The following is a 144,179-nucleotide window of genomic DNA, read 5'->3' as shown; positions in this document are numbered from 1 at the left end:
ACTGGCACCTCAGGGGGTAAGAAAGGTAGATGTATGGATACCTCCTTCCAAGTAAGACTTCTCACACAATTGTATCCAAACCCAGGATGGCTCCTAAAACCTCTAATCACTCCTACTGGTGGTATATGCCGCAGTTGCGGAAAGGAAATAATTCCTTTTGTTGTTTAACCCTCACCACCCTAATGGTGTCATGCTTCATCATTGGGTTCACCCAGACTCCTAAAGGTCTGGGTGGGCTCGATCGCCTTTCATGGATCTCTTAGGAGATGTAGGCCAGAGGGATTTAAATATTAAAAATCCTACTATTGCCCCAGGTATCCCTTTATTAGCGGGGATGTATTGGATATTAAAAAATAGTAAAAAGCGGGTCTTATCAGAGGACACCATGATAACACCATAAGTTACAGATGTTTGAATGACAAAAAATAAAAACATTTTATCACAGTGAGGAGAATACTTATCCTCATTTCTTCTGTAATAGAAAAATTCCACCCAATTTGAGGGAAAATTGTGTGTCTCGGGGTCGATAAAGGGTAGGCTTGTAGTCAATTGTACACTACAGGTCCTGCCCGGCGGTATACCTAATCAGTATCTGCGCTCCCCGGCTCTCGCTGCGAGAAGGAGGATAAGTATTCTCCTCACTGTGATAAAAAGTTTTTATTTTTTGTCATTCAAACATCTATAACTTATGGTGTTCATGAAGGTGACAGCTATCTGTACGTTCAAAAATCAATTGATAGGTCAACATAATTTGTCTTGAATAAACCAGGGACAGAAGCCTCGGACCAATTCTGGTCCTCCTTGTGTGGGCTGAAACATGTTAGCAAAACTATAGGGTCTTAGGACCATAACCTCTGATAAGACCCGCTTTTTACTATTTTTTAATATCCACGACATCCCCGCTAATAAAGGGATACCTGGGGCGGGAGTAGGATTTTTAATCTTTAAATCCCCCTGGCCTATATCTCCTAAGAGCTCCCTGAAAGACTGTCGAGCCCACCCAGACCTTTAGGAATCTGGATGAACCGATGATGAAGCATGACACCAATAGGGTGTGTGAGGGTTAAACAACAAAAGGAATTATTTCCTTTCCGCAACTGCGGAATATACCACCAGTAGGAGTGATTAGAGGCTTTAGAAGCCATCCTGGGTTTGGATACAATTGTGTGAGAAGGTTTCAAATATTTCCCTAGTTTATAAATGTTTTTGAAATCTTAATCCATTGGATGCAAGCTCCACCACTCAATCCGGTATGACATTTTAGTTTGAGGATAAAAAAAATGGTGAGAACTTCTTGATGATCTGTTGCAATTGTAAACTTCCTGCCAAACATCAAAAGATGATACTGTTACAGGCCCACACCACAGCTAAACTTTTCTTTTCAGGTAGAGCGAATGCTTTTTCAGTATTGGTTTAATTCTAGATAGCATATGAAATGATGTACCACAAGGAGTCTATTTCGTCGATTACGTTGTGCTAGTGAGTGCTAACCCCCTGGGGTTTGCCCTCACTGTTGGTTCACTGCATGAAGCTGGATCAGAGTAAGCCATGTGCTTGGTAGATGCCTTCTCTGTTTTGACTTTTTTTCGGAAGCTTCTTTACAGTCTGTTGACCACTCAAACAGTCAACCTCTCTTGGTAAGTTCTCTTAAAGGTGTACTGATGGCGCCAATCTAAGGAAAATAACAAGCACAGTAACTTGAATGATCTAACCTCCAAACATCTTTCGGAACTGGTGTTTTGTGAATGGTGGTTATTTTCTCTGGATCAGTCTGCAAGCCTTTGCACAAAAATTGTAACCAAAAAAAGTCAGTTCCTTTTTGACCAACATTTTCTACATTCAGTGTGAGCCCAGACACTTTGTGAAGTGCTTGGTCATGCTACTCCTGATTGCTCCCACAAACTAGGATGTCATCGCTGTCGCGGAAGCAGTTCTTTAGATGCCACATAACTCTACTCAGATTTTCGTGAAAAATATATGCAACAATTGAGATTGCAAAACCGATTCTCTTCTATCTGATCATGAGGGTAAAAAATGCTGTGATGTACTGCGATTGTTCATCCAGTTCGAATTTTGATAGCGTTTATAAAGATCTAATCAAGAATGATTGTGAATTTATTGGAACAGATAATCATGTCACTCGGTGGTGGTCATGGATGACGTTCTCTTTCAGTTACCATATTTTGTAACCTCCTACACAAAAACAGATCTCTGTGTTGTTCCTTTTTCGGATGGCTAAAATGGAGGACACCGTTTAGGGAGACTTTGGAGTCCCTCCTCTACTTGCGTTTGAATCTAGTTGACAGGGAATTTCCTCATGCAGTATAATTTAGGTTTCTTCTTCAACTTGCACAGTCCCTAAATAAAGACGCACACTTCCCCAGTATGTGGGTTGTTGAAATGTCACACTTAAAGTCATCACCATAAGGGCCTTTAGCTGAGCTGCGGCATTGCTGAGGAGACTTAGGGGCTCATTAGGATGACGGGCGGACTTTGTCCGCCCCCCGTCCTGTCGGAATTCAGGACCACCCGCCATTAGGGCGGGGGTCCCGTGGGTGGTATTAGGATGTGCCTGCCACAGTGGTGGGCACATCCTGCATTTATAGCATTGTGGCGGGCGGTGCACTCTGCACCGCCCGCCACAATGCTATAAATGCATTAATGTATTTGCATAAACAAAGCGGCAGGCACCGTGCGGTGCCTGCCGCTTTGTATATGCAAATGAAGGGGGGTACCACAGGTACCCCCGGTGTGCAGCCCCCACCTCTCCTTCACTCTGGGGGCCTGCAGGGGGCCCCCAGAGTGAAGACCGCATCCCTTTCCGTGGCGGCATCACCGCAGCGGAAAGGCATCTCCCTAAGCCCATCATAATATGGCTGGCGGTGTCTATTAGACACCGCCACCACATGAATCCTTTTCCGCCCCGGCCGCAAGGTGACCGGGGCGGAAAACGGCGGACGGTCTTTCCGTCCGCCGTGCTCCCCCTGCCATCCTAATATGGCGGGGGGAATTTAGGTGCAGATGGCGGGCGGATTGCCCCCGCCAGCCTGGTGGGGGCAATCCGCCCGCCATCCTAATGGGCCCCATAGTGTGTAAAGTCTCCCATCAATATATGAATCTTACTTTCATTAAGGTTGTTCCATATATTTGTGTAAGTCTGTAACTGTACAGTTAGCTACACACTGATATAACATCCACAAGTGATGGCGATGGTGACAGTGTGGTTTTACACAGACACACACACTCAAGGAGAGAGACAGGAAAAGAGGCCTTAGCACACCCTCCGTAGAAACTATTCCCACACACACAAGTCCCTAAGTCTTATGAAAGAAGGACCAACCTGTGGTGTCCTCTTTACCAACGCACCTAAACAAAGCTATTTGGGGAGGGCACCTCACCCACAGTGTGCTGTGGCACGCTTCATAATTAGTGACCTCTCCACACCAAGCTAGGTGAATACCACCTTGATTCAGGCAGTGCTGGGAGTTCCAAATACATTTGTACTGAATACAAACAGGCATACAGATGTATTCTAAAATATCTTATGGTGTTCCTTTAATTTGGTGGTTACCCCAGATATGATTAAAAGTATTTTTGTCGGATGTTTGATGAAAATCAATGTTTCATCTATCCATAATGTCTTGCCAACAAGATTCGGCCAAATTATTTGCTGAAACCAGTAATCAGCCTTCTTCAGGGCTCCTATAATCCCCTTGAGTATGGATTGATACCATGGAATAGAATGAAATGCGAGGCTCTTATGCCTGTTGCTAAACGTTTTTCTTACACTCTATGTTACGGCTTGTTGCATTTTCGGGTTATGATGTGGGGCATCTACGTGTAGTCATGCATTCTTCAAGGGTTGAGTGTCAAAGACAAAGCTATTGTTCACCTCATTCAACGACACTCAACCCTGAAAGGAGGCAATCTTCTGTCTTCGCTGATTAAATATTTCATGCAGAAGATAAAGAGGCGCTTCGAGAAGGACCTCATTGTTTTGTTTCTGGCACATGACACTTCATCCTGTGTGAAGTGTATGCAGGAAATTGTAAGCGTTTTGTTCGATGGTGCTTCCATTGAAGTGGTTGTATTTCGAAATTTGAATTACAGAAATATTGACCTACACGTATATAGAATCCCAAATATTTACTACGACTATGTTGTCAGGATAAGCACACACAGAGAGGTATACATTTACTGCTCTGACTCCTCTTATACTTATACATTGATACATCCAAACAAGATCTTTACACTCATCCTCTGCCAAGAAGTTATAAGTCCTGGCCACTAGAAAGGTGTCCTGGGGTGGCATACGCTTTGATTATAACACCTCAAAGCTATGGAACCAAATGCACTGGAGTTTGAGGAATCAAGCCAACCTCCTCACATTCAGGAAATCACTGAAGACCAGGCTCTTTACCCTCCCCTAGTGGTACACCCGTACCTCCTCTGGAAAGGTAGCGCCAAGACGCCTTAGGACAGACATCGCGCTAATCAAAACTCAAATCAAATCATTGATGTTAAACAGCAAGTCAATATTATGGAGCCAATATTTTGGTTCCACACCCATGATGAAACAATGCTATGTAAAAGGCTGCTTCAGCGTGTAAGATGCATTCAAAATAGCTGTTCCAACCGGCCCTACCACCTTACAGGCTGTCACCAACAGTAAACTAATGCAAACTTCTCCTACACCAATGAACTCAGCTAAGACAGTAGCCGGTTAGCCTACTGAAACTGTACCTACTTAGAATCTACTGGTCAAACCAACCCATCCACCTGTCCGCTACCCTCACTTACAAGCCCTCCACAGTTTTACAGGACTCGGTGCATCCGTTCCAAAAGTGGAGCTCTGGATCCACCATTGCCCCGCTGGTCCTTGTTGTCCTCCTATACTTATAAATCTTCGGTCCCCAGGAGACCTATTAGTGGTCCGCAGAGCACCATCACTGTGGTCACCCAACCCTGCCTAGGCAGGTCTATCGGCCCTAAAACAAAGTTACTCTTCCACGACAGACCCTGACTGAAACAGCCCAAACTAACAGTAAGTATCCCAGCCTCTTCCCCAAAGACCATCCTCACAGCGTTGTTGCTGTGCTACACCAGTTCCTACTCAAAGCCCCCAAACTACCTCCTACTATGTAGTCCTTCAGAACCTTCTTCAATACTTCACAGATTTTAGTGAAATAATGTTAATTTCCAACAGAAGATAAGTATCACATTTCCCGTGTCACAGCCCGGCTGTAATCAGCGCTTAATTTGACCCAAAAAAACATAAGTGCAGCGGGATTTTTTTTCTTCTTAGGAGCCCACCACAGATGCTCTCGAATGCCAGGGTTGCCAAGTAGCAAGGATGCCTGGTCTTCTGCATTGCTCTTTCTTCCTCGGGGTCAACGCCTGATGCTGGCCATTATGTCCCAGTCCCAAAAATGAGTTGTAGTGACCAGCACCTCCACCCACTGGCATAAATCAAACACCAATACACCCTCTATGCCACAGAAAAGTCTCCTGCCCAATGCCTTCTCCAGTTACTTCCCTGCCCATTTCACTAATAAATTAAGACAAATTCGTTTCTGCTGCTTTGCTTCCTCTGGCCACTGAACGCTGCCTGTGTTAACTGCAAAAAAGATGCAGGGGTGTAAAAATGGTTCTGTTTGCTGCCACATTCCCACCAGCCCAGGATGCACATAGTCCATGAAACGGGTCGTCTGTCATCCCTCAATCCTCAGTAGCTGAATTTCAGGAATACCAATGCATGAATCATCCTTCGCTGGTTATATCAAGAACATACACCTACTGCTTGCTCATGATTCTCACCCTACTGAATCATTGTCTTAATACCTTAAGCAGCAGATAAGCAGTCAGAGATGTCAATACACATAGAAGGAGGGAGAGAGACCCCCACTCATCTCCAGTAAGCCTCAATAAATAAACAAGGATGACAATCAATGGAAATTGATTGTCAACCCTGATGGTACACTACAACCTCTATGTCAACATAATGGTCCTCTTGGTTACCCTCTACAAAGGTAATAGAACAGTCACCCATGCTTTGTGGCACGCTTCATCATAGGGTTCTCCAAATAGAAATAGGGAAACAATCTTTGCAATGTATATCTTTATCATACATCAGTCTTTAGCTCTGTATCATGTATTGAGAAAAACAAAGTTTGCCAAGTACTCATAGTTACCATGTCTACTCTACTGTGAAGCCGACTACCTAGACCCATGTTCGTGGTGAGATACCTTGCAACGGAAGGGCCTTGCAGTTGCCGTTGGCACTGTGGTGCTGTCGAGTTTTAGGTTCATGGTGTTGAGTGGTGACAGAAATGTGGGGAGCCTGAGTCAGTAGCATATTTTTCGGGGTGTATATATTTAACAGACTTGAAAAATAGTTTTTTTCACCTCGAAACACGTGCTGGCTGTCGGGTATCTACGATTAACTGAATCCGAATAAATTGAATGAAAACATTATTGGAGTACAACATCTTTGGATTTCGAATCTGAATTACATTTATTGGACTATTATTTTGGGATCACCTCCCTTTGAGAAAACCTGAATTAGTGTGCCAGCTTGGACTCCGGCCCTGCGGCGGGAAGGAGGGCTTTGGGGACGTTGCATAGAGAAGGGGGGCCATTGGAGTTAAAGAAAAGCATTTGGTTGCCATAGTAGGAGAACAATGTCCTTTGGAGGCCATATGTTAGTGGATCATATAGGGGGGCATGGCCAAGATGGCAGACGCACTTTAACAAGCTCTGTGGCATGCCCGAAAGTAATCCTCTAATTATCCTCCCCCTCCAGCCTCAATTCATCGTCAGTTGTTGTCCAGGCTGCCTGTCTTGTGAGAAGACACAAACCACGAGTTAGACGTGCGACTGCTGCCCCTGTTTCTCTGCCCTGGAGGTGAGGAGTGCTGCCTGGGAGTGAAGCCTGGAGTGCAGCCTTTTGCAGCGCGGCCTCGCCACCACATGGGGACCGCGATAAGAGTACGGTGGCATGAGGAGAAACGCGCTTGGGAGCCTACTTGGAGTGCCCTGATGGGCTGATAATCAATTCCCGCATGTGGGAGCCCCTACTCCTCTAAGGGCTTGGCCTCGAGAAGGTCGTAGAAGGTGCGCTTCGTTGAGCGGTTGCCCCCTACAACTAACCAAGGCTGCTTGGGCCTGTAAGTACGGGGACGTGGCAGTGCCATTCCAGACCTGGCCGAGTGAAGGAAGAGGAGGCCACGTCCTTCGCCACTGCAGGCACGCGAGGGCCTGACTGTGTCCGCACCACACAAGGGTGTACGCCGGCGAGGAGTTAGGCCATCTGGCTGAAGACGAGTCAGGGAGACTTGTGGGTCTGGTGCGTGTCTGCCTGGGATGCTGCGTGAGGCTGACTACATCGGCATCCTTCGCTTCTGGCCTCCCTGAGCATTGCACCCTGCACAGCGGGCCTGCCGGCATACCATGTTTGACTGACTATCTGTCTACCTGAACTTTGCTCGGACAGGGGCAGAACAAATATAAGACCTCATCGCTTTTGGTTCTCCCCAAAGGACCTGACTGCCTGGAGCTGGGCATGGGCACGCTCGTCACTGGAAACTTTTGAATTCCTGCATTAAATCAAGGAAAAGCTGAGTGCTCCGGCTCTCAGACACTGTTTGCCGCTTAAGTTAAAGGTCCTCAAGGATTCTGACTGTTGCATAGTGCTCTTGAATATGCTTTTTTAGATCAATGGGGCCCCTGTGTACTAGGGACTGTGCTGGCAGGCCGACAGGGGGCAGATTGCATTGACCTGGCCAATACTGGATAGCCACTACCCCTATTGCGTTACCCATTACATTGAGGGACCTCAATACTGGCCAGCTTCTGTGAGGACCGGTTAACCATGGCAAGTAGCTGGTACTGCGAGAGTTCTCCACAGAAGAACCAATTCATGAATCACTGGAGTGCAGATACTGAATTGTCTTTTTACTTGCGCTACCTGCACAGATGGTTATCCTATGGTGTACTAGAACCCGGCCACATACCACACGCACTATGGTACGTCCAAAGACCAACAAAACCCTGGTGACAGTGGCTAACACCCTGGGTGGTGAGGAGACTACGGCTGTTACTGATGATGCGGGTTCATCCCTGGCGGCCACGCTCTCTGAGCACTCTTGCATATCTGATGAACTCTTATCTACTGTGCTGGACATTAAATCCACCCTTGAACCAACAATAGATGCCTTAAGTATAGACATGGACCTCCTCTGAGAAGATCACAAGAAACTGAAAGACCGTGTTTAAAACACAGTGTCAACGTTGGTTGCTCTGAGGCCCAATGGTGGCGGACTCTGACGAGTACCTTCGGGTCATGCAGGAGGAAATAGACTATCTTCGAAGGAGAGTGGATGAACAGGAAAGTAAATGGAGGTGGAACAATGTGAGGATTGTGGGCCTCTTGGAAACAGGCGGAGGGCCCAAATATGGACCTGTACCTTGAGGCCTGGTAGGTAAATATGATATTGTAGGGAAAGCAATCATACTTTTCTGTTGAATGTGCCCACATGGTACCTGGGAGACCTCCCCCTCCGGGTGCCTCTCCACAACCAGTGGTTGCCTACCTCCTTAACGACAGGGACCATAACCTGCAAGTAACACGGGCCAGTGGTCCTTGGTCTGTCTAAAATGCCCAAATGCACATTTATCCTGATTACACTTTAGATGTCCAATGCTGCAGGTCCTTCTATCTAACAGTAAAGAAGTGCCTTAGCGACCATGGCATTAAATATGCATTGCAATTCCCTGCCACACTCCGGTTCGTTCACAAGGGCACCACTTCCTTTTGCTCGACACCAGAAGATGCATGGTCTTAGTTGGAACGCAGAGGCATCACATCCCCTTCTGGGGTTAAGATGGACACTCCTCCCACATGGAAAGTACAAAGGCACCGTAAATCATGCAACAGTCACCGCCTTCGAGGTCCAACTAGGTAACAGGTGGCTAGAGAGAGGGCTGAGGCCGTGGCTGACTTGGAGCGATGTGTGGCGGCCTCCTCCCCCACAGGATGAGAAACTGAGAGTCGAACTGATGAATCTCCGGAAGTGACTACCTCGCAAGATGCTGAACTGTTTGGGGGGGGCCTGCTCGTAGCACCTCAGACAGCTGAAGACTTGATATAGGCTGCAGTTCCAGTTTTGGTAAAGCTGTTGATATAAATGTCTTACATTTGTGGTTGCTGCTGACTCGGTAAGCAGTGGCAATATTGATACAGTGGCTGAGGGTTGCAGACACACTTACACTGGACTACTGCTGTGGACATCTACCCACCCTCACTTGTAAAATACCACTGTTATAGGTTCTTACATAACTTTGTACGTTTTGCATTGCAGTGCTAATGGCTGGTCACCTGTTGGTGCACTGGCCAGGGAACGGGTCTTGGGAGTTTCTTGCATATTCTCTTTTGTATTTCTCACACTGATTTTCATTATGTTTTAGTGGACAGTGTGACATAGTGTGGGCCTTGTGGGGGTGGGAGGCGTTCGGGGTGGAGTGAAGGTGCTGGGGTGGACAACACACACACATCCCATTGGCTGCAAACGTTGTAACCACTGTGAAACCAGTTCTGTGAATGACCTGGAATGTACGTGGAGTGGCAGGTTACAGAAAATGATACAGTGTCAGTGTTTATCAATACCTATGTAGTCGCCGGATTCAGATAACGCTCCTTCAGGAGGCACATCAGACCGTCCCTGACCTAACAGCTATGCACAAGTGTTGGATGAGGTCACTAGTAGGGGCCACATACTCTAGATATACTAGGGGAGTTCTGATCTGGGAGTACCCTTCAAGGTACTGCATACCATAATTAACACAGACGGAAGGTATGTGGTGTTGGAAGGGCATATTTCTACACTCCTCGACAACACTTTGGCGCCCAGTTACTGGGGAGGGGAATTTAACTGCACCCCAGACCTAGACTATGGCCGCACTTGCCCCCCAATACATGGAGCGCAATTGATATCCCTTACACATCATTGACAGAGGAGGGCCACCAATACTCAGGTGCGCGACGCCTGGTGAAGCCTGAACCCTGTGTCCAGGGAGTATTCACCTTATTTGGGCCTTCATGACCTGCACAGCAGGATTGGCCTCTTTTTCTGTAGTCAAGATGCACTTTCTAAATTAACGCGTGTCGAATACCTCGGACGCCCTCTTTCAGACCACTGTCCGCTGCAGCTTCCTTTGTGTTGGGGTAGAGGTTGACCAAAAGTACCCACGTGGCACCTTCCCTTGGAAGCACTCCGTATTGCCACATTTTGCTCCACTCTTTTAGATAATGTCACTTCCTATTTTCAGGATAATGAGGGCTCAGCCCCGGGAACCGGTATAAAATGGGATGTTTCAAAGCCATACTTCGTGGCTACAAATCAAGGGTGTATATGGAGCCAAGCTAACCTTGCACAGGGAATTTAGTACTCTGGAAACGGGCATCCGGTGTTATGAACAATTATCTCCCACAGACCAGACAGTTATGACCCTGCTAGCACGGGTTAGAGTCATGCAGATCTACTCTAGAGTACTTCGGCGCTCTAGGCTACAGGGAACACTTAGCAAGGAAGCCCACAGAGGGAGATAAGGAGGGTAGACTTTGGCATTGCTTCTCTGCTCTGACTCACCAAGGGGTCCGATCACTGCCATGAGAAATTAAACTGGTCTTACTGTTAACTCCCAAGATGGAATAATGTAGCTTTTCATACACACTACGCTAACATAGAGAGAACCCCGCAAGGGGTGGACCCAGCATCAATACAATCCTTTCTAGATGGAGTGGCTCTCCCGCGTATACAGACTTTTCAGCAAGTTGATCTGGAAGCTCCACTTACTCGAAATCTCTGACGCGGGCAAACAAATGACACGGGGTAGGACCCCTGGGGCAGATGGCTTGCCATTGGAATTTTACTCCACCTTCAACTCATAACTCATTCCACATCTACTTAAGGTGGAGTGGTGTGGCTCACTGGTTAGAGGCGGCAGACCCGGAAGCAGAGAACGGCCCGGGACCAGGGTTAAATTCCCGACGCAGCATGGTCGTGGACCAGGGTCAGCAGACTCGATAATTCTCTCCTCGTGCCTACTCTAACCAGGGATCACACTCGGCAACTCTGGGCATTAGCTTGCCTCATCTTTACAACGGCCCCCCACATTCGCCGGGGATGGATGTACCATGTTACAACGCATACCGTTACAACTACCTACTATTACAACGCAACCATTACAACGCATACCATTACAACGCATAGCGCTTTGAGGTGCTGGATAGTGGTAAGTATAATTTACTATTCTAACTCCAGTCCCCGTGGACACTAGGGAAGGTGTTGGATAGTAAATTATACTTATTCCCTATCCTAGAGCGCCCCCCAGCGCAATGCGTTGTAATGGTATGCGTTGTAAAAGATGCGTTGTAATAGTAGGTAGTTGTAAAAGATGCGTTGTAACAGGTGTATACCCCGGGGATGCCTGGTTTCACCTTGGAGATACCCAGTAGGGACCATCTCACAGGGATAGCCAGGACGGGTTCCCCAGCGGTCTACAGCGCCACGACACCTCAGGGTAGCAGTGCGCTTTACAAGACACATACACATACATTTACATTTACAAGGTCTACACCTCCGTGTACGCCAAAGGTGCACTCCCCAGCCCACTCTCAGAGAGGCAGTGCTGGTAGTACTACCCAAGCCACACCGATCCCTACTGCTCTTAGGGTCATACCGTCCACTCTCCCTCATGAACTCTGACTACAAGATTCTTGGGAAAGGGCTAACCAACTGATTTATTCCTAAAGTGCAGCTTGTAGTACATCAAGACCAAAACGGGTTCATCCCTGCAGTAATTTGTTCTTGAACCTTTGTTGGCTTTTTATGTTGATGGACTGGGCTCACAAGATGGGTGGATACCCTTGGGTCGCATCCCTTGACATTGAGAAGGCATTCAGCACCTTGGGTTGGGATTACCTAATTGATAAGCGTGGCTCAAATCCACCCGAGTGACTTACCGCACTCACCTATAGTCACTATATAGGAAGTCAGCCGGACAGTGGAGAAGAATAAACAAAAGTCTTTATTAGGCCAAACAACACTCATATGAGAGGGCCCTGTCCGACCTCACTCCTAGGAGTGCGAACGAGAGGACTGACTCTCTGCATCACAGCAATACATTATAATGCAATACAGAAAAAAAGGGGTACGCCCCCTGTGGAAAGTTACCGAGCCTCGGACCAGTGAACAATGCTCTCATACAGCAGGCATCTGCACCTGCAAGGGATACATCATTATCTCTACTCAAGGTCATGGAGCTAGGCTTCTGCGTCTCTGGGTATGAGAACATTACTGATAAAGAGACTTGTTAGTTTCGGCCACAGTAAGCCGAGAAACGAAAACTGCTGTCTTAGTGAATTTCTGTATTTCTGCGGGAGGGGCATATGAGCGAGCAGGGCCCGCAGTCACAGAGGGATACACAAAATGGTGGCACACAGGCTAAGCTAAGAAAGTAATATGATCACACGTACATTTGAATATGAGTAAGGAGCAAGTAAAATCATTCAGCATAGGTGCATATACGAACTTCATCAGTTAGCCATATGATGCTAACTCACGCATCATCAATGGGCAAACAGGATATCGAAAAGTGAACCCTTAAAAAGGGATCTTCTCCCTGTGTCCTTCAAAGCCTCACAGGCAGGCTTTTACCGTCCATACCTTACTCCAACGTTGCTTTTGCTTTTGAACAATTGAAAACAGGGGAGCACTTAATTCGGGCCCCACACCACTCTATAGTCTCATAAGTACGCAATCTTCGGCTAAACACCAGGGCTCTTACAAGTCCATCCCTACCACTAAATCTTCATATTCAGAAAGTTCACAAAGCCCTTCTTCCAGCGTTTAGTCCATCATATTCATCACTGTTACTTATTTTCTTCGGGCCGCAAATTATATCGAGTGCTCCCTGGCACTTCGGGGTCAGTGAACAAGGCAGGTGTATCTGTGGCAGATGCTGGGCTCTCTGGTGTCTCTTCACTAGTAGCAACAGGAGTACTAGAGCTCACTGAATTCTCTATTCCGTTTCGCTCTTCTCCAATCAGTGAAGCATCCGAGAAAGGAGCATACCTTGGGATATTCTCATGCTCTTCGTCAGCAATGCCATCCTGTACCCATTTGTCATAGGGCAACGGGAGCGGGACCCTCTTCACATGTGAGGCGTGGGTCCACGCCTTCCTTCCGTCCACCCGAAGTGCAGTACGCGTGGTAAGAAGCACCTGGCGCGGCTCCGACCACCTTGGCTCCAAACAGGACTTCCGCTGATATCTTCTGACGACAACCCAGTCCCCTGGGTTGATGGAGTGTCCAGGCCCCTCCGGCAACGGCTTCAGAGTGTCTGCTACCTGCTGATGAATAGAACGAAGATCTTTAGTCAAAGCATACAAATAATCTGTCAACAAAGGGTATGGCAATTCTGTAAAACATTTAGGCCTGGGCACTCCCCAGATATTGGCCGGACGGCCGAATACCACCTCGTGGGGGGAGACGCCCATTTTTGCATTTACAGTAACTCTCGTTGAAAGTAAGGCTAAGGGAAGGGCGTCTGGCCAACGAAGACCTGTACTCTCACATATTTTGGCCATCTTTAATTTGAGCGTGCCGTTAAACCGCTCCACGAGTCCTGCTGCCTGAGGATGTAAGGCTGAATGAAATTTTTGAGAGATCTGTAAGCCTTTACATATTTGCTTCACTAGTTCTGCATTAAAGGATGTACCATTATCACTCCAGATCACCCTAGGTAATCCAAAGCGAGAAAAATACTCCTTTATCAACATTTTCGCAGTAGAAATGGCCGTGCAGTCTTTCGTTGGGTACGCCTCCACCCACCTACTAAAGGCACATACGACCACAAGGACATACTTCAAGTTATTGACCCTTTCCATTTCGATGTAATCCATCTGAATCACCTCAAAAGGGAAAGAAGGGGTGCGAAGTTTCCAGTTGGGACAGGGGTACCCTTTCCAGGATTATGTCTCAAACACACCATGCACTGTCGAACCAAGTGAGTGGCCACTTTAGAGATATTCTTATTGCTCCACACTGGGTCTAACAATTTACAAATTCCCTTGGCACTTACGTGGGCAGGCCCATGTGCCATCGTCACTACCGGAAGGACATATGCATTCGGGAGTAACCATCGTCTCTTATCGGTCACATCTGTCCAACATTCATCCGCATCCAATCGTCCCTGCCCATCCTTCCATGCCCTCAATTCATCTTCTGTCGCTTTTCCTTATATGTTCTTGACACTCTGTACAGTGTCTGAGAACATATGAACATCTGGGACCCATCTAGCTGGTCCTGCCACAAACATTCGTGGTAATTTTTCTCTAGCCGTCTCTTTTGCTGTTTCATCGGCAAAGGCATTGCCTCGTCCTACATCATCCACTATTGTCTTGTGTGCACTACACTTTATCACAGCCAATCTTTTAGGTAATGTCAATGCCGCTAGCAGTCGTAATATCAGTGGACCATGTTGTATGCGTTGTCCATGAGAGGTCAGAAATCCCCGTTCTGCCCAAAGTCGCCCATAGTTATGAGCCACGCCAAAGGCGTATTGGCTGTCAGTATAAATGTTCACATCCAACCCCTCACTCAATTCACATGCTCTCAGTAAGGCTATTATTTCAGCAGCTTGGGCCGAATTGTAAGGTATCCTAGAGGTCTCCACTACCGTCTGTAATGTTGTTATTGCATATGCTGCTGTCGATGTACAATCTGGCAATTTAAAACAGGACCCATCCACATACAGATGGTCTGGTTCGTCCAAGGGCCTGTCTGTCAGATCCACCCTCCCCTTTGTCTCTTCCTCAGTCCTGAACAGACAGTCATGTATGTCATCGTCCTCTGTGTCTGTGGGGATAGGTAACAATGTGGCCGGATTCAGTGTAGCACACCTTTTGATCGTCACATGGGGTGCAAAAAGAGTCATCTCATAACCCGTAAGACGAGCACTAGTTAAGTGCTGCGTCTGAGTTCTGTTCAACAAAATGTCCACAGCATGCGGTACCATGACTGTGAGGTCTGATCCCAATACGAGCCCTGCCGATTGTCTTATAGAGACCGCAGCAGCCGCAGTGGCTCTCAGACAACTCGGCAGCGCTCTTGCCACATTGTCAAGCATTGCAGAGAAATAAGCGCAGGGTCTTTGCTTCCCCCCACAAAACACTGAGTTAAAACAGACAACGCGCAACCTTCCGCCTCATGTACGTAAAGGACAAAAGGCTTCTGGTAATCAGGTGTTCCAAGAACAGGCGCAGAACATAAAGCCGTTTTTAGTGACTCAAACGCTTCTTGACATGCGGGTGTCCAGGGTAGGGGTTCGCGCACTTCTTTGGTAGTCAGATACAATAGGGGTTTTGTTAGTAACGCATAGTTAGGTATCCACTGGCGACAATACGATGTTATGCCCAAGAACGCGCGCACCTCTCGCTGCGTGTTAGGTACACTCATATTATTAATAGCTTTTATGCGCTCTGGCGTCAACCTCCTCCCCACTTTCGAAAGGAGGTGGCCGAGGTAGGTGACCTCCGTTCGACAGTATTGAAATTTTGGAAGGGACACTTTATGCCCTCTTTTAGCCAAATGGTGGAGCAATTTTACGGTGGCATCCCGACAACCCTTCTCGTCGTCCGATGCTATCAGGATATCATCCACATACTGCAACATAACGTTGCCGGGTGGAAGTTCCAGTTCATCCAATTGTGTCTTCAATGCTTGGCTATATATGCTCGGACTCTCAGTGTACCCCTGAGGAATTCTCTTAAAGCGGAAGCTTCGGCCAGCCAATGAGAATCCGAAAAGATAACGGCTGTCTTCATGCACTGGAATACTGAAGAAAGCATTTTTTAAATCTAGGACAGAGAAATATTTCGCAGAGGGGGGAATCATGGTCAATATTGTAGTGATGTCCGAGACCACCGGGTACTGTGGCTCCACCACTCTATTTACGTGTCGCAAATCAATCACAAATCTATAAACATCAGGGGTATTACCAGGAGCGTCAGGTGACCGTCTTTTGAGGATAGGTAAAATAGGGCTGTTACATATGTTCGAATCGGTCTCTTCCACTACACCAGACCGTATGAGATCTTGTATTATTTGTAACAGGGCCTTCTCTCCCTCCCTAGGAATCCTGTACTGTGGAACCCTGGGTAATTTCGCCCCCACCTTCACTCGTATTGTCACTGGGGCAAAGTCCATTTTACCTACATCTGTATCATTGACAGCCCACAAGCTGTCGGGTATGCCTTGAAATTCAGGTGGTAGTGGGTCATCTTTCGAAAAACACTGGAATGGGCGGGCGACATTCGGGCCCAAAGTAAGGTACACACCATCCGGGGAACAATAGATGGTGGCGTGCAACCTTTTCAGTAAATCTAGGCCCAACAAATTTTCCCCACAATTGGATGTTAATAGAAACGGTGAATCAACAGTGAAAGGGCCAATCGTCAACAGGAGAGGTTTAGAAATGGGGCTAATCACCGGGGTACCTGCAAAACCCACAGAAATATTATTTTTGCCAGACAGAGCCGCCCCTGGGACTCGAGAACGAGCCACTGAACTTTTCGTTGCACCCGTATCCACTAGAAATTTTTGTGGAGACCCCAATAAATCTGCCTCAACATAGGGTCCCCTCTGATCAACTTCCACAAGTACTGGTCCCATGCTCTGTCCTACGCTGTCCTAGTTGTGGGAAAACCCTGTCAGATCGTCCACTGAGTAATCATCATTATAGTACTGACCACCGCCCCTCTGCAACTGTTGTCTGCCTGCACTATTGTCAAAGTAATTACCTCCCGGTCTTCCGCCTCCTTCAGCCCGTGCAGCCTGTCTCCCAAAATCACCACTACCGCGTCCTCGTCCTCGTCCTGAACCGGCGCTCGATTGAAGCAGTGGGCAGTCCCGCCACCAATGCCCCTCCTGCTTACACTTCGCGCACTGATTCTGCCCCAGCCGTTCCCTACTCTCCCCTCTCCCAAAGCCGCCCCCTCGACTCGGCGCTGCACCCCTTCCTCTGCCTCTAGCCACTTGCTGCAACAAAACTCTCGTCTTGAGATCCTTAGCCTTCTTTTCCTGCTTGTCCTTACTTTCATTTTCTCTGTGCTCATAATACTGTGCCATACTGAGAATACCCGAAGGAGAGGACGTTGTCCACGTGCTCTCCGACGCTTGCAGTCTAGCTGAAATTTCAGGTAATAAGTTCGTGACAAACCTATTAACAAAAAGCCGTAACCCGCCATCTTGTGACACATCTTGCCCACTAAAATCTATCAACGTTTCCTCAAACCTCGTAAAGAAGTCCGAGACTGCCTCATCCTTTTTCTGTTTACAGGCCGTCAACTTGTCCCAATCTACCTTTTTCGGGGGAATGAGAGAATGCATATATTTTATTATGCGCCCTGGCAAAGCTAAAATCTCAGCCTTCGGCTTCTCCCCTGGCTTACGCTCCTTGTCCCAATCCTTCAACTCCTGCCACGTACCTCCTAATTCTTCCGCATGGTCAGTACCTTTCACTTGCCGCCACACATCAACCGGGACCAAGAGTCCGAAAAACAATTCAACATCAGCCAAAGTCATCACAGTGGAAGACGCGGCTTCTGTCAGCTCCTTGTAGTAGGCAGTCGGATTCTTTCTAGAATCCGGCAGCTGAGCTTTCAATGATAATACCTCACTTCTCTTCCAGGGCGTATACACCCATTGCTCTTGGAAATGCGCATCTATCCTGTTCCTGGTAACAGCCTTCGTTACTGGATCTAGCAACTCGGGGACCTCGGGATGAAAAATAGGGTGCACCTCGCGCATTGGGTGGAGACCTGGGAAATGGGGTGTGCCGGCAGAGGGTAATTCGTTCCTGTATTGTAATAGTGCACGTAAACTACTCATCACTTCTTTCACCCCGGTATTCGTTCTATAGGCACCAGCCTGTATATCTCGTAAAACCGCTGGAGCTACACCTCCATACCCCTGCTCCCATAACGGTATCAATACATTTGACATGTGCCACAAAGCGTGCTGTTGCATCAAGGGCTCAAAATCTTTCATGGTGGACCAAATATCTTCAAACGAATAAATATTATTCCTGGCCCACTGACATGCCTGATTAGCCACCATACTCTTTTCATCTAAACCAACTGTAGAACGCGTAAGCAACTTCCGTACTTGCGACAGTAATCCGCTACCTGCGCCTCGACTCGGCGTTAGCATCTCCTGACTGGGGGTGGTACTAGCTGAGACAGTAGGGAGCGCTAAAGAAAATTGTGAGGGTGCAGGCGAAGTGTGCTGGAGTAAAGAAACGAGGGGCGTCGATGGCAGGGATGGTTGGGGAGCACTGGCTGAGGTTGATGGGCCTGGGACCCCACTAACGGGGACCGGGCCTGGCAGGGAGGGGTATAAAGACTGCGGAGCGTAAGGGGGAGGGGGTCGGGTATTCAAAATGTCTTCCATCTCATCTGGGTCGTCCTCTCGCGCTACATAACTTTTATTTTCTTTCAACCTACAAAGTCTATCTGAGCGTTCCATGCGCAGCGCATTCTCATTTCCAACCTGTTCTCTCGCCTTCTGCGCCATACTCTGGGTGGACTTTTTATAAGCCTCCTTTTCACTTCTCAACTTGCGCTGTCTGGCCTCCTTCTGCCACACTCGCAAAGAATCAAACATACTCTGACGGCTACGCCTAGCAAACAATTTGTCCTGCAGATAATCCAATTTATCATCATCGAAAGAACCCGTCAAAGGCCATTGTAAATCCACATTATCAGCAGTGTACCGGTGCCATAAAGTACCAAAAAAAAGCGGAACCAGTCCGTGCTTGACATACATATCAAAGCTGGGAGTGCCCTCCGGAGGGGCAGGTTGGCTCTCGGCCAGTCTAGTATCTGAGGGTTGACAACAACATCCAAAGCATCGTAACTTACTAAAACACGGCATCTCTACTTCAGTGTGAATGAAACACTTCGCCACAGGCTACGTTACCTTCAGTCGCTAGCTCGAGCTCATTCATACACACATATAGACATACATTAGGAAACCACACACGCACATATACAATACCTCCAAACACGTGTTACCAAATGGGACAAGGCCCGTCGACCAAGTCCTGGGGAACCTGAACTCTACCGCAGACCGAACAGTACACTAACTGTTCTGAGGATGGGGAACAGATCCGCTACCCGTGCGGCACTACGGATCACTGCGCACTTTACCACGGGAGACCCAGATCTCACCTCCACTGAACCGCCACTCTAGGAGTTCAGGGCAAGCACCGGAGTCCACCCGCAATGAGCCACGCCTTCACCACAGTACCACCCGGTCGGATAGCTACAAACAACACATCTAGATATTTCCCCAACCTCGTCGAGTCTGTCAGAGCACCTTCTCGTACTCTGAGTTCCCCGGAGCACACTAGCCCCAAGAGCACACCGGCTCCTCAAACCACTGGAGACCTCCTAGTCTCCCGGAACACTCCTGTTCCTGAAACAATCACAGGTGGACCACTCACCTTCCGTAGGCGGCACCGACCTCTACCGTTCTCCACCTCCGGCTGCCAGGACCAACACGGTCAGCTTCAACTTCCGCCTTCTGGACCCCGGCGTAAGATCCGAACCGGGACCTCTCCCGATCAGCAGGGTGGGGCAGCGCTGCGAGAACCAAGCTCAGCATCAGATGGGTACCCGGGCCCACCGTGCCGACCAGCGGGTCCCCGGTCTTCTGCTACCCACTTACGGGTGAGAATGATCCTTATCGCGGGGTCCCTATTCGGGCGCCATCTGATAAGCGTGGCTCAAATCCACCCGAGTGACTTACCGCACTCACCTATAGTCACTATATAGGAAGTCAGCCGGACAGTGGAGAAGAATAAACAAAAGTCTTTATTAGGCCAAACAACACTCATATGAGAGGGCCCTGTCCGACCTCACTCCTAGGAGTGCGAACGAGAGGACTGACTCTCTGCATCACAGCAATACATTATAATGCAATACAGGAAAAAAGGGGTATGCCCCCTGTGGAAAGTTACCGAGCCTCGGACCAGTGAACAATGCTCTCATACAGCAGGCATCTGCACCTGCAAGGGATACATCATTATCTCTACTCAAGGTCATGGAGCTAGGCTTCTGCGTCTCTGGGTATGAGAACATTACTGATAAAGAGACTTGTTAGTTTCGGCCACAGTAAGCCGAGAAACGAAAACTGCTGTCTTAGTGAATTTCTGTATTTCTGCGGGAGGGGCATATGAGCGAGCAGGGCCCGCAGTCACAGAGGGATACACAAAATGGTGGCACACAGGCTAAGCTAAGAAAGTAATATGATCACACGTACGTTTGAATATGAGTAAGGAGCAAGTAAAATCATTCAGCATAGGTGCATATACGAACTTCATCAGTTAGCCATATGATGCTAACTCACGCATCATCAATGGGCAAACAGGATATCGAAAAGTGAATTCTATCATAATGGAGGTCTTGGTAGGTTTGGAATGGGGCCTAAATTCCTCAAGTTGGTCTCAATGTTGTATACCTTGCCCAGGGCCTGAGTGAAAGCCAGTTCCACACTCTATGATCCATTCAGCATCGGGCAAGGCACACGCCAAGGGTGCCCCCTATCCCCAATTATTTTTGCGCGCACAATGGAACCACTGGCGTGTGCACTCCAACAGCATGCCACTAATTGGGGATATAGGCAGACAAACATTAGCATACAATATCCATGTACGCGGACAACGCCCTGGTGTATCTTCATGAGGATGCCACAATACTTTCGAGTCTCATGGAGCTACTGGGGCAGTTCGGGAATGCCTCCGGATTAAAGGTGAATTGGGATAAATCCCAACTGACATTACTTTCCCCAGTTCAATGACGGGCATTCCCTAACATCATACTCCCTTGGGCCTGTGACACATTTAAATATTTGGGGGCCTGGGTCTATCATTCTGAGAGGGATCTTCTGGACAGTAACATAGGTAGGGCCATCACTAGTGCAAGATCTTCCCTTGTGTCTGGACCACATTGCCGCTCTCCGATATGGTTCGCATAGCTATCTCAAAAATGCCGCTTCTCCCCAGAGTGTTATACTTTTTTTTGGCCCTTCCCATTCTCTTGCCCCAAAACTTTTTCAAAGACTTTCAAACAATCCTAATTACACTAATATGGGGTAATGGCAGGAAGTGAGTGGCGATCAACAAACTATATGCCCCTCTACCAGAGGGAGACTTGGGTGTCTCAAACTACAAATATTTCTATGTGGCCGCTCAGCTCCAATGGCCTTCTCATTGGTTGACTGGCCAAAATATGTTGGAACTGGGACGCTGGTCAGATAAGATACACCTGCCTGCGGTACTGGAATGGTTGCTGCGTTTAGAGGGAGGGCTGGTTTGCAGAAACTCCCTCCAACTTCAGGATAGCTGTCCTCCATTAAATTTAGCTTGGCCACACATCATGAACATCTGCTCTCACGGCCCCTGGATCCTTTGCAGTGGAGGGATCTTGCATTTCACCTCTGAGCTGCCTCCTGGAGATTGTCAAATTCCTCGGCATGGATTGGGAGAGTCTGGACCAGTTGTAGGGTGGATGCCTATGAAATTGTTCCGCTCCATGAGCTTCTATCTTACTCCAAGCGCTCTCAGCTACTTTCCATGTTGATAATATCTTTGGTACCCTGGCTCACCGCTAGAGACGGACAGGCTGTATTGATGCTGCACAAAGAGTGCAAGCTCGGACCAGAAGTCACCGGGGAAATAATTGCTTTCCTGGCTGGACTGCGGGAGTTGCACCTGAATAGGGCTGCCACCAGGCGTAGGTGGCCCAGATACTGCTGATGGGGGCCTGAATTCAGCCCTTGGCTGCAATGAGGAGCAGTGGCTGCTGTGTGAACTTAGTACCCAAAGGGGACAGCTGGTAACTACCAGGGGAGAGTGAGTGAGTGTAGTGTGAACGTGAGTCAGATAAATGAGTGTGCAAGAAGTCATTGGGGGTGACAGGAAGTCTGAATGTGGGTATGTGCCAATGTAAGTGTGTGAGTAGAAATGTGTGAGAAGAACATTAGGCGAGTGAGAGAAATGAGTCAATGAGGGCATGTTCATGCCTGAGTAACTGATATGAGCACGTATGAGATATATGATGTTTTTGTTTGTGTTTAACTACGGATGTGGGGTAATGGTACCCATCAATTACAAATAGTAGGCTTTATTGGTGCCATTCTGACTATTTTTAGCATAAGATTAGGACTACATTCAGTTTCAGACTCTGATTTGCTGACGCGGCTGGGGGGTGACTGGCTTGCCCATGCCTGCTAGGTCTTATTGCTGCAGGGGTGGATGTGCTGATTTGTGACACTGACCAATGTTTACTAACCTTGCTGGACCCTTGATGGGCTTTGAACCCAGGTCCTTCCGGTCCATTCCTGCAAGGCTTCATGCTGGCCCTTTATTAACCGGAAGTTCTGGGCACTTATATCCGCTATGAGCGAGACAAGGAGCAGTGGCACGACAATAGTTCTCGAGAGCAGGGCTCGCGTGCATCTCTGCCATGTAAGTTGGTCCTGCACCTCAGTTTTCTGCGCATCAAATACACCACAGCCAAGAGGAGGGCAACCAATATTTATATGTTCTATGTTTATGGCCGCAGTGATCAGTGTATGTACAATGCTTTGGGTTTCTTTGTGCCCTCTTTCATGTGACAGCTTCCAGCAGAGCGTGGTATACTGGACATATGATCTGTTTCATACCAACTACACTCATCAGAGAATGCAATGTCATTTCTAAATCCTGCTACGTTCCTACCAATTGCTTTACCTCTGCCAGCCAATTTGTGATGAGCCTCAATTTGAAATATACCGCTACCTCTGTGCCATGCGTACCTTGCATTCCTTCTTACAGGTGAGAATACCAACCTCTGAGAGGTAGTACTTGACATCACATACCTAGACAGCAGCTCTGGTGTACAGAAACTATAGTTCCTGGAAGCATATATCGTCAAAACACCAGATTCGCCACACACCCTCCAATCATCAGATTAGTACAGTATGCACACTACTGGCCACGTGCAACAAACACACTTTCGAAATCGCGTATTCTGAGTTCATCTAATATCCAGAAACACTCTGCATTCAATGCTCTCATCACACACCGTCATTTCAAACACACCTTTAAATTGGCATCCTCGCAGAAGGAACTATAGGCAGAATCCTTACACCTTCACGCGCACAACATATCAACTTAGCCATATAGCAAAAGGCAGCAAAAGAATCAACTCTGCCAGACACCTGAGGAACATACACATCAGAACTACTTCAATAAATCAGGCAAAAACACACCATGTGCACAACATTCCATCACAGGTCCTTTCCTCGACTGTGATGCATAGATAGAGGATAATCCACAATGGCCAAGGAATTGACAACCAACCATCCACCCAATGCAGAAACAACCTGAGACTACTTTGGAGGCCACCATCGATACACATAATAGCTCTCTCAAGATCGAACACAATTTAACTCCTACATACGTCAGATGGAATTGATTGATGGACTTCCCAGTCCTCTTCAAAAGTTTGTCTAGTTTGAGAATGTGCTACGATGTCATGAAAACAGCAATTGGTCCTGTACAGATCAACAATGTGACATAATCCCCGTAAATTCCGAAAGATATGGACTCCATGGATGCAATATTATGGTTTGGAACTAGGATCAGAGGGGGAAGGACTAGACCTGGTACTGGAAGAATCGGGAAAAGAGCCTTGAAACTTATACTATCTGACCTATTGTTGAAAATGATGGCTGACCCTGATGGGATCCTCAGCACATGCATAGAGGTAACACCGCAAATTCAGCCCGTGTCCTCTTTCGGGGGAATTGTTGTTATGTATTTTGTTTTACATCGACTAACAATGCCCATTGGTCGCCTGGTATCGTGTACTCATGTTTTCATTGTTTGTATGTTCCAATGATCAAAAGCAAATAAAAATATATATTTTTTAAAACCAATGTCACATAATATTCTAAAAACTGATGACTGTAAAGTCGGAACAAGGGCCAGAGTGTGTTTATCGCAGGGAAGGGAAGCCCATGGTACTATCCGTAGTGTTGCACTGACTGTCAGGACACCATTGCATAGGACAATACAAGTTGTTCTTCAAGGGCTTATTAGCGCAGAATGGGGGCTTGGGGGGCTGCAGTCTGCAGGGAGGTCAGCCCCCAAGGTAATTTGGGGAAGTGGAGCAGTCCGACAACTGCTCCAGAGTTGGGAGCACTTTGGGCTATTTTTGTAGCCCAAGTGGTATTTAGCTGGGAACTTTGCTGTGCCAACAACCATTTTGTAGGTAACACTGTGGCTGGTACTTCATTGCTGGCTAGGAACAAGGATGCCTGTCCATGTTCTCAATTGACAGTCAATCAATCAATCAGGAGTTTGTTAAAGCTCGACTACTCACCCGTGAGGGTCTCAAGGCGCCTGGGGTTGCAGGTTCCATTCCATCAAGGAGGGGGTCTGTCGAAGAGCCAGGTTTTGAGGTTTCTTGCGAAGATGGAGAGCGAGACAAGTTAAACTAATGTAAGAGTATGTTGGCAGTGGATCACATTGGGCTCAGCTAAGCATAAATCATCTAGCATTTCATAAATTTTGTACACTAAGCGGGTGTCTCTGTTCACAGATTTGTTTGGGTCAACCGCATCAGCTGTTCCGAGTCCGGTTTAAAAACTTCAGAGTACAGAAAAACTAAATATGGGAATATGAGATTATGTAAGAAATCAAACCCGTCTGCTGAGGGCTCGGGTGACCACTCCACGGTACTTTTGCAGCAGTTCATAAAATATTGGATGCACACCGCTAAAGAACTTTTTCTTTTTCCATTTGTCTAACCCTCGTTTCAACTGCGAATTGGTTGTGACTCGTGGAAGTGTCCATTTATCATTGATGAGCAAGCACATTCTGTCCCGGGAAAAGGTATTGGAGGCCCTCCAATAGGGGTTGACCTTCTTTTAAGAGGCTAAAGAGAACTGTTTCTTGGAATTGTGGGAGGGAAAAGGAAAGGGGGAGGACTGTAGCCAATAAATTCACGTTCAGTTGTGCAGAGGGATGCAGAGGAGCCGCCAGAGTGTTCCTGTGGAGTATATATGTTTCTTTTCCTTCACGAGAGGCAAGCCCTGAATTATGCATTCTGTGCTGTGCTCATTTTTCTGTGCCAAGGACTGAATGCTCACAGCAGACCAATTGTTTTTTCTGATGCACCCAGATGACCTTGTTATCATGCGTCACATGCAGTGAGGGTTGCAGCAATAGTTGGGGAAGTTACACGATTATACTTGCAAAATAATTTAGCAGTAAATGACCAGACATGGCAAATTATTGTTTTTGGGTAAAAGGCATCTTGCGGACGAACGAATATTGCCCCCCCCTAGATGTATAGGAGAGCATACACATGTAGGAAATTATGTTTAACTGTTGGAAAAGTTTGATTGTGGCTCTATTATTGTTTACAGAGAATTGACAACCCTGCAGTAAAGAAGCCCTTTCAGTGAAAATAAATGAATTAGTGTGAAAGAAGAAGTAATGCTAGTGTTAGTCCAGGAGTCTCCAGTTCACTTTTCTATGCAGGAGCCGCAGCCACGGTATGAGTGGTAACTCAAAGTGGCACCGGACCAACTGCTAGGTGGGATGTTCTTATGGGAAGAACACTAAGCACTATGGCTACTGGAATGTGGGAGAAGGTTCTGCTATATGACAGATGTTATTCTTGTTGAGTCGCCTTTGTGGGTACCACTGGTTAATTGCATGTACGTATCCTCTCTTTGTTGGCTTTGTTTTTTAAACCAGTGTGTTACTCTTTCCCATCCCTGTCCTCACTGAATTATTTTATTCTCCCAGATATTGCATGCAAGTCACTATTAATGAATTGGGGGCACAGAATCAATATATATAGACTGAACTAGATAAAAGGTGATGGAAACAATGCTTGCAAATAGACTAAAGCTCAGGTAATCGCTCTGAGTCACTGGCCGACCCATCATTTTTCAGGCACTGTGCTGCACAGTAAACACAGACAACCCAGACCAGTTTTGGCCTTGTTAGTCCTCGTCAGTGAGATAAAGTTTGGGCCTGTGGCACAGCGAGCTTTGGACCCACATCTGAGCACCATTTGGCCACATAGAGCATTACATCAGACACACAAAAGATGGTGGAAGGAATGCTTACAAGTAGTCTAAGTCACTGGAAGTCTTTTGGGGTAGTATTCAAACCAATCCCTCATTGTTTGCACATACTGTCTCTCTATGCAGAGGTCAGCTATATGCAAAACAGTACTGCCCTTGCTTCTCTTGGGAGCAGTCACACCTGAACTGCCAGGCAAGTCTTATTCCACAAGGGAACACAAGCAATCCCAGACTTCTTTTGGCTTTCAGTCTTGTAAGTCCTCGTCAGTGAAGTACATATTGGATCCTGTATCACACAAGCAAGGGATCCACATCTGGGCACACCCTTGGTAGCTTAGTGCATTCCATTAAGCATACAAAAGGTAATGGAAGGAATGCTTGCAGGGAGTCTAAACCACTGGCAATCTCACCGGGGTGCATACTAACTCATCATTTTTTGCCCATTGTGCCACTCTAGACAGAGGTCTGCTGTATGCAAATCAATAGGGATACTGCCCCTCATGGGGAAGTCTATTACAAACTGCCAGAAGAGACCTCTTCCAGAAGCAAATAACAAGCAACAACAGACTGATTTTGGCTTTCTCAGGCCTTGTCAGTGAGATATTGCTTGGATCCTGAGAGAAAACTATGAAGGGACCCACATATGGGCATGTTATTGACCACTTACGGCATTACATCAGAGGCAGAAAATGTGATGGGAGGAATACTTGCAAATTGTCTTCTGGGTAGCATTCCAACCCATTGTTGTTTTGCTGACGGTGCCACTCCAGATGGTGGATGATCTTATGCAAATCAGTACTGAACCTAGTGTTCTTGCTAGCTTGTCCGATTGGCGAGAGGTATCCCTTTTGGATCTCTGCAATGATGCTGCTTGGGTATACCCTCCAATACCTCAGAGCATCATTAGAGATGTGCAGGTATTGAGTAGCATAATGTTTGCAGTTGCCGGAGCTAACTGTTGATTTCCTTGAAAATAAATGTCATTGGTAGTACAGTAACTTGTTATCAATGTTTTCGTTAGAGATCTAATCTTCGGTAAGCCGCTTTCAATCAATCAAAGGGTTGTAAAGCGCGACTGTTCACCTGTAAGGGCCTCAAGGCGCTGACTTTGTATATCCCAGTAAGCACTGATGAAATGCTAATGCGCATTGGCAAATGAGGTGCGTGTGACATCAGCACACGTGGGCTAACATGACTCAGTGGAGTCAAAGAGAAGGACGGCATCAAAGTTGCCAAGATCAGGCGACTAGTGAGTCTGAGAGAGGAGACAACTTGTCCTTCTTTTTGCAGAAACCAGCAGGCAAGACATGGGTTACAGAGACACAACAATTTGAAAGCATGCACAATAAAAAAAGGTAAACATGCTTCTTACTAGTCAGTAGCATTGCACTGCAAGGCAGGGCATCTTGAAAGTTCTCTGGACTGCAACAAATTTCCATAGATAATTGTGATCATCACAACATGGTATGGTGAAAAAGTATCTGGTATAAAGAGAGGGGTAACCAACAAACGAGATCCATGAGAAACAGTTACAAATAGGAGGGAGATCTCTGCGCTTGCAACCATAACATTTAGGAGAGGTGGCTCCAATCCCCATAATCCTAGAACCGCAGGCCCTTCCTGCTATGGTGGTTTATTTTACATGCAGTGCTGCTAGGCACACCACAGACACCGAGGTCCAATGCATGATACAACAATGTTACACACCTCCTACACCTCTGCATACGGATTGCGCCACGCTTAGGGCCCTCTTCACAAACTGTATTTTGTAGTACATTTACTAGTGCTACTATAAAGTACAAATGTACTACAAAATACTATTTGCAAACCTATGTGTAGAGTTGCTGCCGCCTCCTCTTCTATATTTTTCCCTGCGGAGATCTCTTCCCACACTGCAGAGTCTCCACACATATAAGTATAGTGGGGATATCTCCTGCCATTCGCTCATCACCCCTGGCTCACCCCTCCCCAGTAAAACACTTACAAATGATTGATGTCCTCTGCGTAGCTTTATTATTATACCAAACACCATTTTCCGTTGTGGGTAAAACTTCCCACATTGACCATTTATTAATTCGCACATAAATGCTGCGCCCATACATATGCGCCACAGTTTACCATATATATATATACAAATTGGCATCTCTAGAGGCGTGTTGTACCAGCAGGACACAACACCACCCCTTTTTCCAAGCCACCAGCTACTAGAGTAGAGCCAGAGAGTCCAGGACCACCAGCAGGACGGCCCCCTCTCCTGCCTGCCTAGAGCCGCCATAATTGCCTCCCCTGCTCCAGGGTCAACCGTTTTTCCATCCAAAAGGAGTCCCCCAGGCTTTCTCTTAGAAGGGACCCCGCCACAGGGCAAGGCGCCCCACTGGCACCCTTGCCCTCCCCCCATGCTAACGCCCTGCCACTCTTCCAGGGTGTAAGGCAATGGCACCCAGATTGGGTTGCACAAAACTTCCAACCCGACCCTGGTCAGGTGCATATCCCCCGTCTGATATATATCTGCAGTCAACGTCTGCAGCAAGCTATGTCCAGTAACCAGGATCTGTGAACCTCCCCACAGCTTTTCCACCTCTCTATTCATTTTCTCACTGATGTATTCATGGCTGCTGCCGACACATCACCCCCCCGTCTCTCCGGGTGAGAACCTCTGACCAAATAATGGTTGTGTCTGGTAATGCTTTTCTGATCCAAGTAAGGAGAGAGAATAATGCCTCCTTGGCTCCCCGCCTGCCCCCCGGGACCAGGTTTTCGGCCCCCACATGAATAACCAGCACGTCTGAGATAGGCATCCCTGTATTGAGCGCACTCCGCGAATGAGCTGAAACGTCCTCAGCCCGCAGACCTTTTAACCTAACTCATTGTGTATAATCCCCAAGGCCCTTCGCGTCTTGTCCACCCCGGACCTTGATGGACTGTCACCACCCCGAACTCTCCGAGTGATCACCTCCGACCAAATTATAGTAGCGTCCGGTAATACTCTCCTGATCCATGTAAGTAATTCCTCTGCCTCCCTATTCATCTTTTTATTTTTATTCATTTATTTATTTTTATTTTTACCAACATGTTCACTCTGCTGCTGATGGAATGCCACCCCTCCAGACTCTCCGAGCTTAATACCTCCGACCAAAATGTAGTAGCGTCCTGTAATACTCACCAAATCAATGTAAGTAGACAGAATAAGTCCTCCTTCACTCCCTTTCTGTCCTCCGGGATCATGTTTTCTGCCCCAGAGTTAATCACCAGCACGTTTGTCCTAGCCAATGTGCCCAGAGCCCAACACAACACCGGAAGAACATCCACTGAGCACCACTAGCACGCCCAGAGCCCAACTAGCACTAAAGTGTCCCTTCAGCAGGGATTCATCACTCACACCCCGTCATTTCTTTGATGTACAGCTTCCTCCTGCTGATGGAGGCTGCTCCCTATGTGGAAGTTGATGCTTTTCTATACACAGTTAAGATCAAATGGCTAGATGTTCACACGATGGTATCCCAGGCTGGCTTAATTATGATAATATTACGCTTGATATGCAATTACCCGTACCAGAAATGAAGCCTATGACTACGGTACCTTAACGGCACCACCACCGAACCGCCTCTAGATAGGCTGACCAGTTGTCTAATCCAACTGATACCCCTCCTTCCGCTACTTTGTCCCCATGTAAGTGGGTCAGCGTAGGTCTCGCTAAATACTTTCCTCTGCCTGCTAATACCACTGTATTACATTGGACTGGTGACACTAATCCAGTCTCTTAAGCTTAGTACTTCTATTTAACCCGAATACTTATTACTTTTATCGAACCTAAGGGCTCAGCAAGAAGAACATTGCACTGCCTTTGTCCCTGACAAGCAGTATCTGTAGCAGCAATTATTGTTATTATTTTATCTGACGACCAACCTTATCATGTACCCCCTAAAATAGTAGTCATTGGTGCCACCAAACAATATACTACCAAATGTTTCTCATGTCACCAATTCTGCTCCGCATGGTCCCGGACTGATTATCCCAACTTCGGGTGGAAGGAAGACCTCTTGCGCAAATCGCCTTTGAAAAGGATCCTGCGCTGGCTATTTAGACTCAGTAATAGGACTATTAGAACCCAATGAGAAACCACCTATTTAAAATTCAGGAATTACTCAACCCCTTTTGCTATCACCTCAGCCATGTTGTTAGATGTAAGCATAGGTATGTAGGCTGGTTCCAAACTGACCCATACGACACTGGCGTGACCTACTACCCTGTAGCAATTTAGCCACCATTGCCACTGGCAGCAGCGTTAGGACCGAATAACTGAAAACGTCAGTGACCAACGGCTGATCTTATTACCACCAGGGGGCACGCAACCATGCAAGCCATATCTACCTCCCCAGCTTTGTCTGATGGTGTCACTGAAAGTGGCAAACCAACCACCCCAGTCCTTTTTGTCCATGGGGACCCGAACTTTGATATACTACACAGAACACCTTTGTGTTGACCCCTCATCAGTGTACCCGGAAAGAGACTGCGTGGCTCAGCACAGGCCAGGCTCTAACTAGCCCCATTTTATTCATTTATTTACTTATTTATTTATTTTTATCCCAATTTTCTATACCATACGAACCAGATACCCCACGGGGGAAGGAATCCTTCCCATCTCTGCTGTTAGCAATGTCTTGGCCATCCTGAAGTTCCCGCTAGGCTCCATCTTGAAAGCATGTTGCCGCCATGCGCCGCGTGGTGCGCCTCCCAAGTTCATATAGGGGAAGAGAATAACAAGACATTAATGTTTGGTGCAGCGCTGCCTTAGTTACACAACATAAGATGCATACATTCACCCCCAATGAGGAGGCTAGGCCTCATGACTGCACACATACAATATGTATACTAAGCCTCTTAAATGTAGCTCTGACCCAGATCTGAGCCTCAAACCCTGTACTCCCATATGCTAACTCAGCAGGTCTGGGTGTAATGCCACTTATAGTAATTGTGACTATGTAACCTCAAAAGTTACTTGTTTGCAATTATTTCCTTACTGAGTTCAAGTCTCCTAAGCCCCCCGAGCTGTTATGCCCCCTTCTGCATGCATAAATTTGCACTGCCTGAATCTACGTAATGCTCTGCCTAATCTCAGGCTATGACCTCACGGTCGCGAATACAACCTACTTAAAAATGCTAACTAGCATTACCACAGGAATCACCAACCACAATGCACCTTCATTTTAATTTGTTATTTGTAATGTCATACATTCAACTTAGTGTGCCAGAATTGTAATATTTCTTATAACGAATTATTGCACTTAAGCCCACATTCCACTTTAAAATGGGCCATAATGTGGAAGCTCCATACACATCAAACAAGGCTCCCTAATTAACTTATTATAAAACTACCTTTGCTATCTCACAGTGAATTATCTACCTCTGTGGCCTAGAATACTGCATTACTCTTTAGCACACTTCTTAAAGTGTGCCGCAGTGCCTTTGCGTAGTTCCGCTCTCCGTGGAAATAGCCCGAAAACATAAATACAAAGAAACACTAATTTTGTAGGACTACCACTTCCAATACATGTTTGGGTCAAGCATTTCTATGCTCGCTTCAAGAAAAGTCCAATGAATGTGTAACCCACTGTGCTGTTTCACGTGCCTCCGTAGAGACCTAAATAGGCTTTTTTGCACTTAACCCATACCACCGAAATTATTCAAATGGCCTGTACAGTTTTAAAATAGTAGCCTAACACAGCATTGACATTGGTAAATAATTACCAAAGGTTAGTACAAAGAAATTATATTAAGTATTTTACATAGCCATCAAGCCCTTACAGAATTCCTCTACGGAGCATGCGCGGGAGATTAGTGCCCGATCACCGCGGATTGAGGACGCCGGAAGAATTACGCGGCTTGAAACGTTCCTTTCTCGAAATGCTTTGTCTTACGTGAGCTGAGAGCTGTCAATCGTTTTTTAAAAAACCCTCGCTTCCACGCCTGTCATGGTGAAAGAAGTACAGACCCTGACACCGAGGACACTGCATAACTAATCATCTTCGTCCCGTGGACCCCCCATCGGACTACGTATTCTCAGATTGCTTTCACTACAACCTGTCGCAAAGGACAAGCGACTTGCCGCTCCGTCTGCCAATGATAGACAGCAGTCAGGCCCCCGCCTTGTAGAAATAATATTAAACAGACGATTACGCCGTGGACCCACATCTATCATCGATAGAATTCAGTCACGCAACACCTACAATCTGCCATATATTAGAAGGAAACACATTGGCCCTGAGGAGAATCCCACTTTGGACTTGCTGGGATTCGAAACGCGTAGGCTTCTGTCTAAGGAGTTGCTCCAACATAAACTCATGCGTTGAGTGACACTCCGCTTGAGTCTAGTACACATCATTGATGACTTCTGTGTTTTTTAAGAAATTATTATTGATATATCTTTGAGTGTACTTTGCTTCTGAAAATATTATTTGTTTATAACATTGGACTTGATTTACCAAGCAACCCCTAGTGTGTTTCATGTCCCTATACTGGCACACTCGTTAATTTTTGAGTGTGTCAGATTGTGTATGAATGGAGGAATGTGATTTGAATGACTGTGACATGGTTGAGTAGTGTAAATGTGTATGTACTATTTTCTATCATTTCTTAAATGTGTTGTGTTCCTTTGATCTAATATATGCAATTTTTCATGAATTTATGTAGTAAAATGTTTTAATACTTAAAATGATTAAATAGCTATTAAATAGCAAACCTCTGGTTGAAATTAGTTTTTTCTTCTGTTTGAGCTAAATTACTGTTTGAACAATTGTATCAGTTTAGGCACCTCTTCTTTGTTATATTCTTACAGGCAAGGGACATTGCCTTGAACAGTAGAAATTTCATTTCATTTATTCAACTTAACTGCGGAAAACTGCTTCGTGTAAATAGAGGGCCAGGACAGATGACCTCAATAGTTAATTGTATTGTTACAATGGTAGACGGGTTTGGATAACATTTCCCAGATGCATAACTGCCGAGAAGACCAAACGGATGTTACCCCTTGGCCCCACGTAAGATGTCATTACTTCGGGTAATTGGGAGAGCATCACCAAAGCGAGTTTCTGCTGCCGACTTTTTATTGTATCTAAAACACGCACCTTTAATATCGAATCTTGCCCAACACGACAGAAAGATGGGCTATTACATGTGTCACTTAATTGTTATGTGTAAATAACAGAGCATTTTACCAGCACATTGTACAGCTATTTTTATGTGTCCCCCTGTGTATAAGAAATGTATTCAATTGTCTTTGTATACACGTAACTGAATAAACCAGCATAAATAATCACTGTACCCTTCGCCTTCCTGGAAAATCTTTTAATGTATGTTTAGAACTGTTTACTTCTTGCTAACATGACATAAATGCTTACATTATTAACAGTAAACCCAACTCTGGGGAGTTCTGTTGTGTCTGATGCACTGCATTAAATTATCCTGGTTGAAGTGTACATATGAGTTTAATGAAGAACATGCACTGACGTGGCTATACCTGTATCTGATACAGTCTGTAATGGATCACAACCCCCCCAGCTGTACACCTCTGCACACAGCTCCTAATCCATTCTAACCCTTTACAACCAACCACAGATCCATCTGTCAGGCGCACCATCCTGGCGAGCGCCCGACGTGTCAAAATATGCCCTATTACCGGACTTGTTGTGACCGACACTGCCCCATTGCAGACAAAGTCTAAAACGAAAAACATCCCCAGACCAGTAGCTCCTGTCAGGCCGGGCTCCGTGACTCTCTGCCCCCAAGTGCTTCTGACATGCCTTCCTCGGCTTGGGCCAGTGTTACAAGAACTAGTGCTATTAACAGAGCTGTGTTCCTGATAACGTGCCACTCGCCGTAAAGAAAGCGCTTGACGCCTGGCCAGCGGCAGCAAGCGCTACATAAATCCAATTACAATATTTTTTTAAAAATTTTTTTTTACATCGGTATGACTTACTCGTGAATTTACCCCGCTATTCGGCCCCGATCACGGGGTATCTGAGGCTCTATACGTTTTGTCCTTTCAGTTTTAGCAAGTAGGAGCCCTGGGTCGCTAAAGTAAAACCTGCAAGGCCGAAGTGACCCTCGCGACCTCTAGGAGCTGGCACCGGCAGTTTAGCACGCTTAATATCCTCTGTTGCTGAAATTACACAATCAACATAGTTTATCCATTTTAGAATAAAAGTATAGTAGTGCTTTCTTTCATTTACTAAAAGTCTAATTTTAAGCAATAATCCTTTCGGACTCTGGGGAAATATATACGCTTGTTGTGCTGCCCTTTGGCGCGAACCCAGGTCTCCCAGACCACAGTCAAACGCTCTGCCAACTACGCTGATTCATATAGTACAAACTCGACCCGGTGTCCCAGAGCGCTGTACCGAGTACCAGTTACATTACACCCGAACGCAATAATTTCGGTAGGGAGATTAAGGTATTGCAAACTCGACCCGGTGTCCCAGAGCGCTATACCGAGTACCAGTTACATTACACCCGAACACAATAAATTCGGTAGGGAGATTAAGGTATTTGCCCAGAATCACGAGATGTTGCAGAGGATCGATCCTTGTTCCCCAAGTCTGGCGGTATCATACCCCGGGCTTTTCCGCGACCGCACTTCCTCTTTTTTTTTTTTTTATTCATCGCTAAATACTCGAACACCGCTCTCTTATAGCCCGTAGGCCAACTCGCACCCCATCCCGCCACACGGGTCGGAACGAAAAGCCCCTCCCTCCACCTACCGAATAACGCTGCCCTCGCTCTGCCCGCGATATCGCTGCTCATGTTCTCACCCCTGACTCAAAAACAGCAAGCGCCTATCGTCTTCTTACTCTGGATAATTAACCTTGCTTTTTTCAGCATATATTTTGATTCCTGCTGAAAATAGGAGAATTATCTCTACAATTATAAATCGCTTCACCAGGGCCCGAACCTGAGGCTCCCGGCACCATAAACATATGCTCCAAACGCTACGCTATGGCCTCTCACCCGTTTGGGAGGGAGGGCGAGGGGTGAGAGAAAAGTAGACCAAAAATTGTTTATGTGTGTGTAAAAGGCCGCTTTATTAGGAAACAGGTGCACATTACAAAATACAACCTCGGCAAACGCCTTACAAAACTAAACCTCACTAAATAAATAAATAACTAACCAAACGGGCCCCCAAACCCCCACCCCTACATGTTTGGGCCCTCCCCACAATACATCAATACACATTAACATCATTATACATTACGTCATGAGAAAAACATTACATCATCAATCAACATTACGTCATATATATAAAAACATACGTCATCAATAAACTTTATTCATCAAAACCACAACTGAATTAACATTTGTCATGTCCCCCGTAATCATCGATCCTGCCTGACCCTGCACTCCTGCAGAATACCCCTTTTAAAACTGAACGGTCAAACCATGACCAACCTGCCCCGGCCCCAGTCCAAGAAAATTCTAACGAAATTACAACCAACAATCAACCTGAAACCGAACTGATACACCACGACCCCGCACAGCACCTGCTCCTAGCGACAAATACAAATACAAGAAACAACCCCTGCACACCGGAAACCCATAAAACAGCCTTTCGAAAAAGAAAAATGTTCACCAAAAGTGAGAAAAAACGAGGGAGCGAAGGGGGAGAAAAATACTACAGAAAACAGGGAGGGAGGGTGGGACAAAAAGTTAAAGCACCTAGCCACCAGGTCACCAAACCTAAAATGGTGGCGGTTAGCGGGAACGATGGAATTTATACTTGGGCTGGCTGGTCCTACTAGACCAGCCCAAAACTAGAACATTCTGGCAACTTCTGGAAATAACCCCTCGCAGCCCTCCCAAACCGCCCGGGGGAGGAGACCTCCCTTCGGTCGGCTCCCTCCCCCAAGCCCCCCTTGCACTCCAAAGCCTCCAGGCCTGACTCCACCGCACGATAACTATTTCCCGGCTAGCCTTCTCGTTCAACAGGCGAGAGACAAAGAGGGCTACTCCCAGAGGTGCTGCACCTCTTATTGCCTTGGGAGGAGGGTCCGCAGACGCCCACCAAACATCTCACATTACGGTGAGACCCTCCCCATGACATCTGGCTGTGGAAACGAAACTCAACTACTGAGGCGGGCACGGAATGCCCACTAAAGGCCCCCCTCCCCTAGTCGCGGGGGTGGCCTCTCAAACATTTTAGTATTAAATGTCGGGTGGCAGACGGGAGAGACAGGAAAATGGGGAATACTTACTACTTAAGGGGAGTAGTGATTGGAGGTGTACGGAAGGCTTATGGGATAGTCAAAACCCAGCTACAAAAAGATAAACCCCTTGATATTCATAAACAACACTTCTAAAGTTACCAAAGCCAAAAACAACCCAAAACAGTAATAAATGTTCTCCAGTTCAGATCTGGATTAAGTCCAGGATCATATGTGGCCAGGCCCTGGTACTGCAACACCCTCCTATGGAAATCAATGGAGCCAACAAATAACTATGGAAATATATTGGCAAATAAAGCCAGATGTATTTCTTTGATTAATTCCCAAATTACAATTTTTATTAACTCTTTGTAATTTCCTTTGTTTTTTCATCACATATCTTGTATTTTTTTATTATGAACTCCCTGTATAGTTTTATAACCAGTTAAATATTTTTAAACATAAATTAAAATGCTGTTTTAACCAAGGTAAATGTATTTTTTAATTTCTAAATTTTCAGTTGGAAGCAAATGCTTGAGATTTACTTAAGAAAGGATTACAACATTTTTAACTCACCTACTAATGAAAGTAGTGATTGTTCTTAACTCCACTATCCCCAACGGTAACATATATCCACAACAACCAATGACATTATGACAACCAGGCAAATCACATCCGAAATTAACTCACACACCAAAAAACTTTTGATGCATTTACTATGTCTGTGAATGTCTTTGTAGGTTTGTCCTTTGTTTTGAGTGGCAATTATTTGAGGAGGGAGAGGGTTTACAGGCAAACAATGACAACCAGGCAAATCACATACAAAATGAACTCATACACCAAACAACTTTTGATGCATTCACTATGTTTGTGAATACCTTTCTAGGTTGGTCCTATGTTTTGAGGAGCAAGTTTGCAATGTCCAGGGAAGCGGTCATTGCCAGAAACTGTTTCTCACCTCAAGTCATCCTGGACATGGTTACTGACTGAGCAAAGTAGCTTGATTCACCTCCAGCCCACTCCTAGGTTATCCCAGCCTATGTCAAAACACTGGCTGCATTCAATAGCAGGGGCACTGGTTATTCCTCAAGGTCTTTACTGGCATTGTTGGCATCTCGAAGGGAAGTCAGTCTTGATGCTTGCAGCAGGTTCTGAGATGCATCGATAGAAGAGTACACATGTTTATCACCTAGCCAACACCACTGGTGGAAAACTAAAGGGTGTGAGGAAATTTTATACCTTTTAGCCACTTTCTTCTTATGTTATTTGTGAATAGGTGTATCCACGTTACACTTCAGCCGCCTCACAACACAGCACACCATATTCGCAACAGCCACCACTGGCAATCCGTCAATGTGTGGGTGGGTGTGTGTGGGGGTATGGGGGTATGGGGGTGGGGGGTGTGGGTGTGTTGGGTGTGTGTGTAGGGGTGGGGGTGGGTATGTGGGGTTGTGTGTGTGGGGGGTTGTGTGTGTGTGGGGGTTGTGTGTGGGATTGTGTGTGTGGGGGGTTGTGTGTGTGGGGTTGTGTGGGGTTGTGTGTGTGTGGGGGTTGTGTGTGTGAGGGGTTGTGTGTGTGGGGTTGTGTGTGCGGGATTGTGTGTGTGGGGGGTTGTGCGTGTGGGTGTGGGTGGGGGGATGGGTGTGTGTGGGGGGTTGTGTGGGATGGGGTGTGGGTTGTGTGTGGGGTGCTGTGGGTATGTGTGGGGTTGTGGGGAGACCCCCCCAGATGTGGCCATGGCTAATAGGGGATAATGGCTCTCGACAAAAGAGGTTAAAACAGTTTTGAGTGGGACTGTGCAGGGGAAGCATGCTAGCTCGAATTTTAGCTAGGCCAAAGGAACCTTTTTAGGTCGAGGGACCGTAGGCTTGGCCATAGGCCAATCCGGAAGTCCGGAGAATTAATGTTTCTTAGTGTGGCAGCTTACACCCGCCTCTCTCCTTGTCTCTCCTCCATTGGCTGGCTTCCTAAATGGAGGCCAGCCATTGGAGGAGAGATGCGTCCCTCCAAAGAAGCTCCGTCTTTTTCGGATTCGGGGGCGTGTTCGTGCTGTTCTTTCCACTTTTTAGCCACGCCCCTTTTAGAACAGCACGAACACGCCCTCGTAGCCGAAAATGTTTTGAAGCTTTCGCCTGCCATTTGTTTTGGTTTCGCGACGACCGCCGCACCAAGAAGTCGCCGAGTCCTCGCCCCTGCTGCTGCATTACTGCAACAGAGCTCGCAATGGCCGGGGAGTTAGGCGGAGGCAGCCCGGCCCAGACAGAAGACAGGCACAGGATCGCAGGTACGGAGCGGGAGCCAGAGCGCACAAGTAGCAGCCCCACTACACCCCGTCCTGCAGCTCGCACAGCCTGCCCTCCCCATGGCCACCAGCGCCGTGCTGAGCATGTCCTCCCGGCTGGGCCTGCAGCGTCTCTACCCGGGAATGCACCAGGAGGAGCCTCCCGGTATCGCCCAGCTCAAACCAGGCGGCGGCCCAGGTCTCTATGAAGAGGACTCTCTAAAGACCCCCTCCGGAGGCAACCGGCTGCTGCCGGAGGTGCAGGTATATGGCATGCAGCTTTAGAGTGAAGGCTCGGGCAGGGCTGATTGATTGCATTTTGGAATTGTGACTCAACAATTAAAGGCGCGTTTGAGCTCATAGGGCGGAAGGAGCAGGCAGCAGATGGGACATAATTGCACAGCCTTCCATAATTCTTGCCGGCGTGGGCTCATTAGTGATGCCAGAGAGTCCCCGCAGCCCCCAACACGCAGGCTCCACACTACACATTTCTCCACGGAGGCTGAAGGCACGCAAAGTGTTTGTTTACGCTTATTTCCCTGTGTCTTTCTTTCTGTTCGTCGCTCCCAGGCCGAGAATGGCATGCGTGTTAACACATTTGAAATAAAACGCGCATTCACCTTGAACACCCCAGAGAAGTGTGCGCACATGATTCAAAAGCGATTTTCCCAGAGCAGACTTTCCACCTCCAGAACCAAATCTTTTTAGAACCCGTGACCCCAGATCCACACCACGCCCTCGGATCTGAACACTGAAGACCCCTAGCCCCCCCGGCCCTGGTATCAAAGACACAGGCTTGGCTTTGTGTGGTCCAGACCATACTTACACCACCAAATTCTGGCATTCAGTGCACTGCATTGACCCCAGGTTGTGTCATATCAGATTCAACACTGACCGGACCCTCCATCCTGGCATTTCATAACCTACACTACCCCCTCATCCTGGGACATTCCAGACGCTACACTGTCCGCCCCGACCCAATCACTGGCATTCCAGACACTGGGAGGTGGGCGAGGGGGCTGTCCCTGCCGCGTGGTGGAAATCTCTTTCAAGAACCGGCTCCGAGAGTCCCTGAATCCCAACCAGAGCATCCATTTCTCCTCCCATCCACTATTCTAGCGCCACTCTCCATCGTTAATTCAATGAGACAGCGCCCCGCCTCCCCGCTACCGCCCCCCACACATAAAGAGCAGAGCAGCACAGACCTCGCATCTCCACACACCTCTTTTGCGCTCAGCAGTCTGCGCTGGAACCACACACGCACAAACACACACACCACCCTCCACTCAACAATGAACCAGCTGGGGCTGCCAGCGCTTCGATGCTGCAGCAGGTCAGTAGCCGCTAGAAGAGGGTGTGCGGCGGGTGAGGTGTGCAGGCAGGGCTTGGTGTGGATGCTGTGTGGTGCTTGGAACGGGCGTGAGAGGTCGGCGTGGTACTGCATAGGAGTTTAACGGTGTGCGGCGTACTTAGCAGTACCATTAACGCTATAAAAAATATATATACCGCTTCACACAACACGTCTAGGTTTCTAAGCGCTCTAAATAAAACGTGTTGCTATACTAATTGAATGGAACTCGTACCAGTGAGCAGGTATGCAGGAGGCATGGGGTTGTAGGGTGCGCCGGAGTTAATGAGGTGTAGTGGTGTCAAATTGGTGGGATACTGTAGGGGAGTGGAGAGGGGCTAAGTGTTAATGGGTGTTGGATGAGTGTGTCGTGTTCATGCGAATGGTATGAGTGGACGTGACGGGGTAGTTTCGTGGGTATACGTGTTGGGTTGTGCTCTAAGTGTGTGGCATGTGTATGTGTTTGTGTAATCTACTTATTGGACATTTGATGTGGGTGTGTGGTGTCGAAGATGACTCAGTGGAGCCTATAGGTGTGATGTGGGTGGATGATATACATCAAGGTCTAGATGTGGTTATAGATGGTGTGTGTGTGTATGTAGCTTGAGTGTTTGGAGTGTGTGCAATGGGTGGGGGAATCTTGTAGGGTTTGAGAATGTAAGTGGTAGGTTCTTGGGGTGAAACCTATGAGTCTCACACCAAGGGTGGTCATAATAGTGGGATGATGATGTTAGATTTTAGAGAGAGGCTGAAGGGAGACATGTATATATCAAGCTGTGGGACGAGTTTTGAATGCTAATGTAGAGTTTAGGATTTTTTTATGTGTGTGATAAGCAGGTTTATTAATTTAATGCAGGATGATTATAGCAGTGCGGTCCAACGTGTGATTGTTTGGAAGTGGTTTTCTCTCGTGGTGTAGAGGATTTGGGGTGAGTGTAGAGGGGTTTACAGTGCATGGAGGAGTTGGGACAGTAGGCAGGATATGTGTTAGCATAGTCTGTGTGTGTGTGGCGCTCGGTCTGTGTGTGTGTGTAGTCTGTGTGTGTGTAGTCTGTGTGGCGCTCTGTCTGTGTGTGTGTGGCGCTCTGTCTGTGTGTGTGAGTGTAGCGCTCTGTGTGTGTGTGTAGCACTCTGTGTGTGTAGCGCTCTGTGTGTGTGTGTAGCTCTGTGTGGATAGTTTTTTTTGTAGGTGGCTCTATGTGTGGGGGACTGTCTGTGTGTGAGTGGCTCTGTGTAGGTGGCTCTATGTGAATGACTGTGGGTGGCTCTGTGTGTGTGGCGCTGTGTGGGCATAAATGCAATAGGTCATGCATTTGCGAGCGATTAAGCTATTGGCATTGTAAATGACAATGCCATTTATTTAACGATTAAGCTATTGGCAATGTAAATGACAATGCCATTTATTTATTATTAAAAAAAAAAAGTCATGAGCAATGCCAATAGCTCTACCTTTAATAATGCCGAGACCATTGCATTGTAAATACTTGTTTGATAGCTTTTTGATTTTCTTCTGCTTACGATTTTGTTTTACATAATGCTTTCGCCGGGAGACTGGTTCGATCAAAAACAGTTGTGTAGTAGCTGTGCAATGGCGTATGAACTGCAACTACATGCACGCCGCTAGCAATATTCACTGAGTACGTGAAGAAACTGCATGTAAATTACTTGTATCACTTTTGCACCCACCAGCAAGCCTTGAGCAAATATTCACATGGACAGACAACCCGGAGCACACTTCGAGTAATAATTCAAATCGTCATGAATGAAATACGCATATTTCCCACGCACACAATTTCGCAGTTTTGCCCACCCCTAAAGTTAACCCCATGGGAGATCAGCAGTCAGTCTAGAGCTCTACTGGTCTCGGAGATCACAAAAACCTTTCACATGTTTCATACATCCCAAGTCAAGGTCTCTGTACTATCAGCAATTTGGCAATCGAGTACACTGTAGAATACTTGCTGTGTGGAATATCGGCCGGAGGTGCAATGTTTTAACGTGGGTGGCATGGCCCTCGAAGCACCTAGGAGGAAGCAGCATGCGCTTAAGGAAAAGAAACACGAAGGAGGGTAGATTAATGCAGACAAATGACCTGAGTATGCACCAGGTCCTTTTTCTGGGACGAGAATGGATGAGCTGAGGCCGCAACCCTGGAATCTGTTGTGACATCATCTTCGAAACCACGAGCTTTTATATCAAAGTAAGTAAAAACCTTGCAAACGCAGACCTGCTGTCCTCAAAATAATTACACTGCAAACGTTTTCAGTGATGGTAATAAAGGGACTGTGTTACATATCAAACTCTGGCCTGGTAGGGTGGAAGAGCAGAGGTGACGTGAAGAAATGTGCTGACACCCAAGCCTGCAGTGCATCATTGACCTATGGAACGACTTACAGAATTTCTTCAAATTGCGAGTTTCAGGATCTTCACACTTTTTTATTTTTACTTTGACATTGAGAAATAAAAACGTACAAGGATAAATGAAACAGAAATTAAGGACTAAGTTACCTGTTGGGGCCAGACCTTAGCTTCTGATAAAAATGAAAGAAACAAGTTAAATAAGGAGACACGGCCTGGCGGCCGTGAAACTGAATGCACGGCCGGCCGTGAAAGCCTTTGATGCAGCAGGGGGTGGAGCGGGAAGAGCTGCTGGCGGCACCAAGCTGGGCAACAGATGGCTGGCGATTTGATGCTGTGCACGCGCATTTTAACTCATTGCGCTTGCGCATTGAGCTGAAAGCGCACATGCACTGCATCAAATCGCCAGTCTAGTTAAACTCTGTTTAAGCCCCTATAGTCTCGCAAGCTCAATGCGCATGCGCATTGACAGGCGAGACCTAAAAAATAATCAGTTTGCTGTGTTGCAGGTGATGCCGGGCCTGCTATATCTCTCCCTGTTTCCTCACACCCTACAGCAGTGGTTTTTAACCTGTGGTCCAGGGGCCCCTGGGGGTCCACAATGCCTACTAAGGGGGTCTGCAACTGCTTAGAAAATTTATATTAACAGATTATGAAGGTATAAATAATAAAGCACCAGAATGTTTAATTGAACATTTTTAAACATTCTGTAAATGTGAAGGCTAAAAACTGGAGAAAACAAATTAGGTTGGTATCCTCAGATTGATTATTGGGAGCAGGAGTAAGGCAGCCTCAAATTAATGTAGAAAAACTCCAACCATGAACATTACAATTTTTTTTTTTCTTATATTGGTTTGTGAATTTAATCAAATATTTCAAGACTTGTTTTAATGAATGAGTGTTTCCATATTTTTGTGTATTGTTTTGCTGTTCAATCATCAAAATTTACTTAGGCCGGGGTCCCTGGATTCCAATAATGATTACATGGTGGTCCACAGAAGCCAGAAGTTTAAGAACCATTGCTCTACAGACATCCAACTACAGTATGTTAACTGGGGTCAAATAGGGCACATATCTGTAAACAAGCCATGATGTATTCTTCCGAAAATATGTGGAATACATCATATATGTATGTGTGTGTTTGTGTGCGCAGCATTTTAAACTCATACAACAATCTCTTTTTTGAGTTCACAAATGTTCCGTGTGTATGTGTTCTATAGCAGCCAAAAGAAATGTTTAGTTAGTTAGAAGATTATTGAACGCAGGTTTCAAATACATTACACTTTGTAGGTCAACAAAGATTAGACATGCAAAATACTTGCCTACATCATACATTCAACACAGGTGAAAGATGAAAGTTTGACACAGTTTGTCAATTAAATTGTGTTCAGATTTTTATTAGTGAAACAAGCTGGTTGTGACCATGTAGTGATAGTGCTAGGTATATTGTAAAGTTATTTTCGGGGACTTCTCCTGCTACTCCGCCTATGCCATACTGGTGGGGAGTGTTTATTTATTTATTTGTGAGTTTTATATTATGTGTGCTAGACTAGTAGGTATCAGAGCACTTTACAAGGGTAGATGTTGGTTCTCAGTGTTTGTGTTGCGAGTGAGTTGGTGGTATTTGAGTTGTGGTATTGGAGGTTGAGGTGGTGCAGGTGGAGGGGCAAAGGTGTGAGATGGGACAGGTGTTGTGTTCCTTCTACACGGAGGTGCCTCTGAAAAATCTCCTGCTTGCGATGGCTGTGAGATTGTCATTTTTTGCTTATAGTCTCATTCACCTTCTTGGCCAAGGCACTATCTTCCTTAAAAAGTCAAAGATAGTCTTGGTGCAGCTTTGTCATATCATGGTTACATTTTGCAATGTTATTAAATGCACTGGTCTGCCTGACAATCATCTAAGGGAGTCATTGACGGGAGGCAGCTATCTCATAGAGCGTAGCCCCATATCATGAATATCCTCCTGCTTGTTAGATTATTGGTAAAACTGATCCTCCCACTAAGCAGCATCCACCCGTGAAAACCCTCCCACATAGGTGGCCATCTGACATGGCCAGCTGGCTTTCCAGCACAGAGAGGGGTGGCATGAGGGAGGATGTTTGGTAGGGGGCAGGAATCATGAATGGGTTAAACTTCCCCCCACCAGTGGCGGTCTCTCCCTGATATCATTAAGAGAAGACCGGAGCTATAACTTCATAGAACAAGTGATTAGGAACTTGTACAGAGGAATCTGTGAGTGGAGGGCTGTGGTTATTGTTGTGTAGGCAGAACTAGCATCAGTGGCTGCTTAGCTAATAGCTATGGACTGGGAATCCCTAGTAGGAATTTAGCAGGAACACTACACCCTTGCTGTGAAGTGGCCTTCATGAAGATGTTCCGTGTGATGTCCTCCTGTTCATCTAGGTCCTCCTCGACCACCTCCCGCTCCTCCTTCTTTTCATGTTGAGCAGTGCTGGTCACTGATATTGAGGAGTGGAGGAGGACTGGATTCTCTCCGTCGATTTCTCACAGACCTCCTTCTGTAGATGGTTCCGCATCATTGTCCAGTGCAATGACCCAAGTATTGATTTTTTTTTCAAGGTAGCTCGTTGTTAGTGTTCAAATAGTCATCTCATCAAAAAGAAAAGGGAGCATTGTACATTTTACTCTCCGTACATATTATTGGGTACATGGTCACATTGTTCATGTATGTATTTCTAGTTTCTTTTACATTTAATATGCCCTGTTGCCATTGGAACGCTGGGGTGCAAGTTAAAAATGTTATTGAACACCCTCCCATTCACAACCTGTTGACAGACATTATTTATTTGAGAGTTTTATATAGCGCTAGCTAGACCGGAAGGTATCAGAGCACTTTACAACAGTTGGGGCCCGATGTAGGTAATTAAATGTTACCACTTCTTAAATACCGAATGATACCGAATTGGTATTTAAGAAGTGGTAAAATAGAGGTGGGGGATGTAGGTAATACAGATTCGGTAAATACCGAATCGTTAAGATTCGGTATTTACCGAATCTGTAAATATCGATTCGGTAATGCCCATTGATTCCAATGGGCATTGAAGCCCATAGGAATCAATGGGCATTACCGAATCGGTATTTACCGATTCGGTAAATACCGATTTCTGCAAGGGTGCAGGGGGTGTCACTTTGACCCCCTCTAGCACCCCAATTCCGGACTTGTGTGCCATGTGGCACAAATACATGCCCTAAGGGGATGTCTGTGTGTCACAATGCACAGGTGTGCATGCACAGATGTGCATGCACACCTGAATTCGGTATTTTACCACCCAATAGGATTGGGTGGTAAAATACCGATTCTTAAGGGCCTGTGGCACTCTTAGGAGTGCCACCTACATGTGGATTTACCGAATCGGTAAATATACCGATTCGGTATTTTACCGATTCTGTAAATTTACCGATTCAGTAAATTTACAGAATCGGTAAAATATAGGCCCCCTACATCTGAAAACCCATTTACTGGTCGGTAACGGCCGAATCCGGCCGTTACCGGTCGCTAAATGGCCACCTACATCGGGCCCTAAATGTTCACATCAGGAGGAGTGTGGCTCACTGATTAGAGCGGCAGACCCTGATGCAGAGGTCTGGCCCGGGACCAGGGTTCAATTCCCGACGCGGCAGGGTCCTGAGCCCAAAAATGTCCACGGACTCGATAATTCTCGCCTCGGTGCCTACTCTAATCATGGGGTCCCACGCTGCAACTCTGGGCAATAGCTTGCTTAATCTCCACTACGGCGGCCCACCCGCTGCGGGATGCCTGGCTTTCACCTTGGGGATGCCCAGTAGGGGTTATCTCACAGGGAAAAGCCAGGACGGGTTCCCAAGGCAAGCGCCTTGATGCCTTCGGGTGATACGTGCGCTATATAAGTCGCAATACATACATCAACAATAATAAGTCTATGCAGAGCATCTGAGTCAGAGCACTTTACAGCAGTAAATGTTCACAACATAGATAACCAGTATATACAGAGCAGCTAAATATAAAATTGTCCAGTTGGTTTTCAGTGTTCACATTTGGGATTTGAGATAGCAAGGCCAGGTCTGATGTTCTAGCAGTGGCTCGTCAGGAGCGTCCCAGATTAGGCCAGGAGCAGGGTGCTGAGGTAGTTGGTAGCAGGCAAGCTACAGAGAAGGAGGTCATCTCAAAACAGGCTGCACAGGGGGATTTACAGGTGAATCCTGTGACCCCAAAAAAGGGACCAGGTTGCAAGAGCCACAGGACCACAGGAGCACAGCTGGTCCATCATTACCCAGGCTGGGTGCAGAGCAGGTAGGTCAGTCGGGCTCGGTGCGGCAAGGTGATCTTCGCAGTCAGGGACAAGCAGGTTGAAGGGACGACTTCTGGACAGCTGGGCCACTCACGCAGCTGGGCAACTCAGGAAGTGGGTCTGAATTCAAACTTCAACATGTGGAAAACTCTGAGATTAATACGTCACATCAGCAACTACATGAGTTACAGTCCGAGTAAATACAGATACATAGTGACAATATCAATTTATGTGTCGGAATGGGGGATTGAGCATGGCAGGTGAATACCAGGAGTTCCATGGAGCAATAGGTAGACCGGAAAATCGCTTTAATGTCCAAGCCAATGTGAAAGTGAAATGTCACAAGCTTTCCACTAGGAAGCATGGAGCAAGAGAGATGCCACCTCATCTGCAGCACTTTGAAAAATTCTTGCAACATCATTAGTAGCTCACTGAGCAACTCATTCTAATGCATGTGGTTTTGGTGGAATGTTCCAGGTGCAGTTAGAAATTCCATTTTCAACACAGATCCGTATTTAAACTCTATTGGCCGCCTGTTAGTCATCCAAAACTCCCTCCTGGCTCCCTCTGATCAGAAAGTTATGGGTCTGGAGCAGAAAGAACAAGAAGACGGCCACTGGTTCCTGCTCTGAGCCACAGCTTTCTGGTTCCTCTCCATGTGTGGCAACCTCCTGTGCTCATTTCGTGTCCCAGCGTCTCTTTCGCCTCTGCCTCTTGCCCTCTATGTTGTTCCTATGTTGCATCTTTCTACTCTTTCGACTCCCCCTCTTCCTATTTACAGAAAGTGTCTCTTTTTTCTCTTTCCTCCATCTCTATGCTTTCTACCTGTCTACCCTATGTTAGTTATTTTCCCCAAGGTTACCCGGGATTGAAAGTTTTATCCTTTTCTCCCTTTCCAGCTCCTCCAGATTTATGTGTTACTCCACCTGCGGGGTGCCCTCTTCTGGTAAGTATATCCCTCTTTAGTCCGCCTTCTCACAAGCAACTATAAAGGGCCATTAATCTCACACTTTCACCCACTGGAACATGTGTGCTAGGGGCAGGAAGAAATGGGAGGAACAAGTGAGGGCTCCTAGGTAAGAAGTGCTGAGCAGCTTTGAACAAAATCAGCAGCCATTTTCCATTGCCACACACGTGGAGTCAAAATGGCCTCCACCACGCTCTCGGTGAGACATGTAAACACACAGCCACAGCCACAGACATAATAATGCATCCACATTTAACCTCTTTACTTGTCCTTCACTACATGAGACAAATAATTTAAGTGAAGGGACTCCGAGTGGACCGTTTACATCTCCCCTAAATGCAGTATCCACTGTAAAAGATGTGTGCATGGTTTTCAGGTTCACTGAGGAAAAACAACAGAAAAAAGTGTACTCTTCTGTTCTATACTGGCTTGATTCCCAGTTCTGATTCAACTTAATTGTGAGATGTTTTGGTGCCTTCAAGACACTGAGCCATGAAATGCATGCATCATGTTTGGCATTGGTCACAATATTGTCATAAGGAGGGGTTCCATCCATGGGGAGAGGAGAGAGTGGAGATGGGTTTTCACAAGTGGTTCTTGGTCAAACCTGCAAGCAGAACTGGCACAAAATATTTTGGAACTCTAACCAAGCGTCCCTGTCACTCTCAGATTGAAAATGAGAGTTTTTTGGTAGCTCAAAAAATAACATTTTGAGGGGCACGTAGATGATTTATTGGGAGTGGCAAGTCCAAGTAACTTCAGTCGTGGAAGGTATGGGTCAATAGGGTTGAAGATTCTCCATAATGCCTTAATTTGTGTGGTTCAATGGGGCGGATAAAGGACAAGGAATTTTTTATGAAAGATCCTGCTTCCTCAAGTTATAAATGATAAAAGTCAGACAGAAGCCTATGTTGGGACAGACTGTTTCTCTTTCTGGGCATATATTTGATGAAAAGCAGCAAATTCAGAAACACTTGGCATGCCACAATAACATGGAACAAAGATCCAAGTACGATCGCCTCAACTTAATACATTTGAGCTAGCCAATAGGGAGTCAGGAGATTTTGATTCCAGCAGAAAAAGAGTAGATTGTCTATGAGAAAAGATTTAAAAAGTGCAACGTTTGAATAAACAGAAAGCAGTGAGTATTGCCACCACCAAGTAAAACATTGCACAAGCGTTAAGATGCAATAAAATATTGATTAAAAAATGGAGACGTTACCAGTAGCTTTTATTGGTGCAGAACTAGGACAAGGGGCATCTTTTATCAGTTGAGGCCTGATTGGCGGAAACTTATTGCTGTGGTCTAGAGAATCATTAATAATACTTTCGAATGAATGAAAGAATGCTTAGAAAGTATAAGCTTATTGTTAGGTTTTTATAGGACCCTCAAATGCTTGGGCATCAAGTGTGCCCTCAGAGTATTTTTTTAACAGTCCCAGGACTGTGTTTTTGTGGGGCATTGGTATAGGATTTGGCGGGGTCCTCCAAATCATTTGGCACAAAAAAACAATTGTTTAAAAACTATTACTTTCTTCGTCCTTTGAAACACACACACACACACATATATATATCATTCACACAAAAAAACAAAGGTTAGTTGGAGGTTATAGTTAGGTTCAGATTTTACACACACAAAACCACAGAAATTCAGCAGTTGTAGTTATACCAAGTAACTATACCTCATGCCCTAAGATAACTATAAGTCGAGACCCCCCATGCAGTTTTCTCTTCAATAATTTCACTGCAAATGTTGCAATTATATTATGAATGATGTCATAGAAGATATCATGAGTAATATAATATGTGGGGTAATTACTAGCAGTGCATGGCAAGATAACAATAACTGTTGCATTGCTATGCTTTGTGTGTAAAATCTGATCCTAACAACCTATAACATCCCTGCAATCCTTAGTTTTGTAGTAAATTTAATTGCATTTCCTAACTATAACGTCCATGTAACCTTTGTTTTTTTCATTCAATTCCTACTGTTTTTGAATGCTATTTCCTAACTTTAACATCCCTGTAATTGGAGTGTATTAGTGGTTGTGTGGGTATGTGTGTGGGTGTGTGAGTGTGTGGTGGGTGTGTCAATGAATGTGTGAATGGCTGTGTGTGTCTGTGAGTGGTTTAGTGGGTCTCTGAGTGGGTGCATGAGTGGCTGTATGGGTGCGTGAGTGGCTGTAGAGGTGTGTTAGTGGGTTTGTGAGTGGTTGCATGGGTGTGTGAGTGCCTATCTGGATCTGTAAGTAGATGTGTGAGTGTTTTTCTGGGTCTCTGAATGGGTGTATGAGTGTGTGAGTGGTTGTCTGGGTCTCTGAGCGAGCTGTTCTGTGGGTGTGTAAGTGGGTATGTGGGTGTGAGAGTGGGTGTGTGGGTGGTTTTCTGGTTCTCTGAGTGGGTGTGGGAGTGGCTATACTGGTATATGAGTGGGTGTGTGAGCGGTTGTGGGGGGTGTATATGGGGGTGTGAGTGCCTGTGTGGGTCTGTGAGTGATTCTTTGAGTGGGTGCATTTTTTTTTAATCGGGATCTGGAACTGCAGATCCGTAGTGGATTCATACGGGGCCGCTGTGGATTTGTGGATCCTCGCGCACTAAACAAAAATATTTTGGGACAATTTCTTGCTCATGAGGGGTTTCTTACAGACTCCTCCATCAGTCCCATGGTATCAGGATACCTCTATCCTGACCCCTCATATCCTTTTTAGATTGTATTTTCCCCCCTGGGATTCGTGTCCTGGTTCACAAAATATCAGCAGCAACTTTTCTCTCAGGCTGCACCCAGCCAATCATAGCATTCTATTTTATTCACCAGTTTTACAAAGCGCATAGCTACCTGAGAATCAGGCTTCCCAGCGCTGGCAAAGGGATTGGAGTGAAGGCTTAAGGATTAAAAATGAAGGGAAAAGATGGGTCTTAAGTTTTTCCTAAAAGTCAAGAAATTGTCCTCCATTCTGAGGCTAGTAGGCAGAGCATTCGAGAGCTTAGGTGCAAAAAGGGTTAAAGACCAACCTCCACTCATGGCTCTCTTGATCCATGGAACAATGAGCACCTCAAAATCATTTGCACTCAAGTCCCTTTTGGCCTGGTAAATAGTGGCCAATCGCCTGAAGGACCGGAGCCCCTGTATTATGCCTTGCACAATAAATAATGCATAAAGCCTTAAATTGTATCCTGCAACTTATAGCCAGCCAGTAAAGAGTTTTGAGTGCAGCATCTGCTGAATGTATTTTCATAATATCCAACAGCAGCGTTCTGAATGATCTGACGTTTTTTATTTACTGATTTTTTACTACCTACATAAAGCGAATTGCTATAATCAAGGCGTGACAGAATCAGGCCTTGAATGACAATTCTGTGTGCCTCTATCAGGAGCCATTTCAGCACCTTTCATAGGGCTTTTAAGAGACAAAAATCTTTCCCAGACACCTTTTTTGCTTGGGAGCCATGGTTAGCTGATTGTCAAGAACCATATATAGACGTTTTACTTCTGACTTGGGGACGGAGCATTCCCCTTGGGAAGATGGCCAGATAATATGACTCCAGAACGTTGGTTTGCTCCCTAGTATCAAGACATCATGTTTTTTCACCATTCAGCTTTAGGCAACTGGCTGCCACCCGTTTAGACACCTTTTATAGACAGGTATTAAGCCAGGCGGCAATAGTGTCTATGTCTGGTGCCAATGTGATGATCAACGGGTTATCATCTGAGCAGGAGACCATCTTCAGACTGTAGGAACAAACAATGTCTCCCAATGGACATATATAAATGGACATATATAAATGTTAAAAAGTGTCGGGTTCAAAGATGAGCCCTGCGGGACTCCACAAAGCAACTGATGGCTAGAATGAGCCCTTACTAACCTGAAACCTTGCCTTGCCCAAGAATGAGGCAAGCCACCTAAGGGCTGTTCCTGTGATACCAACTTCTTCCAGTCGATGGAGAAGAATAGGGTAAGAGACTGTCTCAAAAGCAGCACTTAAATCCAGAAGGATCAGGGCTACTGATTTGCCATGGTTCATGATCATTTTTAGATCTTCTGTGGCCCCCCAAAAGAGCTGTTTCAGTACTAAACACAGCATGAACACCTGTCTGGATAGGACGAAGAATGCTATTAATTTCCAAATAATCTGTAACATTTCTATTGATTATTTTTTCCAAAATTTTGCTAACCCCAGGTAGTAAAAAGATGGGTCTGTATTTACTTATTATCTCAGCATCTGAATTCAGTTTCTTTAGTAGTGGACGGACAATGGCATATTTCCATTCCTCTGGAACCCTACAGTTTTCTTCAGGAAAAGATTGTACAGCTCAATCAAGGCAATAAGCATCACATTGCCCCCTTTCACTAGAATTTCGATCGGAGCTGGATCAAGCAGAGAGCCTTATTTAATGGAGGATGCTACAGCGATAACATCCTCTATTGCTGTTGGTGTGTGGATCCACGTCTCTAGAGATATATAAATCTTTTTTCTTTAATAACTCCAAAACTATTGCACAGATTTATATCAAATGACAAAAAACACTCTCTCGACCATGCGCTAGCTTTCTGCCAAATTTGGTGAAATTCCATTCAGTGGTTCGGGCTGTAGCCATGTCTAAAATCCCTATAGGAAATTGCATGGGGAAAACGTGTTGTTTAGGACCCCCGCCCCTTTTTCTTGGCCCCATCGCTTGACGAATCACCCCGAAACTTTCCAGAAAGCAGCTGAAATGAGTGGCAAGCTAGTTATAAAACATTTTGTGAAGATTCATCAAACAGCGCCAAAGTTATTAGCAAAACGAAAAATGCTTTTCTATGGAAACTAGGTTCGAACTAGAACTACCTACTGGCAACTGCCAGTTGGAGAAAACGCGTCATGCTGGGGCACTGGCCAGGATTGACTGGTTGCTGGAGTCATGCTAATTAAATAAAGCACATCATTCACTATCATCGTCTCCTGAGTGGTCCGTACTTGTTTGTGTGCCGTGGAGGAGTGGTGCTATTCGGGATATGGATATATATACATATATACACATATGCACACATACACACATACACACAAACACACACTTGAAGCCTACCAGACAGTGCAGTTGTCTGTTTACGAAAAGACTTCTAGTAGGCAATCTGAAATCTTTCCTGGGAATGCATTCCACCCAGTGCTTACCATTGGCTTTGTGGTGTGTAGCTCACATTTTCTGGCTTCTTATTTGCTGGCTTAATTTATTTTACGCTGCACGGTATGTCTATGTCCTTCCTGTGGAGCCTCACATGTTTACTGTATACGTCCACAAGGGCTCACTTTCTGTAAGCAGGCCTTTAAAGTTTGCTCTTATCTTGTCACATGGTCTGTGTGTTCAGAGGGAGCTTGGGGTGTAATTTTCTTTCTCTGACTTCAAAGAGAGAGGATTTATGTTACAATCTTGTTGGGTACTGGGAAAAAAAATGTTGTTTTCTAGCACACAACAACATATAAATGCCTGTAAATGAACTATGCAGAATTGAGAAAGCACAAATGAAGCACATTTTTTTTGTAGTTCTTAAGTGTAGTGGAAACAAATATTTCAAAACTGCCAAAGCAAACCAGTACACTAGGTGTTGCCATTTCCACACATTATCATTTGTGTGCTGTATAGTTTTATCAGTAAAACTGTATGTGCGAATGTAATGTTCATTTCAATTGGAAATGTCTTGTCTGTAATTGATGTGCGCTAACAATTCATGTATACTCCACTCTAAGCCGCTCCATTCTTCAATGCTCCGCTGCACCATGCTCCACTCTATGCCACTTCCCTCTAGGTCACTCTACTCCACTTCACTCAATGACACTCCACTCTACGGCCATCAATGCCACCCTACGGCACTCCATGCCATTTTACTCCACACTCTACTCCACTCTACACTACGCCACTCCACTCTACACTACGCCACTTCTCTCTACACCACCCCACTCCCCTGCACTCCATTCTTCACTCCTCTACAAAACTTTACTCCACTCCACCACACTCCACTCTGACACTCTACACCACTCTATGATACTCTATGGCACTTCAGTCTAGGCCACTCCACTCCACTCCACTCCACTCAACGCCTCTATTCCACTCTATGCCGTTCCACTCTATGACTCTACCCCACTCCACTCTATGACTCGATTCTACTCCACGCCACTCCACTCTGTGACACTTTACTCCACTCTACACCCCTCCATGCCAGGCCAGTCCACTACATTCCAGACCACGCCACTCTTCTCTATGACACTTCACTCCATGCCTCCATGCCACTAACTTTTAGCCATGGTAAACAGCAGCCACGCTGGTGTACAACATGACTAAAACACACTGGGAAAGCCACTAGCTCTTGCATAGGCAAGATCTATTGGCTTTGCCAATGCTTCTTTCTTCCTTTCTCTCTTTCTGGTCACTTACTCTCGTCCTCTGCCTCTCCCTTTTACTTCCTGTCTCTCTTGAGGCCTCCCCATGCCTTCTGCAATCTAGGGGGAAGCGACAGAGCCACCAGGAGCGACTTAATGGGTTCAAACCCGGTCCCAAAATGCTCCCGCTCACAAGGGAAATGTCTGGTGGAATCAAAGCCTGTCTGACCCTGGCCCTTAACTTTGCAGCGCCGACATACAGTGCTCTGCTGCAAAGTTGCGAACCACATTTCCAGGCCCCCCATTTCCAACAGAGCATTAGTACATCTACTGTTCAGAGCTGTCTGTATCAAAAGCTCATAGCTTCATTTACCTGCCGCTCCGAGGGTCAGGAACTGCACTGCAAAGGTGGTGCTACACAATACCAGACCCCAGAATGCTGTGTAGGTGCGAAAGTACTTACCTACAGACTCCCCATTGATTCCATCCAGAGACTGTCACATAGCTAGCTGCACTCCAGTCCTCAAAAGCAACCCTCCAGCATTTTAAGCACTGGGAGAACACAGCTGTAAAATGCACCTTTTGGTTAACAATGTAACTCACTATCAAGAAGACACTGTTGTTTCTTCACAAGCAGATGATAGGAAACAATTTTTGTGAAGCGAAGAACAACTGTAGAAGTTTTAACAAGCAGGGCCGGAGTGGGAACTAAAAGCAGCCCTGACAATTTTGTCGGACCAGTCTCCATGGGTGGAGGGGTGCATGTGTGAAGCACTGCTGCTTTTGTTACTGGGGGCTGATATTGCAGCACCACTGCAAATCCGACCCCCATTAACAAAATCGGCCCCCACTGCTGCAAAACTGACTCCACCCTTCCATCCTCCCGGGGAAACGCCTGAAGCCCGGTATGGCCAGTCCGGCCCTGTTAACAAGTACAATGAACAATGTCAACAATGTATGCCCTGACCCTGACCAACAGCCTAATCACGACCCAAGGAGACAAAAGAAGAGAAGAACGGTATTGGTGCTTGGAGAGTGTTAGGTGTGATGGATGGAACACAGAAAAAACAAGCATTTGCAATGCAATAGGTCTCGCTTTCACACGAGTTTGAGCTATTGACATTGCAAATAACAATGCCTTTTATTTTTGTTTTCGTTTTAAAAACATATATAGAAGGCATTGTCATTTAAAATGCCAATAGCTTAAACTTGCATAAATGCGATACCTATTGCATTGCAAATGCTTGTTTCTTAGTCTTCTGTTAGCCGCCTGGTGTAATATTACAGAAAATGTGCAGTGTGTTACTGTGTGGCGGCGCGCCGCATAATACAGAAGGCTAATATAGTATTGCTGTTGGATCCTTCATTGCTGCCTAAGCCCATGCTTAATTTGTGATGGTGTTTGCTGGTGCTCAGCACAAGCACTTCTTTCTTAGAAATGCGGCTGCGGATCCAACTGCGGATGGTCATTATGTCCAAGACGATGGAGGTCTGGTCATCATGAACCCCTACAAGACGCAGGACACCGGCACCTACCAGTGCATCGCAAGTAACAGCTTCGGGACCATTGTGAGCAGAGAAGCCAAGCTGCAGTTCCCCTGTGAGTAGTCCCTGTGCCTGATGTTTGAAGAATATGTCTGTAAATGTGCTGACAATGGGCTTTGCGGCCGCAAGGGCTCCAGGTCAGCAGACTGTAGATTACGTATCAATGGATTAATTCAGCACCACCTGACCTCAGTGGTGGAATGAGGTCCTACCCATGATGGCGTTGATGACAACCTTTTTATAGAGCGTGAGGCTATGGCTGCGCCGCGAGGTGAGTGCGGCAGGCCCTTGAGTCAGGGAAGAGTCAAATGGTCAAAAAGCACAATTACAGTTCTCTCTGTCTCAGATGTCATTGCTGTCACCGACTCGAAATAAGAACTGTAACAATATGTTAGAAAAGCGACCCTCTCCTCTCCCGCCATGGGATGAGGGTAGAACTTCCTGGAATGACAACCTCCGGCAGAAATCCGGCGCCATGTGCTAGCTATTTTTAGATGCCACGCATTGAGTGTTCTCCTCATTAAATGGGGGTATGCGAGCAAACCATGGACATTTGAGACAGTACTTCATTTTCTAGCGCGTGCAGAAGTTCTCAAATTAAAGTCCAGTCAGAATGATATGTGCCATTTAACTTTGACATTCGTTCCTGAATAAAGCATCGCAGCCTTCTGCCACCAAGCAGCTGATACCGGGGGAACCAAGTTTGCCAAGGGAAATATTCACAACTGTGCCTTTAAAACCTCAAAGTCTTCCTTCCAGGCTCCTTTCTGAATAACAGTAGCAGATGCAAGAAAAACATTCCCAGCAGCTGGCTGCAATAGAGAGGGGCATGGGGGAGTGAGCAGGCAGCCCGGTTAACGCATGAGGGGCAGGGGAGTGAGCGCAGCAGTGTGGTGAACGTGCAAGGGGGTTGAGCGTGGCAGTATGGTGAATGCACTATTTAGGCATGATGGCTTCGGACTGTCCACAGTCGGTATGGACACGCGCACGCTGTCTGCATTGGCCAGATGGCGAGAGCAGCCATCTTTGTCCATGCAGACGCGCGCATTCAAGCGAGGGAGAATTGATTCCAAAAGGTGCTCTCCATTGCAAGAGCAGCGCATGCACTGCTTTTCCCAGGCAAGACCTAAAGATGTGAGGAGGTGTAGAGCTGGAATGTGGAATTAAAGGAGAGATGAGGTCTCAAGGAGAGGGATGATTGGCATATACCCCGAGTGGAGCTATTCGTGGTATAAAATACTGCTCCTAGTACTTAATGTATTTTGTTCAAGAAGAATATACGTGCATCTCTATCTGTAGGTGTGCACCCTGATTATCAACAGCAGTACATCAATGAGACACAACTTCAACTTAAAGTATCGAACCTAAAATATCGACAGGTAGGTTAAGTCTCAAATTTCCATACCCAAGTCCACATGTATGTACATTGGCCACATAAATAAATACATCCTAAAGTTATGTCGATGTGGAGGTAGAAATAGTAAATCTGTACTTCCGCATAATACATTGTTGGACTTGTACTAGTTTTGTTAAATTATCCCACTTGAGTATTACCAAGCCCACTCCAATTATGCATCATTAGGGAATCATACTGTGTGGAGGGGTTGACTAAACTATACATCAAGAAATGACACTCTTTGGCAGTAGTATTTTGCTACTGTGTCATTTTAACCCACATTAATACTGTCTGGGCAAAGGTTTCATCTCATTAGTATTACGCCTTTGCAAAAGGCCTAACACGGAGTGGTTCTGCTTGTGGCACTTTTTTGGTAACTTTTGATCTGTTTGACCTAGAAACAATTTTTTGGCGAAACCTGCAAATTATGCAGCACATGGTGGAATATATGGAAAGTGCGGTAAATACTTAATTATCTAGAAAATGCCGTAGCTGCATAATTTCATAATTCCAGTGGCCCTGATTCCTGGCTCAGAATTATCTGTAAAGCGTTTAGATCTTATTCCTGACCTGCAACACCCCCTTCAATACCATTAGCCATGCTAAATAGAGGCCTGCAAGTACACCGTAATCTGCGCCAGTTCTTAATTTGTGAAAGTAGGAGTGCCAATGTGAAAATCTGCTCAGAAGCTGGCAGCCGGTGCAATTAAACATTGGTGGCCAAAAGCTAATGCCGGTAGTCTTTAATCCACCACCCGACACCCCCTTCCCCTTTTAATCTCTCTTGCAGGTTCCAGCTTTCTCCACTTGAGATGGTTTTGCCGTCATGCTCTTGTCCCGGTTTTCAGTCTCTGTATTTTCCCTCTCTTGCGCTCAGTAAATAATCTTATGCGGAAAAATAAGTGCTGGTCCCCAAAAATAAGTGACAATGGCCTCCCCACTGGCAACCACCGGCTCAAATTAAGCACTGGCTACACCCCCTATGATGCCATTAGCGATGCTCTATAAACTCTGCCAGTAGAGCACAATCCTAACCTGCATTGCACTGGCAGCCCTCTGATATTCATCAACTGAGACGTTTCCATCAGCCAGTGCATCTCAGTCTGGACCAGAGTTATAACACGTACTTACAAAACAATCTTTGAACTCAAGGAGAACAGTTTAGAGTGAACTGATAGTAGAACATTGGAATGTTGCGCGCTCCATTGAAGACAATGGAGTGCTCCGGTCTTCTAATGGCTGGTAGAAGCCCAGAGCATCAACATTCCAGTTCACAGCTGTTGCTGTGAACAAAGGCCTCGCGGAGCCCGAGGCGATTTCAACTCCCTCAGGCTCCATGAGGCCTTTGTTTTACAAATTAGAACATTCTGCCCTCCTTGGACAGAATGTTCTCATAGCCTTAGAGCCCACCATAGCGGGCTCTCCTGGCCATTAAAGGCCCGCTCCCTTGTAAAAGGACTGAGCCAAAGCCCTGGAGCGGGCCTTTAATGGCCGGTAGAGCCCGCTATGACGGCTCTAAGGCTGTATGATATAACCCAGTCCTGGGTCTTTCCCTGCACCTACTCCTGCATATGTGCACTCCCGTTCTTACTTTTCCTATCAGCTCACAAAAAGTAGATAGATTGCTGCCCTTTCATATTTCTTCTTCACATGTAAGTTCAAGAAGGCAGAGTTTAGTGCTTTTCAAACTGGAATATAAATGAACACTATGGAAATATGACAACGTAATAAACAAAGTTGCCCCCTGCTCCCCGGTACCCTCAAGTGATCTGAATGGCACTAGTGAACTATTCTCTCCTCTACACAGGGAAAGCTAAAATAACAAAGGCATGTGTGGGGCGGGCCTAGTTATCTTCTTTTTAGGTCTCGCCTACAGATAGCTGTAGCTTTCTGTTGCCAAAGACCTACTGTCTACAATACAATATACACAAGCGTGCTTTGGGTCAGTTCTTTCTTCACAATTGGATGGCTTACATGTCCAGGTCAGGTCTTTGGTCTAGGAGCTTATAGGGGCACATGCATCAATATTGCATTTTGCGATTCCTTAATTGCGAAAAATAAGGAATCACAATTAAGGAATTGCAAACTGCAATGCATCAAAAAATCGCTATTAAAATAGCGATTTCTTAAAATTCCTTAATTGCGATTCTCTAATTGAGAATCGCAATTAAGGAATACCTCCCCATCCATTCCTAGAGGCCCATAGGAATGAATGGAAAGACATTCTTAATTTGCAATTCACCATTAGAAATTCGTAAATTAAGAATGCAATTTCAAGGGTGCAGGGGTGTCCAAAGGACACCCTGTTGCACCCCTGAAATCTGCTTAGAAGTACATTTTGCACACTCACATGCCCCAAGGGCATGTGTGTGTGTAAAATGGAACTTTGAAAAATGCACTTTAGTGCATTTTTCAAAGTTTTCGCAAATTACCATGAAGGTCAACTTCATGGTAATTTGCTCCCCTTATTTGCGAATTCGCAAATTTTTAGAGTTTGATTCATTGCATTTAAGGAATCTCAATTTGAGATTCCTTAAATGCAATCGCAATTTAAGAAATCACAATTTAGCGATTTGTTAAATTGCGAAAATTACAAAAATGTTAATGCATCCCAAAAATGGGAATTGCATTCGCAAACGGCTGAATTTTGCGATTCGCACCATTTGCGAATGCAATTTCCTTTGATGCATGTACCCAATAGTGCCTTGAAGCACTGATAATAGGCATATTAAGAGAGTGTATTGCCCATGATAAAAGTAAATCGTTTTTTCTTATTCCTGTAAACATACCAAAGTCTTGAGGTGCAATAACAAATATAATTACATAAACAAAGTTATAATAGCTAATCTAACATAACACCAACTCACCAAGCCTAAGTATACCGACAGCATATTTTACTTTCATCCCACTGACTTTTACCCATTTTATATCCATTAGAAGAAGGCAATGCTGGGTTCGCTGTATTCAAACTCAGCACACGGGAACCTACCTATCAATAGTGCAGCAGGGCCAGGAATGTGAGAGGCTTAATGAATCCAAAAATAGTTTTTTTAAACTTCAAAAACGGGGTAGGAGCATGGACGTCCGCAGGGGGGGGCAAGGAGGGGCGCTTGCTGCCCCACCCCCTGCAGCACCTCTCCTTGGCCCCACCTGCAGTCACCCATGCTTTTACGGAAGCCTTTTGTAGTAATTCTGGGCCCTGCAGGGAGCAGAGCTGTTCCCTGCCAGAGACCTCCACTCCCTGACGGGGCGCCTTGTACGCCTCCTCGCAGCCCCTCCTGCCCATTTTCATTCAGTCTGTGGCTGTTTATCACATACAGAATGACAATGGCCGGGTTGAGCTGCGAAAGCATACATCCCACCCTGAACCAATGAGGCAGTTCAGTTGGTTGGGTATGCACTGCCGAGACCAGTGGACACAGAGCAGTGTTGTGTTTGCCATGATCGGGTTTTTCTCCCTAAGGCCATGAAATGAAACAGGCTCTGCCTCGAGTGCCACTCGACATCACCACTGCTAGAGGTGGTGCAGAAATACACCCACCCCCTTCAAACTCGTGCTCAATGGCATTCTGGTTCGTACAGTCCTCTCCTTAATCAGCCACAGGGGACAGGCTGCATCCTAAGGGGAAGTGGCAAACTAGGTCTGGACACCAAGACCTCCTTTTGACACTGTGTAGCCTGAGAGCAAGGGGTCTTCTGAATGAAGTTCGGGAGGGTTTGGGGGTCGATACATTAGCCTCCCAAGTCAAAAATTGAGGTTGCAGCATAGCCCGGATTTCAGATCCCACTAAAACATACACAGTCTTGTGTCAATAACATATCTATCTGCCAGTATGCACCCTATCATGTCTGGTAGGACGTCCCAACCCGGTGTTTCACTGACTTATATATCTCTGTACCCCACTCCCTGCGCTCACTGCCTAAAATCCTTCTGTACCCCACACCTCTCGCTCACTACCTTATATCCCTCTGTACCTCACACCTTGCGCTCACTGCCTTATATCCCTCTGTACCCCACACCTCGTGCTCACTGCCACAACATACCCCTCTGTACCCCACACCTTGCGCTCACTGCCTTATATCCCTCTGTACCCCACACCTCGTGCTCACTGCCACAACATACCCCTCTGTACCCCACACCTTGCGCTCACTGCCTTATATCCCCCTGTACCCCACTCCTCTCGCTCATTTCCTTATATCCTTCTATACCCCACACCTCTCACTCACTGCCTTATATCCCTCTGTACCCCACACCTTGCGCTCACTGCCTTATATCCCTCTGTACCCCACTCCTCTCGCTCATTTCCTTATATCCTTCTATACCCCACACCTCTTGCTCACTGCCTTATATCCCTCTGTACCCCACACCTTGCGCTCACTGCCTTATATCCCTCTGTACCCCACTCCTCTCGCTCATTTCCTTATATCCTTCTATACCCCACACCTCTCACTCACTGCCTTATATCCCTCTGTACCCCACTCCTCTCGCTCATTGCCTTATATCCCTCTGTACCCCACACATTTCCCGCTCACTGCCTTATATCCCTCTGTACCCCACACCTCGCGCTCACTGCCTGATCGCTCACTTTACCCTGCGATTCATCTTCTATGTGTTCTCTCCCCTTCCACTCGTTCTACCTCTGTTCACCCCCTACTTCTTTTAGTACCTTACTCCTTTCTCAATACCTCTACTTCTTTTCCTCATCAGTAACATCTCTCGGACACATCTCTGCTCTGCCTTTGTATCAATGCACCCCTCTACCTCACATGTCTACCTCAGTCTTTATTATTTCCTCTTCCTCAGCTGTCTCTACCGGTCTCTGACACACCTCACCCTCTCTCTACCTGGCCCTCTCACGTTCTATGACTGCGTTATTCTCCCCTCTCCATCTTTGATTTACCTGTCTCTGCTCCTGAATCATTTTCTTCTACACCTCACTTCTTTGTCTACCCTTCACCCCGCTACCCTTCTGTTTGCCTCACTACGGTCTTTACCCGACCCACCTTTCAGTGCCTCTTCCCATTTCGCCTCCCTCCCTCACAGCGCTTTTCTAGCATGCATCTGTTTCTCCCCTCACCACCATGCCTGCCTCTACCCCTCCTTACCTTTCTAACCAGCCTAACTTTCTACCTTCCTGTTATTCCTGGTAGTGAACCTTTCATTTCACGCCTCCGGTTGTATTACCTACGCATTCAGATTGATTAGGTCATTGCTGTGCTCCCAACTCAACATCGAGACTCAGTCCCCTAGCCTCTGAACATGCCCAGATATAACAACAAGCAGTGGCATAGCCAATAGGTCTCACCTTTGGGACCTGCTGCATAACTAAATACTTATAAGGTCCCAAAGGCGAGACCTATTGGCTATGCCAATGCTTGTTTTTCTCAGCTTGCCCTGAGCATTACCTGATCCTGGCTGTCTGCCATTTTAGCCCTGCCCCTAATGATTAACATTAGCCACGCCCCTTCATTTGCCAGGTTAGGCTTCCCCCCCCCCCCCTCCCCCACTCACCCCCCTCCCCCCCCCGAAAAATTTCTGGGGACGCCCATGGGTAGAAGCCATTTACCATTCTTGCATTAGGGCCCATCGCATCTTTGCTTCGCCACTTATAGCACACTGCCAAGACTGCAACACTCGATAAAAGTAAATAAATGGACAAACACGACTTGCAGGTTACACATCTTTTCAGACTCAGTGGTATTAACGGATTGTCTCATTTGCCAGCCAACCCTCTGCATAAATCCCTGGAGGAAAGACTTCTTCAGAAGTGAAGCAGCCGAAGGGCTGTCTCCAGAGCAACCAACATCTCCAAACATTAGGTCATGTTATGTTGGTATTTGCGTAGCAGGCATCCGCCAAGGGTGTGGCCTCTGAGGACAAGGAGTTCTTGAAAAGTGTCCGGCCTTGGTGTGAAATCTGGAAGTTTCTTAAGAAAGGGTAAGTCAAATATCGGCGCCAAATTCATAATAGCAAAATCGAAATATATATATATATATATATATATATATATATATATATATATATATATATATATATATATATATATATATTTTTTTTATTAAAGCCCAACACATTTGCTTCTACAAGCACTATGAGTGACCACATAAAGTATTTACCTTAATGATAATTACATTAAGATGCATGCAGTACATTGGAGCCCTGACATAGTTCTTGAAGGCATCTTCCCCGGCTTTTTTTTATTATTCAGGAAGGCAGATGTGAGGTGTAGTTTTCAGAAGCTTCACATACACTCACCAAGGATTTTTAAAAAAATGAATTCGCTCGGCTCTAATTTTAAATGAAGAATGTGGTTGAAGTGTCATGAAAGCAGGCTGGGTGGGAAGACGTGTGGGAGAGTGTGGCATACAAAGAGAGGCGAGAGCTGCAGACGTGCTCTGGGTTTTGGAAGGTTTTATGCCCAGAGATTGTTATGAATACATAGATGGGACCGCAAAGAAGATTTGGGGATGGGCTCTGGCAGGAGGTGCAAGTAAAATTAGCGAAAAGGGGGTGCAGTGTGGATACTGTGGTGAGAGTGGCACAATACCAGTACCAGTCGAGTACGGTGGTGGCTACAGTCAACGAAAGACTTGCGCATGCAAGATAGAGGAATGTACATGCTAAAGGTATCGATCTATCTATCTATCTATCTATCTATCTATCTATCTATCTATCTATCTATCTATCTATCTATCTATCTATCTATCTATCTGTACCACTGCTGTTCTGTAGTGTCAGTTCACAGAGGCAAGGAACAGGTGAAAGGGAGAAGCAGAAAGATGAGGGGCAGGGTAGGAGAGATGTTTCTATAGGGGCAGCTACTCTGCAATGGCGGAGGAGCATCGCCCCACTGCTCGGCTCAGAGCCAGCAAATGTAAAATAGAACGATGTTCTTACATCGTATTATTTTGCATTTGCCGGCTCTTGGCCAGCGCTGTTGGGAAGGGTGGGGCCCAGGGATGGGGGTGGGGGGGGGGGGTGGAGTGCTACGTGCACTCCACTCTAAGTGCTCCTGTGTGTTTGACCACTGGCTGTCTCAGGCCGACCAAAACACACATGAGCACTTAGATTTCTCCAGCCTGGCTGCATTGAGCAGCCGAGTTAGAGAACCTCCCCACAGACTCCCTGGCTTGAGCGGAGAATCTTTCTAGCCCGCACAGGCCAAATCCCCACGCTGCTCTGCAGCACGGGGATTGGATGGGAGTCTGTTCCAGGGGCTGCTGGTGGGACCCAGGAAGAGGAGAGGCTGTGCGAGCTGGAGGCAGCCGGCGGCTGAAGGATTTTTTAAATCTAATAATTCTAACCCTCCTGACTCCCCACGTGCTCCCACCACCCTTTATTTGTGACTCCACCACTGTGTTTCTAGGGTGTAGAGGGGGATGTTTATAAGGTGTAGGTACAACAAATGTGTTGTCCTTGAAGTCTGATGGCAGCCTGCAAGGGTTCTGATGGGCCTGCAGCTGAAAAGAAGGAGAAAGTGCAACCAGAAGGAGGTGGAGAAAACGAGTATCAGGCACAGGTGAGCCAAAAGTGTGGGATGCAGGCATGGAAAATATGAGTGCAGGCGTTTTTTTGCAGGATAGGCCTTGAGATAAACCTCTAAGAGAGCAATGAAATGCTTGAGTAAAGTTATCCATAGGTGGGAGTAATGGGGCACCAAGGAGATGTTTGAGTTGTGGAAATATTGGGAGGAATGTGGAGCAGAGGGTACCTATGCCCAAACTTGCAAGTATGCATTTATGGGATATTTGTGTGGCGCCAACCTAGCTGAAAGATGTCAGAGCCCTGAGCTGCATTCAAATGGGTAGAGTGGAACTTGTTGTTGTTGGTATAGGTCATCTAGGGCCAGATGTAGGTAATTCTATTTTACCGATTCATAAATACCGAATTTTACCGATTCAGTATTTATGAATCGGTAAAATAGAAATAGTGAGATGTAGGTAAATTTCTTCTTCAATTTACCGAATCGGTAAGAATCGGTATTTACCGATTCGGTAAATACCGAATCGGTATTGCCCATTGATTCCTATGGGCCTTGAAGCCCATAGGAATCAATGGGCAATACCGATTCGGTATTTACCGAATCGGTAAATACCGAATCCTGCAAGGGTGCAGGGGGTGTCACTTTGACACCCTCTAGCACCCCAAATTCAGGCATGTGTGACATGTGGCACACATACATGCCCTAAGGGCCTGTCTGTGTGTCACATGCACAGATGTGCATGCACACCTGAATTCGGTATTTTACCACCCAATAGGATTGGGTGGTAAAATACCGATTCTTAAGGGCCTGTGACACTCTTAGGAGTGTCACCTACATGTGGATTTACCGAATCGGTAAAAATACCGATTCTGTAAAATTATGGCCCCTACATGCCAAATCCTAAATACTGGTCGGTAACGGCCGAAATCGGCCGTTACCGACCGGTATTTGGGCTCCTACATCTGGCCCCTAGAGTTCAATGACCAGTGCATATTCAGGAGGGTGCAATAAGAAACAAGTGTCTTTCAGGAGGTTTTCTGACAGTTAAAGGCGCTCCGGGGTGTAGAAGTGTGCCCAGTTGCCTGTTGCGCCTTTTTTTTCATTCATCTCTCTGCGAGGCAGATTCCACACAGCATGCTCAGCTGATACGGTCCTTCTTCCAAAAGTATCCAAGCCGGCAGTCGTTCATCCCATGCTCAAGGTGCCACACAAATAGGTGATTTGTGACATAGGGGGTACCTCTGATGTATGCACAGCCCAAATGCAAAAATACAGAGACTGGCACATTTTATATATTTTTTTGTATAAGACTGCACCCAAGGCATATTTGGGCACGATAACAAAATGCTGGCCCTGGTACAATGGAGGTAATTTTTTTACATATGGGGGTACCCATAGCACATTTTGAAAACAAAATAGGGTAAACTCATAGGGACTGTCAGGTTTCATTGGCCTGGAACACTATGAAAGTATTTGATGAGGGCCTTTTCAGAGCCTGTGGATTTTTAGCACATTTCTTTGAGAATTGTGTTTTAAAATGCACAATTTGACTCTATTATTTTCAAAATGTTCTTGGGGGGGTGAAACTCCCTAGAAGAAGTCTGGCTCACACACTTTGCTCACTACAATTCAGAGCAAGTATTACACCCCAAAACTTACAAAGATCATGTCAGCTACCTAAGATAAGTGGTATTTCAAATAAACATTTGTCTGTGTTGTGTTTTTACATTTAATACACAGATACTTTGCCCATTGTACCCTTGGTTCTTCCTGTCTAGTTCAGTCATACTCACCCAGCGCTGGGACACTCAGTAGAGTAGCTGTGCGCCTTATAAAACCCCGGATAACGTAACATATCATAACAGATATTATGGATCTTTGGCTATGTCTATTATTGTGTTGTCATCAGGATGAAGGTCATGTGACGTGACTTCCTGGAAAATTATGAGTCAACAGTCATATGTTGTCATTTTCTCTGGTGTCATTAAGGTCAAAGGGTATGTAACGTCACTTCCATTACCCCATGCATTTTGGTGAATTGACGTCCATGGAGACAGCGCACTTTAGAATCCCTGACATAACAAACGAGCGTGCCAGCTCATTGACTTAGTGTGTTGTATACTCCTGCATAAAGTTATTTATGCTCACAAATCTTACGAAATGCACAATTCCTGAATTGTTGCATTATGCAGTTTGGTGTATTGTTGAGATCCAAGATGGATTTGAGGTGAAAATGCATTACCACGAGTGACTTTTTCATGCAAGGGTAAGCCCTGGAGTAACAATTTCACACGAGATACTGGCAAACCACATTTTGAGCCATTTATGCTGTTTGCGTGCAGCATTGGGGAAATTTAATGAAAACCCGTGATTTCGCACACCTATAAAGTACTATCGGTCCACATTGTAGGGCAGATTGCAACAGCAGGGACAGTGACCAAGTGCCCAGTTTTGAGATCTTTGCGAAATTACAGTAGTCACGTCTGTGATCACTGGCAAGTGCCTGGGTGCAGAATTCCACGACTTTGCGGCATGTATTCAAAATGGTTAACCACCTACGCGTTTTTTTGAGGTTGCGTGGGACAGTGAGGAGGCATTCATAGGCTGGCAGAAGGTGTAGCTGGGGAGATGTCAGAGAAGTGTGTTTTGAACATTTTAGTGACAGTATTCTTTTTGTGTTGGAATTTTTTTAATCAATTTTAAAATATAGAAAATGCCTGGACTGCTAATGAACTTTATCAAAAAAAATTCTGTATTTAGTTATCCTATTATAACATGTATTAATGTAAACTGCTGCTAATTTTGTACTATTGTCTTTTGGATGCTGCATATTGTACTTTTGTGGTTTTTAAACAAAAACCGAAATAAAGTTTTATTGATGAATGCTGGTGTTTTGAACACATTTTTGACCCGATTGGCGTAATGTCCATTGTGTGAAGAAACCACAGACCGCCTGCAGTTTCATTAATATTTATTTTGTTACATGTGACTGTAGTTATCTTTGGGGAAACATGTGATGAATCAAGTAAACATAGGGCAAATGTTTAACTGGCGGGTCATCAGTGCAACACGCCTGACGTCCCGATTGCCTTTGGCTCAGCCCTGCTCGGGTAGTGTCATATCACATGCTTTAACAGCTGCCCTCCTTGTCAGATGCTCTCATGCACGTCAATTGTAAAGAGGTCAAACACACTTTACATTTTTGGCGTTTTCCGTGCAGTGGGTTTCAGCATACGTGGAAAAAAAAGTTTAAAAGTCTACTATAACAGATTAACCATTTGGCTGTGCAAAATACGCTTTTATCGGCGCTTTTATCGACGTGACTGTGCAGTCAAAGTTGGCAGGGTAGAGCTAGGACAGAAAATAAGGGTAGGCAACAAATTAAAATTGTTCTCATTTGCGAATTGGATTAAAAAAAAAGTGGAAAACATTTGTGAATTAAGCAACTCTAAACATTTTAAGACATGCTGTTACCGACTCATCAAAAGAGGTGGTAACTTATTCCCAAAGGAGAAGGGGCCCCTAGGCTGAGATTGCGTGTACAGTGGTCCAAGGAACTACTTGCTCATCCCGATAGTTTCCCAAACGGTGATGACAGCTGTAAAACAGGACTGTTTCCTTGCATGGGTTCCCATTTTCCTACCACATTGGACATACAGGACTTTGTTCCATTCGGCATCCTTGGCTGTCTCATCAGGAGCCCCATAATAGAGCTTCTCCAACTACTTTCAGAGATCTTTCACTTATCTTAGGATTCCCCAAAGTCCACTGCCTTACTCCATGGCACCAAAGATGATGCTTACAGGCATTTCTTTCAAACATAAGCTTGTAGGGATCAAATTCAGCACAACAATTTCTTATGCAGTTGCCGCATGCATTGGGTTTGGTAAATGATGGCTCAACTTAGTCTTCCGTTAGGGATTCAGAAAGGCCAGCATGCATAACTAGGTGCTGTTAAAACACTCTATTTAAGATTCCTTCGAGAGGTCAAAGGGCGATTTTGGTCTTCGTGGTCCCGATCTGATCATACATTGACATTATTAACCTGCTGTCAAAGTCATGAACCTGGTGGCATACTGTCTTCCTGGATTCCAGTGAAATGCACACCATTTTTCTCTTTGAGCTTGCCAAACCTAGATGTTTTCTCATTTTTGGAGGGGAGTACCTGGGACAAAATTGTGAGGGGCACTGTGATAATGAGGATATTCTTGACTCCCCTGATGGCAAGTCCCAGTGAAAAGCAGTCTATAAAGACCAAAGTCACACAGCTATTTCAATGCAGATGTTGCATCTCGGCAACCATCTTTCGCAGTCTGGTGCTACAAAGCTCAGGAAATATAATTTAGGCCTCTGCGTGATTGTCGTTGCCAGTCTAATTATCTTTTACTCACTCTTGCACGTGGAAACTTAAGCCAAGTATACATACTGGCCTAGGGTTGCCTTCAACAGGATACTGTTGTTGACAGCACCCAGAAACTACCCAAGTCAGTACAGAATACAATCTGAAAATGGAGGAAATATACTTTTATTTGTAGTTCAATCAATCGTTTACTGAAGCTGTTGAGTCCAAGGCATACTGTTATAATTACACAGTGGCAATTATAACCTAATTTACAGAAAAATAAGAGCTTGTGATGCCATCTAAATGTAGTGAGTTGCAATTTGGAACCTACCTCATTCATATTCATGAGATAGGTCAGATTCTGAACCACGATGATTTGGATTTTTAAGAACCATCCTGTTATTACGTAGGTGGGCCTATGGAGGAAGTGTAGCCTTCAACTTGCATGGCAATAGTATTGTAAATAAACTTTTTATCAAGTTTTCTTAGCTTTGCAATCAATGCGTTTATTCATGGCAATTACATTTAAATAATGCTTAACCGATGCATGACAATATGACACATTTTTTACATTAGTCAAAAAACACAAGGTGCTCCTTCAATGTTATGGCACAGTTAGAGTGACTAAAAGGATAATTAAGAGTGCGCTTGTGCTAAATACAAATATATATACATATGGAAAGTCATCATAACGGAAACTGGAAACTCTTAAAGTTTTTTGGAATAGAAACAATGCCTTCATCCGACAGAGGTGGCCACCGAGAAAAAATCTTACGCCAAAAAGAGTCACGTCATATACTGAACTTTCGCACCATGACACCTTTCGGACTGAATCAGTCGGAAGAACTGTACATACATTTGTGAACTGAATTAGTTTTGGTTTCTCTAATTTCCTTCTTTTGTATAAAATGTAATTATCTAATCTTTAGAGTGTGAGTGCAACACAAAATGAAAGATAAAATCCGACACTGGTCTTGTAAATAATTTGAACAAAGAAAGTATGCCCACTGGAGGGCGTGATTTGTGAAACAGAATAGAACACTAAGCTTAAGAGACTAACCCACTGGAGTGAGGAATATAAACTGTATTAATTGTGTACATAAAAAAGAGCTCAGTTGAAAGTTAATTTCTGTTAACAAATATAAAATAACGATAACAGTATTGTTTAGATAAAGAAACTACGTTTAAAATTAGGATTAATTGTTGCATTTTGATCATGTTTAGTGTCGCCCGAAAGAGAGAGGACTACAAAGCCCAGAATTCTTGGGGTAGCTTTCACTCGGAGTGTGACAAGCAGGAAGCCAGGCAATTACAGCTTCCTGCAGTGAATTGTTTTTAAATGACGTGAATCCACATGACAAATTGACCGTGAACAAGGTAGATGGAGCTACCGAAACGCATTGGTTTAAGTCTGTGCAAATAAATGGATTTAAGAATAAATTAACATTCAGGACTACAAGTGGCTGGAGTTGCGGCTCAATTGTCTTTTTTGTAGACGTTGTTGGAATATATATATGTATATACACACACATGTGAGTGGTTGGGATGCTATGTCATTGTGCATGGCATTCATACGATGAGAGTCAACAACTTCAATCAGAATGTAAAACCAGTCCACATATGTTGTTGTCAAGTGTTCGACCCTTTAGCAGAGTTTCTTAGAGCAGGGTCATCAACAGGACAAAAGTAAGAACAGGAGACACCTAGAAATAAACGAATCCTGTATCAATTCCCATGATTTGCTATCCATTGTAATGTCATTGTTAATTGGGTCACAGGGAAACTAAATAGACATACCAGAGATTTGGGGTGCAAGGACCTCTAACCGTAGATGTGACAGTCTTAGTTGCATTGGAAAATGTCCGCAAACCATAGGCAAGTAACTGAAACTAATTGGGTTCAACCCAAGTACCGGTTTATGTGATTTTCTATACAGTGAGATATCATTGCTAACTGGGTCATATGGAAACCAAAGTCACATACCAAAGGATTGGGGTACAAGGACGCACAACCGCGTATGTGTCAGTTTAAATAGCGCGGGGAAACCACAGCAGACAGAGAGCAAGTGCCTGTAATGGAACCAACCAGGTTCAAACTATCTATCAGTTTCCATGATTCGTTGTATATCATAACATCTTCATTCAGTGGGTAACAAGAGAACCCAACTGGCATACCAAGAGATTGGAGTACAAGGACCCACAATCCCAAGCCTGTCAGTCTTAGTTGCATGGGACAACCTCAGCAGACTGTGATAAAGTAGATTCCAATGATTACTGGCATGGCTGGGGTAGACCCTCCGTGGCCGGTTATCTCGGAATTGAAGACTACAAGACAATGAATCGGTTTCAACATACTATATGTAAAATAAACTGGAGGATATATGCAACATAAGGAGCCTCATACCGAAAATGTAATGTTGGTTCAGCAGTCCTGTATCCCCTCTATTTTTCAGAAAAGAGTTGACAAAAAGAAATACAGGCTGTGGGAAATCGTGGGTTGTTAAACACTCCATCATTTTCCAAGTATAGGAAAACTGTTCCAGTGCACACAATTAAAGTTTCTCGGACACAGACAACAGATGTAGATAAGCAAAAGAATGTTAATTATTTGTCTCTTACATCCTTTAGTTGCCTGTTTACACGTGACTCATACAGGAAGAGTGTTGACAAAGTAAATACCTACAACTGTGTAAGTAATACGATACCTGGAAAATGACTGACTGTTAAGCAACCCACATATTCCCACATCCTGTAGTTCTTTTTGTGGACGCGGGTATTAATTCTTTTCAGAAAAATTGAGGGGATATAGGACTGCTGCGGCTCCTTATGTTACTTTTATCCTCTGATTATCTTACCTATAGTATGTTGAAACGGATTCATTGTCTTATAGTCCTCAATTCCGAGATAACTGGCCAAAAAGGAGACCCACACTCAGAGTGGCTCTTACAAGGCTGTTCTTTTGTCTTCTGCCATCTTGACTGGTAATCTTCATTTTGGACAGGCTTCTAATTTTCGTAATAAATAACGTTTTTGATGATCTAGTTTCTAAATATGCACAAATGATCACTCTTTGTATTGCTAATACACTCAACATGACATAATATTTCTGGTTCTGAACATGCCAGGCAGTCCTTTATTGTTGGTAATGAGCGCTTGTAAATAAACACGCACACATATTAGGTTCTCATGCTAGTATAAGATGTATTTTTTTTATTTTGAAGCATGTAATTTTTGGTAAATTTGTTTTTGCATTTATATTTTTCAGGTGACTTGGATGGACTCTCTGCCTCTCAGAATGCATTCATCCTGGCGGCCTTGCAATTACCAATTAGCTCATTTAGGTACCTACACACATGGAGAGATCACGTTAGTAGACGATGGCCATTGACCTCACCTCCACTTAATTTCAATTGAAAAGACCTACAGCTCCCAGAAACTCACTATGGGACCCAGAATCTGAAATGTTTTACATTCTCTTGTAGGTTATAAACCATTCACTGAAGATGAGACTCATAAAAACCTAAGGTATGCAGAAACATATGTTTATTTATTTGAAAGTTTTATATAGCGCGAACAAGACCCTTACGGGTATCAGAGCGCTTTACAATAAATGTGTATAGGTATAACAGATCAAAAAAAAAAAGAATAAGCAAAATACAAAGCTCCATGTACAACAAGTACATTCTAGACAAATACCAGCAGCTCACAAGGATTATACCTGTTACAGCATCACAGAACATGTGCCCTCACACGGTGGTCTCTAAAACTGAACCCAACAAAGACTGAGCCTACCATAGGGCCTATGTGTAAAAACATTAGTCACGCCCTAGCATGGGAATTTTGACAAGAGAATGCAACTGTGAATCTAGTGTCATAAGTGCCTTTACTCACCATCTGCACATGGCTTAAGTTTATTTTCCAGCATTTTATCCCCTTTAGTGCTAAGGTACAATTACTCTTTAGCTGCAATTTCCATTGAAATCAATGGAAAGTCCATGACGCCCTTGTCATTAGCGGCGAAGAGGTTAAGCTAAATTCTCAGTAATCGAAGGCACTTGCAGCGAAAGTGCTGATTAGGTGCCACGAGTAGACAGTTTCAAAGTTTTAAAAATCCACTCAGCCATCTCCAAGCCACGAACGACTGTCACTGACAGGCGTGTCATTCCCCCAGAAGGTACATTTTCTGGAGCGACTGTGTCAATTTCTGTAATCTCATTGTTAAATTGCATGTTTTGCATGGGGTGCAGCAAATTAATACAGCCATCCACAGTTTCCTCCTCTTCTTTGCATTGAGTACAACAGTGGTCCTCAGCTTGGCTGCACAGATGTCTTTAAAATCAAAATGGGGTTAAGACTTCTAAGTTAGAGACTTTACAGTAAGTTCCTGTTAGGGCATTAGAAGTGGCAACAAGCACCACTACCGCTGCTCTCAACTGGTTAGTCACCTAACGATTAGGCTGCCTTTCTGTGATTATGCAGAGTAACTTAACTCATGCTTTTAAAAATACCACCCAGTGGCGGCTCCTCCGCAAAGGTGAAGGACCGTCGCCCCACTGCTTTTCAGAAGTGTGAAAAAGAAAAAAATAACAATTTGTTATTTTATTTTTTCCTGCTGCAGCAGCTTTTTGTGGGCTGGGCTGCTCACGCAGGAGCATGGGGAGGAGCTGTGGGCTTACTGTAAGTGTGCCTGAGTGTTTGGCAGGGCGTCTCGGGATCGGTCAAACAGTCATGCTCACTGTGCATGGTCTACACCCAAGCTGCATTACAGCCTGGGTGGGGAACATGCTCAGGCTCCCACTGCCTTTCTTAGCGCTGAACTACGGCACTCAGACAACCATACCGCTTCATTGCAGCGTTGTGACTGGCTATGGGGAGCCAGGGTGCTTCCTGCTCCGGCCGGAAGAGCTGACGGAGGAGAGACGCAGTTAAAGGTAAGTGCATTTTTTTCTTTCTCCCCCCCAGTCCCCAATCCCGTCACCCCGATAAGTGGCAGCTGCCGCTGATTCCACCAACGATGGTTCTAGCACCTCTAGAAGTCATTGCCTGGACAAAGGGTGGTGGAAAGGATTTCAGAAGAGGGACACTTGAAGCCATTCTTTCATAGTTGGCAGGAGAGTTTCAGCAGAGGTAGCTTGTGGCCTTCCAGCATTTTTCAAAGAGCAATGGTGTCTTTGGGGTACACTAATGTACACAAAGACTTCAAGAAGGCTTGCGTCTCCCACAGTCTTCCCCATGAGCCTATGGAACAACATCAGGATCCTAAAGAGGCCTTTGCCCATTCATTTGAACTTGTAGCTGAATCATATTCTGATGGACCTTTGTCCCCATTATGATTTCCCCATCAATCCAGTATGGAATACCAGCAGCTTCCAGCAGGTTATCAACAGCATCCTCCATTTAAGTCATTGTGACCTTTCTCTTTAACCTCATCGCTGCTGATGGAATTCTCCTCCTGTGCTGGGCCCCTATGATAATGGGTGTGGTCGTGACGGAACCATTCCGTCATCAGCACAGCCCAACCGTGACCGATGACGGAATGGTACCGTCACAAGCATGGAAGGGGTTAATAAGCTCTTCAGATTAATGTGAGGTTCTCAATGTATTCTTCCTTTGCTTTTTGGTCTCGTCTGCTTAAGGGGACCTTTAGCCATCGCTCAGGACTTTTGCCTAAACTTGTGCATGTTTTCCATTCGTTTGTATTGCAACTCGTGCACGTTTGGCGTTTCCCTTGCAGGAGCGAGCAGCAGCGCCATCTGTTTTTAATTATCTTGATCGCGCTTTCAAAACAGATGGCGCCGCTGCTCGCTCCCGCAAGGGAAACGCCAAACATGAACAAGTGGCAAAACACCCCAATGCAAAACATGCACGCTTTTAAGCAAAAGTAAACGCTGTGCGTGTCTGGTCCCTGTTACCATGCAGAGACTGCTTGTTCGGCCTCTTTCTGCTCTCCCATGTGCCCCCTTCGAGCTCCTCCTTTCCGTCCCCATTCTGCCAGCACCCTCCTACCCAATAGTCGTCCACCACCTCCACCACCACCACGTCCACCACCACCACGTCCACTGCTACCACGTCCACCACCACCATGTCCACCACCACCACGTCCACCACCACCACGTCCACCACCACCACGTCCACCACCGGCACGTCCACCACCACTATGTCCACCACCACCATGTCCACAACCACGTCCACCACCACCAAGTCCACCACCACCACTTCCACCACCACGTCCACCATGTCCACCACCACCATGTCCACCACCTCCACCACCACCATGTCCACCACCTCCACTACCACCATGTCCACCATCACCATGTCCACCAGCACAACCACCATGTCCACCACCACATCCACCACCACCACATCCACCACCACCATCACATCCACCACAACCACATCCACCATGTCCACCACCACCAAGTCCACCATCACCACATCTACCACCACCACGTCCACCACCATCACGTCCACCATCACGTCCACCACCACGTCCATCACGTCCACCACCACCAGGTCCACCCCCACCATGTCCACCACCACATCCACTTCTACCACCATGTCCACCACCACAACTTCCACCACCACCACCACATCTACCACCACCACCACCGTCCACAACCACGTCCCCACCACCAAGTCCACTACCACCACATCCACCACCTCCACCACCACGTCCACCACCACTACCACGTCCACTACCACCACGTCCACCACATCCCCTACCACCTCCAACACCACCACGTCCACCACCACCACATTCACCACCATGTCCACCACCACCACCACGTCCACCACCACCATCACGTTCACCACCACCAAGTCCACCACCACCACATCCACCACCACGTCGTCCAACACCACCACGTCCACCGCGTCCACCACCACCACGTCCACCACATCCACCACCAGCACCACCATGTCCACTACCACCACAACCACAACCACCTCCACCACCACGTCCAACACCACATCTACCACCACCACGTCCACCAACACCACCACATCCACTACCACCACGTCCACCACCACGTCCACCACTACCACATCCACCACCACGTCCACCACATCCACCACCACCACATCCACCACCCCCTCCACCACCATGTCCACCACCATGTCCACCACCACGTCCACCACCACGTCCACCACCATGTCCACCACCACCACGTCCACCACCACCATGTCCACCACATCCACCACCATGTCTACCAACACGTCCACCAACACCACATCCGCCACCACCTTGTCCACCACAACAACCACCACATCCACCATCATGTTCACCACCACCAGGTCCACCACCGCATCCACCACCACCACGTCCACCACCACCACATCCACCATGTCCACCACCACCACATCCACCACCACCACATCCACCACATCCACCTCCACCACATCCACCACCACGTTCACCACAACTACATCCACCACGTCCAACACCACCACATCCACCACCACCACCACGTCCACAACCATGTCCTCCACCACGTCTACCATCACCATACCCACCACCACCACATCCACCACCATGTCCACCACCACCATGCCCACCACCACCACCAGATCCACCACCACCACATCCACCATGTCCACTACCACCACGTCCACTACCACCATGTCCACTACCACCACATCCATCACCACATCTGCCGCCACCACATCCACCAACACGTCCACCACCACCACATCCACTACCACCACATCCACCACCACCACGTCCACCACCACCACAACGTCCACCACCACCACGTCCACCACCACCACCACGTCCACCACTACCACGTCTACCTCCACCACCACCATCAGGTCCACCACCACAACCACGTCCACCACCCATAACGGGTAAAGTGTCACTGGAGGGCAAGGGTAATAGGAGTGTCAACCCCGGTGGTACATGGGACATTTAAGGATGCATTGAGTGCAAGAAGACGGGAATAAGGGCTGGAAGTATTACACCAGAACCAAGATACATTTTGAAGAGGCGCAATGTCACAGGGGCTCCTGTATAAGCACTTGCAGCATCTCTACTTCACTGTGGCATATCTGCACGAGCCACTCACTCAAAACAAGCATTGGCATAGCCAATAGGTCTCGCCTTTGGGACCTTATAAGTGTTTATCCATGCAACACTTGATGTTGTTGCACCAAGGATATTGTGCTGGATAACTAAACACTTATAAGGTCCCAAAGGCAAGACTTATTGGCTATGCCAATGCTTGTTTAATACCTTGCTATTGCCATCCGAAAACTGTGAGGCATACAAGCACCTGGACGATCTCTGCAGCTTTGACATTCTTGAGATGTTTTCATACATCCTTCAATCTGCAAGCATAAGGTGTTTGGACTTCTCCCTGAAACTGGTGTCATTGTTCCAGTGGGTGGTATATTCACCAGCTGGGTTAGTCCAACATCACACTCACAGGATCAGTATAGGATGGTGCTCTGAGCCAATAGGGGCCATAGGTAATCAGAGCCTTTGCAATGTTCATAAATGGCACATTTGTGGGCAAGTAAAGTTATGGTCCTATAGAACTAGGGGTCTCTTCCCAGGTTTAGTACTTTGTCCTGGAACTTCCCTCAGGACTGCGGTCTTGCAGGCAACCTTCAGCAAACAAAGAGACATTGTGCGTCAGCATCTGGCGCCTTCCTGAAAGTGCCACCATTGATTGTACTCCAGGCAAATACTGTGACATCAGCTGCAGGACTTTGCTCTGGTACTTTATTCTCTCAAGAGGTGTGCCTAACAACATAGGATCTAAGGCACCAATCTGTGGATGCAGTCAAACATAGCCTGGCGGGTGCATCATAAATGGCAGGGCTATCCCCAAATTACACATAAATCTCTCGTTGAAGGCAGTGGATGAGCACCAAGGGTGAATTTGGTCAGTTATAGGTTGATTCTTATTACGTCCCTCAACAGTTATATGTGGACATTCTCCAACCTCATGTGTGGCTAGGCTTCCCCTCACAATGTAGATAACCAGTCCACCAGTAGTTCCAGAGGCAGATGGCTGAGGTTTTCTTGTTTACAAGATCTTTTTAGTAGGTTATCTTCGAGCCGTTTTCTAAGGATGCCCTCAAGTGATATCCCTCCAGTTCCAATGGGTTGTCAACTTTGTGATCTACCTGGTCCCGTGAACGGAGTAGTAGTTCTCAAAAGTAAAGACTGTTTCATTGGCTTGGTGGACAGTGGATGAGTAACAATTGTTCCTACTCATCACCTAAATAGAGGTGACAAGGCAAATTAGGTGTAACGAGGTAGGAGGAAAGAATAGGGTTGATAATACGTAACCCCAAGCAAATTTCTATATCGGTTCCCACTCTGGTGATGGATGTGTTCAGAACAATTAGTCCCACTTTGTGGTTCAGAACCTCTCTGGGGAAAGAACACAACACATGGACCTAACAAGGCACGGCGCAAGGGAAATAGGCGAAATCCCAAAAATATTCAATACCAGAATCTGAAAAGATGGTCAACAAGAAAGAAATTGCAAGTCAAAGTTTCTGAATCGGCTGCACTGAATCAAGGCTGGTTCACAGGACAGCATGCACAGACATGCGTACTCAATAAGGGAAGACAGTGGCTCATGCTTCCCAGAAGTAAGCTGTAAGAAATTGGGCTGTTAGTTGAACGGGGTAGGTATCCACCTGAGTTATTAACCACAATCCTTTACAGGGTAAACTCCTAAAGTCATTAAATTAACTGGATAGCTAAGCCACACAGAAGGCAGGCTTAACTTAGAAGCAATGTGTGAAGTATTTATATAGAATTAAAACAATGATAAAGTCGAAAGGCAAAGTAATAAAAATTACAAAGATAGAACGCATTTTAGTAAACGAAATGACATACAAATGGCAAAAAGCCAATTATGGGAACCAAAGATATGAATTATTAAAGTTTTAAGTAGAAATAGCGTCAGGAAGCATAAAGTGCCAAGGCTAGTCAATGGTTGTGGAAGAGCAAGACCTAGGTACAATTTAATGCTGACCACAGTGAAGCGTGAGTCAGATACACTAATCTGGTTGGTCCTGGTCAAACATTTTACCATCTGACTTAGTATTTCATATTCCAAATCACCACAGGAGTCGACTCCAAAGCCCCAAAGGACCTCCAGAGAGACACTTAAGAGATTTACAGAGTAGAAGGAAAAGGTTAACAAGAGGTTCCAGACCAGGTCTGGTTGTCCCTGGTCAGTTGGAGGAAAAGGCCTCTTGTAGCTTGTTGTGTTCGGTCAGCTTTAGGACTTTTGAGGAACCGGAATCGATTTTCGGTTATACAGTATCTATAATCGATATATCAAGATTAGCATGATGTATCTAAATGTTTTAGCATACGCACGCAAACGTTAGCATAAACCCATATTGCAGTATTTTAGATTTCCAGCTTGCACCGCTTTATGTAGTTTACACTCACTTGACTCGACCGACGCCATTTTGTGGCCTCGCTCGAAGTATTGCATTAACAGACCCCATTCATTCCTTGCACCAACGTTATTCTCCTGGGAAATCGCCCAACTGTTACAGAAGTGCTGTTTCAGCTCGTTAGGCCTGTCAAGGTTGTAGGTAGCAGGAGAAGGCCTGATAAGCACATTCCGGGAGGGGAGCGGGTCGGACTGTCTCGAAGCTGGCAGAAGGGAGTCACCCGTTCGACCTTGCTAATCTAGGATGAGCTAAACCAAGAGCGCTTTGTCTGCCTTATATGGCCCTTCCTTTGAATAACAACCTGTACCAGTTTGTATTTTTCCATCTTGGGCAATGATTCTGTAAACGCAACTGTATATATGTGATGTTCTGACTGTGTGCCAGCAGTCTTCTTGGCGAACCTCGTGGGGTTAGGTCGCAAGGAGCTCCTCTGGCAGAGTTTGTTTTGTCATAATAAATGCTTGGACCTTCTACACTGCCAACCGACTGATTATTGGTAATGGGAATGGGATTGGTTATGGATATAACTATAATTGGGAGGTGGTAAATAATTTTCGGTACTTCAGTTGGCGACTCCGCCGGGACTCCGCGTTGGGGTCGTCCCTCTGTATTTCAGACAACAATCAGGACATTCAAAGGGGTGCTCCCGATCGGGGGGGGTTGCAGAATAGACCAACGAGAATTCGGGGTTTGCTCCGCTCTCCTGATCCCGAGAACCTCAGCTGCTAGAGGCCCCACGCCGGAGTCCTTCGGGCGTGACCCGAGAACCAGCCATGTTGGGCTTAGCAAGAGTTGGCAGTGGAGAACGTGCAATCTGCCCTTTGTGCACCAGGTGAGTGTTTCGTCCCGTTTTTGTGTTGGATTACGTTTTTGAATTCTGGATCTTGGTACTTGGCATTTGGTGACCTACGGTCGCGGGAGAAACTCTGAATAGGGGGTCTGAAGGGGCAACATTGAAATTGCACGTGCAGATGCCTCGGATTTGATTTGCATGGGAATACTGGAGATAGAGACTATACGCTTTTTGTGGGGGCTACGGTTCTCACTCGGCCGGATTGTTCTCGGGAACGCCGACAGTTGAGACTGGGTAGCACCCGGACAGATCTGGAACGGCGCTTGCAAAAGCGGGCTCAGCCAGCATAGTTCGGGAGGTGAACCAGGAATACTGTTGGATGGCCTGTAGGTTGGTCTGTGGTTTAGAAACCTGTGTAAGCTATCTCCAGGCAGTCTAAGGACAAGACTTATCAGAAGGTGTTCTTTGCAGCTTTTCGAGTATTTGAAAGAGTTCTCTATAGGTGGGAGTCGACGGGCTCCACCTTCTGTTTGCAGAATATTGGTGTTTTCGTTTTATGTTGTCTATAAATCTCTGTGTTTTCATTTTATGTTAAAAAAAAAAAATCGAAAGTACATTTTTGCAACGTGAGTCTGACTTTGAATGAAAACATGGCCATGTGTATGAGAAGGTTGTGATTACTGAAACTTCATTGTGTTATATTTTGTGAATAATACTCCTCGATTCCTTTCCAGCTCAAATAAGAATAAAGAGGGGAGATGCCGTGCTTTAGTAAATTATGCTTTGGCTGTGTTCACAGAGAGAGCGTGAGGTTAGACGAGAGTCAGCCAGCCCCTCCGGAGGGAACTCCCAGTCATGATATGTATTGCAAGCACGGTATATGCCCCCTTCTTTTTAATTCCTTGTGGCACAAGTATACTAAGGATAATGTGGAGTTACAGTGGCCAAAAACTGGATCTTTTGATGAGAAGAAGATTCAGTATTTACAAGAGCGTCTCTTTGTTAAACGCAGCCGGCAGGCCATGTTTGACACTCTTAACAAATAGCAGAAAGAGGCAAAGAGGAGGCGCATTCAATCAGAAAAACTCCTCAAAATACAGCAAGGGCAAACTATAACGCAGAAAGCTATTGCGCATGACAAAAATAGAACATTAAAGAACATTGAGAATGAGGATAGACGGTTTAGGCTGCAAGTGGATAAGAGCTATGTAACGCGAAATGAAGCTGAAGATGAGATAGAGGATCTGTTAGACAAAAGACCTCCCCCGCCATATGCCCCGAAGCGCATATATCCCGCGGTCCCAGTTCAAACGGCGGCAGCACCGCAAGCATCCGCACTGGAAGAACGAGGCTCTGTCACCCCTAGACGTGATGCCGGCGTTCCATCCCCCTCGACAGGGGACCTGGCCACCCTTGTCCCTGATTCCAGGCAGACTAACATCCCCTCGCGTGCAATTAAGCATCCCGAGTCCCGCATGGGCATCTCAATCAGCCAGCACCACACCCAGTATGTCGGAACAGACTCCGAGAGGGGCATCCGGGGGGTTGGATGGTAAACGACTATTCACTAGATCATCTGTGGCATATGGTGAGAAGGAAGTGTTAGCAGATCAGGCTGTCAGATGGATAAGGAGTGACGTGTATACAGTGGCTGACATATGGAGTGCAGTGAAAGATTTAGAACCAGTGATGCAGCAACACGTGATATTCCAGATGTCCAATTCCCTCATTTGGTCCTGGGAGGTCAGCTTCGATGACGGGAGTGCTCCTCAGATACTGTATGATATTCGAGACCGGACCCATAGATTTAATTTGACTCCAGAGGAAGTGTAAAAAAACGTAGTCACCCTGGTCCAGTATCGAGGCAGAATGTTCCTAAAGAGCCCTCAGTGGACTTCCCAGCATCCCATGCGGGAGGTCCATCCCATTTATCATTCCGAAGTTCCCGAACTTCGCGATGATAACCAACAGATCACCCGGGCACGGATAGACGGCCGGTTTCAGGAGCAATGGGTGTACACTCCATGGAAAACAAGTGAGGTCCTGGCTCTGAAATCCCAATTGCCCGATCCCTGAAAGAATCCTACCGCTTACTATAAAGAACTGACTGAGGCTGCGGCATCAGCCGTAATGACATTAGCAGATGTCGAGCTATTTTTTAAGTTACTTGTGCCTGTTGACATATGGCGATTCAGAAAAGGGGGTGGTGATGGACAGAGTATCTGAATTAAACAGAACACTCATACCCAGTCAACATATCAGGGCTTGATACATCACCGTTTTTTAGCTCACTGCACCATCCCAGCTCAGAACCTGGCTACATGCAAATTAGTCTGTCCCTGGCCCAGTGCATCATGGGAACAGGGCAGACCAAACTACCAAGCTGTTGGAAGGCGGTGACCCCAGGGGTCAAGACTGCTCTCTTAACCACCCGAGATTCTCCTTTCCCACAATTCCTGCCGAGTCTTATCGAGGGAAGGTCCTCGCCGGGGAGGACTGATTGTACACACTATCGACACACCACACTTATGAATAGACACCACACCGCAAATCTTTATCAAGCATGAGCTTTATCAAGGTAAAAGTAAGAAGCAATACACAGCGATCGAGGGATCGCGGAAGTCTCGTAACACGGGGACGGGGAAGCGGGGCAGTCTAGAGGGCCAGTAGGCACGCCACGCACCCTGCGCACAGTTCTCAATCCTCGAACTGGGGGGTACGGGGGCTGGCGATGGTACTCACTGTCCTACTCACTTCCTGTTCAAGGTTGTCGTGAGGGTAGCGTCGATGGTCCAACCGGACCAGAGGGTTCTTTAAGCCGCGACGAGGTCAGCAGGGCTTGATCAGGAGTACTTCGTAGTTCTCGTAGGCAGGTGGAGCAGCGACAGCATCCGCAGGGCTCAGGATAGTAGCAAGAGTCTCTCGTTCTCAAGAGTGGGCCGCGACGAGGTCAGCAGGGCTCCGATGGTTCAGGACTTACTCTTCGAGAGGGAGCCGCGACAGCGTCAGCAGGGCTCAGTGGTTCAGTTCCGTAGCTTCGGGGATGAGCCGCGACGACGTCAGCAGGGCTCGGTGGGTCAGAGTCTGTTCTCCTCAAGGTCAGCCGCGATCAGATCAGCAGGGCTTTCTTGTCCAGGATACAACTGCCGGCTAGATGGAAGGCAGGCTGTCTTATAGTCCAGGAGCCCTTTGATGTCCGGACCCACATCGCAGGTCACACACTCGACCCCATCTTCACCTCCAGCAATCATGTCTCCTTCAGCCACACTACGGATCTCCTCTGGACTGACCACAGCTGCGTTCACTTCACCTACAACAAGCCAAAACCCACCAACCACCTCCAACCAACTCTGCAAAGAAACTGGAACAAAATCACCACCGACCAGATCTCCTCATCGCTCCTTCTAAACACCCCAGCCCACTCTTCCAACCCAGACCAAGCCGCCGCCAACTTCACCCTATGGTTATCCAACACCGCCGACACCTTAGCACCACTGAAAAAACGTCAAAGCAAACCTGGCAACAAGAAGGCCTCATGGTTCAACGATGATCTTAAGAAGTCCAAGAAACTCTGCCGCTCCCTTGAAAAGGCCTGGAAAAAAGACCCAACCACTAGCACCAAGGACGCCTTCAAAAACGCCACCCGCACTCACCACCAACTAATCCGAAAGGCCAAGAAAACAGCATTCAAGGATCGACTTGACAACAACGCCCACAACAGCAAGGAACTTTTCAACATCGTCAAGGAATTTTCCAATCCCTCGGCCAACTCCAACGACATCACACCCTCTCAAGCCCTCTGCGACTCCCTAGCCTCATTCTTCCACAACAAGATTGCAGACATCCACAACAGCTTCGACAACCAACCCGGAGACCAACCCACCCAACCATATGCTGCACATTCTCCCCCCGTGAACACCCTTAACGACTGGAACCCAATCTCCACTGAGGACACCATCCGCCTGATGAACTCCATCCACTCAGGATCACCCACAGACCCATGTCCTCACCACATCTTCAACAAAGCAGACTCCGTCATAGCACCGCACCTCCGAGACGTCATCAACTGCTCCTTCAACTCCGCCACCTTCCCGGAAAACTGGAAACACGCTGAACTCACCGCCCTTCTGAAAAAACCCACAGCGGACCCCACCGAACTCAAAAATTACCGCCCCATTTCGCTCCTTCCATTCCCGGCCAAAGTAATCGAGAAAGCTGTCAACAACCAGCTCGCCGCTTTTCTCGAAGCCAACAAATCCCTCGACTCCTCACAATCTGGCTTCCGAGCAAAACACAGCACTGAGACCGCCCTCATCGCAGCAACAGACGACATTCGAACTCTACTGGACAATGGAGACACAGTCGCCCTCATCCTCCTCGACCTCTCTGCAGCATTCGACACAGTCTGCCACAGCACCCTTTTACAACGCCTCAGAAACATCGGAATACAAGGAAAAGCACTTGAATGGATCACCTCGTTCCTCACCGGAAGAACCCAGAGAGTCCGCCTTCCACCATTCAAGTCCGAGGCCTCTGAAGTCATCTGTGGCGTACCACAAGGATCCTCACTCAGCCCCACCCTCTTCAACGTATACATGAGCCCCCTCGCGGCCATCGCCCGCCAACACAACCTCAACATCATCTCTTACGCGGATGACACTCAACTGATCCTTTCTCTCACCAATGACCCCGGCACCGCCAAAACTAACCTACACGAAGGAATGAAAGAAGTTGCCGAATGGATGAAACTCAGCCATCTGAAACTGAACTCAGATAAAACAGAAGTCCTCATCTTAGGTACATCCCCCTCTGCATGGGACGACTCTTGGTGGCCGGAAGCCCTTGGAAAAGCACCCATCCCGACAGACCACGCACGGAACCTAGGCGTCATCCTGGATTCTTCACTCTCAATGAACAGACAAGTCAACGCCGTCTCTTCATCCTGCTTCAACATTCTTCGCATGCTCAAAAAAACATTTCGCTGGATCCCCACCGAAACCAGGAAAACAGTCACCCATGCTCTGGTCACGAGCCGACTGGACTACGGAAACACCCTCTACGCAGGTACTACCGCTAAACTCCAGAAGAAACTCCAACAAATCCAAAACGCCTCAGCCAGGATCATATTAGACATCCCGCGCAACGAACACATCTCTGGTCACCTGAAAGACCTCCACTGGCTACCCGTCAATAAGAGAATCACTTTCCGACTGCTAACCCACGCACACAAATCACTCTACGACATCGGACCAGAATGCCTCAACTCACGACTGTCCTTCTACACCCCCTCCCGTCAAACTACGTTCTTCCAGCCAAGCCCTCGCCACTGTACCTCGCATCAACAAGACCACCATGGGAGGCAGATCCTTCTCATACCTGGCTGCTAAAACTTGGAACTCACTCCCCACTTACCTTCGCCTCACCCAGAACCACCTAGCATTCAGAAAACAACTTAAAACGTGGATATTTGACAAGTAATCCTCCTCCCCTTCCTAAGCGCCTTTAGACCCTCTGGGTATGTAGTGCGCTATATAAATTACTTGACTTGACTTGACTTGACTTGACTCTCAGAGGCAGGAGGCCGGAGGTCCGAGGGCCAGGCGGCCGATTGTCTGGGCGGCTGCGTCTTTTATGCTTTTGGGACCATGCGTCCAGTGGATCCCAGACGCTCATCAAGGTCTGGAGCCAGCTCGCCAGGAGGCCAGGGGTGCGATCAAAACCAGCCCCCATGGATGGTTCAGAGGTGTGAGGGAAACCAGTTCCTCAGGAGGGGGCCGGAGGTGTGATGGAAGCCTTGGTTTCGGGTACTTGGGGAGTCGTTCACCCCCCCGCCGGGCGGGTCTGGGCGCGCCGGACGCGCACGCCTAGCTGCAGCCAGGAGCGGCCAGAGGCTGCCGAAAGGAAAGAAGGCGGCCGGCTGGCCGGGGTGGCCGAACATGGAGTCTGATGGTCACGTGCACGGGTGCAGGCACGCGGTCTGGAAGTCGTCTCAGGTCCGGTGTAGGAGTCTCATGTACAGTTCTGGGTGGACGGGAATCAGCGAGGGCCACACCACAAGGCCGGGTCCAACATGCGTCCCCTCCAGCTGAAAAACTAGGAGAACTACCCATCCTCTTGGGGGTTCTCTTCGTTGAGGCGGAAGAAGCGGGACAGGCCGTCGGCGTTGGCGTGGTCGGCACCAGGCCTGTGTTCCACAGTAAAATCCATCCCTTGGAGAGAGATGGACCAGCGTAGCAGTTTAGGGGTCTCTCCTCTCATCTGCATGAGCCACCTGAGAGGACGTCGATCGGTCTGGACCCGGAAGTGGGTACCGAACAGGTAGGGCCGCAGCTTCTTCAAGGCCCAGACTACTGCAAAGGCCTCTCGCTCGATTGTGCTCCATCTCTGCTCCCGGGGTAGTAGCCTCCAGCTGATAAAGGCTACCGGGTGATCAATCCCCTGGGCCTCTACCTGGGAGAGCACGGCTCCAATGCCATGTTCAGAGGCGTCGGTCTGGACCACGAACTCTCTGGAGTAATCAGGGGCCTGTAGTACTGGAGCGGTGCACATTGCCTTTTTCAGTTCCTCGAACGCCTTCTGACAGGCGGGGTTCCAACTAACCTTCTTAGGGTTTGCCTTGGCTGTTAACTCTGTGAGGGGGCCTACAATACTCCCGTAGCCCTTGATGAATCTACGGTAGTACCCTGTGAGTCCTAGGAAGGCCCGCATCTCGGTCTGGGTCGTGGGGGTCTCCCAGGCATTGATAGCGTCTATCTTGGGTTGGAGGGTGGCTACGAGGCCGCTTCCGACCTGGTGCCCGAGGTATACCATGGAGCTTTGTCCTATCTGGCACTTGCTAGCTTTAATGGTGAGCCCGGCGCGGCGCAGGGCGTCCAACACCTCCCAGAGGTGGTGCAGGTGCTCGGGCCAGTGGGCACTGAACACGGCAATGTCATCGAGATACGCAGCGCTGAAACTTTCCAACCCGGCCAGGACCTGGTTGACCAGTCGCTGGAAGATGGCGGGCGTTTTTCATGCCGAAGGGCATTACTCTGAAGGGGAAGTGGCCATCCGGAGTGGAGAAAGCAGACCTTTCTGGGCCCTCTCCGTGAGGCCGATCTGCCAGTAGCCACTGGTGAGATCGAAGGTACTGAGGTACTGGGCCGACCCTAGGCGGTCAATGAGTTCGTCGGCTCGGGGGATGGGGTGTGCGTCGGTTCGGGTGACTGCGTTGAGTCCGCGGTAGTCTACGCAGAACCTCAGCTCAGGACTCAGGAACGGTGCCGGGGGAGGCCGCCTTCGGAACCAGGACCACGGAGCTAGCCCATGGGCTGTCGGAGGCTTCTACTACTCCCAGGGCCAACATCTTGTCAACTTCAGCCTTGATGCAGGCTCAAACTCGGACAGGGACTCGGTAGCCTCTGTGCCGTACCGGAGGGCTGTCTCCGGTGTCCACGTCGTGGACGCACCAACTGGTGACGCCGGGGTTGAGGGAGAAGAGGTCTGAGAATTGTCCCAACAACTGGTGACATTCTTCACGCTGCACGGGAGTGAGGGAGGAGGAGAGACTCACTCCCTCTACGGAGCCATCTTGGTCCTTCGCACACAGGAGATCCGGTAGAGGGTCCATTTCTTCTTCCTCTCCGTCGTCGGTGGCAAGGAGTAATCCCAACTCAGAACGCACAAAGTGGGGTTTGAGATGGTTCACGTGTAGAACCTTCAGGGCATTCCTGGCCGATTTCGTATCGACGAGGTATGTGACCTGGCTCTTGCGCTCTATCACCTTAAAGGGTCCAGTCCACTTGTCCTGAAGGGCACAAGATTCTACTGGGGACATGACCCAAACCTTTTGGCCGGGCTGAAACTCGACCAGAGTGGCATTCTGGTCGTACCAGCGTTTCATTTCCTCTTGGCTGGCCTCCAGGTTGGCCTCGGCCAGCTCGCGAAATTTCCGCGTCTGGTTCCGGAGGGCCAGGACGTAGGAGAATACATCGGGGGGTTTGCTCGGGGGAGCTGTCTCCCAGCCTTCCTTGACCAGGCTGAGGGGACCCCGGACGGGGTGCCCATAGAGCAGCTCGAAAGGGCTGAACCCCAAGGATTTCTGGGGAACTTCTCGGTATGCGAATAGGAGGCAGGGCAGGAGGACGTCCCACTTGCGTCGCAAGGGCGCCTCGAGACCCATGATCATTCCTTTCAGGGTGCGGTTGAACCGCTCAACCAGGCCGTTACCCTGGGGATGGTATGGGGTGGTGAACCTGTACGACACCCCACACTGTTGCCAAAGGGACTTCATGTACCGGGAAATAAAGTTTGTGCCTCTGTCGCTCACCACTTCCCGCGGGAATCCCACTTGAGAGAAGATCCCCATGAGAGCCCAGCCCACGACCGGGGCCATCACTGTCCGGAGGGGGATGGCTTTGGGGTATCGGGTGGCATGATCAACCAAGACAAGAATGAACCTGTGACCTAAGGAGGTCCGGGGGTCCAGAGGTCCGACAATGTCGATTCCCACCCTCTCAAAGGGGGTACTGACAACTGGAAAGGGTTGGAGGGGAGCCTTGAGCTTACCTCCACTTTTTCCGCTAGCCTGACACGTGGGGCAGGACTTACAGTGGTGTTCCACATCATCCCGCATGCGGGGCCAGTAGAAATGGGTCACTAGTCATTGGTAGGTCTTATCTTGGCCCAAGTGTCCCGCCAAGGGCACATCGTGGGCCAGGTTGAGGAGGAGGCAGCGGAAACGTAGGGGTACCACCAGCACCCGGGCTGACCCTAGTTCGGCGGTCTTCTGTTCGCTGTATAGTAGGGCGTTTTCCCAGTAAAGGTAGTGGGAGCCGGACTGGTCTCCGGCGGCCTGGGCTGCGGCCTGTTGCCGAAGCCCCTCAAGGGCAGGGCAGGAGGTCTGCTCCTGGCAGAACTCTTCTCGGGACGGTCCTCCTTCTTGGCGCTACTGGGCCAACTCGGCGATATCTGTTAGGGTGGGGACCGGATCGACGGCGGGTCCGAGGGGACCTTCGTTGGATTCGCTCCCTTCGTCAGAAGGCTGGTCGAGGACCGTGGGGCGCTCGCCTCCCTCTGGGGCATCAGGGGCTGCACTGGGGAACTCGGACTCTTCGTTCCCGGGGTTGGTCATTCTGGCGGTCATGGCGCGGGTGCTCACACAGGCCCAGTGGGGCAGACCCAACATCTCTAGATGGATCCTTCTTTCTACATCTTTCCACTTCGAACTCTCTAGGTCATTCCCCAAGAGGCAGTCTACAGGCATGTCCGTGTGGACCGCTACCCGTAGATCGCCCGAAACTCCCTCCCACTCAAACGGGACCTGTGCTAGCCTGCAGGTGCAGACGGAATTGTCAGCTGCTATCACTCTGCAAGAGGTGTGGGGGATGATCATGGACTCAGGGACTAGCGTGTATCTAACGGACGTGATGCTGGCTCCTGTATCTCTAAGGGCTCCTATGCTGCGCCCGTTAACCTTAACTGTCTGACGATACTTTTCTGTGTTGTCGGGCAGGTAATCTCCCGGGACCATCTCGCTATTCCCCAGGGAGGCTAAGACCATGGCTGCGGGCTCCCACTCCCCCTGCGCTTCTACTTCTTCCTCTTCTAGGACTACCGAGGATATCTGTCTGGTGGAGGGGCCAGTGGGAGTGGATTTCTGGGACATGGGGCATCGGGGGTCACCGGCATAGTGCCCAGGTTGCTGACACTTGAAGCACGCTGTGCTGGGGCGGAGCCCCGGGGGACCTGCGCTCGGGGCTGCTCTCGTCGAGGGAGGAGAACGGGGGCCTGGTTTCTGGGGGGGCTACGCTGGGGCCCTGACTGAGATCCTTGTTGTTTACCTCGACCTCCCCCACCCCGCTGGCGGGAAGATCCTTGGTCGTTCCGTGGGGGGTCTCCCCCGGGCCCCTTCTGGACTCGGGTGGCCACCCAGCGATCGGCTTCGACAGCCAGTTTTCGTGGATTGGCGAGCTTGCCTTCCAGGAGATGCTGTCTCAGTTCCACAAAGCAATTCGCGGACAGGTGCTCGTAAGCGACTAGGTCGACCAGGCCTTCGAAGGTGGTCAAATTGCTGCCCTTGATCCACCCATCTATGGCCCGGGTGTAGTAGTTCACATAGTCCACCCATGTGGTGCCAGGAATCTTCTTGCACTCCCTAAACCGCTGGCGATACATTTCTGGTGTTAGGTCGTAGCGGAATAGGAGAGCGTCTTTCATGTGGGGGTAGGCGTTCATGTGTGAGGTCGGTAGGTCCAGAAGGGTGTCTCTTCCCTTGCTGAGGAAGCGGTTTCACAGGCCGGCCCCCCAGTCCTTCTCGGGGAACCGGTGGGCCGACATGGCGACCTCGTAGGCCTTGAACTACTGCTGGATGTCGTCTCCCTTGTAAAACTCCTTCATGACGTCTTTGGGGATGTGAACCTTCGTTTCTCGGGGGACCACCTGCTCTCCGAGTCCCGGTGGTCCGGGTGCTTCTGCTCTGGCTTTCAACTCTAGTTCTTTGAGGGTGCGCGCGTGTTCATACTCGAGCTGGAGTTTCCGACCTTCATGCTCCCTCTGGAGCTTCTTCTCTTCCAGCTCTCCCTGGAGCCGCAATTGTTCGACTGCCAACTTTTTCTCTGCCAGTTTGAGTTCGCCCTCCAATTTGAGGCGCGCCAGTTCTAGTTCATGGCTTCGGTCACGTTCTCGGTCGGCCATCTCTTCCGACGACCGATCCCTCCGGGTTGCGGGGCTCCGGGTTGGTTGCTGGTTTCTTTCACCGGTCGGTGTACTGGGTTCGGTCTGTGGTCTCCCTCCCCCGTTGTCTTCAGGCGGGGGCAGGGATGCTCCGGACTCCACCCAAGCCGTTAGCGCTTTTTGGAAATCCTCCTTAGTACTTAGTCCGGTACTCGCGATATTTAGTTCTTTGCAGAACTGCTTTAGCTCTCTATGGGTGTAGTCTTCCAATAGGTCTTTATCGAATGTCGTCTTCTCACCGAATTCTGTGGACGGCATTCTTGCTCTTTCTTTCTAGTGCGTTTGCTGCGTGTGGGTTCAGGTAGTGTGTCCGTGGTGCAATCTCCAGACGTAGGTTTGTATCGCGTCGCTGCCACCAATGTTGGAAGGCGGTGACCCCAGGGGTCAAGACTGCTCTCTTAACCACCAGAGATCCTCCTCTCCCACAATTCCTGCCGAGTCTTATCGAGGGAAGGTCCTTGCCGGGGAGGACTGATCGTACACACTGTCGACACACCACACTTACGAATAGACACCACACCGTGAATCTTTATCAAGCATGAGCTTTATCAAGGTAAAAGTAAGAAGCAATACACAGCGATCGAGGGATCGTGGAAGTCTCGTAACACGGGGACGGGGAAGCGGGCAGTCTTAGAGGGCCAGTAGGCACACCACGCACCCTGCGCACAGTTCTCAATCCTCGAACTGGGGGTACGGGGGCTGGCGATGGTACTCACTGTCCTACTCACTTCCTGTTCAAGGTTGTCGTGAGGGTAGCGTCGATGGTCCAGCCGGACCAGAGGGTTCTTTAAGCCACGACGAGGTCAGCAGGGCTTGATCAGGAGTACTTCGTAGTTCTCGTAGGCAGGTGGAGCCGCGACAGCGTCCGCAGGGCTCAGGATAGTAGCAAGAGTCTCTCGTTCTCAAGAGTGGGCCGCGACAAGGTCAGCAGGGCTCCGATGGTTCAGGACTTACTCTTCGAGAGGGAGCCGCGACAGCGTCAGCAGGGCTCAGTGGTTCAGTTCCGTAGCTTCGGGGATGAGCCGCGACGACGTCAGCAGGGCTCGGTGGGTCAGAGTCTGTTTTCCTCAAGGTCAGCCGCGATCAGATCAGCAGGGCTTTCTTGTCCAGGATACAACTACCGGCTAGATGGAAGGCAGGCTGTCTTATAGTCCAGGAACCCTTTGATGTCCGGACTCTCAGAGGCAGGAGGCCGGAGGTCCGAGGGCCAGGCGGCCGATTGTCTGGGCGGCTAAGTCTTTGATGCTTTTGGGACCATGCGTCCAGTGGATCCCAGACGCTCATCAAGGTCTGGAGCCAGCTCGCCAGGAGGCCACTGGTGCGATCAAAACCAGCCCCCCATAGATGGTTCAGAGGTGTGAGGGAAACCAGTTCCTCGGGAGGGGGCCGGAGGTGTGATGGAAGCCTTGGTTTCGGGTACTTGGGGAGTCGTTCACCCCCCCCGCCGGGCGGGTCTGGGCATGCCGGACGCGCACGCCTAGCTGCAGCCAGGAGCGGCCAGAGGCTGCCGAAAGGAAAGAAGGCGGCCGGCTGGCCGGGGTGGCCAAACATGGAGTCTGATGGTCACGTGCACGGGTGCAGGCACGCGGTCTGGAAGTCGTCTCAGGTCCGGTGTAGGAGTCTCATGTACAGTTCTGGGTGGACGGGAATCAGCGAGGGCCACACCACAAGGCCGGGTCCAACATGCGTCCCCTCCAGCTGAAAAACTAGGAGAACTACCCATCCTCTTGGGGGTTCTCTTCGTTGAGGCGGAAGAAGCGGGACAGGCCGTCGGCGTTGGCGTGGTCGGCACCAGGCCTGTGTTCCACAGTAAAATCCATCCCTTGGAGAGAGATGGACCAGCGTAGCAGTTTAGGGGTCTCTCCTCTCATCTGCATGAGCCACCGGAGAGGACGTCGATCGGTCTGGACCCGGAAGTGGGTACCGAACAGGTAGGGCCGCAGCTTCTTCAAGGCCCAGACTACTGCAAAGGCCTCTCGCTCGATTGTGCTCCATCTCTGCTCCCGGGGTAGTAGCCTCCGGCTGATAAAGGCTACCGGGTGATCAATCCCCTGGGCCTCTACCTGGGAGAGCACGGCTCCAATGCCATGTTCAGAGGCGTCGGTCTGGACCACGAACTCTCGGGAGTAATCAGGGGCCTGTAGTACTGGAGCGGTGCACATGGCCTTTTTCAGTTCCTCGAATGCCTTCTGACAGGCGGGGTTCCAACTAACCTTCTTGGGGTTTGCCTTGGCTGTTAACTCTGTGAGGGGGCCTACAATACTCCCGTAGCCCTTGATGAATCTACGGTAGTACCCTGTGAGTCCTAGGAAGGCCCGCACCTCGGTCTGGGTCATGGGGGTCTCCCAGGCATTGATAGCGTCTATCTTGGGTTGGAGGGGGGCTACGAGGCCACTTCCGACCTGGTGCCCGAGGTATACCATGGAGCTTTGCCCTATCTGGCACTTGCTAGCTTTAATGGTGAGCCCGGCGCGGCGCAGGGCGTCCAACACCTCCCAGAGGTGGTGCAGGTGCTCGGGCCAGTGGGCACTGAACACGGCAATGTCATCGAGATACGCAGCGCTGAAACTTTCCAACCCGGCCAGGACCTGGTTGACCAGTCGCTGGAAGATGGCGGGGGCGTTTTTCATGCCGAAGGGCATTACTCTGAAGTGGAAGTGGCCATCCGGAGTGGAGAAAGCAGACCTTTCTCGGGCCCTCTCCGTGAGGCCGATCTGCCAGTAGCCACTGGTGAGATCGAAGGTACTGAGGTACTGGGCCGACCCTAGGCGGTCAATGAGTTCGTCGGCTCGGGGGATGGGGTGTGCGTTGGTTCGGGTGACTGCGTTGAGTCAGCGGTAGTCTACGCAGAACCTCAGCTCAGGACTCAGGAACGGTGCCGGGGGCGGCCGCCTTCGGAACCAGGACCACGGGGCTAGCCCATGGGCTGTCGGAGGCTTCTACTACTCCCAGGGCCAACATCTTGTCAACTTCGGCCTTGATGCAGGCTCAAACTCGGTCAGGGACTCGGTAGGATCTGTGCCGTACCGGAGGGCTGTCTCCGGTGTCCACGTCGTGGACGCACCAACTGGTGACGCCGGGGGTGAGGGAGAAGAGGTCTGAGAATTGTCCCAACAACTGGTGACATTCTTCACGCTGCACGGGGGTGAGGGAGGAGGAGAGACTCACTCCCTCTACGGAGCCATCTTGGTCCTTCGCACACAGGAGATCCGGTAGAGGGTCTGTTTCTTCTTCCTCTCCGTCGTCGGTGGCAAGGAGTAATCCCAACTCAGAACGCACAAAGTGGGGTTTGAGATGGTTCACGTGTAGAACCTTCAGGGCATTCCTGGCCGATTTCGTATCGACGAGGTATGTGACCTGGCTCTTGCGCTCTATCACCTTAAAGGGTCCAGTCCACTTGTCCTGAAGGGCACAAGATTCTACTGGGGACATGACCCAAACCTTTTGGCCGGGCTGAAACTCGACCAGAGTGGCATTCTGGTCGTACCAGCGTTTCATTTCCTCTTGGCTGGCCTCCAGGTTGGCCTCGGCCAGCTCGCGAAATTTCCGCGTCTGGTTCCGGAAGGCCAGGACGTAGGAGAATACATCGGGGGGTTTGCTCGGGGGAGCTGTCTCCCAGCCTTCCTTGACCAGGCTGAGGGGACCCCAGACGGGGTGCCCATAGAGCAGCTCGAAAGGGCTGAACCCCAAGGATTTCTGGGGAACTTCTCGGTATGCGAATAGGAGGCAGGGCAGGAGGACGTCCCACTTGCGTCGCAAGGGCTCCTCGAGACCCATGATCATTCCTTTCAGGGTGCAGTTGAACCGCTCAACCAGGCCGTTACCCTGGGGATGGTATGGGGTGGTGAACCTGTACGACACCCCACACTGTTGCCAAAGGGACTTCATGTACCGGGAAATAAAGTTTGTGCCTCGGTCGCTCACCACTTCCCGCGGGAATCCCACTTGGGAGAAGATCCCCATGAGAGCCCGGCCCACGACCGGGGCCGTCACTGTCCGGAGGGGGATGGCTTTGGGGTATCGGGTGGCATGATCGACCAAGACAAGAATGAACCTGTGACCTAAGGAGATCCGGGGGTCCAGAGGTCCGACAATGTCGATTCCCACCCTCTCAAAGGAGGTACTGACAACTGGAAAGGGTTGGAGGGGAGCCTTGAGCTTACCTCCGCTTTTGCCGCTAGCCTGACACGTGGGGCAGGACTTACAGTGGTGTTCCACATCATCCCGCATGCGGGGCCAGTAGAAATGGGTCACTAGTCGTTGGTAGGTCTTATCTTGGCCCAAGTGTCCCGCCAAGGGCACATCGTGGGCCAGGTTGAGGAGGAGGCAGCGGAAACGTAGGGGTACCACCAGCACCCAGGCTGACCCTAGTTCGGCGGTCTTCTGTTCGCTGTATAGTAGGCCGTTTTCCCAGTAAAGGTAGTGGGAGCCGGACTGGTCTCCGGCGGCCTGGGCTGCGGCCTGTTGCCGAAGCCCCTCAAGGGCAGGGCAGGAGGTCTGCTCCTGGCAGAACTCTTCTAGGGACGGTCCTCCTTCTTGGCGCTACTGGGCCAACTCGGGGATATCTGTTAGGGTGGGGACCGGATCGACGGCGGGTCCGAGGGGACCTTCGTTGGATTCGCTCCCTTCGTCAGAGGGCTGGTCGAGGACCGTGGGGCGCTCGCCTCCCTCTGGGGCATCAGGGGCTGCACTGGGGAACTCGGACTCTTCGTTCCCGGGGTTGGTCATTCTGGCGGTCATGGCGCGGGTGATCACACAGGCCCAGTGGGGCAGACCCAACATCTCTAGATGGGTCCTTCTTTCTACATCTTTCCACTTCGAACTCTCTAGGTCATTCCCCAGGAGGCAGTCTACAGGCATGTCCGTGTGGACCGCTACCCGTAGATCGCCCGAAACTCCCTCCCACTCAAACGGGACCTGTGCTATCCTGCAGGTGCGGACGGAATTGTCAGCTGCTATCACTCTGCAAGAGGTGTGAGGGATGATCATGGACTCAGGGATTAGCGTGTATCTAACGGACGTGATGCTGGCTCCTGTATCTCTAAGGGCTCCTATGCTGCGCCCGTTAACCTTAACTGTCTGACGATACTTTTCTGTGTTGTCGGGCAGGTAATCTCCCGGGACCATCTCGCTATTCCCCAGGGAGGCTAAGACCATGGCTGCGGGCTCCCACTCCCCCTGCGCTTCTACTTCTTCCTATTCTAGGACTACCGAGGATATCTGTCTGGTGGAGGGGCCAGTGGGAGTGGATTTCTGGGACATGGGGCATCGGGGGTCACCCGCATAGTGCCCAGGTTGCTGACACTTGAAGCACGCTGTGCTGGGGCGGAGCCCCGCGGAACCTGCGCTCGGGGCTGCTCTCGTCGAGGGAGGAGAACGGGGGCCTGGTTTCTGGGGGGGCTACGCTGGGGCCCTGACTGAGATCCTTGCTGTTTACCTCGACCTCCCCCACCCGCTGGCGGGAAGATCCTTGGTCGTTCCGTGGGGGGTCTCCCCGGGCCCCTTCTGGACTCGGGTGGCCACCCAGTGATCGGCTTCGACAGCCAGTTTTCGTGGATTGGCGAGCTTGCCTTCCAGGAGATGCTGTCTCAGTTCCACAAAGCAATTCGCGGACAGGTGCTCGTAAGCGACTAGGTCGACCAGGCCTTCGAAGGTGGTCAAATTGCTGCCCTTGATCCACCCATCTATGGCCCGGGTGTAGTAGTTCACATAGTCCACCCATGTGGTGCCAGGAATCTTCTTGCACTCCCTAAACTGCTGGCGATACATTTCTGGTGTTAGGCCGTAGCGGAATAGGAGAGCGTCTTTCATGTGGGGGTAGGCGTTCATGTGTGAGGTCGGTAGGTCCAGCAGGGTGTCTCTTCCCTTGCTGAGGAAGCGGTTCCACAGGCCGGCCCCCCAGTCCTTCTCGGGGACCCGGTGGGCCGACATGGCGACCTCGTAGGCCTTGAACCACTGCTGGATGTCGTCTCCCTTGTAAAACTCCTTCACGACGTCTTTGGGGATGTGAACCTTCGTTTCTCGGGGGACCACCTGCTCTCCGAGTCCCGGTGGTCCGGGTGCTTCTGCTCTGGCTTTCAACTCTAGTTCTTTGAGGGTGCGCGCGTGTTCGTACTCGAGCTGGAGTTTCCGGCCTTCATGCTCCCTCTGGAGCTTCTTCTCTTCCAGCTCTCCCTGGAGCCGCAATTGTTCGACTGCCAACTTTTTCTCTGCCAGTTTGAGTTCGCCCTCCAATTTGATGCACGTCAGTTCTAGTTCATGGCTTCGGTCACGTTCTCGGTCGGCCATCTCTTCCGACGACCGATCCCTCCGGGTTGCGGGGATCCGGGTTGGTTGCTGGTTTCTTTCACCGGTCGGTGTACTGGGTTCGGTCTGTGGTCTCCCTCCCCCGTTGTCTTCGGGCGGGGGCAGGGATGCTCCGGACTCCACCCAAGCCGTTAGCGCTTTTTGGAAATCCTCCTTAGTACTTAGTCCGGTACTCGCGATACTTAGTTCTTTGCAGAACTGCTTTAGCTCTCTATGGGTGTAGTCTTCCAATAGGTCTTTATCGAATGTCGTCTTCTCACCGGATTCTGTGGACGGCATTCTTGCTCTTTCTTTCTAGTGCGTTTGCTGCGTGTGGGTTCAGGTAGTGTGTCGGTGGTGCAATCTCCAGACGTAGGTTTGTATCGCGTCGCTGCCACCAATGTTGGAAGGCGGTGACCCCAGGGGTCAAGACTGCTCTCTTAACCACCAGAGATCCTCCTCTCCCACAATTACTGCTGAGTCTTATCGAGGGAAGGTCCTCGCCGGGGAGGACTGATCGTACACACTGTCGACACACCACACTTACGAATAGACACCACACCGCGAATCTTTATCAAGCATGAGCTTTATCAAGGTAAAAGTAAGAAGCAATACACAGCGATCGAGGGATCGCGGAAGTCTCGTAACACGGGGACGGGGAAGCGGGCAGTCTTAGAGGGCCAGTAGGCACGCCATGCACCCTGCGCACAGTTCTCAATCCTCGAACTGGGGGTACGGGGGCTGGCGATGGTACTCACTGTCCTACTCACTTCCTGTTCAAGGTTGTCGTGAGGGTAGCGTCGATGGTCCAGCCGGACCAGAGGGTTCTTTAAGCCACGACGAGGTCAGCAGGGCTTGATCAGGAGTACTTTGTAGTTCTCGTAGGCAGGTGGAGCCGCGACAGCGTCCGCAGGGCTCAGGATAGTAGCAAGAGTCTCTCGTTCTCAAGAGTGGGCTGCGACAAGGTCAGCAGGGCTCCGATGGTTCAGGACTTACTCTTCGAGAGGGAGCCGCGACAGCGTCAGCAGGGCTCAGTGGTTCAGTTCCGTAGCTTCGGGGATGAGCCGCGACGACGTCAGCAGGGCTCGGTGGGTCAGAGTCTGTTCTCCTCAAGGTCAGCCGCGATCAGATCAGCAGGGCTTTCTTGTCCAGGATACAACTGCCGGCTAGATGGAAGGCAGGCTGTCTTATAGTCCAGGAGCCCTTTGATGTCCGGACTCTCAGAGGCAGGAGGCCGGAGGTCCGAGGGCCAGGCGGCCGATTGTCTGGGCGGCTGGGTCTTTGATGCTTTTGGGACCATGCGTCCAGGGGATCCCAGATGCTCATCAAGGTCTGGAGCCAGCTCGCCAGGAGGCCAGGGGTGCGATCAAAACCAGCCCCCATGGATGGTTCAGAGGTGTGAGGGAAACCAGTTTCTCGGGAGGGGGCCGGAGGTGTGATGGAAGCCTTGGTTTCGGGTACTTGGGGAGTCGTTCACCCCCCCCCCCCCCCCCCCCCCCCGGGCGGGTCTGGGCGCGCCGGACGCACACGCCTAACTGCAGCCAGGAGCGGCCAGAGGCTGCCGAAAGGGAAGAAGGCGGGCGGCCGGCTGGCCGGGATGGCCTAACATGGAGTCTGATGGTCACCTGCACGGGTGCAGGCACGCGGTCTGGAAGTCGTCTCAGGTCCGGTGTAGGAGTCTCATGTACAGTTCTGGGTGGACGGGAATCAGCGAGGGCCACGCCACAAGGCCGGGTCCAACACAAGCCAATTCTTTTACTGGAAAGGAAACAAGCTTCCGGGGACCGGTTTCTGGCATTACAGCCGTCTTCGGCCCGGCTTGCTTGAATCCTGATGGTGCAGACTCATGTCTGAGCATACCCTTCCACGCTTGTGGTGGACAAAACGATTCAGAAAAGGGGGTGGTGACGGACAGAGTATCTGAATTAAACAGAACACTCATACCCAGTCAACAGATCAGGGATTGATCCATCACCGTTTTTTAGCTCACTGCACCATCCTAGCTCAGAACCTGGCTACATGCAAATTAGTCTGTCCCTAGCCCAGTGCATCATGGGAACAGGGCAGACCAAACTACCAAGCCAATTCTTTTACTGGAAAGGAAACAAGCTTCCGGGGACCGGTTTCTGGCATTACAGCCGTCTTCGGCCCGGCTTGCTTGAATCCTGATGGTGCAGTGAGCAAGGGACTCATGTCTGAGCATACCCTTCTACGCTTGTGGTGGACAAAACGATTCAGAAAAGGGGGTGGTGATGGACAGAGTATCTGAATTAAACAGAACACTGACATATGGCGGCAGGTGCATGACTCTGATCATGCTGAATTAGGGGGGACGTGGGATGAGTTAAGAGGGTGGGACCGGGACAGCAAACCGGGAGACAATCCAAAGGTTGAAATAACGTCTTTGCCAGCAAATATTATAGCCTTCATGCACACTCTGATACCGCCAAGGAAGGTTGACTGGGATAAATTGACTGCTTGCCGGCAGAAGAAGGATGAAAGTGTGTCCGACTTCTTCACTAGGTTCGAAGAAGTCTTCATTGATTTTAGCGGACAGGATTTGGCTACGGAAGGTGGAACTAGATTATTTGTAAACAGATTTGTGACGAACCTGGCTCCAGAAATTGCTGCACGATTAGAGGCGGCGGAAAGTACCTGGACTACCTACACCCCTTCTGTTATTTTAAGCATGGCCCAGTACTATGAACATAGGGAGAACGAGAGTAAAGAGAAGGTGGAGAAAAAGGCCAAGGACCTTAAAACACGAGTATTGCTTCAACAGGTAGTCCGGGGACAAGGAGGGGGGAGAGGAGTCAGAGGACCCATGTCCCGAGGGGCCGGTGCAGGCCGAGGCATGGGTGGGGCTCCGAATCAGAGCTCCTATTGTAGAGAGGAGGGGCATTGGACGGCACAGTGTCTGTTGCTGCTCGCCCAGAACGGAGCGGTCCGAGGACGAGGGCGTGGACGAGGGGGCCCCGATCGCAGTGATATGCGTAGAGAGGAAGGATCAGGCAAGTCGGAACAAAATCATTTTGATAATCGCCAGAGCAAGCAGTACTATCATGATGATTACGAATACGAAGATCAGGATGCATACATACCAGCATAGGACAGCCAGGGACAGAGTAGGGGCCAAGTATCGATCCCGGTCAATCAAAAGGGACCTTATGTAAAAGGGGAAGTGATGGGGACTTGTGAGAATTTCCTAATTGACACAGGAGCAATGAATAGTTCTGTTGCTCTATCATTGGTTCCAGGGGCGGCTCTGTCCGGGCAAAATAATGTTTCAGTGGGGTTCTCGGGGGTCCCAGTTGTCAGTCCCATCTCCAAACCTCTTCCTTCACAATCGGTCCCGCCACTAATGATACTCCCCTCTTGCTAACTTCCCACTGTGGGGAGAACTTGTTGGGCTTTGATATGCTAAAGAGATTGAACGCGACGATACATTGCTCTGCTGACGGGGTTTATTTAACAATACATCCCAACGGTAATCACATGAAGCAATGTTTTGCTAAAAATGAACCTCTTCCACCAGAGTTTGATGGCATCCCCGCAACTCTTTGGGCAACAGGGGACGCTGATGTGGGTAAGTTGGATATTCCCCCTGGGCACATTACGCTAAAGCAAGGCGCGAAGATGCCGCGCATTCCGCAGTACAAAATAGCACCCGCAGGAGAACGGGCTTTGCTGTCAATTATCCAAGACCTGATCGACAAAGGGGTGGTGGAAGAAACGGCTGCTAATATTTGCAATAGCCCGATTCTCCCGATCTTGAAAAGGAATTCTGATTCTAGGGAACAGGGCCATGGCGCTGCTTACCGTTTTGTGATTGACCTTAGAGCTGTTAATAAAATAGTGGTGCCACAGTACCCCGTGGTGACAGACATCACCACGATCCTCACAATGATTCCGCCGACTGCCCAGTACTTTTCGGTCATAGACCTGAAAAACGCCTTCTTTAGCATCCCTATCCACCCTAATAGCAGGCAGATCTTCGGATTCTAATTATCTGGACGAAGCTTCCGCTTCTGTCGCGCACCTCAAGGCTATACGGAAAGTTCGAGCATCTATAGCCAAGCCCTTAGGGCTTTATTAGACGATTTGGACTTGCCGGAAGGCAATGTCCGCTTGCAATATGTGGATGACTTGCTCATCGCCTCGGACACGGAAGAAGGTTACAAAACAGCCACTGTTAAATTGTTGCACCATTTGGGTGCAAAAGGGAACAAGGTATCACTGTCTAAATTCCAATACTGTCGACAGGAGGTGACCTACCTTGGTCATCTACTATCGAAGGAGGGGAGACGACTAACACCTGAACGTATTACTACTATTTCTAAAATGTCTGTTCCTTGCACGCAACGTGAAGTTCGCGCTTTTCTTGGCATTACCTCTTATTGTCGCCAATGGATACCTAACTTTTCTCTTCTCGCTAAACCTCTGTTGCATCTGACTACTAAGGAAGTGCATGAACCCCTTCCCTGGACGGATGAATGTCAGCACTCTTTTGACTCTTTATGCTTTATGTTCTGCTCCTGTCTTAGGCACTCCTGACTACCGTAAACCTTTTGTACTATACGTGCATGAGGTCGACAGTTGCTCACCTTCAGTGGTAACGCAGGACTTTGGTGGTAAGCAAAGATCTTGCGCCTATTTGTCAGGCACGCTGGATAATGTCGCCAGGGCACTTCCTAGCTGTCTGAGGGCCACAGCGGCTGTTGCAGTGGCAATCCGGCAGTCAGAAGGACTCGTCCTGAATTCCAATTTGACAGTGATGGTGCCGCATGCTGTGGACACATTACTAAACAAAACAAAAACGCAGCATCTTACGAGTGCACGCCTCACTGGATATGAACTGACGTTGTTTGCACCACACATCACGATCACCCGATGTACAACACTAAATCCTGCCACATTGTTACCACTCCCTCCGAGTGAACTGACCAATGACACGCATGATTGCATTTATCGCACTGAGGAAGAAACCAAGGGCAGGATTGACCTTATTGACTCCCCTCTAGCTGACCCTCAGGGGGAGTTATTTGTGGATGGGTCTTGTTTTAAACTAACAGATGGAACAACAACAGCTGCATACGCAATTACGACTCTGAAGACAGTAGTCGAAATATTCCGAGTACCTCACCGGTCAGCCCAGGCTGCTGAACTTATGGCCTTACTGCGAGCCTGTGAGTTGAGTGAAGGACTCAAAGTCAGCATTTACACAGACAGCCAATATGCCTTTGGCGTGGACCATAGTTTTGGGCGGCTGTGGAGGGAGCGGGGTTTCCTTACTTCCCATGGCCAGAAAATACAGAATGGTCCCCTGGTTTTGCGGCTGTTAGACGCCCTCACCCTACCCAAGAAATTAGCCATCATCAAATGCAGTGCGCATAAAACTATCGTGGATGAGGTGGGGGAGGGAAATGCCTTCGCAGATCAGGTGGCCAAACAGACAGCACAATCCCCGATGTCCACTATGTTCGTCAACACTTCTGCAAGATGGGTGGAGGAATCTGAATTGTTTGATAACACCATGGAGAGTGTGAGAGTATTACAGAAGGAGGCTACCCCGCCAAATTAGAGAGATGGGAAAAGGAGGTAGGAAGACTGGATGAGAATAATTGCTGGGTTGACCTGACAGAAAAACAGAGATGGCTACTGCCTAATGCACTAGTACAGGCCGTTGTGACCATGGCACACAGTCCTGCACACATAGGAGTGAAAGGTATCTGCGGGCTCCTGGACGCAGTTTGGAACAACCCTAATATCCAAAGGACGGCTGTCCGGTTGGTCCAATACTGCATGGTCTGTTCGCAACACAATCCGGGGAAGGGGGAAAGTGTCCTGAGTGGGAATTTTGCACCCCAACGCTGCCTTTTGAGGTGCTCCAAATGGATTACATTCATATGGAGCGTGTCAACAACTTGAAATATGTCCTGGTGGTGGTTTGTGCTTTTAGCAGATGGGTTGAGGCCTACCCCACTAAAGAAAATACTGCCATGGCCACTGCAAAGGCCCTTCTAAAAGAGTTTGTGCCCCGCTTTGGTTTTCCCCATTTGATCTGGTCGGACAACGGGGGGCACTTCCATGGGGCCCTCGTCAAGCATATCTGCGAGGGCCTAGAGATTAAGCAAAAGTTCCATGCTGCCCGACATCCACAATCAGCAGGGCTCGTGGAGAAATATAATGGTATTCTCAAGCTAAAAATGGCCAAGATTCAGGAAAGCACAGGGTTGAAATGGCCTGACACCTTGCCTTTAGCCCTTATGTCACTACGCGTTACCCCACACTCCCGTTCTGGTCTTTCCCCATATGAAATAATCTTCGGTAGGCCCGCTAACGTGTGGGGGGTACCCAGACCACGGTCTTTTTCTGAAATTGAATATCCTATGTTGATCGATTACCTCTATGCTTTGACTAAAAATCTTCGTTCTGTCCATCAGCAGATAGCCTCCGTACTGCAGCCGCTGCCAGAGGGCCCCGGACATCGACTACAACCCGGCCAGTGGGTACTGGTCGAGAAATTTGAACGTGACACCAGTTTGGCTCCAATGTGGTCCGAGCCACGGCAGATTCTCCTGGCCACCCAGACGGCGGTTAAAGTGGATGGGAGAAAACACTGGATTCATGTCTCCCATCTGAAGAAGCTGCCACTACCACTTCCAAATTATCTGCAACGCCCTGGGGAAATTCTGACGCAGGAAACTGAAAGAGCTGCTGCATTTGTATCCTTCTCCGACGCCTGTGAGATTGAGCAAAGGCTAGAGGAGGCAGTGACGGGATCAGATGAATTGGTCTTTGCTGAATCTGCAACCGCTTTGAATCCTGTTTGAGTACCCGGGCAAGCGAAATTTCTCGTGCTCAGAAAGTACCTGCTGTACTATTCCCTGATCAGGAAGTTCCGGGCCATGTGTGATACAACCTGCGGCCGAGAAAAATCACTGTGCCTTAGACCCCACCATTAGGAGATACGGAAAGACTCGATTGAATAGTCAGGGTTTGCTAGCCGACAGGTCTGAGGTACTGAGCGAGACACTGGACTGAACTCGTTGAGAGCTGGAACTTTGATCACTGTGCTCTGTTCAGAAAGAAAGACTAACTTCAGCAAACGGCCAGGTTGTACAACTGAATAATTCTGACCACCGCTTGTTGGTTCTCTTGTGATGAACGATAGGAGTCTGCCTGTGAGACTCTGACGGACACAGGGAGAAGAACCCTCTGGCAGGACGGACTGCTAGGCCCGAGCTTATTTTTGGACTTTTAGCTAGGAATGTACCCTTTTGGCCGTATTATCTTAGAAGAAGAATTTCCGATTGCACCACGATACGTACCATTCTATGAGCCTATGTTTTCCACGTGGACCACGAAGGTCAAAATAGCGTTTGTAGTGGTTATAGCTGTTATAATTACTGTGTTTATGGGCTTCTTCATCTACCTAGAACATCAATACCCTTTGCAGAAATTTCTACCCACTACTGCTGTCCCCTCTGAGCATTTGCTGTACACTTTGCCACCCCACAAAGAACGACATCGCCAGACCTATGCTAAAAATGTATTTGTTGAAATGCTTCATCAGACACACAGTGTTACCAACACTACAGATTGCTGGGTTTGTGGGCTTCTGCCATCTGTAGTGCATAACCATGATCTGTTTCTCTCACTACCCTTGTCCTATCTAGGTAGCTGCGAGGCTTGGTTCAAACTGTTTTCAGCTATATACCGTCATTGGGGTGAAAATCGTAGGGATTTCGATATTAATGAACACAATATGGTTATGGACCATATTAGTGCACACTAAGGTTTTGACCAAACAGGAAATGGGGGACGGGGGACCATAGACCAACAGGCATGCATGCAGCTGTATATGGTAGCTAGGAACGATACTTGGTTGCAGGACGAACTTTATGATTTTAGAAATTTCAATGCTTCTCAATATTTCCAGCTTTTTATTGAACGAAATGTTACAAGAGACCGTATTGTACCCATTCCTATTTTGAATGTTTCCTCGGTATTCTGTGTGCAAGGGATAGGCCGTATACAGGTTGGAGACAGTATCTGCAATTATACCTATCGTCTAAAGAAACGCATCAGCCCCCGTTAATTACGCCACCCAATGTGTATTTCGTCTGTGGAGAAAATGCATATACTTGGTTACCACGTAATTGGGCCTGGCGCTGTTACATGTCCTTCCTATACCCACCGTGTACATAGCACCATCTGATTATCACAAGACACACCAGCTACACCCTGTACAGCTACACCCTGTAAGCACAGCACCCACCGCGGTACCCAATAGACAACGAAGGCAACTTGACATGACCGAAGTCGATCAAAACGACACCTCTTTGCAGCAATTCACAGATTTTAGCAAGAGTTTAGTGCCATTCTGAGGACCCATCTTCAATAGCAGAGAGATAAGGAGATTGTCCAGGATTGTGGAAAATGCCATTAACATAACTACTAACATCCTAGCCAACCTAACTGTTGAGCTTCAGGCGACCAGGCTCGTTGCGCTCCAAAACCGTATGGTTTTAGACGTTATCTTAGCTGATCGAGGCGGAGCATGCCGCGTGATTGGCAGCTCTTGCTGTGTGTATATTCCAGACTCCGCTCCCTCTGTTCATCTAGCCATTCAAAAACTGCACCGCATTGCCTCTGAAATGCACACTGATAATGGGTCCTGGTCACTGTCGGGTTGGTTCTGGGGGCTCCAGTTCACCTGGGGATGGAAATTGTTACTGATTTTGGGCGGAGCTGCCGGTATAATATTTACCTGCTGCATCCTGATACAGTGTGGCCCGGCCTGTTGCTCCTATTGTGCCTCCCGGGTTGCTACACTGTGCGTACCTACCCCAGTCCCCGCGAAACTTCAAATGCTGCAACAAGAGATTCATGAATTGATGGCCAATAACAAAGAGATTTTTAAGGACTAAATGCCTGCCTTTGTATTTAGCTACAACACGCTAAAAGGAGGGTTTAAGGAACCGGAATCGATTTTCGGTTATACAGTATTTATAATCGATATATCAAGATTAGCATGATGTATCTAAATGTTTTAGCATACGCACGCAAACGTTAGCATAAACCCATATTGCAGTATTTTAGATTTCCAGCTTGCACCGCTTTATGTAGTTTACACTCACTTGACTCGACCGACGCCATTTTGTGGCCTCGCTCGAAGTATTGCATTAACAGACCCCATTCATTCCTTGCACCAACGTTATTCTCCTGGGAAATAGCCCAACTGTTGCAGAACTGCTGTTTCAGCTCGTTAGGCCCGTCAAGGTTGTAGGTAGCAGGAGAAGGCCTGATAAGCACATTCCGGGAGGGGTGGGGTCGGACTGTCTCGAAGCTGGCAGAAGGGAGTCACCCGTTCGACCTTGCTAATCTAGGATGAGCTAAACCAAGAGCGCTTTGTCTGCCTTATATGGCCCTTCCTTTGAATACCAACCTGTACCAGTTTGTATTTTTCCATCTTGGGCAATGATTCTGTAAACGCAACATTTATATGTGATGTTCTGACTGTGTGCCAGCAGTCTTGGCGAACCTCGTGGGGTTAGGTCGCAAGGAGCTCCTCTGGCAGAGTTTGTTTTGTCATAATAAATGCTTGGACCTTCTACACTGCCAACCGACTGATTATTGGTAATGGGAATGGGATTGGTTATGGATATAACTATAATTGGGAGGTGGTAAATAATTTTCAGTACTTCACTAGGGCCACTGAAATTATGCAGCAGGAGGGAACCACATTATGTAGCAGGTTTGAGTAGATTATGCAGCAAGAAAAGCCAAATTATGCAGCTTAATGCGGCACATTTTGTAATAGTATGAGTTTATTATTTTGTCATTTTTAAACTTTCTAATACTGTATGGGCATTTGTTGCACCTCATTGGTACCAGTTAAGCACCAAAATATAGCAATAAGCAACAGTAAGGTGACCAGTCCAGATTTGCAAAGGCCCTTCCACTATACAGCAACTGGCGTTGTTGCATTTTTAGTGGCTTTTGAAATGTTTGAGCTAAAAAGAACATTTTTTTATTGGTAAAATCAGAAGATTATGTGCGAAAATTGCTGCAGCCACACAATCGCATAATTGCAGTGGCACTGCGTGTGACCCTTGGCCTCCACTTCTTTTTACTGGGTACAAGAAGGTTGGTAAGTCCAGTCTTCTAGGCTCTCCTCAGGTCTCAGACAGCAGGTTCAGTGCTCTTCTGATCTTCCACAAGTCCAGGAGTGTTAAGATGGGGGTTCCTGGATATGCCATATTAAGGCCTGCCACAAGCTTGTTCGTGGGAATGACCACTAGAGATGCCCTAACCAACAGGGTAAATATTTCCAAAGCTATTCCTGCCTACTTTAGACATTTTCTAGCTGGCCTAAATCTTCGGCCACACCACACTACACTTTGGCTCTGAGGGTTGTGGGTGTGTTTGGGGAGTGTACTATAATAATTCCAGTGTTCCATCCAAAGCCAACACCAAAATCCAGTTTGATGCAGTCCTTGTACCCACAACCTCAGAGATAGACGATTGGTATACCAAATGTGAGCTTTCACCAATCAGACAATGGCTAAACACAAATTGTTTTTTCATTCTGCTTCCCTCCTTTGAAGTGCACACCAAATCTATATCTATACTAATATAATAAAGAGAGAGCCCAAACATTTGAGGCGGGTAATCTCAGGAACCACAGCACCTATCACAACACCCAATACAGCGTTGGAAAGGGCAGTTGCAGCAGAAGGACATAGGCTATGCAGACGCCCACCATATACATTTAAAAGGTAAAAGAACCACGCCAGCAAAGTAGTCCCTTGTGGGCGTGTCTGAGTTGTGCTGTGGGCGTGTGCTGGGGGGCGTGACAAACACTGGGGGCGTGTGGCACGTTCCGCCCTTCATGCCATGTCTCATATTGTGTGCTGGGGCGTGGGCGTCTGCGGGGCGCGGGATTACGAGGAAAAAAAAGTGAGCGTTGTGCCCAATATTTCATTATTTTTTCTTCCCAGGTTCTGTACATTCCAGCTCCGGGTGTCCACCCTGCTCCCTTTAAATACCCCTTCACCCCATACTCATAACCCACCCTTACTCCTTAAAATACGCCAACACCCTTAAACACTAACCCATCTTAACCCTATAAATATACCCTGTACCCCAAAACCCAAACCTATCCCAAAACCCTAAAAATACCCCTGTACCCCAAAACCCAAACCTAGCCCTGAACCCTATAAATACCCCTGTACCTCAAAACCCAAACCTACCCCTGAACCCTAAAAATACCTCTGTACCCAAAAACCCAAACCTAGCCCTAAACCCTAAAAATACCCCTGTACCCCAAAACCCAAACCTAGCACTGAACCCTTAAAATACCCCTGTACCCCAAAACCCAAACCTACCCCATAACCCTAAAAATACCCCTGTACCCCAAAATCCAACCCTAGCCCTGAACCATAAAAATAACCCTGTACCCCAAAACCCAAACCTACCCCTGAACCCTAAAATACCCCTGTACCTCAAAACCCAAACCTAGCCCTGAACCCTAAAAATACCTGTAATAATCCAAGGAAAGTTGATCTTCAAAGTAGGTTTATTAAGCAGCACAGCATCAAGTCTAGGTACAGAGGTGTCCAGGTTACAACTGACAATAGCAGCAGAATGCTGCATGAGGAAACTCTGTTAAGAACATGGAACATCTTAGGAAACATAACATGGCTCATGCACTTAAAGATACATAGTGATAAAGCATGTCAAACTAAACTAAACAGAATGTAACACATCTCCCTTATTAAAAGAAAGATCAAATGTATATTAAAACAAAATCTTGTAATGAAGTTGGTCTTCTTCTGGTACGTACATCATCCTAGACTCTAAAGGCCACAGAATCAGAGGACGTACCTGGAAGGGAACTTCTGTCAGAATTGTCACATTGGTCTGGTTGTAAAACAGTATGTGTAGGACATTTGGCAACCTTACTTAAGTTCCAAACTTTGCCATCTTGTGTGATGACTGAATTATCAAAAACTCTTTTAATTTGAATGGGTCTACTATACTTGCTGGAACCTTTGTTGACCATAAAAGGTTTCAGGATCCTAACCCAATCACCCACACAAAAATTAAGTTCCTTTGCCCTCCATTTTTTATTATACCACAAGGCAGACTTACTCTGTTTACAACCAACTCTATTAGCCACACTCTGGATGTCCACTTCATCTTCTCCTAACTCTTTACATTTCTCCTTAAACCATCAAGGACAAATGTTGGACGCAGGATTCCTACCTTTAAGTAACTTAAAAGGAATAACTTCTGTCGTAGTATGGGGAGTTATGCGATAGGTCCACAGCTTCTCCCTAATCACATTCAACCAATTACTCCTTTCTTTAATGGCATCAACAACAAAACTCTTCAATACCCGGTTAAAGCGTTCAACCTGCCCATTCTCATGTAGTTCATAAAGAGACGTCCGTAAATGCTTGATGTTACAAGTTTGCAAGAAAGATTGCATCTCAGACGACACTAACTGTACACCGTTATCAGACACTAATACAGATGGGCAACCTTCTCTTGCAAAAACTTCCTTAAAGAATGTAATCACAACCTCAGAAGTAACCTTGGCTACAAATTTCACTTCAGGCCATTTAGAGTGGTAGTCAATCATGACCAAAGCATAGCGTGAGGCTTCAGGTAATATCTGAAAAGGACCTGAAATGTCAAAGGCTATTTTACTCCAAGGAAGTTCAGGCCACTTGACAGATTTAAGTGGAGGAACATGTAACTTTAACATTTTGTCCTTAGTACAACACTCATTACATTCCCTGACAGTACGGTCAATATACCTGTCCATCCCTGGCCACCAAAAATTCAGCCTTATTAAACGCTTCATAGCAGAAATTCCAGGATGTGTTTTGTGTGCCAGCTTGAGAATGATCTCCTGTATACCCACAGGTGGAATGCATTTTCCAGATTTGAAAAGCAAATCCCCTTCACAAAATAACTCCTCAGAAACATTATAGAAAGGAAGCAAATCATCTCTGACTTTTGTCTTATTAGGCCAGCCCTTGAAAATATAATTCTTTAACATCCCAAATTTCTCATCCTCCTCTTGACATTTTAACCACAATTGTTCTGTGATATCCTGATATTGGGAAGTCACAACATCAGACAAATTTAAAACAAAATCAACCTCACTGACAATATTAACTTTGTCTTCCTGATCTTTGCAAGGAAGGCGTGAAAGACAGTCAGCAGTGACATTTCTTTTTCCCGGAATGTACTCCACAGTAAAGTGATATTCTTGTAACTTGGATGCCAAACGCGCAATCCTAGCAGTAGAGTTCCAACCCCCACCAACTGATAAGATATGTACAAGCGGCTTGTGGTCGGTTCTCAAGACAAATTCACTGCCCCAAATGTAAATTCTGTAGTGTTCAATTGCCCACACACACAGGAAAGCAGTTCCCGTTCAATCACAGCATATTTACGTTCTGTCTCATTCAATGTCCTGGATGAGAAAGCAACATTCCACTCCATTGCCCCATCAGTTTGAGATAATACGCAACCCAAACCATACAAGCTAGCATCAGTGGTGATGATGCATTTTTTACCTATTCTAAAAGGTTTTAAAGTCGGTGAATTAACAATATCATACTTAATGTCAGTAAAGGCTTTTTCTTGTTCAGATTCCCAAACAAACTCATTACTCTGTCTCAATAACCTCCTCAATGGTTCCATTTTGGTGGCAAAATTAACTACAAACTTACTGTAGTACTCACACATGCCTGAGAACGATAATAATTGTTCCTTATTGCTCGGGGCAGGGGCATTGAGAATGGCTTCAACATTTGATTTTTTTGGAATTAAACCTTCCCCAGATAGTGTATGTCCCAAGTACTCTACAGATTTTCTGAAAAGTTTGCATTTGTGTGCTTTGAGTGTAAGACCATATTTTTCTAACCTGCAACACACTTCATTCAAATGTGCAGAATGCTCAACCTCATTTTTGGAAAAAATCAATATATCATCTTGAAAACACTTAACGAACACATCAAGATCCCTGAAAATGTGAAACAGGACGCGTTGAAAAACGGAAGCAGCTGATGCCACGCCAAAAGGCATTCTTCTGTATTGAAAAAGGCCCATGGGAGTGATAAAGGCTGTGTACTTTTTAGAGTCTTCAGTAAGTTCAATTTGATGGTACGCAGATCTCAGGTCTAAAGTGGAAAAAATCTGCGCACCATCAAAAAGGGACACGAGTTCATTGATATTAGGTAAAGGATGGCAATCAATGATAATGTTGGAATTAAGTGCTCTTAAATCAATGCAAACTCTCAATTTCTGGTCAGGTTTACGCACCAAAACAATGGGCGAAACCCATTCAGATGATTCAATGGGTTCTATGATATTGTCCTTCAGCAAATCGTTCAACATTTCTTTTAATTCTTCTCTGACATTCAGGGGAACTCCTCTTAACTTTTGTTTAACAGGTATAGCACCCTCTTTTAAAACGATCTTATGTGAAAAACCTTCTAATTTCCCTAAACGTTCAAAGAAGACATTTCTAAACTTATTGCTCCAAAAAGAAACAATATCTTCCTTTCCATCATTTGAACAAACAGAGTTAATCATATCCTGTTCGCTGCACAGAGAAATGGGATCTTTGGCTCTGGGATTTAAAGTGATCCCAAGCTCCCATTGGTCATGCCAACCTAGAACATTAACTCCTTTAACAGCAATATATAACTTAATAAAAGCAGATCTTCCTCTAAAATTCAATGGAACTTCCAAAAATCCCTCAATATCAATCTTATTCCCATTGAAACCTTCCGCAAAAATATCTGAAGGTTGTAGAGTAGCAATATCGCAAACAGATTGTACTTTTTCATCGAAATATGCTTTGGTAATAATAGTCCATGGGGACCCAGAGTCTACCATAAGCTCAATATCAGTAGTAAAGACTTGAAATATACATTTTGGGGATTTTTTGCTCGTTAACAATATACATCCAGTTTGAAGAATGGAAACTACATACCCACGATCTAAATCCTGCTTATTCTCTTTAACCACATTAAGTGCAGAAATTTTAGTGGAGGTACTATTGTTAGAAGGCATCTGTTGCCCTGAACGAGATTGAGAATTAAAACGTCTTGCCCTACAGACATTACTAAAATGTCCTACTTTATTACAAATATTACAAGTTTTTCCTAAAGCAGGGCAACCTTGGAAAGAGGCAATATGTAACTTGCTGCCACATCTATAACATGAAGGAGAAGTATTAGTATTAGGGGTATCTGTTCTCCTAAAATTTCTATTTCTAAATTGAGTAGATAAAGAATTTTTAGTATCAAACTTGGGTTTAACTATGCACACCTCTTCATCAGTATTATTTTTACTGGGATGAGAACTTTGTTTATCAACTACGTCAACGAAGCAGTGTCTGTCCACGTAGAAGTGTTTTGAACACGTAGCAGTGTCTGTCCACGTAGCGCAATAGCAGGGAACCAGGGTCAGTGACGTATTCAATGAAGAACACTGACGGAAGCAGCAACGTTCGGAATGACTCGTTACAGCGATGACAGGCGATAAGGAATAAGCAACAGGTGGTTGCTAGGGAACGCCAATGCCAACGCGAGCAAGTACATCAACGAAGGTAGGGTGAATCAAAAGATGCAATTGATGCCAAAACAGGAAAAGTAGTTCAAAACTTTTCCAAGAAAGCAGAATCAAGGCAGAAGTAATTCCAAAGCAGAAAATGAAATGGAGAAACACTCAGAGTTTTCTTGAAGTTAAAAAAAAATGAAAATAGTTACCACTATTTTAAAAATTGAAGAAAATGGGTTCAAACTCCGCTCCTGTGCTGAAGATGGCTGGAGTAGGTTATCCTTGTCGCCAAAATATGTAATAATCCAAGGAAAGTTGATCTTCAAAGTAGGTTTATTAAGCAGCACAAACATATGGGGAGAGCCTCATCGACTCTCCACACCCAGACGCACTGCGTTATATGGATACCAGATCCAGTCGTTTTTTTCTCCATTTTACCATTGTTCAAATTAATCCAATTTAGATCCAAATTTTTCAAATTTTTATCAAACTTTAGTCAGTTCTTCTCTTCCACGTTATGCCATATTATGTTTTAGGAAAACTTCTCATATTTTCGTATGTCCATCCGGACCTTTTCGGAAATACGATCCCAAACCAAACAAGTGTTCAAAGCAGCATTTCTTTATTTTGAAAAACCCAATGCATTTCGGGCTTATTACGAGCCCTTCGTCGGGGGTAACGCTCAGTTTATGCCTCGCTGTACGCCTTCGCCGGTCACCGGACACTCTGCTCTGTAGTTCTCTGCGGCTGCGCTGCACTGCCAGCTTGCACTTTTTTTTTCGAAAATATGAGAAGTTTTCCTAAAACATAATATGGCATAACGTGGAAGAGAAGAACTGACTAAAGTTTGATAAAAATTTGAAAAATTTGGATCTAAATTGGATTAATTTGAACAATGGTAAAATGGAGAAAAAAACGACTGGATCTGGTATCCATATAACGCAGTGCGTCTGGGTGTGGAGAGTCGATGAGGCTCTCCCCATATGTTTGTATTTACTTAGTGCATTCAGGGCATAGCACAGCTCATTCAGCACGCGACAAGCCTAGTTTGTGAAAGACTGTTTGAGAAAAAAAGTGAAAAAACATGGTGTGCATACCACCTCATTCATTTTATTAAGCAGCACAGCATCAAGTCTAGGTACAGAGGTGTCCAGGTTACAACTGACAATAGCAGCAGAATGCTGCATGAGGAAAACTCTGTTAAGAACATGGAACATCTTAGGAAACATAACATGGCTCGTGCACTTAAAGATACATAGTGATAAAGCATGTCAAACTAAACTAAACAGAATGTAACAATACCCTTGTACCCCAAAACCCAAACCTAGCCTGAACCCTAAAAATACCCCTGTACCCCAAAACCCAAACCTAGCCCTGAACGCTAAAAATACCCCTGTACCCCAAAACCCAAACCTAGCCCTGAACCCTAAAAATACCCCTGTACCCCAAAACCCAAACCTAGCCCTGAACCCTTAAAATACCCATGTACCCCAAAACCCAAACCTACCCCTGAACCCTAAAAATATCCCTATACCCCAAAACCCAAACCTAGCCCTGAACCCTAAAAATACCCCTGTACCCCAAAACCCATACCTATCCCTAAACCCTAAAACTACCCCTGTACCCATAACCCAAAACTATATCTGAACCCTTAAAATACCCAAACACCCCAAAACATATACCTCAGTACCCCAAAACATATACCCCTATACCCATACTTACCTTATCCAAACATTTTAAAAAAACATGCTTTTACCATTCATGCATTTACAATGAATTTCGTTGTAAATGTATGCGTGGTAAAAGAATATAAAATGTAATGCCATGCATTATAATGGCATTGCGGAGTCATGGTACTTTCGTAATGAAAGTATGCGGAGTGATGGTATGCGGAAAGAAAGTTGCAGAATAATGGGTGTTTACCCTCCCCCGGTAAGTACATTGGTGGCACGGCGGCCCACATCTCCAGCAATATACTCATATTTTTTCACCACCGAATTGAAAAATGCACAGGTCTCTCTCATTGATGGCCAGCACCGGCATACACTGTTAGACACTTTTAGACACACCTCCCGCCACAAGTTCTAGAATTGCAAACTTTAGAGCTGGGGAGCTACGTTCGAATCTCGGCATCAGCTCAACATCCTGTGATTCCAGGCAAATCGCTTTGTCTCCCCGTGCCTACCACAAATTAATGTGTTCTTCTGTAATGTGTTCTTCTGTAATGTAAATTGTGCTCATGCCATGTTGTCGAGTTTGCGCTATATAATATTGCAAGGAAAAATAAAGTAGGGAAACTCGAGTTCACACACTACTGAACGCGCACTCTTAAGTGCATCAGCAGTGCACTGTGAATCGGAGCATTTCACAGGCCTGTCACAGATAAGAAATGCTATCAAAACGAAATCCTACAAAACAATATACTACTGGCCGACAGCAATTCATACCCAGACAACGTCGGGACGGGCTGCTAGTGTTGTATATAAACCTAGTTAGCCTTTCAAATTGCTGTGAGATACTGTACTGTCAAAAGAGGCCCACTGTAATCGGGGCCTGACTAGCTGGAAATACAACCGAAAGACCCAGCCAAGTGTAATTTAAGATTTGTCTGTGACAGGGAAGACCTCTTTGAAATATGTCCCAAGTGTCATATGAATGCCAATCAGAAGTATACCAGTGTTACCAAGTTGAAAGAAGGAGTACGGGCACTGAACAACTGGTTTGCAGGGGTAACAAATAAAAAAAGGCAAAGAAGAGGAGGAGCCAGATGGCGAAAATGACAGGGAGTCACGAATTTAATGGATGGAATGTTGATGTTGGTTATGATGTGTGGACTATTACTATGCAAACTGTTATAAAATTGTGGATGTCTGGATATAATGATCATATGTACTGTATGATTAACTTGTGCCCTGATTATACGTATTATAATACAAAGATTTTAAAAAAAGGACAAGAAAAAATTGGGGTCACCCTGCAGAAACGGCAAATTTCCAACAGAAGTGCAGCAGGAACAGGGGATTGTGGTCACTAAGTATCCGAGGAAGTCTATCAATTTCCACTATACTAATTAAATCATTGGAAACCAGGAAGTAATCCAGCCTAACGCATATCTGATGCGGTGCTGAATAATATGTATAACCGAGTTGTTTCGATCTAATTGACCCCCAGACTTCTCGCAGTGTATTATTTTCTAGAAGATCAGTAAGGGCCTTGTAGACCTTTTTTTTCCTACCCTTATACTGTCTTATTGAGCCTGATCCTAGACCCTCCGCTCCGTCAATATTTAAGTCTCCACCTATAATAACTCGAGGGGCCAAGTCTGCCAACTCAGAATCCAAAAATTGCAGAATTTCTGGATCGTCCTGTGTAGAACCATATGCTGCAACTAATGTTGTCCACACCCCCCCTAATAGTACCTCTACCATCGCCCATCTCCCCCAATTATCTCTTAACTTTCTCCTTGTTACTACATTTTTATCCCTCGATAGAATCGCTACCCCTCTCTGTTTTACTCCTTGTTTAGAAGCAACTATTAATTGAAACCCCAGCTGATTAAGATAGATCTCCTGGGTACTCATTACATGTGTAGTTATAGTGCCTTCAAGAGGAAAACAGAAAGACTGCGATATAAGGAGAGAGAGGGAAAAGTACTGGAGGCAGAAGAACAACTTAATAACTGTGTAATAAGGGGAGAGCCGACTGAACAATTCGTAATAGAATTACTGAAGGTGAAAAGTGAAGCAGAGGAAGAACTTGCTAATAGAGCCGCAAAGCAATATACAATCAGAAGGGAGAGATGTTACGAGTTCAGTGAGAAAATAGGGCGAGTCCTTGTTATACGAACCAGACAGATAGCGGCGGCAGGGACGATTAAGGAAATAAAGGATGAAAAGGGACAACTACATTCAGATCCAGAAGAAATTCGGAAGGTCTTTAGGAAGTTTTACCAATCTTTATATGACGAGAAAGATCCCAGTAGTATCGATAGAATAAATGAATATCTCCAGAACATTGAGGTAAAAACTATATCCCCTGAAGATGCAGAGGAATTAGAGACCGTGTTGGACGAAACAGATTAAAGAAGCAATGACTGCTCTACCCTCGGGGAAGGCTGCTGGACCTGATCAGCTACCGATTGAGTTTTATAAAACTTTCTGGGGATGTTTAGGTAATAATTTAACTCAAATATTTCAAGCTGCACAAAGTGGGGTATCCATTCCCAAATCCTGGAGCGGGGCAGATATAGTATTAATTTTAAAAAAAGAAAAGCCTCCGAATGAACAAAGTTCGTACCGCCCAATAACATTGATGAATAATGACACCAAAATTTATTCGAAGGCACTGGCTGCAAGATTTGCAAGAATTATAAGCAACCTGGTTAGTGATAACCAACATGGGTTTATTCCTGGTAGAGGGACAACTCACCATATCAGAAAAGTTATAACTTTATTTGATGTGGCGGAGGTAGCAGGAGACCCGATGGCAGTTATGCTTTTGGATGCGGAAAAAGAATTTGATCGGGTCTCCTGGCAGTATTTGTGGCAGACCCTAGTTAGAGTTGGGATTAGAGGAGGCTATTTGAAAGCAATTCAGACTCTATATATGGACCCAGGTGCAGCATTAAGGATAAACGGGGGTATAACTGGTCAATTTAAAATCAAGAGAGGAACTCGCCAGGGATGTCCTTTCTCTCCCCTGCTATTTGCCATCTATATGGATCCCTTAATACGGAAGATAGAATCAGCACCAGAGATCACCCCAGTCAGTACAGCTCTTGGGCCATGCAAGATATTAGCCTATGCTGACGACGTTGCGGTGATAACACCTTGCCCTACGGAAGCAACTACGTTTGTAGAGGCTGAGGCCTTAAGATTTGGACAAGTCTCAGGGTACTCATTGAACGCGTCTAAAACTCAGATTATCAAAAACTCTTTTACACCTTGTGAAGATAGAAGAGTGGTGCCGGCAGGGAAATACCTCGGAATTAATATTATGTCTAATTTAGATAGTTTGGTGGATAATAATATTGCCCCAGTAATCGAAAAGGCAAGAAAAGATCTGGATCGTTATGAGAACTTACATTTATCATTAGTTGGGCGAGTTAATATTATTAAAATGCTGATCTTACCCAAACTGCTGTATCTTTTTAGGGCAATCCCTCTTCTAATTGAAAATAAGTGGTTTAAAACTTGCGAAAGTATGGTAAATCGGTTTATTTGGGCTAGAGGTAAAACCCGGAGGGCATTGAGGTATATGTCCCTTCCTAGGGTGAGAGGGGGGTGGTCACTGCCGGATCTAAAGGTATATTATTGGGCTGCAGCAATACAAGGAATGGTTCTATTAATTGGGGGGGCTGAGATGGATGGATGGGATAAGACAGGCTCGCTGGCTATATATGGTTTAGCTTTGGGTACAAATGCTGAAAATATTTTTTTAAGATTTACTGATGGAAGTTACTTTAAAAGAACACGTTTCAATATAATTATGGCGGCCTACAACATATGGAAAGGATTTTCCAAAAAAGTTGGAATAGGGAAATATAGTGTATATACTAGATTCAAAAATAATCCCTCATTACCTAGGGCTGTGTTTTCAGGAATGGTATATGAAGAATGGGAGAGTCGAGGTATAAGAATGATTGGTGATATGTGGGATAATAATGGCATCTTACAATTTATAGATTTGAAAAATAAGTATATGTTAAACACAAATCATTTCTTTAAATACCTTCAAATAAGGAGTTGTATATTAAATAAAAAAGGGGGAGCTCTAGGCTTTGGGAGGAGTATAATGATGGATCTCATACAAAAAGGTAATGACTGTACTATAAAAAGATTTTATTTAGAAATGACAAAGTTAAAAAAGGATGATCTTGACAAATGGATAATTAAATGGTCCTCAGATTTAGATATAGCTAGAGAAAGAGATATTTTCTCTGAATCACTTGAGATGGGATGTAAATTACTATGTTCAGCGTCTCTTCAGGCCCAGCACTACAAGAGCCTGTATCACCTAAATTATACGCCATGGAAAATTGCTCAATGGGGGGCTGTGTCGGGCATCTCGTGTTTTAGATGTGGCAGTATGGAGGCCAATTTGTTACATATTTTCTCTACTTGTCCACATTTAGATAAGATAAAACAAGATATCGGGATTTTTTTCCGGAATGCCTTAGACACAACAATAGAGTTGGACTCAGCAACTATTTTGTTGGGAATATCCCCCAACGGACAAATTAATTGTAAATATTTTCTGTTTGTAGCAATGTCGATTTTTAGACTGCTTGTGGCCTCAACTTGGTTAGATCCAAATCCTCCCACGTATCATCAATGGCTTGGAAAAACTTTGTCAATACAAAAATTGGAAACAGCTATTTACTCTAGGAAAGGGAGAAAGGGTAAAAAGCTGGGTATACAAATCTGGGGTCCTTTGATTCAATGGAAGGCTGGAACTGAATAAGGTATTTTGAGGAATATATGTATTATGGAATGTTAACATATATTATTTGTATTCGTATATATTATGATAGGATCTGTATGTAGTATGTATACTGTAATATTTCACTTTCCCTTTTTCTTTTGAATATGTGATTGAGTATGTGGCTGCCTTATGAAACTTATTGTGCCTTGTCCATGTAATGGGGGAGGGGGGGGGAAATAAAATGTGGGGAAAAAATGTATCAATAAAAATATTTTAAAAAAAGAAAAAGAAGTGCAGTAGGAACTGTCCTAATACTTCCCCTCTCCTCTACTGCTTGCCCTTAAGTCCCCATCAAGCATCTGGACAAGTGCCCCTTGCCATAAGAGTTGTTTATATAAGGAGAAAGGACAATGTTCAGGCTGACCGCCCAAGCAGGGTGTATTTAACCCCACAGGACCTCTTGCTCCTACCAAGAAACTTTCTTCTAATTTCCCATAAGTTTGGAACCCCAACATTGGACTGGTTTGCATCCCACAATAACAAATAAGTGTACAATTTATTCTCACACTTTCCAGCGCTGGGTGGATAGCCCATCTATTCAAGGGCCTACTCAACTACTCTTTTCCTTTCCTCCAATTCCTCTTATTCCAAGACTGCATCTGAAAATAATGAAAGAGAACGTAGAGGTAATAGTGGAAATACCTTTCTGGCCATGTAGGTCTTGATTCCATAGGGTGATGAGGATGGAACTAAAACTTAGCTGGAAAATTACTTTCACACCTTATCCTCTCAGAGAATGGAGGTGCCCCCTTTGTCTCCCTCAAACTGTTCGTTCTGGAAACTGAAATGATAGGACTTTAAAGTTGAGGGATCCTTTCTCATTTGGGTGAATTAATTTAAAAATCTTGTCGTCCTTCTACTCTAAAGTCATATTCTAAACACTGGAAACTTTTGGAACACTGGTATTCATTGAAAGCTTAATCTTCTTTGGAATTTGGTATTCCTGTTAACTTACAATTTCTTCAAGATGACTTTGATAAGAATTTAGCAATTTCTTCAAGATGACTTTGATAAGAATTTAGCAATCTCAACTCCCAGGGCCCAATGGGTAGCTATCAGAACCCTTAGAGTACCAGATGGCTCTGTTCTCCAGAATGATGGTTTGGTAGTTAAAATTCTTAAGAGCTTTACTATGTCAAGAAAGCAAGATAGTGGTGCGGGCCCGCGCCACTCTATGTGTGGCGGGCTTGTGAGCTGCACCGAGCTCCAGAGGAAATCTGCACCTGCAGTCGGAGACCCGGGGGCTCCTGCAGCACCGCCCCAAGACCTGGAGTGAGTCTTTAAGCTGCGGCGTGGAGGACCTGGCAGCGGAGAGCGGCAACAAAATCAGTCCTCGGCGGAATGGGTTGCTGGGGCTTCCCAGAAGGTTTGCTACAGTACAATGGGTGCACATATGCCCGTATAATATTTGAAAGGGGGCACTGACCACTAGCACTTGATGCGGTCGAGACAGGTGTAGTACTGGGGCCCTTTCAGAGGCCTGACCGCTCTGCTGTGCCCATCTCAGGGTAAGATATCTACAACCTGGTTTGATTCCCCTCTTTGTGCAGTGCGAGATCTACCTGCAGACTACCGCAGCCGCCATCGACCACCACCTGGCATTCTACCCCTAAGCACATCACCAGCTCGGGGATCCCACCAGGACCAAGATTACCGCCTGTGAGTGCAACAACACCTCGAAGGCCGGGTTGAAAGCAAAAACCCCAGCAATGGCAAGAAGACCATGCTTTGTAAATATGATATATATATTTGTCCAACGCTAATCGATTCAACTTTCCCTAAAATGTAATCCTGAGTGAAATTGCAACTTGTATATATGTAACTCTAACCCCTGATATCTGTAGTAGACGTATATACTTACTACCATTCTTATGTGAATTTAGAAATGATCTGTTTCTATCTTTTATATACTTCATGTACTCTGAAGTCCTTATGGAATGTAACCGGTTCTATTGTAAAGCAGTCTGACACCTTTGAGTAAAGTTTGCGCTATATAAAAACGCATAAATAAATAAATACATTTCTAGATCAGAGCAGAAATATTTTTGGCCTATTTGGGATCTCCTTTTGGTTCTAGGAGTGCTCCAGGGTATTCCCTGTGTACCCCTGAATTCCCTTGACCCAAAATACCTAAGAATGAATGTGCTGCTTTTATTGCTAATCAAAAGAATTCGAGAACTGGGGGGCATTATTACACAAAACTCTTTATTGCTGGTCTTCCTCCCCCGATGTTCAATGGAGGTCTACCCGGAGTGTTTCTACATCTTAGGCAGACACTGAGGGAGTTTATTTGAATGAAATGTGTATAGCAACTACTTGCTCTTCCATTCATACATGTGTTATACATCACAGAATTGAGTGTGTAGGTTTTGGATAGTATTCTTATGGACTCGAAGTATTGACTGTTGTGAAACAATAATATTTTAATACATGGTGGTGTTAAGCAAACCAGAGTCATAATTATTATCCTTATTCTGTTACATCCCCGTCACAGTCAAAACCTGTCCATCCCCCCATTTTTCTGGCCTTCTGAGATTTGGCATTACCGGAAGTGCTTTAATAGGGGTAGCTGTATAATTTACAATAGAAGCGAATCCTCTTAACCCCTCCTTCACAGTGGGCGTGTGCGGAGGACGGCCTGGGGTCACCCGAACCCCTCCCATTCATTAATTCACCAGCACCGCGGTGGAATTCGCGCCGCGGTCAAGGTGTTAATCCCAGCACTCTGTGTCCATACCTAATGTCTGATACTAGTGCAATCACTAAGGGATCAGCCGTATAGATCCCCACTTTGTCAACTTCTGTCAAATATTCAGAACAATCCAATAATAGTATGCATTCAGTAAGCCTATTACACCAGATTTTAATTTCATCCACACAAACATCATTCTGGGATGTCATTCAATTTTCAAAAAAATATATTTTATTCTTCTTCTTATTCCAAAATTCTCATTGGTCTGGGGTAACAAAATCAATTCAACAATTGAATTGAAAGCCAACGCGTTTTGTCCCAATTGAGACTTCCTCCGGGCCTTACAAGAAAGAACCAATATATAGAGGTTACCTGCCTGAATAATTCGGACAGGCCCTAGGGAGAGGGTCCCGATAATAGCACAACAACACCGGCACTGACAATTGCAAATATTAAATCATCCAACAATCAAATTATTTTATCAAAATAGTTTTTCATTTTTATTTTCATATTTATCTGAACCAATTTATCAAACGTTTACAGAATGAATACATACCATCAATAAGCGCTGGGATTGAAGAATAAAGAACGACGGGATTGTCCTAGGTGAAATGTACATTTTCTATGAGCGTGATAAATGCTCGCTCAGGCAAATATGAGATCCCCCTTATTGTCAATATCAAGAACTCCGAGACAGATTAGCTAGGCAGTCCTTCACTAATGACCAGCTCGGTTAAAAGGGCGCCGACACGCTACTCAGCGTGATCAGGGAAGATTTTAAAAAATATATATATATGGAAGAGCGCCGAAGGAAGAAAACACGGCGGGTGTCATTTAAATAGGAGGCAAGCTTTCCGAGCATTTACGGGCTTTATTACGGCGTGCGGGATAATATGCACAGCCCTCCCATCTCACTGTCATAACAAACACAGCAGCGCTATCATCGCTAGCATCATATTTGATCCTTGAACAATCATGATGTAACTCTGATCCAAACCTGGTCTAAAATGATTTGATTTGTAGGATTTAACTTGCATATGAACTGTTTCGTTACTTCATCTAAAAATAAATATGATCTAAGATTTTACAGTTTTGGTCTCCTTAACATCAGCCAATTCAATTCAATTTATTTATTATGATTTAGAATTCCAAAGAATTCCACATAAAATACATGAATAAAACATCATTTCCTACATAAAAAGACGTGAAATAAAATTACAAGTTCAATTGTATTCTAAAATACATACAGTTAAAAATAACATCAGCCAATTATTTCAGGAGCATGAATAAATGTGCGTAGCCTCTTCCCTGGTCTATAGCATTATATGCACCACTATGTGGGCAGGCAGGCTCTTTCAGCTTACTTCCTTTTTTCTTCTCATGTCCGGTTTAATCACCTCATAAGTAATAACTGTGACGAGGTCATAACATACTAAGGATAATGAGATTACTGGTAATTAACTGGGGCAATTGGTTTGGCGATGGTTGCCAGCCTTTTGTATTTGTCAGTGCTTGTTTTGTCATGTTTAAAGCGAAAGTTTATTGTTGTGGAAAGCCGGGCCCTTGTCAATCTGGAGAAAAAAATGCAAGAAACAAATCAAAGTGAACACAGTGCCATAGGCTGTAGGCTTTGATGGGTGGAAGTAAAATGTAAGTGACACAATAACAGACCAATGGATGAAGAAGAGTGGCTGAAATATCCTATAAGTATATTATACATATAATTTTAGTAAATTCAAATGGTCTTGGATAATGTCAGACCTAATAAAAAACAGTTCTGGGAAAGTTACTTGACCCTTGCCTAGAAAACTTGAGGCTTCTGCCACGGCATTTGTTTAAATGTTCTTTCCACAACCACCTGCCCCTCCCGCCTCAGCGGGCCTGGCGTTAATTCTCTGACGTCTACAGGCTCCACTGTCTCCAGATGCTCCCCTCAGTATCTCCAGCTGCCAGAACAACTCAAAATCACTCTTATCAGCAAATTATGGAGTGTGGGAACATATGCACAGTCAGCCGCATAGCTCGCATAGCTGATCGAAGAAACACCGCCACCTTGTTTAACTTTTTTGAATTTCCGAGATTTTTGTAATTATTTTCCAGGGCTCGAAAAAGTCGACCCTGTAACCTTTTGCTAAACCTGTTCCAAACAAGGCAGTCGACGTTCCGGCGTGGAAATCCTCCTTGCGTAACGCCCGGACGTCAACGTTCGTTTCTCTGTGCACATAGGTTGAGCTGCGTGCAGTGACAGGAACAACTTTGAAATTAAGTACTGCAATCTAATTTTTTCTGCATGGTGGGTGCGGTTTTCACCATAGAAACGTGAGATTATCAAAGCAAATAGCGCCTTCTTACTTCCATCTCTCACACTCCAGCCTCACCTCCCCGCCCTCTACCTCCTGTCAGAATTGTAACCAGGGTTTTTTGACACACTGATAGAGCCTGAACTTCCCATTTAAGGGCACACTGCACCTGCACAGCTGCCAAGTTTCCCAGGTCCATTGTGATGAGTTGATCGAGTCCAGGTTTTTTTTCTTTTAATTCTGGGACTTGTAGTCTTATTTTATAATGGAATAAACTAGACTGCAACAAATCTAAGAATTCAATGAAAAAAAACTAGACAGGACCAGCACCTCACACATGGAGCTAGGAAGGAAACTAGATAGGGGAGAACGTGGTAATGTTACCAGACAGGCGGGAGGTCAAAGCAGGGAATATGAGTGCAGCCTTTCAGCTGTAGGTCGCTTTAAAGTTGTGCCTTCTCTCCTACGTTTTTTTGACCCTTGCCCTTTAGTTACACCTCTGCCTCTGCTGTCCACACGTCTCTCTTACTCGTGGGTGGGTACCTTTTTCAGTCCATTTTTTTGCTTTGCATGCTGGTACTTGTGGTTTCTGCCATTATCATAGTCTAAACAGGACTACAAGTCCCAGAAAGCAAAGTAAAGACATGGGGTATGTGAGCTACGTACACAAGCACGGACCAGAAATGTTAGCCCTCTTAAGTCCAACTCGTTCCAACATTTGCTTCTCCACAGCGTCTTTTCACCCATCCTAAACTCTCCCCTCCTCGCATTCCTAGATCTCCCTCACTTAGGGTCTCATTTATGAAAAGTGACGCATCGCTGCGAGAAAACAGTAATGCGTCACTTTTCATTGCGCCTTTCTTGCGACACCAATGATGTGTCATATTTACAGTATGACGCCTCATGTTGCAAGGAGTTACAGATACGTCAGTATTCCTGACGTATCTGTAAGTGCAAAAATGACGCATTGCTGGAGTGTGTCACAAAAGTGACGCAACTCTAGCAATGGGCATTACACATGGGCAAGTCCCATGTTAAATGTGCCTGCGTCAATCTTACACCTGCCATGAGACAGGCGTGAGATATTGACGCATTTGCGTCCTAGAAGTGGCGCAGTGAAATCTTATAGATTTCACTGCGTCACTTCTACTACCCTTTCTTGCATCAGAACGCTCACCCTGCATACATTGGGGCAGATTTACAAGCCCCTTGCGCCACTTTTGCGTCACTTTTGTGATGTTAAAAAACGACGCAAAAGTGACGCAAGGGGCTTGTAAATCTGCCCCAATGGGGAAAATGTACAAGCCCCTTGCGCCACTTTTGTGTCACATTTCTCATTAAAAATGACGCAAAAGTGGCGCAAGGGGCTTGTAAATCTGCCCCATTATACCTGGTGCTGGTATAATGTGCGCAGAGGTTTACAAAGTGACGCATCTACCAAGATGCGTCACTTTGTAAATATGGTGCAACAATGCTCATTTATTACGCCGCTGGTGCGTCACAAAAAGTGACACACCGGCGGCGCAAAGGTGACGCAAGGGCACATAAATAAGGCCTTCAATGCTCATCCATTTAAATGGCGTGACAAATCACCTCCGCCTTTCTTTGTTTCGACCCTCTTCTCCCCCAGCCCTCGCCACTCCCTTAGTGATAAGTACATGAGGGCGGCACTTGCTTGTGGCCACAGCGCTGTCTCAATAAACAGATTGCCAAACCTCTGTTGCGCGAAGCGCTGCTCTGAACCCCGGTGACCTGCGTGTTTTTGTACTCTGAAAGCGCCGGCTGCGAGGGCTGTGCAGGCCCTGACTCGCCCACACGTCGGGAGGACGCACGGCTCGAGACCCCGACCTGGCTGGTGACGTCACACCCGAGCTGCGCCCTTCTTGGGAAAGCCTGGGCCGGGCGCTGACAAAGAGGTCGTCTCCGATCCCTGACAATAACAATATCTACATGTCTGAAGAACACCTCAGCATTACAAGGATCTGCTGTTGGTAGTATGTACAGGATTTCAGGATAGCGTTTGGAAGCTCCTTGGCGTATCAGTGCGCTTTACAAAAGATTTGAGCATTAGTTGGGAATTATCATTTAAGCCATAATCAGTATGCAGTATCTTTTTTAAAGCAGTATAGACCTAGGTTCCGGTTATGTTTTATATGTTACGTTGCTTGCTCAGTCAGGTCGTTCATTTATTAGAGTCACTTTCAGTAACTCCCGATGTTTCCAGTTAAACGTTCTGAGGGGTGTAGGCCCATGGCTATTATAGGTCAAGTTAAACTACATGTCCCAGCATTCACAGTGAACTGATTGGAAAACTGTCTAGTGGCATTATAATAGCTGCCCAGTGGCTACATTCAGACATGGCATGTTAGACACGGAGTTCGACATGGACAGATTTGTAGTCTCGTACTAGGGGTCCGATTATGATTGCGGATAATCTGCATCCTCCGGGCCGGCGGAAGCCACCGCCGGCCCGGAGGATGCGGATTATCCGCTGCGGACTGGAAAAAGACCCCCGCCAGAATAGGATGGCTGGGGGATCTATTTTCCGTCAGCCGCTTTTCCGCCGGTCGCCTTCCGACGCGGCAGAAAGGCTCTAACATGGCTGGCGGTGTCTATCAGACACCGCCAGCCATATTAGGATAGCTGCGGTCATATGCCTTTCCACGGCGGCATTTTCGCCGTGGAAAGGCATACGGTGTTGTCTTCGGGGGCCCGTTGCGGCCCCCAGGGGTGAAGAGGGGGTTGGGGTTGCACATGGGGGGTACCATACACCCCCTGCCTTTGCGTGCACAAAGCGGCAGGCACCACGCGGTGCCTGCAGCTTCATGCATGCAAAGGTAAACATGCCTTTTTTTAACATTGCGGCGTGTGCTGCTTCAAGCAGCACCCACAGCAATGTTAAAAGTAGAGGATGTGACCGCCAGGGTGGCGGTCACATCCTAATTAGCAAAGAGGGACCGCCGCTGCCCCTACGACGCTCCCTCCTCCTCTGGGGTGGCGGAGGCCCCTAGAATGGTAAACGTCAAACCCCACACTGCTAAGTATCCAGTGTTGTCAATGGTTTATTGTGGAACTACTTTTCTCTTCCCTGATAATTCGACCTTCGATTTGCATATAAAAAAAGACCATTGCAGGTTGATTTTTTCAATCGGAATGTGCCCTTTGCTTATTGTTCTCTTTTATTTCTTATTATTGTATCTAGTCGTGTGCTTCGCTATTTCTTTTAGTTTTTTGTTTTTATGAACCACGCAGGCAAATTCTATTATTCAGGAGCTTGTTTATTCGTGTGCTACAGCCATGGTGGTCAGCAGGGAACTGCCCTTTCGTCCCCCAGCTCCTCCCTTTCCTCCCGCCCTCGGTCTTCCCTCGGGCTGGTCCTAGTGCCTGGTCAGTGTGGTCACTGGGCACTATCTATCTACTACATTACACCTCCCCCCTCGGTGGATAGTGGCATAATGACAATGTCCCTGATCGAATTATAAGTTCATTTTGTTACGGTTCTTCGATCAGACGCGATGGCTTCTTAATCACGCGTCTCGGGCGTGCTTGCAGGTCGGGGTTGTCGTTCTCATTGTCGTCGGTGACCTCCATTGTCGGTGGGCTGTTGGTTGTCAGTCTCTCTGGGTCTTCCGGCTCTAGTTTGGGATTTGCCAGTGACTCAGTGACAGTGGGTCCGCACTTTTTGAAGTATGTCACATTTCTGGTGAGTCTCTTTCCTTCAGTCTCCGCGGTGATCATGGTTCCCTTTTGTTGAATCACTTTGAGTGGGACCTCATTATATCGACAGTCAGTCTTTCGGTGCTGCTCTTGTCTTGCCAGCACCCAGTCTCCTTCTTTTATTTGCGGGGGTGCCGCGTGGCGTCGCTCATCCGCATATTCTTTCATCTTTTCCTTTTTTTCTTTGTCTCTTGCCGCGATCTCTTCGTGATCAGAGTCAGAATCCATTTCCGGCGCAGTTAGATTCATCATCGGTATTCTGGTGCGCACTGGGCGTCCTAGCATGATGGTGGCGGGACATTTGCCCGTTGTGGAATGCGGCGTGTTTCGATAGGCCCGCAGCATCTCATCCAGGGCTGTTTGTGGGCGCTTTCCGGTGAGTTCAGCTTGCTGTAAGGTCCTCTTGATCGTGGCCATGAAGCGTTCAACCATCCCGTTGGCCTGGGGCCATAATGGTGTGATCTTGCGATGTGTGAAGTTGAGGTGTTGGGCGAACTCAGCAAAGTCGTGGCTGTTGAAGGGTGGTCCATTGTCCGACTTTACCACTAGGGGGATTCCCCAGGCGGCAAAAACCTCTTCCAGGATGGGTATGGCACTTGATGCTTTTGTGGACGTGCACAGCTGGGCGATGGGGAATCTGGAGTATTCGTCCATGATGACCAGGACGTGTTGGCCCGATTTGATCGGCCCGTAGAAATCAATGGCTACGTGTTGCCAGACGCCCTCTAGTAGTGGGGACATTTGTAGCGGTGCAGGGGGGTCTGGACGACTTACGAGTTGACATTGCAGACAGTCCTTCAATGTCGCTTCCACCATCTGATCTAGTGTTGGGAACCAGACCCTTTCACGGAGTGCTCTTTTTGTAGCTACTACACCCCGGTGTCCCTCATGCGCTAAGTTGACGACCCCTTGTCTGAGTTGTTGTGGTATTACTATTCTTGTGTCTCGTAAAACGAGTCCATTGGCGGCTATCGACAGTTCTTCACGGACATGTTTGAATGCCGCTATGTCGGTGTTGGTTTGTCCATTGCTTGGTTTGCTTCTCCAGCCGTTGGTTTGGATCATGAGTTTCACTTCTTGCAGGGTGGTGTCTGTTTGTGTTGCTTCACAGATTGCATCCAGTGGAACAGCCGGAGGCCTCGCTTGATTCACTACGAAGTGAATGTATTCATCCGCTATTGAGTGTTCTCGTTTGTTGTCTTTGATGGGGTGTCGTGACATGTAATCTGCTGGGTTTGCATCTTTGCCTGGCTTGTGGATGATGGTGTATGTGTACTCTTGCAGCCTTAGGCCCCACCGCTCTATTCTCGGTGGCATTTTTGCTTTCGGGTTCCCGAAGATTGTTGTTAGGGCCTGGTGATCCGTTATGAGTGTGAAATGTTTTCCAAAAATGAAAATGTGGAAGTGTTCACATGCCCAGACAACCGCCAGGCTTTCTTTTTCTGGTTGCGAGTAAGCCCTCTCTGTGTCAGTCAGGCTTCTGCTGGCATACGCTACAATGTGCCTTTGATCTTCTTCCCTGTCATACTGTGCTAGGATGGCACCTAATCCTACGGGACTGGCGTCCACCGTTATCTCCGTCTTCATTGCTGGGTTGAAGTATGCTAGGTTCTTAGCTGATTCAACAGTTCTCTTGATTTCCCGAAAGGCTCCTTCACACTGGGTGGACCACTGGAAAGATTGCCCTTGTTTAGTGAGCTTCCTTAATGGGTAGCTTAGTGTGGCATAGTCGGGGATATATCTGGAACAGTAGCTGGCCATGCCTAGGAATGATCGTATATCGCCAACGTCTTTCGGGCTTGGTGTGTCATTCAGCGCTGCTACCTTTTCTGGGTCTGGTTTCATTCCATTTCCAGAGAACAGGTGTCCGAAAAATTTTAATGTTGGTTTGTGCAGTTCACATTTGGCTTCGTTAAGTGTGAGGTTCGCGTCCTGCAGTGCTTGACAGACTTGATTCAGCGCCTTGTTGTGTTCAGCCTCCGTTGCTCCGTATACGAGGATGTCATCGCTGTAGTTCAGGACCTGTGGGATGTGGTGTATTGTTCTCCTGATGGCCTCTTGAAATATTTCTGCCGCTGATGACACTCCAAAACTTAGCCTCTTGTATCTGAACAGTCCAAGATGTGTCGAGAACGTTGTGATGTATCTCGACCTTTCGTGCAACTCTAGCTGATGGTATCCTTTGTTGAGGTCCAGTTTTGAAAATATCTTTGCTCCGTTGAGGGACGTGATCATATCACTGATGTGTGGGCCAGGATGTCTCTCTCTTTCAATGGCTGTGTTGGGCGCTCTCATGTCTACACACAGACGAACTTTGCCAGCTTCTCCTTTCTTTGGGACCACTACGACCGGGGAGACCCACGGGGTCGGTCCTTCCGTTCTCTCGATGATGTCTGCCTCTAGCAGGTCTCTGAGTTCCTTCTCCACAGCTTCTTGGAGGTGAAATGGAATTTTTCGGTGGTGTTGGGCCACTGGCGTGACTTGTTCATCTATATGTAGTTTTATTTGACAGTTCTTCAGTTTTCCTAGGCCTTGGAACAGGTTTGGGAATTTTCGGATGAGTGCTGGTTTGTCAGTGACTCTGAATAGGATGTCTACCAGTTTCAGCCGTTCGGCAGTTGCCAGGCTCAGAAGGCAGTCGGCTTCGGGCCCTTCAATGACGTGAATGTATGCTGGTATCGTTCGGCCTTCATAGGAGAGGTCAGTTTCAAACTTCCCGAGACACGGCAGTGGCTTTTCAGCCATCCACGTGTATACTTGCACATGGGCTTCCATTAGTTCTGGTTGTGGGTTCATCCGGTGATATTCAGTGGCTGGTAGGTAGTTGAGCGTTGCCCCACTGTCGAGCACAAACTGGGTGGGGTGAGAGCCAACGTTGATGTCCAGACGTGGATATTCTTTCAGTTGATCAAGGTCTGCTACCCGATAGAGGTATTCCTTTCGAGGGGCAGGTGATGGAGATCGGGATTCTCGGGAGGATGATCGCCGAGACTGACATGTTCTGCAGGAGCGGTCACTTGATTGTGATGACCCGGAGGATGGGTCACGTCTGTCTTCGACAGCCCTGGCATGATGGCGACTGCTTGAGTTCGGGTGTCGTCGGTGGCTTCCCTTGTGGTCACTCTTTGATATGGCCCCGCACATGCTTTCAAAGTGGTTGTCTCTCCCACATTTCCGGCATTGCTCTCCCAGCGCTGGGCATGCATCTGCATGTGGGAAGTCGTAGCCGCATCGGTAACATTTGGTGTGCTTATCCGAGCGTCCTTTCGTGTATCTCTTGTCTTTGTGCCCCCGGTGAGATTGGTGGTGGTGTTTCTTGGACTTGGATGAGCGATCACTTGGCGGAGACCGCCTAGGTTCGCGCCTAGACTGCATCCTGAACGCTCGTTCTGGTCGCTCACTTTTTCCGCCTTCCATGCTCTTTGCATGCTCGTCCGCTTGTTCTTCTATTCTCGTCATGTTCACGATGTCTGTTAATGCATAGTGTTTCTTCAGCAGCTTGCGTCTCAATGGTTCGGAGAGGCATCCTTCTATGACTCTTAGGCGCATAGCGTCTTCCTTCGAAAACTTCTCGAACTCGCAGTATTCTGCTAGGCGATCCAGACGAGTCACGAACGCCTCCATTCGTTCATCTCTCTCTTGCACGGCCCGGTTGAAGGTGTACCGCTCATAGTCAACATTCCTTTTGTGTAGGAATTTACCATTCAGGGCCTCCCGTGCTTTCGTGTATGACGTCAGAGAGTCTGCTGGGAGTTCTTTTATGACCCGTCCACCGTCCTTGCCAATCAGGTTCCTGAGGAATAGTAGTTGCTCTTCCTCGGTTGTAATCTTGGACGCTTGTATGAAGGTGTCGAAGTCTTCTATCCATTCTTGCCACCGCAGACTCATGCTCCTGCCCGATTCGACAATAAGGGGCTCGGGGCGCCGCAGGAGAGAGGCACGCGACGTGCTCTCAGAGGCGGGGTCAGGCATTGTTCGCTCGTGGGTCTTGACGCCTTTGCAGTCTGTGTTCGCTCTCGCTGGTGCTTGTTTGCACTCGCCAGTGATTCTTTAGTATCTTCGTTGCACTCACCAGTGCTTGTTTGCAGGTTTCGTTGCACTCGCCAGTGCTTATTTAGTATTTTCGTTGCACTCGCCAGTGCTTGTTTGTCGGTTTCGTTGCACTCGCCCGTGCTTGTTTGTATGCTCAGTTGCACTTGCCTGGGCTTGTTTTCCTTTTCGTTGCACTCGCCAGTGCTTATTTGGTCTCTTCGTTGCACTCGCCAGTGCTTGTTTGTCAGTTTTGTTGCACTCGCCCGTGCTTGTTTGTATGCTCAGTTGCACTTGCCTGAGCTTGTTTTCTTTTTCCGTTGCACTCGCCAGTGCTTATTTAGTCTCTTCGTTGCATTCGCCAGTGCTTGGTTTCCTTCTTTCTTGTTTTCCAAGACTCTTGCCTGACTCTAAGATGGCCGCCGGAAATCCCTCGCAGGGGATTGGTTAAATCTGCCTGACTCCAAGATGGCCGCCGGGAATCTCGTTTCTGGCGGGATTTCAGCGTATTTATTTGTATTTTAACCGGGAGTCTGGCTGGGTCGGCGCTTTCACTCACCCGGACCTCGATCCGCCGCTGGGTGTACAGGTGAGCTAGTCTTCATCTATTTCACCGCCGAGGTGGGCACTCGGTGGGTGGATATCTCAGTGCGCCGTCGCCGCCGAGGTGGGCACTCGGTGGGCGCTTCCTAGGTCCGCGTCTCGCCACGCCGTCGCCGCCGAGGTGGACACTCGGTGGGCGCTGCCTAGGTCCGCGTCTTGTCACGCTGTCGCCGCCGAGGTGGGCACTCGGTGGGCGTTCTTTCTGGCTGCACGCCGCCGAGGTGGGCACTCGGTGGGCGTTTTCCCTTTGTCGTCGCAGCGCGCTCGAGCCTCCAAGCGTGGGGCGAGCCCGGGGTCAGTCGATCGCCGGTCGCTGCTGGGTACACGCGTAGGGTGTCTTTAGACCCTTCGTCGCCAGTTGTAGTGTCGCAGCAGGCCAATGAACCACGCAGGCAAATTCTATTATTCAGGAGCTTGTTTATTCGTGTGCTACAGCCATGGTGGTCAGCAGGGAACTGCCCTTTCGTCCCCCAGCTCCTCCCTTTCCTCCCGCCCTCGGTCTTCCCTCGGGCTGGTCCTAGTGCCTGGTCAGTGTGGTCACTGGGCACTATCTATCTACTACATTACAGAGGCCCCTAGAATGGTAAACGTCAAACCCCACACTGCTAAGTATCCAGTGTTGTCAATGGTTTATTGTGGAACTACTTTTCTCTTCCCTGATAATTCGACCTTCGATTTGCATATAAAAAAAGACCATTGCAGGTTGATTTTTTCAATCGGAATGTGCCCTTTGCTTATTGTTCTCTTTTATTTCTTATTATTGTATCTAGTCGTGTGCTTCGCTATTTCTTTTAGTTTTTTGTTTTTATGCGGATATTCTGCAGCCTTACACCCAAAGACATGTTGACCTTGTGTCTCCTCTCCGTGGCAGTATGTCCGGTCATTCAGGACTGCACACTCTGTTCCCTGTCTAACTGGGTGTAGAATCTGTAGACAACACGAATAAACCAGAAATACAAGAACACACCCTGTAAAAACAACAGCAAAGAGAGACTACAGATTACCAGACTGGTACACTTAATAACAAGCAGCAGGTTAGACCGGCCCCTTAGCTTGGGTGCAAATTCAGGACGGTGAGAGTAAAAATTCAGGTCAAAGGGTAAAAATTCACCACAAAACTTCGTGACGAAAGGTAAGGTTTACAGACACACCAGAGGAGGTCGGACAATAGTATATAAGTAACTAAATAGACAACAAACATAAGAACAAGTCAAAATAAGTTTATATTAGGTTAAGACAACCATGCACATTTATTTATTTATTTATTAACAGCACTTATAGAGCGCGAACGAAGGCCCATGGGCATCTCGGCGCTAAAAAATATCTGCAGTATTTAACCATAGAAGGGGAGCCTGAGTTTACAGATTAAAAAGCCAGGTCTTAAGTTGTTTTCGAAAGGACCAAAGTGAGGGTCTTGTTTTAATCGAGTGCGGCAGAGTGTTCCATAGTTTGGGCGCTGCTACAAGAAATCTTCTGTCTCCCCATAGAACAGATTTAGTACGGGGTACCACAAGTTCATGTGAACTAGAGGAGCGTAGTGTTCTAGAGGGACTGTAGGGGATAAGATTTTGAGTGAAAAAGGCTGGTCCCACGTTGAGCAGAGCCTTGTACACTATACAGAGGGCCTTGAATTTGATTCTGTTTCTAATTGGAAGCCAATGTAACTTTCTGATAGTTTCTGACGCAGATTAATGTTTAGGGATTCTTACAAGGAGCCTGGCGGCTGCGTTTTGGATAATTTGCATTTTATTTAGTACTCTTTCTTGGGCATTTAGAAACAGTGCGTTACAATAATCTAATGTGGACAGTACCAAGGAGCTAACCAAGGTTTTTCCAGCTGTCTCAGGAAGGAATGGCAATTTTTTTTTTGATCAACCGTAGTTTATGAAAAGCAGAAGAGGAGATCTGATTTGCGTGTGGAAGGAAAGTAAGACGATCGTCGAACATGACTCCCAGATTCCTCACCTTACTGACCGGTACCGGCGGAGGACCCAGTGATAGCGGCCACCAAAGGGAGGACCATTCCGGGGTCAGATGTCCGAAAATGACCACTTCCTACTTATCGGAATTTAATTTCAGACAATTGGAGGCCATCCAATTCCCTATTGCCAGCATGCCCAGATTGAAGTTATTTGCTATTTTATGGCCATTGTTCCTGACGGCGAGGACCAGCTGGGTGTCATCTGCATAGGATGTGAGGCTCATCCCATGTGCACGAATGAGCTTGACAAGGTCCGACACATAAATGTTAAATAGTGTCGGACTAAGGGATGAGCCTTGAGGGACTCCACATGGCAGTGACAAGGAGGATGAGTGAAAAGATCCAATAGTGACCACCTGGGACCTGTCCGCCAGAAAGGATGCTAGAAGTTTCTTAGCATTTTGTTGGATACCCATGCTTTCGACACGGTCGATCAAGATGGTGTGGTTGACCGTGTCGAAAGCCGCCGATAAGTCAAGCAGTATCAAGACTGCTGTTCCTCCAACATCACGGATGGATCTGATATCGTCCGCAGCTTTAACCAAGGCCGTCTCCGTTCCGTGGTATTGGCGAAAGCCGAACTGAGATTCATCAAGTAGATTATGTTCCTCGATAAAGGCTGATAGTTGAAGATTCAGAACTTTTTCGGCTATTTTCGCCAAGGCTGGGAGGATAGCGATAGGCGATAACTTTTTAATTCTTCCATGTCGAGATTTGGTTTTTTGAGCAACGGTTTAATAAGGGTCTTTTTTAGGACATCTGGATATATGCCTGTACTAAACATAGAATTACAAATTGCAGTGATAGCCGGGAGAACCACTTCAATGACCGGAAGCAAGACTTTCAGGGGGCATGGGTCTAGTGCAGAGCCCGATTTGATGGAGGATATGATGTTCCGAATCTGGGAACTGGAGACATCTGCAAACTGCGAAAAAATGGGACCGGTGCAGGAGGCGGGTGGTTTAGTAAAGGTATTGGTGTTATTAGCGAAGACCCGGTAAATGTCTTCAACTTTACTAAAAAAGAAATTGGCTAGAGCGTCACAGAGCGATTGGGAGGGGGGAGGTGTCAAGTTGGGGGAATATCCTGCTATCTGCTTGGTGGTTTCATACAGTGCTTTGTTAGATTTTTTTACTAATTCAATTCTCTCACAGTAGTACTTTTCCTTAGCCTCACTAATTAGAGTTTTATATTTAGCCACCGTTTCTTTATACTTGGTTTTGGCTTCTTCTGAATAATCTTTTCGCCAATGCCTCTCTTTATTCCTACACTGTTGTTTCTGGATACGTAACGCCTCTGAATACCAAGGGGCTGACGGGGCAGATCTGTTGCGAGATCGTTGTTTGACCTGGACCAGTTCGGTGGTCGCAGAGCCCACCCACTCATAGAATTGTGTAGTCGCGGTATTAGGGTCAGCTGATAGAAGAGGAGTGGAGTTTGTCAGAAGTGTTTCCAAACTGGAGCTATCGATGTCACCCCACGCCAGATACGGCTGGCGAGAATTAGGGCGTGACATAGAGGCGGCGGAGTCGTGAATAGCCAGTGACGCCAGGGTGGCATGATGATCTGACCAGATGAGGGGAAGGATTTGGGTAACTTGTAAGCCCACTAAATTAGTAAAGATGCCATCCAATATATGGCCCCCTTCATGAGTGGGTGACTTCACCAGAAGTTGAAGACCAAAGGTGGACATATCAGCTAGGAAAGTGGCGGTGTCTGAATTTTCGGGTTTATCAAAATGAAAGTTAAAATCACCTAATACAGTGAGAGAGCTGTCAAGGGCAGACACTTCCAGAGTGGACCTAAGGTCAGAGATAAATGCAGTCCTGGGCCCCGGTGGTCGATAAAGGAGAATTCCTTTAAAAGTATAAGATGGGGTCAACTTGATAGAGAATTGTAGGGCTTCTCAGGAGGATAGTGTAATCATGTTGGTTCTTACCGTGAATACATCGCGTGCGATGATTGCAATTCCATCACCCTTTTTACGTTGTCTATCCAATCTGTGTGTAGAAAACCCTTTAGGAACTGCAATCACTAAATCTGGGTCGGACGCGTTGTCCATCCAGGTTTCCGTCATAAAGAGTAGGTCCAAGTTCAGGTATCTGTTTCATGTTTCTTTGGTATGGGCGCAACTTTGAGCAACTGTGCAGGTCTTTTGTAGTATTTCATATGATCATAATCTCTTTATATAGTTGCTGCACTGGGTTGTCCAGTCTGATATTTTGTTTACAGTACATGGTCCTGAGCAGGCATGTTTGGTTAGATTAGATCTGCTCGAGTGAACTTCGTTAGGAGCATCTCATATATGAGTGCCATTGTGAGATGTAAAGCAGCACGGATAGAATGTAGCTAATTGGGACCTGGAGTGCTGGACCAAAGGGTTCCAGCACAGTTATGATTTACATATAAGTGGTCTATTTGTGGTTGCCTAACTTCTGATATGTTTTGAAACATTTGCTCAGTTCATTTACAGGTATTTAAGAGTTTTTGGGTCAGATGTAGGTTGCCCAATACCGGTCGGTAATGGCTGAAATTACCGAATTTCGGCCGTTACCGACCGGTATAGGGCATTTGCGATGTAGGTGGCTACATTTCAGATTTGGTAATTTACTGAATTGGAAATTTAAGGAATCGGTAAATTACCGATTCCTTAAAATACCGAATCAATAAATTACCGAATCTAAAATGTAGGGAGCACTCAAAAGAGTGCATTGCACAGTTAAGGATTCAGTATTTACCACCAAATAAAAGTTGGTGGTAAATATCGGAAACCTTAATAAAAAGCAATTTTGTGCTTTTTTTCCTGTGCCATGTGGCAGACATTACGTGTGCCACATGTGCACCCATGCACTATTCAGGGGTGCAACATGGTCCCCCCATTTACCGATTCGGTATTTACTGAATCAGTATTTACTGATTCGGTAAATACCGAATCGGTAATACCGAATCCTACAGATACGGTAAAATTTACCAAATAATTAGCTACATCACATTTACTGATTCTGAAATACCGAATCAGTAAAATTCGGTATTTTAGAATCGGTAAAATAGTATTACCTACTTCTGGCCCTTAGTGTGGTACAAAAAACTGACAGATTACAGCCTTTGTTTTCACACCCCAAAGACAATTTGGGAAAACTTGATGCATTCTATAACACATTGATCATTATATATTCAATTGTATTTGCTTCTAAAGCATTTTAAATTGTGGCCTCATTTTGCACCAGGATACTGCAATCTTTGTTGGGGCTCTTCAATGATTCCCCGACTATCACCAACAATTCATCTAGTCTCTCCATAGTCCCTCCTTCACATGTATTTCATTTGTTTTATAGCCCTTCTCATGCCAGTATAAGGTGACGGAGCACTTTACATCACACACACATACAGAGGCAAGGAGTAATATGTGTGTACATCTGTGTATAGAAAATGTTACAAAAGGCAAGGGGGACTACAAGGTGTAGGATTCACATGTGACCCATACTGCTATGCATTTTTTTAAGAGTGCTCGGTCTGAAGAAGTACACAATCCGGATTCAGAACATAACACTGTGGTTATGGTTGTCTTAAAGATGAGAATTTATTTCTATCCCAAAAATCTTTTTAGAAACATCAGGATAATGAAAGATTGGGAAAAAGACATAACTTTCTAACCTGTACCATGCAGTTTGCATGCAGCTCTTTGATGGCTGTTCATAGCTCACTGTGCTAGATTATGAACTGCACAGTAACAAAATAATCTCTTTGACAAATGCAGTAACCCATTGAACTCTGCACATAAAATACTGTTCTTTGATATGCATTGTACAAATTCTTTGCAGCAGGCATATTAACCCTCTATCCTACCTTAGATGAATCAAAACTGGCACTTGACAAAACTCTCATCTCTCTCCAGAAGGTACAGCAATCACCATAGTTATCGTGATACTCTTATTGTTGCCCCAAAACTGATGGATATAAAAGGAACCTTTTAGTGCTTTTAAAACTGCTGCACTGTTACAAAACTTTCCACCACTAACAAAACCAGCCCCCTACCCTTCCAGCCTCCTGGGAAAACGCCTGATGCTCTGTACGGCCAGCCTGGCTTTGCAACCACACTCCAGTGTTGCCCCTCACCTTCACATAGACCCTCTCTCACTTGTTTTTAATTTCTTTTATAGTGCTATTAATCCCAAGTATGTAGGGCAGGGTGTCAGAGTGTTTTACATCACACACATTATATAGATACAATGACTCATAAATGTGTAAGTCAATGTATAGGAACTGTTAGTTAAGACAATGTGGGCTACAAGGTGTAAGAGTCAAATATCAACCATACTGATAGGTATTATATGTTAAGAGTGTGTGGCATGGAAAAAAATAGAAACTCAGGATTTAAAACATAACATGGTGTTTGGGGTTGCTTTTACTAATAAGTGTTTATTATCCAAACGAACCATATTTAGCAACCTTGAACTAATGAAAGATTGTGCAAAACAAAGGCAAGTAGCAAAAGGCATAATGTTACAACAGCAGTTCCGCACTAAGCTATACATATAAAAAACAATTTGTTGATTTGCATGTTACACCTTGTGCTTTACAAGAGGCACGTTATCCCTCTGCACTACTTTGAGTCAAACTGGGACTAGGCAGAACTCGGATATCTCTAACAGATACATGAATATGCACAGTTCAACTTACATTTTTATTAGCGCCTAGAAAACATTCTGGCGCACAAAGAACTATCCAGTCTATACAAGCTATTTAAAAATGCATCCTCCACCTCACCCATCTTGGTCCCTGGCATGGTGGAACAATCCCCTGGACAAAAGCAGAATGAACCAACGGCAGAATGACCATTATTATTATTATTATGTTTCTTATATAGCGCCTGAATCGACCCCCGAAGGGGTATCTCCGCGCTTGCCTTGGGAACCCGTCCTGGCTTTTCCCTGTGAGATAGCCCCTACAGGGCATCCCCAAGGTGAAAGCCAGGCATCCCGCCGCAGGGGGGCCGTTGTGGAGATTAAGCAAGCTTAATGCCCAGAGTTGCAGAGTGTGAACCCATGATTAGGTCAGGCACCGAAGCGAGAATTATCGAGTCCATGGACATTTGAGCTCAAGACCCTGCCGCGTCGGGAATTGAACCCTGGTCCCGGGTCTGACCTCTGCTTCAGGGTCTGCCTGCTCTAACCAGTGAGCCACACTTCTCCACCATCAGAGGTACCCTTGCATACAGACACCCGGCCCCTGTCCCGGTTTCTGCAAAGCCATCCTCGACTTGATCGCCCCATCCACCATCGACTCCGAACCCTACATCTTCATTAGCAACCTTAACTTCCACCTCAACGACCTCAAAGACACCAACATCACCAACTTCCTGAAATGTCTGAGCAACATCGGCTTCACCCAACCGGTCACGGACCCCACACACAGTGCAGGACACACGCTCAACCCAATCTTCACAGCCAGCGGCAGAGTCAAGTACAGCCACATCACCAAACTTGCCTGTAACGGACCACACATTCATTCACTTCACCATCAGAGGAGCACCTCATAACACCCCACTCAGCTGGAACAAAGTGACAGAGACCCAATGGGTGGATACTCTCAACACCACCTGACCCAACCCCGCAACCTCCATCGAGCAGGCAGTCAAGAACTTCTCCGTTGGATCACCAATTGAGCTGACAGTCGCCCCGATCAAACCCTCCAAGACCAGTAAAACCACCAAACAAGCCTATTGGTGCACACAAGAGCTCAGGGTCACGAATTGCAACTGTAAACATCTGGAGAGGTGATGGGGCACCAGCAGAGTCGCATCAAACTGAGCCACCTTCAAATCAGCGCTCAACAACTACCATCAACACCTAAAAGGCATGAAAAAATGCATCGTGGCAGACCGCATCGAAGTCTTCTCCAACCACAGTAAGCATAGTCAGAGAGCTTTACTGCCCGTCATCCCCGGAGAACACAATCCCCCCATCCCAGGAACTCTGCAACACCCTGGTGGACTACTTCCATAACAAGATATCCACCATCTACAACAACTTCAAAGCCCAATCCACCAACCTTTATAGCATCCTCATGACAACTGCCTCCACCCACAACCCTCAGCTAGCGCTTGGGAATAGCTCACTACACAGAGGCCCATGGCAATCATTACGCTGAGGAAGGGAAGGCGAGGGGAGGTGGGTCTCCGTCGGATCAGGGAGATGAACACTTATCCCGAGAGAACGACCGAACAGAGAAGGCGCAGTAAAGGCATTTTTGTGCGTCGGAATACTTACCGCATCTGCTGATAATAGTGCAGAGACACCTGAGGCCAGTTAAAAAAGGAAAACCGAAGGGAGCCCGGTGCGAGGAGCACAAAGACGCAGGGAAATGGCGACCAGAAAACACAACTGAAGGCTGAACGATGGACCTCCTCCATCCCCAGCCAGCATCAGTGAGCCAAGGACGGGTAGCAATGAGTGGGAGAAGAGACCGGTATGCACCCAGGTGAACCTAGCGTGAGGAGGCGATATCTGTTCCCCAGAAGAACCTCAACAGAGGATAATCGTGCCTGCGACATCCACCACCCCCTAGCCAGCACCGGTAAGCGAGAGCGAGTAGCGGGGTGTGGAGGATCGGTGTGCGGGAAAGGAGAGACAAAGGTGTGGAGAGGTGAGGCACATGTGTGTGTGCACCAGTGGACCTAGCGAGAAAAGGCACAACACCGCCGTGGCTCATGGACCCGAGCCATGGGCAACACGGTTAGTTAGATATGGGACGATAACGGGACGAGCTGCTGCCACTGCCGCCACTTTATGGCACAAGGAAAGCGCAGCTGAGAAGTCTGGAAGAGACGGCACTGGAGCAGGCGTGACATGCTGAGCGGCAGAGCCGCTTCTCAGGTAGTTGGAGGTGCCACAGTGGGACCGGGGATGCTGGATAAACGCTGATTTGTCTGGAAGCAGGCGGCTGAGGTTAATGCAGAGCCCGCACAGCTTCTTCTGCTGTCACTCTGGGTGACTGTGGAGCATGAAATTCAAGATCCAAACTCCTGCGGAGCCGATGGATATATGTACTTGAGGTCAAAATTGCCATTTCCCTGATTTATGGGCGAGGTTCTGTCCCAAGAGCGCATGTTGGCTAAAAATGGCGGATGAAGCTGACGGTGCAATGCGAACGGCGGAGGTGCTACAAGGACTCGCTGTGCCTTGCTGAAGGGTGGCGTTTCATCCTGGGATCATCATCTGAGCTCCGGTGTGGTGTTTATTTGCTAATTTGGCCCAGAGACTCGTTAAACGCTCTTAGCGTCTATTTGCCTGATGTCAAAATGGCGGCATAATTCTCCCGGCTGTCTTTTCCTTTGTCCCGGAGCGGCTTCTGGCAGACATTTCTATTTGGAATACCAACCGAATTAAGGGATCGGAGCGGTTTTAACAGCATGCCACAGAGTGGCATACTATCTTCAGATCTTTGCAAAGCTAACGCATGCAGGTTCGTAACGGTTGTGTAACGGATGTCATTGCCCCACTTTAAATACGTAGTATACAGGCACTACAGATCTGGTTCAGGAACTCTCCTCTTAACATCACCCTTGTGCTACTGATAAACCATTACCATCGGACAATAGGTCAAGTGCAGCAACAGCGTGGGCAGCTGCAACACTTCTTCCTATCTACTTAAAGGACACTCTGAGTGCCCTGGCGGCCTCTCCCTCATTTACAGCTGCGCAGAAAGTAGTGCCAGTTGCACCGTTTAGGCCTTTAACACAGTGCAGCAAGTAGTGCCAGCTGCACCGTTTAGGCCACTCTATCTGTGGGGTCAGTTCTGATTGAGTTAGCAGTGAGATGCACTACTTTGCCCCATTCCCTCACAGCTGCACAGCACTTAGTGCCAGCTGACATTCTGGATACAAGGCTTCAGGCCCTATTACGATTTTGTGGTGCTAGGAAATGTTTTTTATGTAGTATGAAATGTTTTTTCAAGTAGTATGATTTACGCACCCTGTTCTGAGTACCTCTAAAGGTGGTTTCATGATGATGAGGTTGTTGTGCATATTTTAGTTATGCTAGTGAGATTTTGTTCCACCCCATGCTTTATGCCCCTAATGTTAGTGATTCTCAGGAGATTAGGGTCCAATATTAGTCTGTTGAGATTATGGGCGTACGATGCGGTTGGTGCCGAATGTTATTTTTGCTACAGGCTGATGCTAAGTACAGGGATCACCAGTGGATACTGGGTGTTCGTCTAGGATCTGTTTTATTTTATTTGTACTAAAATTGCTTTGTGATGGTTCTGACAGTGGTCCAGTTGGCCCTGTCATATGTAAACAATTCCCTTTGTAAATATCATATAGTGCCAAGTAACATCATGTATACCTAGATGAAGGGCCCAACAAACACCAGCGGAACCACAGAGACTTCCAAGCCCCCCATCTTCTTCTGCTAGCAATCTGTGCCTATTCACCTCACCTCCGGGACGGCCCATTAGTTCAGCTGTCTTCACCCGACGTCTGGAATATGTGCCCCCTCTACGTCCTGAAGAACCGGATTAACCCACTTACTGGGTCTCGGCGGCGGGGGAACCGCCAAAGCCTTCCATACCCTTCATACGTAGTAACAGGAGACACAGGAGCCTTCGTCTACAGGAGGAACCCAGATTTATTCAAATAGCCCGGGCTATGAAACAGAGTCCCAAGCTCATCAAAAACAAGACAGAGGAGGCTGCTGCTTTACTCCGCAGCTTACAAGCCTTTTACACTTTTTCATCTCAGTCTTTTGGCTGTTAGTTCATTGTTCAATCAGGGCAGTGTTTGAAGTTGATAACCAGATCCAGATGACGTTTGTAGACGGTGACCTGGTCAAGGCTTGCTGCACAAATCATTGTTCACTCGGCTTGATCAAGGCTCAGTCTTTCAGGTCATTGTTTAATCACCTTGATCAAAGCCCGGTCTTTCAGGTCAATGTTTAATCACCCTGATCAAGGCCCAGCAGTCAGATCATTGTCCAGATAACCTGATCACGGTGTCAAGGATGTTTACCAGGCTGGGAGCAGGAGATGGAAAAGAAATCATTTACACAGGGTGTGAGTGTCTCATGGCTTTCTGTTGAATTGCAAGAACAGTTGGGTGTGCAACAGTTCCTGGGCAGAAATGCAGGCTGCAAGATTGCTGTTGTCGTGTTAGTTAGATTTTCCTCAGGCATCAGCAGAAAAGACCAGGTGGGTCGTGTGGAAGGGTTTGACACGAGATGGCAATGAAAAAACAATGGAGTCTCGGTACAAATGATGCCGATCAGAAGAACACTTTTCCTCAGTCCCTTTATTTCTCCTCACCACAGCTCTCCCAGTAGCACCCTTCTCTTATCCCACCACCCTCCTCCTCCTCATTGTCCCAATATGGCCACCACTCGAGATGAGGCTGGAAGTAACTGCTACAAAATCATTTATCCTTCCAACCAGAGGAAAGCTTCAGTAAAACGATTGAAGCATAACACTATTGAACGTTTCACTGATTCCCTTTTTGTTGATCAATTTTATAATGGTCGGTTTGGGAAGCTCAAAAATGATCTCATTTTCTTCACTCACAACACCCCCTCTTGGTCCACCAGCTTATATAATTCCCTTAACGTCACCTCCTCCTCCTCTATCCCTCATGGGAAACAACAAAAATGTTCCCATCTGCGTGTTTCAATGGCTCCCTTACTATCTCGCTCTATAACAACGGTACTGTCAAGATCCAAGGCAAAGACACCTGTCTCTCTCTCTTTGACCACCTCTTCCCCTCCCTTCTCCCCTCTTCTGCGACCGGGTCATCCCATGACTCTTCAACTAGTT

This window comes from Lissotriton vulgaris, chromosome 9 (genome assembly GCF_964263255.1).
Source record: "Lissotriton vulgaris chromosome 9, aLisVul1.2, whole genome shotgun sequence".
NCBI lineage: Eukaryota > Metazoa > Chordata > Amphibia > Caudata > Salamandridae > Lissotriton > Lissotriton vulgaris.
Note: the sequence above shows the minus strand (reverse complement) of the source record.